Source organism: Pteronotus mesoamericanus, unplaced genomic scaffold (assembly GCF_021234165.1).
Source record: "Pteronotus mesoamericanus isolate MK-2021 breed Mesoamerican mustached bat unplaced genomic scaffold, CSHL_Meso_final contig_557, whole genome shotgun sequence".
In the NCBI taxonomy this organism is placed as follows: domain Eukaryota; kingdom Metazoa; phylum Chordata; class Mammalia; order Chiroptera; family Mormoopidae; genus Pteronotus; species Pteronotus mesoamericanus.
In genome coordinates this window covers 6,123,987-6,225,335 of record NW_026555200.1, presented here as the reverse complement: position 1 = coordinate 6,225,335, position 101,349 = coordinate 6,123,987, and the positions used below count along the sequence as shown (strand labels likewise).

Here is a 101,349-nt window from a genome sequence, read left to right as displayed (position 1 = left end):
AGGCTGGCGGCATTCCTAGAGGCAGGAGAGATGCAGGACCCTCAGATGGCCCACTCCGAAGTGCCTGTCCCTGAGCAGGAAAGAGAGGTCCGACGACCCAGTGTGAGCTCCAGACGGAAAAGCAGGGGCCCAGCTCTTCCTTCGGGAGGGAGTGGCCCCTTGTGATCCGCGGACTGAGAGCAGGGTTTCCACGGGGCTCCACATGGACCACAAGATGATGAGAACCATCCTCCCCACCCCGCAACATATCACAAATATATAACAGTGCTGAGGCCTTATTACCTGCCAGGTGTAACTCACTTAAACCTGGCAACAAGGCCATGGCTGGGCGGCGCGGGGCCCTCTCCACTTCTCAAAGCACAGAGGCCAGCGCACATGCCCACGCCTGCAGCTGGCGGGGAACGGAGGCGCCGGGGACCAGCCCGAACCACGGAGGCCCCTGCCCCTCCACGGTGAACGTCGCCTCGGCCCTGGATCTGGGTGAGAGGCCCCAGCACAACGTCCTCCCTGGAGCTTTCCCATCCTTTGCATACCCGGGCCATGACGATAACCACACACACGCAGTTTAACTGTGGCAGCGGCGGATGCCAGAGGTGTGATTCAGGAATCTTCCTCTCCGCTGAGAGCTGTGTTCTCTCTAGGACAACTTCGTGGCTGGGAGGAGAAAGCTGCTCCCAGAGTCAGAGGGCAGTCACATTGCATCGCGATTCGAGTTGCAATTACAAAATGTCCCCAGCCCCACACTTGCGATGGCATTTCCTAGACAAAAGGGAGAAACTCTCCCTGATCTTCGGCCGACTCCCTGCAGTTCTCTCCAAGCAAGGCCCCTGGCCCTCCTGCATTGGAATTCCCAGACTAATCTGACTAATCTCGTATGTGTGTGATTTCCCCGCCGACAGTCAGAGAACGCTGAGGGGAGCGTGGATTTCAGCCCCGCGTTTGTCAGAGCCTGCCAGAATATTCCTGTGCCTAGAAGAGCAATGCAGGCTGGTTAGATTTATAACTGGCCCAGTGGGTCTCCTAAGAGCCTCGTTCCCAGATGAGGGCAGTGAGGACATGCTGCTAAAAATTCGCAGGCCATCAGAGCTGGGCAGGGCAGCTGCTCAAGTGTAGCTGACTAAGGATTTGCAACAGGCAAGCCAAGCAAGGTGACAGCTGACAGTGTCCCTTTCTGAGGGACTTCTGAGCACCTGCCACACCCAAGCGCCCATGGAAGGATTTCTCAGGCTGGGCAGGCCTTCACCGCCTGGAGGGCCAGACCCAGGGTCCGCACCAGAGGTGGCCAGGCCTGAGCGCTCTGCCCCAGTGGAGCCCGTCACAGTGGGCTGTGAGGGACTGGCAAGCCCACCGGAGCCTCTCCCTTGGGGAGCTGGGACTCAGGGTCTACGGAGAGAGTGATCTGAGGGTAGACACTGCAGATGGAGAGGGACGTGGCATGAGCTGTGGGAGGAGCCACGAGGCTGGACAGCCCGCGGGGAAACGACTCTGAGAGATGGCGGGAAGAGGCGTGGCCACTGGTGGTTTGGTGTAGGGAGAAGTAGGTGACAGCTCAGCAGAGCTGCTGTGGGAGGCCGAGCTACCGCCCCTAGCACTGTAGTGGCATTCATGTCCTCAGAGGCCCCACGTCCAGCCCAGCCGCTCCAGTTCCTGCACTCACTACCTCCCTGCGGTCCCTCCAGGAAGCCCCGGGAGCTGAGGCGCTGTGAGCCTTGGGCTCTGCCATCCGAAAGAGCCCAACAAACTCAGCCCGACGTGGTGGGATGAAGGCCAAATCCGACTCAGAAGAGAGAGACGAGTCCTCTGACGGGGAAGCAGTGGTTTTAATTTGTTACTACGATACCTGTTTATTGAGCCCCCACTTTGTGCCAGGTCCTGGTATAGCGAGGAAAAACCCAAACCGAACCAACCAAAAAAGCCTTAACCTCTGGAGACTACCTTCTCACGGGGTGGGAGGAGGAAGGCTGACATTTAAAAATGCATAAATATATGGTACGCGTGGCCCGTATCACAGGAGACGTTTTGACAGACCCGAGGAAGCGAGTCGCTGGGAGGAACGTTCCCATCCGAGGGACCTCATGCCTGGGGAACTGGAACAGCCCGGTGCACCTGAGTTGGGTGCTGGGGTCAGTGCCAGACCTGGTGCCATGGCAGATGGGGTGGGCACCTCATGGGCAATTTGAAGGACAGTGAGATTTGCCTGAACGAGAGGAGGTAGTGGTAGATTTTGAGCAGAGGAATGCCATGCTCTGATGCCTGCTTTTTAAAAAAAATTCTTATTTTATTTTTAGAGAGAGGGGAAGGGAGGGAGAAAGAGAGGGAAAGAAACATCAATGGGAGAGAGAACATCAATCAGTTGCCTCTCACACACCCCCAGCGGGGGACCTTGCCCATAACCCAGGCATGTGCCCCGACCAGGAAGTGAACCAGCGACCTTTCACTTTGCGGGACGTCACCCAACCCACTGAGCCACAATGGTCAGGGCCTGACATCCGGTTCTGAAGGATCACTGCAGCTGCTGCTGAAGAAAGATGAGAGAGCATGCTTTGGATGTCTGGAGCCGCAGCACGAGCCATCCCAGAACACAGTGGCTTGAACCGACAGCAATTTCCTTTGCTCTTGGGTCCATTGGGACTCAGCTGGCAGTTCTTCTGTGTGTCTCACTTGCAGTCTCTGGTGTGGTGCTTTCAGATGGGGGTCTGGTGGAGGCTGGTGCAGCCAAGACTGTCTCTGCTTTAGTCCGTAGGGCTGCTGCGTCCGAGTGCCACACACTGGGCTGCTTAGGACAGAAATGTATTCGCTCACAGTCCTGGAGTCCAGAAGTCTAAAATTGAGGCATTGGCACGAAGGCTCAGGAGCATCTGTTCCTCGCCTCCCTCCAGCTTCTGGTGGCTGCTGGCAGCCTTTGGCCTGTAGATGCTTTGCTTCGAACTGCCCGTTGTCACACGGCCCTCCCTGTGTGTCTCTGTGTCTCTGTGTCCTCTCTCTCTCTCTCTCTCTCTCTTTCTCATAATATCTCCTTTTGCTTAGATTTATTTTTTTAAACATTTACTTGATTTTATAAACTTAAAAAAAAGATCGCCTCACTCTAATTCGTGGCTCGGGGCGATGTAGCAGCTGGTACTTACGTGCATTGATAGATGACTCCTGTCCTGCGTGACGGCCGTGCTCCGAAGAAAGGTGCTTCGTTCTGAACAAAGGGCCCACTTAGGGCCCTTCCAGGGAGGCTGGATGGGGAGACTCAGCACGTGCCTCCCCCAACCCTGGAGGAGAGCAGGCTTCGGGAGGCTAGAGAGCTGAACTCAAGTTATTGAAGGATTATTAGATTATTATACAGCAAAGGGAATAGATTTAATCTTCATGGCTCCAGAAATGAGTACAATGACTACAGAAAGGCTCCAGGGAGGCTGACACAGCTCAGTTTAAGAGAAAAATAGAACAAACCATTTGCAAAATGACACATGGCTCCTGCCACAGGGGCCTGCATTCGCTCCCTCTAGGTCCAAAGGGTTTCGCGGTGTATATATATAAGGCAAGTTAAAATTAATTACCTTTCGCCCTGGCAAGGCAGCTGTTGGTTAGAGATGTGTCCTGATACACCAAGGTTGCGTGTTTGATCCCTGGTCAGGGCACATGCAAGAACCAACCAATGCCCTGGCCGGTGTGGCTCAGTTGGTTGGAATGTTGTCCCATAACAAAAAGGTTATAGGTTTGATCCCTGGTCCAGGCAGATGCTTCTCTCTCTCATTGATTGTGTCTCTCTTTCCCTCCCTCCCTCTCTAAAAAAAAGCAGTGGGGAAAATGTCCTTGGGTGAGGACTAAAAAAAAGTTAAAACATACCAACCAATGAATGCAAGAATCAACCAATAAATAAGTGCAACAACAAATTGATGTTTTTCTCTCTAAAAAAATAAAAGAACCACAAAAACTAAAAAAAGCAACAAATAAAATAAATTACCTTTCAATCCTTTAGAGATCTTTAGAACATCTTTAAGATCATTTGTGATTAAAAAAAAAAAAAAAGAACAAAAACCCCAAGGTTGGACGCTAACACCCTGGGCTTCTTCGGCTGCTCACTCCATTCGTCACCAATAGAGTTTGGGACGCAGGGAAGACAGAGATGCTTCTGTTACTTTCCAGCTGAAGCTGCCCCATTTGGACACTGTCCCAGGCCTCGCTCATGGGTGCTTATGCATAGAATCCTGGCAGAAGAGGGACCATCTGAGACTGGTGGCAAGGTCCCTGGTCCCATCCTAATGGTGTCCTTCGGTTCCTGTCAGACCCATGATACCAGCTCCTCACAGCATGAGCTTCTTATACCATGAGTTTAGTTTATTCTCATCCATCAGAAAAGTTGCTGCGCTTGGTCCCTTTTACTGAGAAGCACAGTTCCCGAATCTGGGCAGGAGGCCATGAAAGAGCTTTCTGAGACCCAAGGAAGGCCCGAACAGAGTGCTGCCGCGGTCTGCCTGTGCGCGTTTGCTATGGCCAGGGGCTCGCTCCAAACTCCTGCAGGGGCCTGAGGCCCTCGGATGTTAGGGACCATTACTCCAGAGGGCGCCATGGGTAATTTTGTTTTTGCTCATCTGAATTAAGCTTTCTGTAAATTCTGTAGAATGTCACTGTATTTTCTGACCTCAGATAAGCATTTCTGGCTGTGGAGAGATTTCTGACTATGGAGCGATCAGAAACAGATCACTACATAACTATACATGAAATTTAAAAAAAAAAAAAGGAAAAGGCCAGTCCAGTGTGGCTCAGTGGGTTGGGTGTCATCCTCCTGCAAAGGGAATGGTTGCCAGTTGGATTTGCAGGGAAAGGGGGTTTGGGCTTTGGTCCCTGACTGGGGTGTGAGCAATAGGCAACTGATCGGTATTTCTCTCCCTCTTTTTCTCCCTCCCTTCTCCTCTGTCTAAAAAGTGAATAAATAAAATCTTTAAAAAAAATTTTTAAAAGGCTTAAAAATGAACACTGAGAAGAGGCTTCCAAAAATTACCAGGTGTATATTAAAAGGACCAAACAGAACTTTTAAAAATAAGAACAAATCCATTAAAAAGCAGGTTATTAGACAAAATTGAAGACAGAAGTGGTCACCAGAAGGGCAGAGCAGAAAAAGTTCGAAGGCACGCCAGAGAGACAGAGAGAAACTCTGAGAGGTCGGGAAGCACAAAGGATTGAATGACAAAGTTTAACTTAGGACTGATTGGAGTTCTACTGCAAAAGATAGAGAGGAAGGGGAGAGGCAACATTTGACAGGATAATGGTAAATAATAATCCAGGTCGTATATAGGTTAAAGGGAAAAAAGATATGATGATCCCAATAGGCATGAATAAAGCATTTGAGAAAAGTCAACGATCATTTATGGTGAGAATGCTTAGCGAGCTCGGAAGAGAAGGGAAGTTCCTAAATCTGAGTGTGTAGTTTGCTAGGGTTGTGTTTAACAAAGTAGCACAAGTGACTTACACAACAGAAAAGTGCTTTCTCAGGGTTTGGAGGCTAGATGTCTGAGCTCGGGGGTTGTCGGGGGGGTCCCTTCACATGCGGGCACCAGAACCTATAGACGTGTCCTCATGGCCTGATGGGATAGGAAGTACCGAGGACGCCTCCCAAAGGGTTGTTGCCTCAAACTAAACCCGGATGCAGAGCTGCTCATTCACAGGAAATGCAAGAGACAGGGGAACAAGGGAGACCATACCACAAGGTGGCGATGCACACATTCCACAGGACAAATGACCCAGTTTCTCCCGCAGATCCGAGTCAGGAAAAAAGAACTAGGAAGGAAGGGGCGACTGGTGTAGGAAAAGGGGAAGGGAAGGGACTGAACAACCTAACTCAGTGTTTGGATCCAGACCCAATAAACTAAATGTAAAAAAACAAAAACAAAAACAAAACCCTTTTGGAAAAAGAAAGAGAAAAATTTGAATACAGGCTGGGTATTATGAGATATTAAAGAATTCCTGTAAGTTTTGTTTATTGCGAATGTGGTGTGGTGGTTCCAGCAGGCTGAGTGATGGCCCCCAACGATATGTCCACATCCTAATCCACAACCTGGAATATCACATGGCAAAGGGGACTTTACAAGTGTGATTAAGTTAAGGACCTCAAGAGGGGGAGATTATCTTAGATGTTACGGGTGGGTCCGGTGCAATGATGGGGGTCCTTATAAAAGGGAGGCAGGAGAGTCAAAAGCAGAAAGGATTATACACTAGAGGATGGAGTGATTCAGGGCTAGAAGGTAAGGACTTGTAAGAGGTTTCTAGAAGCTCAGAAAGGCAAGGACAAGGATTCTCCTCCAGAGCCTCTAGAAGGAACACAGCCCTGACACCTGGGTTTTAAACCCATTTTGGATTTCTGACCTCCAGAGCTACATGAAAATAAAAATGTATGATTTTGTCACTAAGTTTGTGATAATTGGTTACAGTGGCCACAGGAAACTAATACAATGATTATAGTGTTTTGTTTTTAATGTCTTGTCAGCTAGAGATGTATAATGGCACATTTAAGGGTAAAATGACAGAATTTATTTTAAAATGTCCCCCAGAGAAAAATGTGCACGTGGTGGGAGGTAAAACAAAGTTGGAAAACGTTGACAACGGTTGAAGCTGGATGATGAACACAAGGGAGCTCATTATTCCATCATCTCCACTTTTATGTTTCTAGACAAAAAATGTTCAAGTCTGTTGTCAATGGTGTGACCTCAGCCTCCACCCCCAGACCACTTCTGTACGTACACTCACACCCTGGGTGTTCTCGCTTGTCTCCCGATTTCCATCTCCAGCAGGACCCTCCCGGGAACGCCACACCTGCCTCGAGCGACCAACATGCCTCACCCCTGGCGGCAGATTGGCATTCAAACTTGGCATGTCCACAGAGTGATCGCCAGGATACATTGTAACGTGACCAAAACAAGGGGCATAACAGGGTTCCTACTGTGCTAGGCTTCAGGTACAAAAGGGGGAAATAGGAATGCAACCTGTGTGTCTGCGTGTTTGTTTCAGGAGAAACAAGGCGTAGTCACAGAAGTGTTATTCTTAACTTGCCCCACTCGCCCCACTCCCTTGTTCTGCTTGCTTGACTCGTCCCCAAGCGAACCACCGTCCCTAAGTTGTCACCGCAGTTTTGAGTCCAGAGGACCCATGCCAGGACCGTTTTCATGTCTAAGACCTGTTCCTCTGCTGTCTCCCCCACTCGGCCAACAGTGGCTCCAATCTTCTAGTCGTGCTGGTCAAAGCCTTGAGGTCATTGTGACGTTTTCTCTCACCCTCCACAGCCACGTCATCGGCAATCCCTGCTGACCTACCTTCAAAGCGCACGCAGGCTCCGGACATCTCTCAGCCCTTCCCACCAGCTCATTACCTGTCGGGTCGCAACCTTCTCGGGGCCTGCCCAGGTATAACCTGAAAGCAGCCACCATGGGTGGAGGGCAGGGAGAGACCAAAGAGATGGCAGACCCCTCCAGATAGGCAGGTGGCAGGTTCAGTAAGCGAGGGAATTTATTTCGGAGGCCCGTCCTAGGCAGCCACATGGGTAGTTTTCCACACCTGCCACCAGAATCTTAAAAGTTTGTATCGAGGCCCTAACTGGGTCCATCACGTACCCAGGGGGCTGTCACTGGGCCGGTCACGTATCCAGTCCAGAGGGTCTCATCACCACCCTTCTCTCCCAGGATCCCTGGGCAGCTCTGGGAGCGGGGAAGGGAGGCAGAGCACACATCTCAGGCAGAGGGTAGGGGGTGGGGAGCCTCAACCCAGGCCCAGCTCGCAGATCAAACCAGCGCTCACATCTTCCTGATGACCTGCCCCTACACTCTGCCTCTTGTGACCAGCTCTTACAATCTCCCCTGTCCCCTCGTCTGCAGCGTGTCCTGAGCAGTCAGCAATGGTTTCTCTAGCAAGGAGGTGGCTAACTGGTGTCTCTTTGGCTGCACTGGAGGCAGATGTCACAGCAACAAACAGGCACATGCAGGAGAAAACACAGGCTAAGAGGGTAACCTCCCAAACCAGTGACAACTTTTTCATCAAGAGTTCCCTGAGCCAAACCTTTGATATACTAAGTCCCCTCGTGTCCTCATGTGATTCAATAAAGACGATACATCAGTAGACTCGCGGAGTAAGAACACACAACGTTCCGTTTGCATACTGGCACCGGTGGCCCCTCGAGGGGCGGTGATACTGTCCAAGGCCTCTCTCTTCTGGAGGACAGCCTTTCTCACCAGAGGTTTCCACGCTCAGAAGGACAGGCGTCGTTGGCCCTCCTTTAGATCTCGCTGGATGGATGTAGCAGGGGCTTCTCTGTGCGCTGCAATGTTCTCCAGGCCAACAGAGGGGGCAAAGGCAGCAACCAGGTGATCGTGCTGGTGGGAAACGAAGGTGCGCGCTGGGCCTTGAGGACAGGGCGGCTGGCAGCTCCCAGGACTTGACCTGGTTGTGATCCCATGCTGGCCAGAAGGGGGCAGCACTGTCCGGTGTGAACAGATGGAGTTGGGACGTGCCAGACCAGAACCCCCAGCCACGTGTGTGCACGTGTGTGTGCGCGTCCACGGACTGGCTAGGAGGACACGCACCACCTGGTCAACGGTGGCTGCTTCTGGGGGATGGTCTGAGGGGAGGAAGGGAAATGGAAGGATTTACTTTTGTTACTCAGCACACTGCTTGGATACTTTATTATTTCATTTCCTTTCCTTTCCTTTTTCTTTTTACAACAAGCATTACTTGTACATTTTTGGAGCCAGGCTGGGACTCAGGTCAGGTGTAATAGGAGATGGCCAGGGCAGGAGGGGGTGTCACCCCGTGTGCCCCTGGGGCAGGTTCCAGCGGGGGAGCCACCCAGGAGAGGGAGGCTGGGGCGGGCAGCTGGATGGTGTGGGGCAGCAGCAGGGGCTTAGGTCCGGCTGGGTGTTCATCTTCACTTCCTCACCCCCCTGGGTCTTGAGCTGCAAGCTAGGTGGACCTCTTGGCGGGGCCTGGGAGCGCCCACTCTGGCCCTCCGGCATCGGCAGATTAGTTTCCTTGCTGTGCAGCGCTGCCCCAGGCCTCCGGAGGTAAATAACGGCCATCCATTTCCTTCAGTCTGTTCTGCTTTGTCTTCCCCTTGGGGTGTTAAGGATGGGCCAGGGCATGTTTCCAAAAATTCCCTTGACTATTGAGAAAAGGCCTTTTGCATAATTTCCTCAGAGGGACCCCAGGCATGAAAGGCACAGTCGCTGTAGGACAGCGCTGAATGGCAAGTTCAAATTTACTGACTGGGTGGTTCTGGTTCATTACCCGCCTAATCTCCCAGAAAGGGGTCCCTTGAGGCTGCGATGTCTCTTCTGGGCCTGAAGGGCCCCTGGGGTTTGCTTCCACAGGAACGTGAGGTCTGAGGTTGGTTCATGCTCCAGGGCACTGGCCGTGCCGACCCAGGGGCTGAAGCAGACGTGTGCCTGGGTCTGGGGCGCCCCAGGGGGACTGATTTGAGAATTCTGCTATCGCGCCCCGTGAGGTTGAGCTGATTGACAGTGACACAAAGATCCAGGCTGACTAAGGTCTCTTGAGGATTCTTGACATTTTCAATGAGACTTTTAAAAATACATTTTATTATTTAGGGGACTCCTCATAAACCATCGGATGTTTTCTTGTTGACTGGGGTGTGTTTTTTAAAAAGCACATAACTTACGCTCTAGATGCTCTGGCTGTTTTTGTCATGGGCTCCTGTTGTCTAACTTCTGGAGACCACAGGGGTCAGTAATTCTGGCAGCCACCCCCTCCCCAGGAACCCGTTTCCACAGGAGAAATGCCCTCCCCGACCTGGCAGGGAGACCCCGGTGCTGCAGGCTGCCCCGGCTTGCCGCGTGAAGAGGGAGCAGTTGGCAAGCAAGGGCTCTGGGGCTGAGTTGAGTCCTGGTGTCTTAGATGGGGTTCCCACGAGGCAGAGCACAGAGCAGAGGCTGCCTGGGGAGTCTCTGGGGAGAGAGGCCCCAGGGCTGTGAGGGGGCAGGACTGGGCACAGGGAGAAGGTCACTCCGGCGAGGCCCGTCCTGTAGGAAAACTCTGGGCCCAAACCCAGACAACAGGGCTGGGCCTTCGCGTCCCCGCTTCAACAGGTGGCAGATGGACACCTGCCCGGAAGAGAGGCCCTGGGGCGACCACATTATCCACAACACCTGGATGCCATTGGCACCTGTCTGTCTCCTGGGAACATTTGCTTCTGTTTGCTCATCAGTTTTGTGGATCCAAAAGTATCCTATCTTTTAGGGTTGTTTTAAGTATTTGAGATATAAAATCCACACAAAAATCTGAGTACAGTGCTGGTATGGCTAACGATATGGAAAATACACTCTGGATTTTCAAGACTTGGTATGAGAAAAATAATGTAAAATATCTCATAAATGGTTTTAATGTCAATGACATACTGAAATGTTAACATTTCAGATATATTGGATTAAATAAAATGTAGTATCCCAATTAATCTCAGCTGTTTCTTTTTATTTTTTAAACATGGCTGCTAGAAAATTAAAATTACATACCATGGGCTCATTAGATTCATATATAGGACAGGAGTGTCTAGAATCTAGATTCTAGACAATATTCTTCGCTAGTCCATTGTTTTATGTGGATGGACAATTCTTCTTCACGCCCACTATGCTAACTAACAAACCATCGGATTTTTTTTTAAGTTATCTCCATTGGATTGGAGATAAAGGGAACAAAAGTGGGCTTTTGATGTCTTTCAAATGTAGGTTCTACCTGTGGAGTTTTGCATTTCCAGCTCAGCTGAGCTAGCTGCCGCTCAGAAGTAGGTTGAAATTAAGTCACAGGTAGAGCTTGTGCTGAAGGATTTTGAAGTCGTTTGCAGGCCCTATAAAACCCTTGCCCAGCCCTCGGCTCTTGAGAAAACCACTGTGTTTGTAGCTCAAACATGATTCAACAGGCATTCATAATCAGGTTCAACAGCTCTGTTGAAGAGGACAGGAAACTGAGTGCTCAATATTAGAAAGCGTTTCATCCAAAATGATTAACAGTCACAATGGGTCTTACAGGAGCACTGGCTTACGCCAGGCGGCTCCATCTCCACTGACATGCAATCTGCGTGTTTTCCTGTAGAGGGCACCAAACACACGCCCATTGTGCTCTTCTTTCAAAGGAAACATGACAAATTAGTGACCCGGAAGGTTTGAATAAAAAACACATCAGGGAAATCATTGCTTTGAGAAGTCTTTTCAGCTTAATTAACGCGCTTTGGCTGTCCACATTCATGCTAGGTCTGCGGGTGATTTTTAGACAAAACGGGATGGCAGAGCTCATACTGGAGGTTTGGGGCGAGGACTTCTGTTTGCTGAGCTGTCCTCTCAAGCTAAACAAATGTTGACAGGGAGCTCTTACGCAAATGAACTTTCCCTGGGAACCATTCTTTTCTCTCATCCATCTGCCTTCATTCCCGTGGGTACTTGCAGTCTGGGCTGCAGAGTTAGATGCACATGAATGAAGGGGAAAAAAAAATCAGGGGTCATTGGGGAAAAGTTGGCCTGGTCTAAATAAACTTCTTTGTCTATCAATGTCAAGGAGTCTAAAAATCTACTCCAATTTCTTCTATTTGAGATTTTTCAGATTCCTTCTATTCCTTCTATTTCAGATTCCTTCAGATTTTAAGGAATCTGAAAATTTTTTCTTCAAAAATTAAATAGAACCCTGCTTGGTGTGGCTCAGTGGATTGAGCACCGGCCTGCAAACCAAAGGGTCACTGATTCAATTCCCAGTCAGAACACATGCCTGGGTTGTGGGCCAGGACCCTCGTTGGGGGTGTGTGAGAGGCAACCAGTTGATCTATCACACCTCGATGTTTCTCTCCCTCTCTTTCTCCCTTCCTTAAATTCTCTCCAAAAATAAATACATAAAATCTTAAAAAAAAAGTTAAGTACAACTACTATATGACCTAGCAATTCCACTCCTAAGAACTGAAATCAGGAACTCAAGCAAATCCTCATACACAAATGGTCATAGTAGCACCATTAACAATAACCGAATGATGGACTGAACTGAAATGTCATCAACAGAGGAATAGATTTAAAAAATGGGGACACACACACACACACACACACACACACACAATGGAATATTACGCAGACATGAGAAGGAATAAAGTACTAATAAAATGCTACAGCATAGATGAACCTCAGAAAATTATGCTAACTGGAAGCAGCCAAACATAAAAGTGACACATAGAATGATGCCATTTATATGAAATATCTAGGACATGTACATCCAGAGAGACAGAAAGCAGACTCACAGTTACCAGGGACAGGAGGAAGGAAGGAAGACGTTTTTCTTTGGGGTGATGAAAATGCTTTGGAACTAGATAAGGATGGTGGTTGCACATCACTGTGAAATATAAAAGCCACCTAATTATACTCTTCAGAAAAAGTTAGTTTTATGTTTTGTAAATGTCACCTCAATTTAAAAAAAAAAATCTATCCCTTTCTCTGTAACCCAGGAAATGGGATTTTCTGAATATCCTAACAACCTTTTATGGGCATCTTCACATCTTCAAACAGGTTTCCCCAGCCAGCTTGGACTGTCCTTGATACTGTAACAGGGAGACACCAAACTCATTCCTGTTTCACTGTGGACCCTTGATTTCTCTACAGACCAGCTGTTTGCAATTCACGCCCTGGATTTCTTACAGAACTTAAAAAAGAAAAAAGGTTCTGCATGATATTGTCCTGACCGCTGGCTGTCATGAGTGTGTGACACATGCTTCAGCTACTTCATGCAGCACAGGGCGGCGGTCCTCCCTGTGACCCACACGGGCCAGCCAGGCGCCCTGGCGAAGGTATTTTGTTTCTGTGAACAGGACGCTGAGAAGCAAACAAAAGGCAGGCGACTGAAGAGTCGCACAGTTCTTACACAACACTGGCTTCTTTGTGTTTTTCAGAATATTTCAGTGGGTCACCAGTTGTAGGCGGAAACTCACAGTTTAACCCAAGGCGTCTTTGGGGCCACTCCGCAAGGATTCTGAGCCAGCAAGGCAAGCGACCTGTGACCCTTTGGCCTCAGACGGTACAGGCCTCACTCGTTTGGCAAATTAACATCAGGGTGGGTGGTGCTGTTGTCACCATCAGACTCCCCGCGGCAGGTCTTTGGCTGCCGACTGACTCCCTTCTAAGTTGTCCAGACTCCAGTCGGACTGTGGAATTTTCGGCTCCTCCCAGTTATGGTGTCAGTACAGCCTCACTGATGAGGGCTCTCCCGGGCCCTCTCCCCGCTGGGCTCAGTTCAGGGAGGCCTGAGTGCAAACCAGCACCTCCGGTTACTCAGAGCTCTTGGCTGCGGGAAATCATCTGGGATGGTAATGTCATTCACATAGTTTTATTCATTCATTCATTCATTCATTTATTTATAAATATTTTATTTATTTGTAGAGAGAGAGGAAGGGAGGGAGAAAGAGGGAGAGAGGCATTGATGTGAGAGAGAAGCATCTGGGCTGCTTCTCACATGCCCCAGACCGGGACCTGGGCCGCAACCCAGGCTTGTGCCCTGACCAGGAATCCAACCGACAACCTTTCAGTTCACAGCTGGGCACTCAGTCCGCTGAGCCACGCGAGTCAGGGCCATTAGCATATGTTCAAATCAGGAAGAAAGGCCAATGAATAAGTGGGAAGTAAATTGAACACTTCTGAGGGCACCAGGGTCCCTTAGCCCCATGGGTGGCGCTGTCTGCGAGTTACAAGGATTCATTTTCTTTAATAATTACAGGTCTCTTCTGGTTGTCTCTTCCTAGAACGTGTTACGTCACATTATACTCTCATAGGAGTCTGTCTATTTGATCTATGTTTTCAAATTAATGGGCAATTTTTTTGTTATTAACTTTTGACATTGCGGTTATAAAGTTTATCATTCTACTCATAAAGATTAATTTTTTTTTAAAAAACTGTGGTAACATATACATAAAAATCACCATCTTCACTGTTGTTATTGGTACAGTTTTCAGTAGCGTTAAGCACATTCACACTTTGGTTGTGCAACCAATCTGCAGAATTCTTTTCTCTTGCAAAATTGAACATTTTAAGCCACTTTTACGTGTACAGTTTGGTTGCATTAAATATATTCACATTGTTGTGCAACCATAACCACTGTCCCCGTCTGGAACTTATTCATCTTCCCAAACAGAAACTCTGTCCCCAGTAAACGCGGGCTCCCCAGAGCCCTCCTCCCTCCCCAGGCCCTGGTACCCTCTGTTCGAGTACTTTCTGTTCTGTGGATCTGCCTACTCCAGGGTCCCCATAAGAGCAGGATCACACAACATTCGCCCTTGTGTGCCTGGCGTCTTTCTCTCAGCATGTTTTCAATTTCATCCGTGTGGAGACCTGGATCTGTCAGAACTGCATTCCCCGCAAACACTGTGGTGGGAATCATTTTGCAAAAGACAGAATGGGGCCAAAGTAGGTTTACAGTTATGAGCATATGAAATAGAGTTTATTCTTGTATTATCATTTATTTATTATTAGTTTCCACATGAACAACTATAAATGTACTTTTGCCCCACGCTGTATAAGTGTATCAAGTCAACACATTGTACACCTTAAACTTACACATTCTATGTCAATGATATCTCAATAAAGCTGGGAAAAAAATAAATAATTTCCTTCCTTTTTAAGGCGGAGTGATATTCCCTTGAATGATAAATGCCTTTGGTTTATTCATCCATCAGTCTACGGATATTTGGGCTGTTTGTGCCTTTTGGCTCTTACAGCTAATGCTGCTGTGAACATGGTATCCGATCTATCTGGGTCCCTGCTCAGTTCTTAGGGGTCTGCATTTAGAAGTGGAGTTGCTGGATCACACAGTAATTCTAAGGGAAACTTTCTGAGGAATTGCCAAACTGTTTTAATTATTTCTTTCATTTTTTGTTGACAATTGCATAAATCATAAATGTACAGTTTATTAAACCATCTCAAACCAGCACCCCTATGTAAATTCTCATCCATATAAAAATTATGACCAGCTCTCTAGATGGTCCCTGTGTTCCCTTTCAGTCACATAGATTAGTTTTGTCCATTCTGGAACTTTATATAAATAAAATCGTATTTTATTTATTCTTCTATAAATTAGATTTATTTATTCTCATGTTCTTTCATTTGTACTGTGTGATATTCATGCACGTTGTTGTCCATAGCAGTAGCTCATGGTTGTGTAAATATACAACCATTTATTTATCTGTTCTGCTATTAATGGCTGTTTGGGTTGTTTCCAGTTTGGGGCCATACTGAATAGGGCTTCTATGAATATTACTTACGTGTCTTTTGGTACACGAGCATACAGATTCCTGTTGGGTATAGACCTGTCGTTAGGTCATAGGGTTTGTATACATTCAACTTCATGCAGATACCAACAGTTTTCCAGGGTGGCTGAATCCATGCCTGGCACTCCGATGAGCAACGGATGAGAGTTCACGTTGCTCTGCAATCCCTGATGACATTTGGTGTCACCAGCCTTTAAAATGCTTGCCATCAGGGTGTGGGTGACTGTGTAGTGGTATCTCGCTGGGGTTTTAATTTTCGTTTCTTTTGTCATTAAAGAGGTTAACCTTCTCAGATGTTAAGATGTTATGGATATCTTCTCTTGTAAGTGCCTCAAATCTTTGCCTTTTTGTCTATGAGCCGTTGGATGTTTTTCTTATTGATTTGTAAGAGCTCTTTATATATTTCTGGACATGAGTCCTTTGTTGGTTATGCGTATTGAAAATATCTTCTCCCACTCTTGGGCTTGACTTTTCACTTGGTATGGTGTGTTTTGATGAACTAAAGTTTCTAATTTTAATGTTGTTCAAGTAATCTTTTTCTTTACATCTTATTTAAGATATTCTTGCCTATCTTCCCATTTATTGACGTCTGTCATTTTTCTCAATAATCTTTTATTAGAATTATCTGAGGCCATTTGATGCTTTCTGATGCTACTGTAAATGATATAATCTTTTAAAAATAGACTTATTATTTTAAAATAGTTTCAGATTAACATAAAATTTACAAAGTTAGTGCAGATCGTTCCTATGGTAGTTTTTAAATTAAAATAAATTTCACTGTATAATTGCCTGTTGTTGTTATATAAATATATAATTGCATTTTCTATATTGTCCTTATATATCAACTTTGTATACTTATTAATTGTAATTATTTATCTACTGATCTTTTTTGATTTTCTATGTACCTAATTATGTCATCTGTGAACAAGACAGTTTTATTTCTTCCTTTTGAATCCCTAAAACTTTCCCCCTTTAATGCACTGACTTGAACCTCCAAGAAAATGTTAATATAAATCATGGTAGCAAGATCCTAATCTCTTTCCCAGTCTCAGAGGAAAACTTGCAATATTCCACCATTAAATATGATGTTTGCTATATCATTTTTTGGTAGATGTTTTTTATCAAATTAAACATTTCTGCTATTGCCCTGGCCAGTGTGGCTCACTTGGTTGGAGCGCTGTGCCATAAACCAAAAGGTTGCAGGTTTTATTCCCGGTCAAGTCACATGTGGGTTTGGTCCTGGCTGGGTTGCTTATGAGAGGCAATTGATGCTTCTCTCCCTCCCTTCCCCTCTCTCTAAATCAGTGGGTGTATCCTTGGCTGAGGATTAAAAAAAAAAGTCTGCTCTTTTCCATAGCTAAGAATTTTCCTTAAAAATCATAATTGGATTTTGATTTTCTCTTTGGGGTGGTAAATTTTATCAATTACTTTTTCTGCCTATGTTAAAATGCTTTCAGTATGTTTTTATCCTTTATTTTTGTTACATTCATTTTCAAATGTTAAACCAACCTTGCATTCCCAGGGCAAACCAAACCTCTGGTGATACATTATCCCGTTGATATATGCCTGCTTTGGGGCTTCTGATGCTTTCAAAGAAATTCTAAAAAAATAAAATAAAATAAAATAAAATAAAATAAAACATTTTCCAGCATTTCTAGTTTTCTTAGTGGAAAGTTTGGTGTAAAATAAGCTAGACTGCCTTTGCTGAAGTGGAAAAACCATAGATATTTTAAATATTGGTGTATTTGTTGGTTGTGTCTTTCTTTTCACTTTAGATCAATATTATAGAGGTGTGTGTGGCCACAAAGCTCAGGACTCCACACTTCTGCTGTGGAGGTTCCCCGGCAAGCCAGGCTGTGACCCAGGCTGATTTTGTTTCCAGCAATGCACATTCCTGGGGTGTATGTCCCGCCCACTCCAGGCAGATGGACCACACTGGGCCTGTGACCCCTTTTCCCCATGGCTGTAGACACTTTTCAGGTCACTGGGTTGCTGCTCCAGTCCAACCAGCCGACTCTGGTTATACCATTGGGGCCATTAGGAGCTCAGAGAAGTGGGTGTTTCGTCTTGAAGGGTGTTTGCCGGTTTCTGTCCTGAAGGAGCCAGTCTGCAGATGCCACTCGTCTTGGTCCCCACCACTCAGACTGGTAATCCTTGGACCTGGTTCTGAAGAATAATGTGGACAGGAGAAGGAGATTCAAGTAGAATCTGCAGATGTTTTGTGATTACTTCTGGTGATTGTTTGGGAGCTGATGGCCACTGTCCAAAGATACCGGGAGTCAGAGGAAACCACCGCGGCCCAGGTAGAAGAGCTATCTGGGCATATCTTTAACAAGGATCCACCTGATGCCTCAGTAATGGAGACACCGCCAGACACCACCTCAGTATGGTCTTATATTAAACCTGGACATCTTTGACTCTTTGGGCCTTTTTAAGGTCTCAAGCATTTTTATTTTCTAAAAATTTTATTTATTTATTTTTAGAAAAGGGGAAGGAAGGGACAGAGGAAGAGAAACACTGATGTGTGAGAGGTACATTGATCGGTGGCCTCTTGCATACCTCCAACCAGGGACCTGGCCCGCAACTCAGGTGTGTGCCCTGACTGGGAATCAAACCAGCAACCCTTTGGTTCACAGGCTGGCACTCAATCCACTGAGCCACACCAGCCAGGACTCAAGCATTTTTAAATAGAAAGAAATTCTGGCTTTAAAAACTTAAAAAAAAAAAAAAGAGCTCAGAGAAGTGCGTGGGATTTGTGTATTTTCCTGGTAGATAGGCTGCTGTCCACCTTGTTTCTCTGTAGTCCCCTTCATTCCTGGTATCTTTCTTTTTTGAAAATTTTTATTTATTGGTTTTCGCGGGGGAGAGAAAGAGAGGTTGATTTGTTGTTCCACTTATTGTTGCATTGGTTGATTCTTATATGTGCCCTGCCTGACTGGGGACTGAACCTACAACCTTGGCATATCAGGACAATGCTACAACCAATGGAGCTACCTGGCCAGAGCCCCTGGTGTGCTTCTTGGCATAGCTCACTTGTTACTGTGTTTTTAGAAATCTAAACCTAATTATCAGCAACTCACGATTTAATTTACCTTGGTGGTTCCCTATGTTCTTGTGATAAGCTGAATAAATAAGCTTTCCCATGCTGCCCCAAAGACCACATCCTAATCTCCAGAACCTGGGAAGGGTTAGAAAGTGGCCTACGGAAAGGATCTTGAGATGGGGAAGTTATTCTGGATTATCTGGGTGGGTCCTTAATGTAATCACAAGGACCCTGACCAGAGGGAGGCAAGAAGACCGATGGATAAAGTAGAAGGTGTGATAAGCAAGAGGCTGCGTGACTGGAGGAATAGGTAGTGAGCCCAGGGGCGTAGGTGCCCCAGAGCTGAGGAAGACACGGGGACAGATTCTCCCCTAGAGCCCCCAGAAGGAACCAGCCCTGCCCACACCCGACTGCAGCCCCGTGAGACTGATTTTTAGATTTCTGATTTTCATGTCTGTAAGAAAACAGACTGTGTTGTTTTAAGCACTGAGTTTGTGGCAATTTATTACAGTGGCAACAGGGAATTAATACAGTCCTCCACTTGCATAACCAGGCAAGAGTTAGGGCTCAGTACAGATTTGGAATTTCTTATTGACCAAGGAAGGGTGGAGCTGAAAGACACACAACCTGCCCCACAGAAGTACACCAGGGGTGGAGTACGTAAGGAGGATATAAGCCAGGCTCTGGTCTACTGCAAGCAGCAGGGACAGCCAGCAGGAGATACAAATGCAGCTTGCAGTTCTGACAGCGGGCCGCCCTTTGGTGAGTTTGCACAGAGAAGGGTTGTGGGATGTTGACGGCAGGTGGAGCGGGACATATTTTTAGGGGTTTGGTTATTTTGCTAATACCTAAACTAATAGCAGAGAAGAGAATTTCCACCTGGGGTGTGAACTGGGTGTTTTTGATGCGGTTACTGGGAAAGGGGTAGGTGTGAAGGAGTCCCCTACGAGACTGGGGAATCGTCATTGCCAAGGAGGCTGGTGAGAGGAAGCGCGGCGTCCTTGCTGACGTGGGGCTGATACGGCTGAATAGTCTGCAAGTTATTTAATGTGACAATTCAGTTATGCTAATGCTTCACGTACATGGACAAAACTGAAAGTCAGAAAGGGTATAACAATTTTTTGAGTAGTCAGAAAGGATGTTTCTGGGTTTGTGTATGTACTTTGGTTTTATTTATTTATTTTAATTTTTAAAATTTAATTACACTTATTGGGGTAACATTGGTTAATAACATCATATAAATTCCAGGTGTCCAGTTCTACAACACAACATCTATACGCTGCATTGTGTGCTCACCGCCCAGAATCTGGCCTCCTTATGTCAAATATGCGCCCCCTTTAACCCCCCCCTCCCCCTCTGGTCACCATTATACTATTGTCTGTGTCTATGAGTGAGTGTGTTTTGTTAGTTTGTTGTTTTTAGTTTTATAGCCCACCGTAGGAGTTAAATCACATGGTTCTTGTCCTTTTCCATCTGATTTATTTTGTTTAGCATGATACTCTCAAGCTCCATCCATGTTGCTGCAAATGGCAATATTTCATCATACCTATGGCTGAGTAGTGTCCTGTTGCGTATATGGACCACTTTATCCAGTCATCCATTGAAGGGTGCTTAGGTTGTTTCCATGTCTTAGCTGCTGTGCCTAATGCTGCAATGAACACAGGGGTATATATGTGTTTCTTTACTAATAATTTTTTGGGGGTATATACTCAGAAAAGGGATTTCTGGGTCATATGGTAGCTCTATTCTTAATTTTTTGAGAAACCTTCATACTGTTTCCCTAGGGACTGTACCACTTTACAGCCCACTAGCAAAGTATGAGGGTTCCCTTTTCTCCACGTCCTCTTCAACCCTTGTAATTTCTTGTCTTCTTCTTTTTAATCCTCACCTGACAATATTCATGTTCATTTATTGACGATGGCGGGGGGAGCCAGAGTCCTGTGTGTTGTTCCACCCATCCATGCATTTACCGAATGTGGGTTCGATTCCTGGCCAGGCGCATACCTAGGCTGCGGGTTTGATCCTGGCTCAGGGTGCATATGGGAGGCAACTGATCAATGTTTCTTTCATACATGGATGTTTCTCTCCCACATCAATGTTCCTCTCTCTCCCCTCCCTCCCCCTTCCCTGAAATCAATGAACATGTCCTCAGGTGAGGATTAAAAAAAAATTGATCAAAGGGAAACATTATAATAATTACACCAAAGTAAAATTTGTCTTTTAAATGAGAAATTCCATGCTAAATGGCCTAGATTTAATGTTTCAGATGACATCTCTGAAGCCACAATCTTTTATTAAATGCTTTTACCCAATTTAACCTTTGTTATAATTAAGCATTTAATACCCTATTCTGAAAGAGTTACAATTTCCACTTCTCTTTCAATCACCTTACTCATGGATTTGCAACCTTCTTTTGTTTGTTTCAAGTAGAAGGGTTCCTTTAAATATTTCTTGTAATGCAGGTTTTGTGGTGGTAAATTCCCTCAGCTTTTGTTTGTCTGGAAAAGGCTTTACTTCTTCATATCTAAAGAATAACTTCACTGGATATATTATTCTTGACTAGTGATTTCTCTCTTTTAATATTTCTGAGTATTGGATCCATTCTCCCTTAGCTTGTATTCTGCTGAAAAGTCTGATGCTTCTCTAATGGGGTTTTCTTTATAGGACACAATCATTTTACCCTCCTTGCCTTGAGAATTCTTTCTTTGTCATTAACTTTTGACAGCTTTAATATAATGTGTCTTGAAGAAGGTTTTTTTGCATTGAGGTCATTAGTTGTTCTGTTAGCTTTATGGGTTTGAGGATCCAGCTCTTCCCACAGGCTTGGGAAGCTCTCATTGATTATTTGTTTGAAAAGACTTGTTCTTGTCTTCTCCTCTGGTAGACCCATTGTTCTTACATTGCTCTTTCTAATGAAGTCAGGGGGTTCTCATAGATGTCTTTCTAGATTTCTATCTTCAAGATCACGAATTTTTTCCTCCATCTAGTCTGCTCTATTTCCTAAGCTCTCTAATTCACTCTTCGTCTCATTTATTGAGCTCTTTAGTTCCAGAACTGCTGTTTGGCCCTTCTTCATTATCCTTGGTAAAGCACTCCTTTTGTTGGCTGATGTGACGCCTGAGCCCACTGAACTGCCTTTCTGAGTTCTCTTGTACCTTGCCGACTTTTTTCAGAAGAGTGACCTTGAACCCTCGGTCATTTAAGTCACAGTCTTTCACGCCTTTGAGTTTCCTTTCTGGGGATTTCAGTTTTCTTTCTGAGCTACCTTATTATGTTGGTTATTCATACTATTCCATGGATTATTATCTGCCTGGTCATTTGAGGGACTGATACCTTCCCTTTTAAGTACTGTTTTTGGCTTTTAACAATTTGGCAGGCTGATAAATAGAGGTAAGCAGAGGTCTTTCCTTTACTTTCCAGTAAGTGGTGGTATCGCACAGGTTTTTGTTGTCTCTCACTTGCCCTCCTGGGGCTTGGGAGGTCTCGGGGGGCACTATTGCCTTGGCTGTTGAAATTGCCCCACATTCCCCAGAGAGGCAGGCGTTCCCTGTAGGGCAGGAGCGCCTGGGTCTCAGGGCACCAACCCCGTGGGATGTGGGGGGCACGGGGCTCTGAGCCTGTGCATTCCTGCACTGTCCCCCTGCAACCAGAAGCTGCCAGTGGTGCTCAACTGGGGTGCCCCAGGTCCTTCTGTTGGGTTCTGTACAGTGGGTGGGAGGTGGGCTCCTGCATCTGTGACTTTGTTTATTCCACTGACGAGATGTGTACTGGCCACTCAGGCGAGAATGGTGTTTCCGCCCCTTTGCCACCTGCAGAGTGAGGGCTGTAACCCATAACCCAGCACCTGCACCCAGCACAGCGGCCGCACCTTGGAACTGCACCTCTGCCCCATCACTGTGCCCTGCCGTGATGTGTACTAGCCTCCGAGGCCACCGTGCTGCCTCTGGCCCTCCTGTCCCCTCCAGTCCCCTCTGAGCTGTTGTGTGAGGGAGCGCTGCAAGCTCACCCTCGCGGCTACCGGCTCTGCTAGTGCCAGGCTGCGCCTGTGGCTCCCCCTCTGTCCTTCCCCGTCCCCTTCCTCTGTGCACTCCCATACACCCACCTCCAGGTGGCTTCACGCATGGCTCTCCCAGACGAGTGTGTGTGCTGAGCAGGGAATTCTTTGTTGGACTGCAGTTGTCCAACTTGTTGTAACTTTGAGGGGGAGACCAGGAAGCCTTCTCACATCATCATGCTGCCGCCGCCACTCCCGTGCTTAGGTTTTGGCAAAGCCTCTGGGCTCTCGGTTCCAGCTCTACCCATCTTCTTGTGCACACAGTTCTACACAGTGTAGTCATCTGCCTTCTGGCCAGACAGGTAACAGTATAGCAAATCAGAAGCCAGGAGGTGGGGGAAGCAAACAGACAACTCCATGTGGCAACAGCGGGCAGCCTGTGTTAGCAATGCGAGCTATTAAAAATGAACGTGCACCTGCTGCCCTGCCCCGCCCCAGGCCCCTCCCATCTCCCTGTAACCCACCAGCTAAACGGTTAGCTAACTGCTGGCACGGCAGGGGCTTCTGGGCCGCGCTGCAGCACCAGACTCCCGTCTGCCTGGCCGGCCATGGGTGTTAGTAATCTGGATATCACCTAGGAACAGAGGCATACCCTGCTTCAATAACTGAGGAGGCCAGCTCATTTCCCCTGCCCACAATATCAGATGGAAGAAATGAAAAAACCACAGTTAGGGGGCATTTTATGTGGGGAGAACAGCCATCTATTTAGTTACAGGCCCTCTGGGTATCAATATATTACAAAGCAGGCTAATAATTAACTTTCATGTTGATGGCCCTTGGTCATTAAGAAACGTTTGATTACATTCAGCTTTATCTTTTTTTTAAGAAAGCAGGGAAGAGTGTGATATGTTTTAGAAGTTTTAATCTGAAATGGACAAAATGTCTTGCTGCTTATATAGAATTGAGCCTTTAACCATCTAGAAAACCCACGTGTCCAGAATGACTCATTCTTCCTGATTCCAGAGCTGAAACTCCTGCATAAAACAGAACATCCTGTCTGTTATTCTTTGTAGCCAAAATGTCCGTACACTTCTGCAGGCAGATTCATCTTTCTGTGCCAGTTCTGTATAAACCTGCGCACTGGCTCACCTGGGCGGAGGGTGTCTCCATGTTCACCTGGGATTATAACCCCTTCTGGCTCACCTGGACCGACATGGCTCCCTGCAGGCCTGGGCTGGTCACCCCCCCTGCTCACCTGGGCTGGCCACCCCCCCTGCTCACCTGGGCTGGCCACCCCCCCTGCTCACCTGGGCTGGCCACCCCCCCTGCTCACCTGGGCTGGCCACCCTCCCTGCTCACCTGCGTTAACCATGCTTCCCTGCTCAGCGGGGCTCTCAGTACTTCCCTATTTATCTTGGCTGATGGTGCTTCCCCGCTCACCTGGACTGAACACACCTCCCTGTTCTCATCTTTTTCTTTGCTTCAATGGACCTCTGCCACGGAGCTGTGGCACCACCAAGAAAGAACAAAAGCTCTTTTCTTGTTGGTGACATTATGTTGTGATGAAAATAGCATAGCTGTCAACCCATCTCACAGATGGTGCTTCAAACTGGGCCCTGGAAGAAAACAGGCGTTTAGTCTAAGACACCCCCGAGATGGGCTAGAGGTGTGGTTAGATGAAGGCAGAAGCAAGTCTAACGTGACACCCTAAAAACACAAGACATAAAACTCAAAATGAAACAACGGGCTTCACAAGTACAAGGAAAGTCATGTTCAAAGTTGATGGAAAGTTTTAGGGGTGAAGAAGACAGTGAGGAAGACAGGCAACAAAAGTGACCTGGCTTGACCCTGTGGGTTACGTCACAGGAGTAAGCTGCCCAGGGGTGGGGGGGGCGCCCTCTTTCTTTAGCCATGTTTCTTCACTGGAGACGGGTCTTATACTTTATGGGCCTGGCTGGTCTGATGGCTTAATTAACTTAATTGCTCACCCTAACCACCTATTATCAACAGCAGCCAGCTGCACAGGTTACCAGCCAGCTCAGACTCTTGCCTGAGCCAAGGTGCGGCGATCCCAGGGCGCAGCCTCAGGCCTGGCGCGTGAACGTGCTGCCGTAGGGCTCCATGGTGGGGCTGCCGAAAGGACAGACTGACAAAGGGACCCTTGCACTTGCTGTGAGGACTTGGTGGGACAATAAGACACCAGGGCTCCCCAGTCATCCCGGAGTGAGACAGCAAGGCAGCAGGACACTGTGGGGCGCGGGGGCAGGGGGCCACCGGTGGCGGGACACGTCCTCTCCTCCTGGCCCTGGCCCTGGCACGGGGGGCCCAGGTCCTGGAGCCCCTTTTCTCCGAGCTTCTCCCCAGTGTCTGTTCACGCCAGGGCCGCTCCTTCCACCGCTCTGCGCAGCTGGGCTGCGCGCTCGCTGACTCAGAGCTCCTTCTCTCTCCAGCCTCCCTCCTCGGTGGATCCGAACTCCCGGCCTCCCCCACGTCCTGATTTTGCAGGTCTAGCTCCCTAATTCTGACTCTGGATCCCCAGAAAAAAAATCAGTCGGCTCAGCTTGTGTTTTCCTGCCAGTTGGAAATCAGGGGTCCCTGGCCTGCCTGAAGGTCACTGCCCATCCTTGCTGTCCTCAGCAGAGGTGGGGGTTGCATGGGATCTACAAGGTGGCCCTTCAGCAGGGCTGGGCCCAGCAGGCAGGGTGTGACTCACTGGCAAAGCTGCAGAGCGGGTCTCTCATGACTGAAAGTGGGGGAAAGCGCTCCATGAGCTGGAGGGGGGGTCCTTCATTTTTGCCTCTAGCTCCCTCACTAACAGGCTGGGTGACAATGGTAAATCACGTCCTTTCTCCACAGAATGAGGGGCCTGAAGAGACGAAAATGCCATTTGCCATAGCCTCGCCACTGCCCTGAGTACGACACACAAATTTGTTGTTAATCCCCAGGAGGGAGGTACCTGAACAAGTCCTATTAGACATGGGAAAACTGAGGCACAGAGCAGTTGAGTATCTGGCCAAAAGTCAAACAGCTCGTAAGTGGCGGAGCAGGGATTTGAACACCATCCACCTGGCTTCGGAACCCTTGCCCTGCCCCATGCTGAGCTCACGGCCGTGTTATCATGCTAGCACCCCTCGGGCTCCAGGGGCAAGTCTGCCAGGACATAAATGAGACAGGGGCTCAGCTCTGTTCTCCAGAGAGGGCAGCCCGTTGCTCTGGCCAGGGCGGCAGGCACCCTACAGGGACGCTGCTGCCCTCTGCCTGTGCCCTCTCTGCAGGGCATCTAAAATGCTAGCCTGTCAGCGGACATCAACTCAAAAGCCTCTCCTTCAGCTAAATTCAAGGGCTGCGCGCCCACGCGGATGCAGGAAGGTTAGACAATCCACTAATGTGACATGTTCGATGGGTTGGGAGGTGACAGAGCTCATCACAGCTATTGGAACACGTGTGTTTCATGGGGAAACACAGGCGCGCACACCAGCTCGGTGGCCTGGATGCACACCTGGGACGCGGTTCCTGAGCCGGGGCCTTGGGGTCAGTCGCTGCGTTCAGGGCGAGGATGAGAACGCAGTGCCTGGCCCCAGAGAGGAGTCTCCCCACCACACCGACAGGGCAGGGGGTGGGGACAGGCGCTCCCCAGGGTGCCTGGCAGAGGCCTGCAGGGGTGGCTGCTGGGACAAACGGAAAATACCAGGTGGGATCTGGCAAGGGTTTTCAGGCCCTGCAATGCCCCCTGCCAGCCCCGGGGTGTGGCTCGTCAGGAGCACAGGTGCAGGCGCGCTCCTGCGCCAGGAGCGCCTCCCACCTGCTTCTCTGTGCCCTGAGCCTTTCTCCCTGGGTCTCCCTGTCCACAAAGGCTGCCCTGTGTGGCCCTTCCAGTGAGTTTTCATAAATCAGGACATGGCACAGCCAAACCCATGGGCTCATTGGACGCGGTAATGACGCCAAAGGTCAGGAGGAGGTCAGGCCCGTGCGCACCGCCTCGCCATGCGAAGAGTCAGTAGGGCGATTGTGGGGAGGTGTTATTGTTTCAGCGGGTGCAGTGGAGGGTGGATCAACCAGCCAGACCTGGTAAATTGTGGCTTACAGTTTGTTATTGAGCTTCTAAAAAAAGAGCGTCCCTGAATCGGTCCTGATTCCAGACCTGCAGCAGCACGATGACTCCGGTGATACTGATGTCCCTGGTCCTCATGGGAGCCCTGGCCCAGCACGGGACCGAGTGGACGTACTCAGGTAAGCCCCCACCCCAGGGCCTGCGGGGCCCCTTGTTACCCTCATGTGGAGAGGGGCATGCCCTCCTTCCGAGGACCAGAAGCGAGGCCGATCACATACAACCAACCATGTGCCGTCCCCAAGCTGGGCTCTGCCCATCGCCGGCTCCATGCCTCGGGCGCACAGAGGACACACTGAACCTAAACCTTGATTCAGGAAAAAAGGAGCTCGCTTGGCCCTGCCCAGATCCCTGGCCCACCTGCAGCTCTTCTGCTTTGAAGCCTCGTCAGCCCACGGGGCGGGCGTGGGAGCCTGCTCCTGGCTTCTGGCTGCAGGCACCGGCTTTCTTGGTCTGTGAGTGGAAAATAAAGCCGCCAGAAAGGGCTGCCTGCAGTCTTGCGGAGGGTGTGCGGGTGTGGGGACGCCTTCCTCTCAGCAGTTTCACACTGCGTGGTTTACACAGAACAACACGACACGTTGGGAACCCGGGGACCTTTAGGTGACCTCCAGCTGCCCTCCCTCGGTGGCCACACCCCTGCTGACCCTTGAATCTACACTTCACTGAAACCTGACTTTCAAATGTAAAATCAAAGCCCTTGGTGTTGAGCCCACATGTGAGCCAAAGACAGGACCCCCACGTCTGTGGGGTTCGGACGCGAAGCACCCCTTCCACATGGCAATGCAGAGTGCCTGCCTCCCTTTACCCCCATCTATTCTGAGCAAACCCTGCGTGGAGCCCACTCTCTGCACAGCTCCCTCCCCGCCCCCCCCCCCCCCCCAGTCACAGGGGGAAGCACATTCAGGGTGGGTGTGTGTCCTGCTAAGTCTAGGGTAACAGGGTTAGAGACATCTCAGGGGGGCTCAGGAAGCCCAGCTCCCGGGGCCGGACGGCCAGCGCTGGCCACACGCTCTGCTCTGGAGCAGAGTGACCCCACACGAGGCCACCGGCCCACTGGCGCTGGGACGAGGCCAAGGAAGAGAGAGGAGCCGACAGGGCAGGCCCTGTCCTCCCCAACTCAGCTGGCCTCTGGGACTGTGGGCCTTCTGGGAAGCCACCAAGGGCCTGGGACTTGGGGGCAGCTACTGCGAGTACCCTCAGGGAATATTTGACACCCACGCACACCCTCCACATTGGCAGGGCCTGGGCCAAGCCTTCTGATCTGGACTGTCTTCGGGAAATTTGGCCTGATCCTGGGGTCTGCCTCTAGGAACGAATTGTTTAAAAGCTGGTTTGTATATTAAATAGAAAAGAGCAGAACTGACTTTTCTATTGCAAAACCAAGCGTCCCTGAGAGGCCCCAAATACAAACGTCTTCCTTAAAACAAGCTGCACCCATACCATGTGGCTGTGCCCCAGCAGAGAGCAGAGCTTGCGTCCCAGTTGCAGGCGGGTGAGACCAGGCCCCACAGCTATTCGGAGGCCACCCCTCTCTCCACTATGGTTAGTGAGAAAGAGAAATTTCCTTACTTCGATGTGTTTTTTACACTAATCATTTGCTCATCTTTGAACACGGAGCTTCCTTGCTTGTCCTGAATCCGTAGGTGTAGGCACCCAGGTGGGAACCAACTGAAAGGGGCTGGAGGGAGGAAAGCAGGTGGCGGGTCCTGCCCTCCTGCCATCCCTGCCTTTGGTGGGGCGGGGGGCGTGACACTGTTAGGGTCTGGGAAGGGAACTGTGCCCCTGAAAGCAGCACAGTGGTGCTAAGCCCAAGGGGCGCTAGTGCATTTATCAGCTGAGTGACCCAAAGGGAAACTGAAGCTCTGTGGTCAAAACTTTGATCATTTTCAAAATGCTAAGTCATGCTCCCTGGGCAGGGGGTTGCAACAGCAACACTGGGTGCCTGTGCCCATGCTCGACACCAGGGTGCGTGCAGCTGATTTAGATGCTCCTCCCGCCTTCTTCTGAGGCCCTGCTTCTGCTTTCTAGAAGGCAGAACTCTGGCCTTGGCCTGGCCACTGCACTGCACTCCCTGCTCTGGGCAGGCACTGCTGTGAGTTGCAGGCTCTGGCTGGAGCCCTGAGGGAGGTGCCCCAGGGACGGCTCTGCCTGGCGTCACCTCGAGCTGTGACCCCCTTGGCTCTCTCCTGTCTCAGAGGGGGCACTGGATGAGGAGCACTGGCCCAGGGAGTACCCCGCCTGCGGGGGGAAGAGACAGTCGCCCATCAACCTGCAGAGGAAGAAGGTGCAGTACAACCCCTCCCTGAAAGCTCTGAACCTGACCGGCTACGAGGCCCAGGGGGGCGAGTTCCCCATGACCAACAATGGCCACACAGGTAAGGGCTGGGTGGGTGGTCAGCCCGGGGTCTGGAGCACAGCTGGGGCGCTAGAGGGCTGAGCAGCGCTAAGGCCCTGAAACGAGGAGGCTCTTCAGAAGCTGTGCAGCCTCTGTCCTCGGGCTCAGTCCCCTGCTGGCTCCTTCAGTCCCCATTAGCCTCTCCTGAGCTCATGCAGACCCAGCCAGAGTCAAATTCAGGCGACCGTGGCAAAACTGCGGAAGCCACAGGACCGACCCACCTGGGTGCTCTGCTGACCTGCGCCCCATCTGATCTATGTTTTCTCTATTGAGTCTGATTGGCTCAAAGCGCCCAACAGGTAGGCCCAGTGTTTCTCAGAGGTTTCAAGCCACTCTTGTCCTCTGTTCCCTCCTAGAAAGGGGGGAAGGTTGGGCAGGAAAAACAAGGTCTTTTGACAACCCCCACTTCAGAAGGCTGGGCGGGGCAACTGTCAAATCCGCGCTTTATGTTTGCAGAACATTGTGGACGCCAGAAGCCAGTCCCTTTGGGGTCCCCAGCCCAACCTCCAGCATATCAAACAGAATATACTCACAGCTCACATCACTCATATTTTTTCATGTATTTTGAAAGATTATTATAATTTAGCCTTTGAGATTATTTGGCTACTCTTTACAACTGGCTATATGTTTTCAGCCAGTTCCATGCACATTCAGGAATTCTCTTGAAGGAAAAAAAACTTAATCTACAGATTTTCAAATCTAATGACATTTTGATGAATACCAAGTTTAACAATAAAGTTGACATGATGTAAATAAACATTAATTTTGATTTTGCAGGGTTATTTTAGTATTTTGAAACCTAAGAGACATGTACTTATTTACCTATTTATATAATATATAATACACATTTTTAATAGACTTTTCTTTTTAAAGATTTTATTTATTTATTTTGAGAGAGAGGGGAAGGGAGAGAGAAAGAGAGGGAGAGAAACATCGATCAGTTGCCTCTCAAACATGCCTGACCAGAGACTGAACCTGCAACCCAGGCATGAGGCCTGACTGGGAATCAAACCAGTGACCTTTCGCTTCACAGGATGAAGCCCAACCCACTGATCCACACTGATCAGGACAATAGACTTTGTTTTTCAGAGCAGTGTTAGGTTCATAGCAAAATTGAGCTGAAAGTACAGCAATCTCTCAACTACTCCTTGCACGTGTGGCTTATCCCATTATGAACATGACTCACCAAAATGGTACCTTTTTCTTTTTTTTTAACCAAGGCTGAGCCTGCGTTGGCACCTCATAATCACCCAAAATTCCTAGTTTACCTTAGGGTTCACTCCTGGTGTTGCACATTCTCGGGCTGGACATGTATAATAACATGTGTTCATCACCATAATGTCATCGAGTACTTTCACTGCCCTGATTATTCTCTGCGCTCTGGCGATTCATCTCCCCTTCCACCCCCGCCCCGGGCAACCACTATCTTTCTACTGCCTCTATAGTTTGGCCTTTTCCAGAATGTCATAGAGTTGGAATCACATAGTATGTAGCTTTTCAGATGGGCTTCTTTCACTTAGCAATGTGCATTTAAGGTTCCTCTGTGCCTTTTCATGGCTTGATAGCTCATTTCTTTTGAGCGTTAAATAGTATTCCATTGCTTGGATGTTCCATAGTTCATTTATTCATCACCTTCCCAAGGACATCTTGGTTGCTTCCATGCTTTGGTGATTATGAATAAAGCTGCTATAAACATCCATGTATAGGATTTTGTGCGGACCTACGTTTTCAGCTCCTTTGGGTAAATATCAGGGAGTGTGACTGCTGGATCGTATGGTGAGGGTATGTTAGTTTTGTATGAAACTGTGAAACTGTCTTCTAAAGTGGCTGCACTGCGTTGCATTCCCTCCAGCACTGACTGAGGTTCCTGCTGCTCCACGTCCTCACCCACATTTGGGGTTGTCAGCGTTCTGGATTTTGCATAACAGGTGTGCAGTGGTCGCTCATTGATGTTTTAGTTTGTATTCCCCGGATGACATGTGCTGTGTGAAGCATCATTTCACATGCTTGTTTGCCATCTGTGTATCTGTTTTGGTGAGGTGTCTGGTAAGGTCTCTGGGCCATTTTCTAATTAGGTTGGTTGTTTTCTTATTGTTGAGTTGTTAAGAGCTCATTTTATATTCTAGATGACAGCTCTTTTTCAGATGCGTAGTTTGCAAATATTTTCTCCCAACTTGTGCTTGTCTTCTGATTTTTTTGATACAGGTCTTTGCAGAAGTGTTAAATTTTAGTGAAGTCCAACTTATCAATTATTTCTTTCATTAATTAATATATGATTAATGTTGTATTTAAAAAGTCATCACATACCTGTGGTCATCTATGTTTTCTCTGATGTTGTCTTCTACGAGCTGTATAGTTTTGCATTTTACCATTTAGGTCTGTAATCCACTTGGAGTTAATTTTGGTGAAGAGTCTAACGTCTGTGTCTAGAGTCATTCTTTTTCACGTGGACATCCACGGTTTGAACACCATTTGTTGGAGAAACTATCTATGCTCCACTCTGTTGCCTTTGCTCGTTAGCTCAGCAGACTGCATGTCCGTGGGTCTGTTTCTGGGCTCTCCCTTCGGTCCCACTGATGCATGTGTCCGTTCTTCGGACAGCTCCACACTGTCCTGAGCACGCAGCTTCATGGTAGGTCTTGGAGTCAGGGCATGCCAGTGCTCTGACTGTGCTCTTACTCAATATGGAGTTGGCTGTTCTGGGTCTTCTGTCGCTTCATGTGACTTCTAGAATCGGTTGGTTGATGTCCACAAAATTACTTGCTGGGGTTTGAAGTGGGACTTCACTGAGCCTATAGATCAGCTTGAGAAGGACTGACATCTTGACCATGTTGGATCTTCTTATCCAAGAACATGCGATATCCCTCTATTTAGTTCTTTGATTTCTTTTAGATTTTTGTAGTTTTCCTCACATAGCTCTGGTATGTATATTGTTAGATTTCTACCTAAATATTTAATTTTGAGGGTTGCTAATGTGAATAGTATTCTGTTTTTAATTTCAAATTATACTTTATATTTTTGTGTGCCCCACTTTTATTATATTAAATGGACATAAATTACACTTCAATAAAAATAAATTGAAAACACACCCAGATGTTGAGAAAAATTGCTACAAAAGTTGCTTACGCTTATTCTCAATTTCTCTATTTTGTTGTAGACTAGTACCAGTTGGTGGAGCAGTACTGATTAATATATGTATTTTTAATTCCCCCCAATACATATTCATAGACTCCAGGAAAGCTTACGGGCCCGAGGCACTGTAAGGAGACAAACAACACTGTTCTCTGGAGAGGTGCTTTCAGCCCCACTGTGAGTGGGGCTCTCCAAGGGAGGGACCTCGGCTCACTGACTGGTCTGGCCCAGCGCCTGGCTCAGCGCCAGACATGGCGCTTACTCTGAGGAGTAAAGGGAATCAGAATAACCCCAGAGGCCCCGTCTCCTACTCCTGCACCACAGACAAGGACCAAAGCGGCCGGGAGTGGAGAGTGAACCTCTGGTTTCCACACCCACTGGCTGTGGCATTTCGGGGCCTCTTCCTTCCCTCGGGCCAGCAAGCGAGACCTGCCACTTTGTGGTCCCGCCCTGACCTTCTGGGTCAGGGTGGGCAGGTGTGCACCCTGGGAGAGGCGCCTGCCGAGCCCAGCTGACTCAGGGCCTGGTCCCCAGCCCGCCCTGGGGGCCAGCCGCCCCGCCCACGGGTGACCCTGGAGCTCATGCCCCAGGAGCGGGCAAGTGGCCAGGGAGGCCGCCTAGCCAGCAGGCCCGAGCCACCCCGCCCACCGCACCCCTCGCCCTCTCTCACAGTGCAGATCAGCCTGCCGCCCACCATGCGCATGACGGCCTCCGACGGCACCGAGTACGTAGCCCAGCAGATGCACTTCCACTGGGGCGGCGCGTCCTCCGAGATCAGCGGCTCCGAGCACACCATCGACGGCATCAGATATGTGTCAGAGGTACCGTGAGGACCCCGGCCAGGTCCCGTTCCTTCAGGCCCCGTAGTCACTCTTCTTACTCAAACAGCCATGCAGACTTTGTGCAGAGGTGACGCCAGGACCACCAGAGGCCGAGCTGGTTTTCATTCACTCACAACTACTCACTGATCGCTGCTCTGTGCCAGGGTTCAGGCCAGGTCCCCGCTCTCACAGAAGTCACAGCGAGGCAGGAGTACACGCCCCCCACAGCGGGGCAAGCCCTCTTTCCTTGCAGCGGGATTTCTACGTGTTAGATCTTGCAGGTTCCCTCTCCTGCTCGGATCTGTCCTTAGGATGATCACAGGCCCCCAGTGGCCTCACTGGCCAAGGGACCCATGTCCACTCCACAGGGATCTCAGGAGAACCCAGGAGCCTCCTGATGATGGCTCTGTACTCTCCAGCTTGTCCACCTGGAGGGAGGTGGGGTCAGGGAAACACCCTTGAATTGCCATATTCCCAGACTCCATTCATGCTCTTTCCATTCCTGGAGAACTTTCTGGTCTTGACAGATCTCGTAGCCTAGACAAAGGGAGATGGAGGTCAGAGTGGTTTGTGTGGGGCAGCCTGAGGCCTCAATAGAGCATCCTTGTTCTCCTGCCTCGAAAACCTGATGCAGCGAGTCCACAGGAACTGCCCCTGACTTAGCCTCTCTTGCCCCGCCAGATTCACGTCGTGCACTACAATTCTAAGTACAGCAGCTACAACGTCGCCAAGAGTGCCCCGGATGGCCTGGCCGTGCTGGCAGCCCTGGTGGAGGTAGGCTGAGACCCCACACGCACGGGGAGCAGCGGACTGGCGCCCAAGTAGGGCGCCCGGCGTAGGCGAAGGGCCTGCCTTCCTGTCCCTTCTCATCTGCTTCTTAGCTCACGATCCCTGTTCATGCCGACTCGTTGGAAGGTTTACCTTTTTCTAGCCCACATTCCTTCTGTGTTCCCACACTTGGGGACCTTGGGCAAATTTACTTAAAAGAGCTGGATCACAGGAGGGTTGATGGACATCACCTGGCCTGAGGGTACGGGGAAGCCTACAACCCAGCGGGCAAAGCAACAGCTCTGCCTGTCTGCGGAAGTCTGGAGGGCGGGCCTGACAACCGGGGGCACCAAGTGGGCGCTGAATCCGACCCCCTCCCCCCAACAGGTGTTAAGTTGGATGAAATTATCACAAACAACCACATCAGTGTTCTAGAAAGGGACCAGAGGCAAGCAACAAATGCTGGCATTTACTTGTGCAAAATGGCCAGAGTCTGAGTGAGCACAATGGCAGCCTGTGGACCTCTTGCCTGGGGCTGTCGCCACCCCCTCAGCCCAACTCAGGCAGCGAGGCAGGCTGGGCAGGAAAACCGGCCTCCTCACCGCCCCGGGGAAGGGACTGACTGGGTTTGGGCTAGAAGCTGAAAACTCATGGTGGGGGACGCTGACAATAAAAGTAGCAAATGACAGACAGCAGAGGGAAAGCTCGTAGCTCTGAGAGTCTGAGGTTCAGCCTCAGCTGGGGTGCGCGGCACACGGCAGGCTGATCAGGAATGTATCCAAGGGGTTCTGGAGATGAGAGAGCCAGGGAGGAGCTGTAAGCACCCCGAGAGGTGGGGAGTCGAGGGTGAGGCCAATTGGAGAACTGGCTGGACCTGAACGCGCTTCCGAACCCTCGCCCGGATCCGTCCACAGAGGGTGCCGAGCTGAGGGGCGCGGGGCGCTGGAGCACAGTCTCCGCTCAGAGCACGGGCTAGCCCCAGAGTTCTGCAGGCCCTTGGTGGCACCAGGGGCCCAGCTGAAAAATAACACTGACGTGTAAGGACTGAGCAGAGGCAGAACCTCTGGGCTGCGCAACGAGGGAAGCGGAGGCTGGAGTGAAGCACGGGCTGGGCTGGCCAAAGAGCCCCAAGGACTGCTGGCCACAACCAGAAGCCGGGAGAGGCAAGGACGGGGCTCCCACGGAGCCTTCAGAGGGAGCCTGGCCAGGCCGGCACCATGACGTCAGGCTTCCGGCCTCCAGGATGTGAGAGAATAACTTCCTGTTGTTTTAAGAAAAATGAAAACTGAGTAGAGCAGATCTGTTAGCTACCACATGCTGCCGGGGAGTCATATCCTGAGGATGAGCCCGAGGCCAGTTACAAAACAAACAACACACAGAAAAAGCAGAATTCATGTTTGCCGCCATATATTATCTAGCAATGTCCAGTTTTCAACAAAAGAGTTGGGCATGGAAAAGAATAGGAAAATGTGATCCATGTTTAGGAGAAAAAAAAAAGCAGCCAATAGAAATTGACTCTGTGGACTCAGAGTGATTTAGCAGATAGTACTTTTTGTTTGTTTTATCCTTACCTGAGAAAATGCTTATCAATTTTTAGAGGGAGGGGAAGGGAGGGCAGGAAACATTGATGTGAGAAAGAAACAGTTGCCTTTCCTTTGCTCCCTGACCAACTGGGGACTGAACCTGCAACTTAGGCATGTGCCCTGACTGGAAGTCAAACCCATGACCTTGAGGTCTACAGGATGATGCTCCAACCAACTGAGCCACCGACCGGGGCTAGCAGACAATACTTTAAAACAACTGCTGTACCCTGGCTGGTATGGCTTGTGAACCAAAAGGTGGCTGGTTTGATTCCCAATCAGAGCATGTGCCTGGGTTGTGGGTCAGATTCCCAGTTAGGGGCATGTGAGAAGCAACTGACTGATGTTTCTCTCCCTCAATTTCTCCTAAAAATAAAGAAATAAAATCTAAAAAAAATTATTAAAAAATCCCCAACTGTCATAAATGTGTTCAAAGGCTTTAAAGAACTACTTTCAAAGAATTAAAGGAAAATATGATGACAATGATCCAAAAAGAGAAGTCTCAATAAAGAAGCAGAAACTATAAAAATGCACTAAATGGAAGTCTAGAGCTGAAAAGTATAATAAACAAGATGAAAAAAATCACAACATAGGCTCAAAACAGATTTGAGGCAGCAAAAGAAAGAATCAGTGCATTTGAAGGTAGGTCAAATGAGTTATCCCACTTGAAGAACAAAGGGGAAAAGATTGAAGAAAAACAGATATGGCCTTAGAGACTCACGGGGACAAGATCACACATCCCAACAAGGTTGCAATGAGAGTCCCAGGAGCAAAGGGAGAAAGTGGCAGAAAAAAATGAAGAAACAATGGCCCCAAATTCCCCTAATATGATAAAAAGCATCAATTTACCAGTCCAAGAAACTCAGCCAACCCCATGTGTGACAAATACACAGGCACATCACAGTCAAACTGCTGAAAGTGACAAGAGAAAAAGACTGTTATGTACATAGACCGACAGTACAATTAATGGCTGATTTCTCATTAGAAACCAGTTATCAGAAGGCAATGGAATGATCGTCAACCAGGAAGCTGATACCCCACTACACTGCCCTTCAAAAATGAGGCAAAATAAGGAGATTCCCAGCTGAAGAGAAAGGGAGGTAACTGCCAGTAGACCTGTCCTCCAAGAGGCATGACAGGCTATCTTCTGGCTGGAAGGCAGTGACGCTGGACAGCAGCTCAGGTCCACAGAGAGAAGCGAAGCGCGCCAGTTCCAGGGGATCAGTGGGTGGGTACACAGGGCGCCTACGCATGCCATTTTTTGTCTAAATACCCCCATAAGTCAGCGTGAATCAATAATACCGTTGTATTATTTGGGGGGGGGGGTGTGTGTGCGCACACGTGCGCATATGTAATTACAGATGACAAAAGGAGGGGAAGAAATACAGCTATTTGGGAGCTGCTGTATTTTACAATTAAATGTATTAACTACATTAGTATCATCCTAAGTTAAGTTGCATATTGTAATCACTATAGCAACCACTAAGAAAATGACGAGACGTGGCTAGACATTCACTAAAAGGTATTTGTTGAACACAAAAAGCGGCACAGAGGAACCAAATGAGGTCACACATTTAGAAAACAAATAGCAAATGGCAGCTATAAATCCTAACATCGGAGTTTATGCACAGCGGAAGGAGACTGGGTCAACCCCATGGACTGAAAAGAACCATTAAAAATAGACCTTTGTTTACCAAAGCAACTTTTCTGACTTTTGAAAAGTCAATACTCCAACACGAAATGAAGAGAGATCTGGCTGCAGGAGGGATGGGAGCAGTCAAGTCCTGACAGGGTCCCCGGGGATATTTTACCAGTGACCTTGGGCCACTCCCTGGGGATATCCCTAGTCATGAAGAAGTTGCCAAAAGGCATCAGAGCCTGTCTCCCTGGAAGAGACTGGAGGCCAGGCGGTCGGTGGCAAAGACCAGCCAGACCGTCCCCCAGCACGACCCGGGCTGCCTCCTGCCCGCCATCGCGGCTCTGCCCAGCCTGCCCACCGACAGACAGATGGAGCAGCGGGGGCGGGCCGGCCGCCCTTCCTGACTCAGGCTGTGCTCTGTTCCCCTGCAGGTCAAGGAGTATGCCGAAAACACCTACTACAGCAACTTCATTTCTCACCTGAAGAACATCAGGCATCCAGGTAAGGGAAGCCAGCAGCGGCTGCAGGACGGGGGAGGAATGGGCGCGAGGTGGGGCCAGGGACAGGGGGGTGGCGCTGCTGGGCAGGCGGGCAGATAAGTGCTGCCAGGGGCGTGCCGCCCTCCCTGGGCGAGGCCTCTTTGCTGAGCGGTTCCTGCTCTGGGCTCAGGCCTGAACGCCCCTGAGGAACCTGTTCATAAACTCTGCCCGTCGGTTCCCACGCTGGGACTTCCGGGTGGCGAGAGTCACCTTAAGCCACTCTCACCTCTGGCCCCCACCGGTATGATGATCCAGGTCCCTAGAGAGAGAGGTCCCCTCAGCTTCAAGCTGAGAAGAGACGCAACACTGAAGCCTGACGGCATCCCGCCTGGACACAGTTCTTGCCAGAGGCATCGCCTACGCCCCGGTCAGCCCTTGACCTGGAGCGATAACCATATCAGCGGTGAGGCCTTGGTTTTGGGCCTCTCACTTTGGCCACATGGCCCAGACTCCAGTTCCCTGGCTTCTTGTCCCCTCCCCCACTTCTCCTGACCTCCAGTCCACGGGCCTCCACATTCTCACGATGAGTCATGCCTCACGTCTCTCATCTCTCTTTACGTAGCTTAGCTTCCATGGGCCATCAGTCTGATGAGCCTGGGCCAAAGCCCTCGCCCCTCCATCCGCTCACAGGCTCGCCTGCCAAAGCCCAAGACCGGCTCCCAGCCTGTAGCCAGTGGCTGACGTGGCTGGACAGAAACACAGACATCTACCTGCTCTTATTTTTATTTGTAACTACAAATATGGACAGGTACTAACACTGCCTGAAAATCTTAAAATACAGCACTACTCTGGGCATTTGCTTTTCCCTTCTCTCCCAAAGCCCTACCCCATCCCACCCTGGCCTCAGCTTCTCCTTGAGGCAGGTGCCTGCCTTGCCTCCTCGTCAGGAGATTCATCTTCTTAGCCCGCCTGCCCCGACCAAACCCCAGGCCCCAACCTCTGCAACCGGGGACAGGCCCCTGACCTTGCCTGACACCGTCCTCCTGTGAGCAACTTTCATTCTCAGGGCCTGGTCTCCAGCCCCCCCCCCCACTCCCCCGCCCCGCATCTCACCACTGATTGCTTATCCTTCAGCAGGTCATTCCGCTCAAACACCTCTCACCTCAAAACACACGCAAACAAAAGTGTCTCTCGACCCCACCACTCCCCCCGGCCCCGGAACCATTTCTAGCTCCCCTTGAAAGAGCTGACAGTTCTGGTCCCTGTCTCCCCCACCCTCGGTGGCCCCACCACTCCACGGAGCCTTCCTGGTCTCCCCTGCGGTCAGATCGCCTGGCCAGTTTCCTTCCCTTCTCTCTGTCGACCTTAAACAATGATCCATTTACTCGGGCTCTTCTTCTTGCCCCGCCCCTGCCCCCAGCACAGCTCTTTTTCGGGCTCCGCTCTGATGCTGGGGGGGCCCCACCCTATGTTTCCTCGTGACCTCAGTCAGTCCTATGGCCTGAATTGCCACCTCTGAGCTATGGACTCCAAAAATCAGTATCTGGTCCCCCACGCAGCGATGGCATCAGGCGGGCCGGGGGAGGCCAGGGGGACCCATCTGGCTGATTTGCTGACCGTGAACAAAGCCAGCAGGAAAACCCACCGGCCTGTAGGATAATGATGACATTACCTGGAATCCATGGACCTCAAATAATCTGTTTCTACTAGTTGACCCTGATCCATTGCCTCCTCCAATTCAATAACTCCTGCTTCTGATCCCTACTACCCACAACCCTGGCCTCTTTCTGAGCTCTGCTTCCTTTATCCAATGCTTATTTGGTATTGCCATATAGACCTAAATAAAGCTTGACTTAGCCAAAACATAATTCTGAATCCCCATCTCTTTCCAGGCTTGTTTCTAAATGACTTTCTCACTTCAGCAAAGAGCGTCCTCCATCCCATTGTCCGAGCCCCAGATCCTGAAATCATTCTTGATTTTCCTCTTTCCATGACTCCAACGTCCAAATCAAGAGCTGTGCCTATTGTTTTTACCTCTCTGCTTACAGTTCTTTTGGGTATATACCCAGAAGTGGAGTGGCTGGGTCATTCGGTAATTCTAAGTTTAATTTTTTTAAGGAACTGCCCTGTTGCCATAGCAACTGCGCTGTGGCTCTGGAATTCTTGACTCACTTAAATAAATTAGCTTTACGAAGCTAAATCTATGCAACAGAGCCCTTCAGAAGGTTGTATCTCGAATCTTTCCAATAACAATAGATCAGAAATCTTTTGCTTACTCATAGGATTTGCACTACTATACTTCCCAGCTTTGGTTTAACAAGCCTATTTATGTCTGTATCAAAACTGTATCTTCTTTGCTCTTAAGAAATGCAAAAGTGTTCGGAGAAAGTGAAGCAAAATTCAACTCAACTTCCTGTTCCTTTGCTAGCCTCACGCTGAGCTCAGACTGCCATGAACAACAGGGAACTTTCCAGATGCAGCGATGGCGGGGGCGGGGAGAGCTGCAGACACCTGTGGCCCCCCTCTCCCATCCCCTGCCTGTGCCCAGGCTCAGCTCCCAATGCGCGTGGCAGGAGCAGCTTAGGACCAGAGGCCTGAGCCTGGACCCCGGCTTGGTTCTCATTCCGCCTTTCTAATCTCTATCCCCCCACTTTTCAAGGAGTCCAAACCAAGGAATTTTGGTCCTTCAAGGACACCTACCCAGAAGCCTCTGGGAGTCATAATCAATTTCGTTCATTTATCCTAAGATGTACCCTTGGCCTAACAATGACAACAATGATGACGATGACCAATACTTTGCTGAGTGCTGGTTCCACGCCAGCACTTTATAAAACACACCCCTCCCCCCCCCCCCCCCGTTACCCTCACAGCAGCCCTGCTGACCCTCCCGTCGTCGCAGGTGAGGATGGAGCCCTGGAGGATTGGGCGCCTGGCCAGGGCCACTCAGCCAGGAGGCAGTGGCTGAGCAGGTCCCTCCCCAGAGTCTTCACTCTTCCCCTTCCAGGGAGCAGGAAGCTGGGGCAATGTGTCCCAGCCAGCAGCGACTATGTTCTTCCACTTCCAAAAGATTTGGGGGTGCTCTCCCCAAGGGGCAGCTGCAGTCCCTAACACTTCTTAACCTGATGTCCCTTCTGTTAGGACAAAGCACAGTTCTGAGCGGCCTTGACATTCAGGACATGCTTCCTGAAAACCTCTACCACTACTACAGCTACCAGGGCTCACTCACCACTCCTCCCTGTACTGAGAACGTGCAGTGGTTCCTGTTGGCAGACACCGTCCGCCTCTCCAGGGCACAGGTAATGCATCGCTCCCCCAAAGCCTCCCCTTTCACTGTCCTGTTAACGGGAGTGCTCGCCACATCCCGCCTAACGCCAACACCTGGGCCCCCAGGGTGCCTTCCGTGGGCAGGGCTGCTGCGCCGCACCTGTGCTGCCGTGGGGATCTCACTAGCGCCGCACAGCACATCGAATGGCTTTAATAGCGTCTTAGATACAGTTCAAGAAAGAATTAGTACACTGGAAGACAGAGCTGAGAAAATTGTCTAAAATGCAGCACAAAAAGAAAAAGTGATGAAAATATGAAAAAGAAGTAAAAAAAGGGAATATAGTGTAGAGATCTAACAAATATTTGGTTGAAATTCTAGTAGAAGAAACATAGCATAGAAAAAAGGTATGATTTGAGAAATACTGGCTGACAAATCTTCCGAGGAGTTGAAAGACACCAAATCATATATTCAGTAAACCCAAGGAGTCAGTGTAAATTTTAAAAAACACATTAAACATATCACAGTGAAACCACAAAAAAAAAAGTTTATAAAACAGCCAGAAAGAAAAAAAAACAGGCTATTTTTAATGATATCATCTTTATCATTAAAAGATAATCTGTTTTTTCTCTGTTGCTGTGTTGAGTCAACTGAGAATTGATTCAACACAGCAACAGTGAACATCAGAAGGCAGTGAAATCATATTTTTAAAGCACCAAGAGAAATGAGTAGTGGATCTAGAATTATACATGCAGCAAAAATGCCTTTCAAGGATGTAGACAAAATACAGATATTTTGAGAAAACTAAAAATTGAGTTTGCTACTTGGTAGGTCTGTTTACTTCTTTCTCTCCTTTCTACTGTTGACCAAATACTCATAGAAAAAGATTAAAAGAGATTTTTTTGGAAGAAGAAATGGATGAATATCCCATGCCTGACGTATCTTACCGAAGAACCTCCTCTGGTCTTGAGATCTCCCAGCTGCTTTATCCAAGTTACATAACGCCAAGATCTAGGTCAATTTCTAACAGAACTCTTTCAAATCACCAAGTGTCTCTTCCTCTCCATCATTCACATCTTGTTGCCTACAGATTAGGAAGCTTGAGAACTCCTTATTGGACTACCAGAACAAGGTAATCCGCAACGACTACCGCAGGACCCAGCCCCTGAACAACAGAGTGGTGGAAGCCAACTTCATGTATCACCGTAACCCTCGTAAGATCAACTCATTCATTTTTTGCAATTTGTTGACTCCTGTTTTCTTCCTTCTCTGGTGGACCTCTCTCTTCTGGCAGCAGAAAGGGAAGGAGGGTCATGTCAGCAGTAGGAGGCCACACGGACCGATCTGTACAGGGCTCAGCAAAGGGGATGGCTCACGCTCCCAGTCCAGGCCGCGATGCTAGTGAGTGGGACAGAGGAGGCAACGAGGAGGGATGACCGTGTGATTTACTACCTCCCTGGTCCTGGCCAAAGACAGGAGGAGAAGCAAGAGGTCAGCAATGTCCAGAAATTCCCATATGAGTGTAGGCTCAAGTTTACCTTATTTAACCCAACTCAAATGATTTCCCACACACCTTTATCTTGGTCTGTAGCCCAAGCTCATCTCAACTCCTCCTATGCATTCCTTCAAGGTAGGGCTAACCAGACCATGTACTGTGAACCACGCTTTCTTGGGGATCAAGCCCTGACAGCAGGGCGCCGGATGTAGGTATAGGTGGTCCCATGTCCCCTGGAATCGCTCGCCACTGGGATAGGCTCCAACTGTGGTCTTGGCTCACCTGATGTCTGTGGTTGTAAGGATAGAAATATTCTCCCATCTTTTTTTTTGTCTGCTTCTGTGTCTTTACAATCTGTTCCTATTTACCATTCCTGACACCTTTACATCCTCTAACACAATGGAATTGGTCTCCAATCAGTGTGTCCCCACCTTCATATGTCTCTTTCGAGATTTAAAAATCTCCATACATACTCCCCCTCCCCCAGTAAAGGCCCACTGTGCTTTTCTCCCCATTCCCGTCCTGGTTCCTTTATTGTTTTCCCTCTGCATCAGTTTGCTCCTCCGGTGCAATACTAAGAAAAATACGATGCCAGCTATAATTATAATTTCACCATATTGGTGATGACCAGAGGGAAAGGGGGGGAGGCGGAAAAGAGTAAAGGGGGATAAATGGGGATGGAAGGGGACTGACTTGGGGTCGTGAACACACAACACAATATACAGATGGTGTGTTATAGAACTGTACCCCTGAAACCTAGACAATTTTATTAACCAACATCACCCCAATAAATTCAACTTAGAAATTTCCCCATATCGTACAATATACGATATTAACAGTAACGATTTCTTTTTCTAAAGCACGGCAGCTTCCTAAGCAGTCCCGTTGCCAGCAGACTAGCCAGAGGGACTTGGCCTTGACCTGCCTTCTTGTTCTAGTCTGGCTATGCTCCCTGCTTTCCCAGAGGAAATGCACAGATTGCACGGTGTCCCATATGCCACACCTCACGTGCTTTTTCTGCTTGGCGATAGCGGGTGTGGGCATCTCTCCAATTCACTCTCACAAAGGAGCTCAGATGTTCCAGATCCTGGTACCCCTTAGACCACAGTGCTCTGTGCGGCTGTTTGCCCATAGGTCCACTGTGGGCCTTCCGAGTGTTACTGTTTGGGATTGTTACTGTTACTCCCAGGAGACAGCAAGAGGGCTCCTTCCCCCACCCCAACCAAAGGATCAGAATGACCCTTTGCTGATAAGAGAAGAGAGCGCTTGGCATCACCCCCTCCACCTGCCTGCCCTCAGGCCCAGGCTTCTAGGTTCCAGGTGAGCCTGTTGAGTGACTCACATGAGAGCTCACCGTTCCATATCTCAGGTCTGTAACACGACCAACCCGTCAGCAAGGCATGACCTGAGGAGCCAAGGTCAGTTACAAAGTCGAGACAAGGGTCAAATACAGACCTCCTGCAATTTATTTATTAGAAAATACCCATGTATTCTAAGGTAAGGAAGGGCCACTGAGCTTCACGTGAGAAACTGAGGTGCAAGAGTAGACCCCCTGCGACATGTCACCCCTGGATTTTGGGCGCTTGTGAGCCCAAATGCAGACACAGTGAGGATGCGCGGAAGCCAGTTGGATGGAAGCACGGGCTTGCAGAGGAGTCAAAGACATGTCCTTGAACTCACGCGTAGGGGTGGATGCCTGGCTGTCCCATGTTCTCTCATCATGGGGACCTCCCAAGTTGTGACCTCTTTCTATGAACTCTTCTTTTCATAGAACATTTTCTAGGCTCCGAGCTCCAGTTTTACCTACGCAAGATCGAGAGTAACCTCGAATACTTGAGGAGATACATCGAACAGAAGAGGGCAAAGAGAAAAAGCAAGTATGACTGAGCGGGCAGCGGGAGCTGGTGCAGGGAGCGGGGCCCGCCCCTGAGCCCACGCCCTGCCCTGGCTCCGAGGACTGTTTCCTGGATCGTACCACTCCCCCGGAGGCACCTGCTGAATTTCTGATTAAAACAGCGGAAATCATCATCCACGAAAGGAAGTGATATGATTAAAATGTAAGAGAAGGGATTTAGTTAGACACCACTCATGGAAATGGACTGGAATACACATTTAAAGGGTTAACTATCCTCCTGTGAAATCATGCATGTTGATCTTTCTAAATTATCAGCCAGCCCAGACTTCCCTGTAGCATTTAGAGGTAATAAATAACTTTAGAAATAGGCCATTTGAAAATTTCTCTTTTTCTTCCTTTGTAACATTTCAAATATCCCTACCCCAGGGGCCTCGGGGGACGGGACAGAGATCAAGCTGGGAGGGATTGCCAGGACGAAGAGTAAGGAAAAGGAAGGCGCCCCGGCCAGCTGGCTCAGCTGTTGGAGTGTCACCCTGTCCTTCTCAACACTGTTAGCCCCGCCCAGGGCACATGCCTACGTCGTGGGTTCAGTCCCCAGTCAGGGCACCTACGGGAGGCAACTGATGGATGTTTCTGTCTCTTCCTTCCCCTCTCTCTAAAATCAGTACACATGTCCTTGGGTGAGGGTCACAAAGTAAAAAGGAAAGAGACTTGTACTTGGGAACCGGTCGGTGGGGAGGTTGCAGCAGCGATCACGCGGCCAGGCCCCGGGAGTCAGAGGGGAGAGCGAGGAGCAGCTCCTGCAGAGGCGGGGCCGGGCAGGGTCGTGCTCCGTGGTGGGAGGTGGAGCGCGCCGGCTGGCCTCGTCCTCACGCACTAGACCCAGGTGCAGGCGCGGGTTCTGCCACTTGCTACTCTGTCCCTGTCCGGGGCCCTGAGGGCGCAGGGGCCTTGGGCCTGCTCCCAGGCTCCTGCTGGAGACCCCTGGAGATAGATTAAAGGAGGTGAGTCCCCCTGCTGGGAAGGACAAAGAGCACAGGTACTCAGGAGGGGTCCAAGAAAATGGCTGTCCAGCCTGTAACCCTGGAGGGTTAAACAAAGTTCTATTAAAATGTTAGAACTTTTTAGTAAATGTTAGCCCATTGTGCTTGCTCATTACAACCCTCTGAAATAACACGGAGTTGTAAGTTTTGTGAATGTCTCACCATAGAGAATTGGTTTGGAGGTGCGGCTGGCATGAATGAGAGTGTGGGTGTATACAGAGAGGTCTGGAAGGTTCCACACCAAGGATTAACACGATCATTTTCCAAGGGGGTTAGATTATGATTTTTCTGATAAAAAAACACTGCTTCTGTAAAAAAGAAAAAAAAGAAAAAATATAATAAAACAGAAGAAACAATAAAGGAAAAAGGTCTACAATCTAACATTTCAAATTTTCACCTTTTTGTAGTCAATTATATTAGTTCCATTTGTTTTAATTTTATTGAAAGCCTGAAAAATGAAAGTTTCCAATCATTAATTGACATTTTTATAATTTTTATGGAAATTGTAACTATGTTTAATTGTGCTATTACTGTTTCTGATTTTAACTTTTCCCTATTACAACACAGACAGAAGTAGGAATTTGGATAAATTTAGTTCAAACGTGAAAACAAACAAAACCACTCATGAAAAATAATGAGAAGACTTAAGTGATACTGACCTGGGGCTAATATTATTTCCCTCCCATTGTCATTGTGAACACTTCTCTAACTAAATTGCTGAAGTCAATTTTGATTTCCAGAAGTTTCCTCCCAGGAGATGCAGAGGGGGAGGGGGTGGGGCACATCCTCCGTGAGAACAGAATCTTTTCTTTAAAGCGCAGGCAGAGCACATGCCTGGTGTCTGCAGGAAGAAAGCCAAGGGCTGCGGGAGCAGAGCTGGGGAAGACCCCCAGCGGCCCCAAATGCCTATGTTCCGAGGCGTGAGAAAAGGTTTGAGAGACAAAATATTCCTCAGAGACGCCCATCAGCTGTTCCGTGGGGCTCTTGGTGGGTGTTCGTCTCACCAGCCTCTGAAATCTCCCCAAAGGCCTTCGGCATCGGTGCCCTTCTGTGAAAACCTCACAGAGATTTCCCAGAGGACAGACCTGCGGAAGGGCTGGGCTGCCGGCCGCGTTTGTAGGGAAGCTGCTGCCCTCTGATGGCCGCTGTGAGGATGGCGGGGCCTGTGCCCCGTAGACCTAAGATCCATCCATCTCCCCTCCCATTTTTCATATTGGTAAACTGAGGTACACAGGAGGACCTATAACGGTCTCGCGATCAGTTACAGGCACATCAGGGACAAAGAGCAGAGTGTGTGGCCCCGGACGGGTCTTTCTCACCCAGTAACCCCTGGGGCTGCACTGGGCTACGGCCCCTCTGGCCTCCGGTCCTGCTTTGGAAGCCTAAGCGCCTTCTCGCCTGGGTGGTAAATCCTAACCCCTCCTCTGCCCTCTTGGTACCAGGGCCTGAGCCCCCAGCCCCAGCTGCACGGCCACGCTGGCCATTCGTGCCCCGTCTCGAGCCCAGCTGACACCTGCCTGCAGAGGGAAGCAGGACTGGCTCCCCCAACCCTGAACCTCACAAAGGGGACGTGGGGGAGCGGACACTGAGTTCTTCCAGGGGCAGCTGCTGCTCAGAAAGAAGAGGGCAGGTGCTGGAGAGAAGCAGAGAAGACTTGGGCCCCAGATGGGGGTCCGCGGGGCCAAGGCGGACGGGCGAGGAGAGCTGGCAACCGCCTCCCCGGGCTGTACGTCCCGCCCTTGGCCCCCCGAGGAACTCCCGCTGGCCTCGATCGAGCGGATTTTGTTGCATTTCTGTTCTTCACAAACACACAACCTCCAAATAAGACACAACACACTTTTTATTTAGCCTGAACCTCAGAAGCAAGCAGAGAGGCTGGAGGGCCTGATATTGCCAGCGCCCTGTTACAGCTGAGGACGCTGGGACCAGAGAGGGCGCTCCGACCCCCAGCCTCTTGGCGGGGAAGCGGGAACTCAGCTCCAAGTCCTGGGCTCCCACCCCCTGTTCCTGGGGACTGGCCTAGGGGACAAGGCAGCAAGAGGCATTATCAGGCGCATTTCCCAGGACGCAGCCCCTAAGCCTCAGATCCACCAAGGAAGACCCTTGGGCTGAATTGTAGGGTGTTGGGACCCCAGCATTGTCCAAATGCCCCATCAGCCTACTCAAGAGTCCCCCACCCCACCCCCCACTCATAACAGCACAATGGGCTCCCGTGGGTGGAAGCTGGGAGTGGGGAGCCCCTGACCGCTGCCATGGGCTGCCCAAGAGTGGACCCTCTTTCAGTGGGGACGTGAGAAAGGCCTGCTCACGCATGACTTTTTTAGGGGCAGATGAGGTGGCTGACCAGCCATCACTAGGCCCTGGATCAAAAAAACCAGAAGGGACCTCTAACCCTTGTCAAGAACAAAAAGACCCAGCATTCACAGAGGGCACCCCCAAAGCAGCACCCCACTCCCCACGTGCAAGAACAGGGGTGCCATGGGCTGCTCACTGTCACCTCTCTGCACCTGGTGAGCTCCGCTCCATCCTCCGGGACACAGAATCCCCACCCACAAGACAGCCAGGGCCCCCATGCGATGCATATTCAAGAACGAGGAACCGGGTGCGGGGAGTCACGTGAGCGGCCCCAGGTGCGGCCGGTGCCGAGGAGCAGAGTGCGACCTAGAACCCAGGGCTCCCGTCTCTGAGCCCAGGACCCCGACCCCATCCCTGTCTCAGGGACACCCCTGGGCTCCCGACGGCAGTTGGCCCTCTTGCTGCTCCACCAGCTTCTCTTTGAAAATGCAAACACTCCGGGAAAGGCCGAGGATTAGGTCACTGCCAGTCATTTGAATCTTGGTGTGAATCAAACACCACAAGCACATAAACATCTGCAGAGAGTCGAGGCCCCTGCGTAGGGTGGGACCCCAGAGGGAAAACCTCCAGCCAGAGGGTGGGCACCGGGGAAAAGGAGGGAGCGGGGAAAGCCAGGTCTCAGCCCCGGAACTGGGCACAGCTGGGCCGCACCCGGTCGCCGGGCTTACGGCTCAAATTCACATCACCTGCGTGTTACAAAACACAAACACTTTAAAAACTGATGGGGCGCGGGAGCTGAACAACAAAAACCTGGACTGAAAACTCACTGGCACCTCCTGGTGCCTGAAAGGAGCAAACATAGCAGTATTGTGGGCAGATAATTGAATATGGCAGGAATATTAGATGATAGGGATTATTTAAAATTTTTGCATGTGAAATAAAGGTATTGTACAAAAACATGACTATTTTAGCGAACACAGGGAGGAGAAAGAAATAGGGGAAATGTGTAAGTCCTTTTTGAGACTCATCACAGGGACAGGGCTAAGTGCCTGAGGAGGTCGAGCCTTCCCAGACATGAGGGTGAGGAGGGGACTGTCGCAGGTGGAAGCGGGAGCCAGGAACGCAGCCTGGGACCCTCATATTGGTCACATCCTGTCCCCCCACAGGGGAGCGAAGCCAGGCAAACCAGCAGGAGCCCCGTCCCGTCCACTGTGGCTCCTAACCTGTTCCGCTCAGAGACCAAAGCCCGGAACCTGAGCGCAGGTGGCTGGCACCCACGGGCGGAGTGCGCAGACAGCCCGCGGTGCCCGGGAGAGGTTTCAAAGCAATGGCTTTTCCTCGTCAAGCTCCCATCAGGATGATAGGAACAAGGTCAAACACGTTGTTGATCAGTGGGGCTCCCCGCCTGCAGCAAGGCCACGCCCTAGGGACAGTCTCTGGGGACAGAAGGTGGCCGAGGAGGCAGGATCTCTTTGGATATAGAAAACACTACAAACCAAAGGACAAGGGGAGTGTGACGTCTGAGCCCACCGTGATGGAGGTGTGACAGGGAGTCTAGGACAGGACGTCGGGATGGGGCGAAGGCAGAGATGAGGACCAGGGCAGGAAGGCTGGGGACGCGAGCAGGGAGCACGTTTCACGGGGCCAGCCGCCCACGACAGCCAGCGTGAGCCCTGAACATGCAGCATGTGCGCCGGGCCAACCAGTGCGCAAAGCGCCTGCAAGGGGCCCAGTGTGGGCTCCCGGGAGGAGAGGCCTAGGCAAGGACTCCAGGGCCAGCCGTTCACTTGGAAACGGAAGAGCACATGGGTCCAGGGGTGGATAAGTGAGACTGGGAGGAGAAAGAAGCCAACTCAGGGGGTGTACGGAGCCAGCTACCGGCAGGCAGAGTGACGGGGGAACGTGCAGAACACACTCGGCCTGAGCCTGCGCGAGGGCCGAGGGCCCTGGGCACCCGCACGACAGCTCACGGGCCAGAGGAGCGGGCGGCTGCGGGGGAGGCCCCCCCCGCAGCACCTCGGCTCTTGCCTGTGCTCAGAAATGCCTTCAGGGAAAGGAGAGGAGGCAGACGGGGACACTGAGCCAGCCAGAGCGCACGGAAGGGTGTCTGCCCCACGTACACTGACACGTGTGACCCCTTCTACAGTCCTACGAGGTACATGAAAATAGGCTCATTATTCCCATTCTCAGAGGGGAAAATGAGACAGACAACTTACCAAAGTGCAGGGCCAGGGTTCTGAGCCAGGGAGTGTGGTTCTAGAGTCTGTGCAGCGGTGGGCTGGCTGGGTGGGCGGGGTGATGAGCTGCCCGTCAATGGAGGCATTCAAGCAGAGGCCTGATAACTGTAGGATTGTTGAACAAGGGATTCCAACTGGGAACAGGGATTAAGAAACAGCTAATTAAGGTCCTTTTCAACCGAAATTCAGGATCTTATGAGGGAATATCTGAAAAACAGGTCCAGACAGCCAACCTGGGAAGCTCTGTGGCCAGGAGGTGGGGGAGAGGCTAAAGGTGATCTCTGCTGAGCGGGTTTCACCGTGGACATCTGACCCCGTACCCCGAGCCACTTTCCCTTCCTAGGGGGCTGCTCATCAGAGCTCAGGCCGGATGGGGACTTAGCCTGCCCTGAGGCCCCTCCCCCAGCCCTCCCTGAACACCAGGAGCCGAAAAGCTCCAGGCGGCCCCGGCCCCTCAGGACAAGGCCGGCTCCACCGCCCGGGCCGGGCTCCGGGTCCTCATCTGCCAAACGAGGGTGGCCAGGAGACCGTCTCTGAGGTCCCACGTTCTGTGACTGTGGGTCCAGGCCAGGAGGCTGGGCCGGCCTTCTAGAGCAGTCCAGCCGCTCTTGGCCTAGCTGAGAAGAGCACAGTCGGAACTACAAAAAAGCCTGGATTTTGGCATAATTACCACACACTGAATGGTCTCTTTCTTCAAGCGCACAGCAAGCGGCAAACTCCCTGTTCATCTAACATCTAGAAGAAGAGGTCTTGTTGGTCCCCCTTTACCAAATAACGGATTTTCAATCGCCGCTATTGGCGTCCATGCACGGACACTGAATTGCTACAGTTCTTTTCGTTTGCTTTTCCCTCTCGCCTTCAAACTGCCAGCCTGGGCATATCAAGTCCAAGTGTAACCGAATTCCACAGAGTGGCATTCCTCAGTCGCCCCGAGACCTTGGCTCGCGCCCTCCCTTCCCGGGGACCTTGACCTGGGCTCCCCTCCTTATCTGCAGAGTCCTCCGAACGAGGTGCTGGCGCCTCTTCGCAGCGCCAGGGCTTGGGCGCAAAGATTAGGGATCCCGCGCAAGCCGAGCAAAGTACGGCGAGCTACTGTTCGTTCTCAAAGGAGATGTGAGACCGGCACACGCGAGTGACTCAGTCAGAACAGCAACACTGACGAGGCCACACAGGGCGAGGCTGCAGCTGCTGCACCTTGGAGCCACGGGTCACCTGGCCAGGATTAAACCCCATCAAGAGGCCTTTATTGAACACCTGCAGCAAGTGCTGACAAGGCACCCGGTGAAGCCACGTCAAGAACCCTGCTCGCAAAGGGCCCACGAGGTTGAGGACGGAGCGACTACTGTCCCTGTGCAGCCGACAAGGGGAGAAATCCCAGGATGCTCAGGGACTTGCTTTAGGGCATGATGTCTATGGCCAAGCGGGGACTTGACTTCAGGTCGTGATTTCCCAGGTTGCACCACGTCCACCTCGTGCACAGCCACCGAGCGACGGTGCAGTCTGCCGACGTGAAATTTAAAATATTTTTATTAATCATTTCTTTTCTTATTTAAAACGTACAATTTGGTGTTTTGACATATGTATGCTTCCATACTGTCACCACAATGAAGATAGTAAACCCATCGTTCCAAAAGTTTCCCCCAGTAACTGCTGATCCATTTTCTGCCACTATCGATTAGTGGGCACTTTTTCAATTTTATATAATTAAAATAACACGGTATGTATTCTTTGGTCTGGCTTGTTTCACTGAGCAGAGTTGCCTTGAGGTTCATGCCTGACGTCGCATGTGCCAATCATTTGCACCTCTGTGTTGCTGAGTTCCCTGCTATTGTGTGGATCGACCACAGTTCGTTTATTCACTCACCTGGGGATGTACTTTCGTATTGTGTCCAGTTTCAGTCTGTTACAAACATTGCTATGAACAGTTACGTGGAAGCCTTTGTACAGGCATGTGCATTAATGCCTTTGGGTAAATACTCAGGAGTGGAAGGCTGGATCATACGGCAGATGTTTAATTTTTGAGAGACTAGAAAACTGTTTTTGAAAGTGGTTGTACCATTTTACATTCCTACCCGTGGTATATGCGAGTTCTAGTTTCTCCACATCCTTGTCAACATTTGGTGTAGTCAGTCTTTTTAATTTTAGGCACTCTAACGGGTGTGTAGTGGTATCGTATTGTGGCTTTAATTGCTATTTCCCTAAGTGCTAATACTATTGAGCATCTTTTCATGTGCTTATTTACCATCATGTCTTCTTCGGTGACGTCTCTGTTCAACTCTTGCCCGTTTTTAAACTTGAGTTGTTTGTTTTCTTACCATTGAGTTCTGACAGTTCCTTACACATTACACATTTATTCATCTAGGTACAAGTCTTTCTCCGATACCTGATTTGCATGCATATGTGCCCGCCGGTGGCTTGTTTTTTTATTCTCATAACAGTGCCTTACAAATAGCAGAAGTTCTTACTTGTGTCAAAGTCCCATTTATCAATATTTTCTTTTGTGGATTGTGCTTTTACTGTTGTTTTTGTGTAGGCCATGCTCACAAATATCTCCTATGTTCCATTCTCGAAGTTTTATAAAGTTTTAATTTAGGTCTATGATCCATTTTGAGTTATGGATAAAAGTTCTTTTTTCCACATATGGATACAATTACCCCAGTACGTTTGTGGGAAATGCTCTGCTGTCACCACGCGACTGCTTTTGTCAAAAATCAGTTGTGTGTGTGTTCACTTCTGGATTCTTTATTGTGTTTCATTGATCTAGCTGCTATACCATACTGTTTTGAAAACTGTTGCTTTATAATGACTGTTGACATTAAGAAGTCTTCCAACTCCATCTTTCTCACAGTTTTGGTTATTCTAGGTTATTTACATTTCCACGTATGGTACTTTGCCATGTATAATGCACACTTTTTTGCCCAAATTTTTGAGAGAAAGATAGAATGCACATTATACATGGGTGGTACTAATTCTATATCTATATAAATGTTTTTATTTTATTTTATTTTTTTCATTTTTAAATCTCAAACTTTTAAAAAAAGATCTTATTTATTTTTAGAGAAGGGAAGGGAGGGAGAAAGGGAGAGAAACATCAATGTGCGGCTGCATCTTGCACGCCCCCTACTGGGGGCCTGGCCTGCAACCCAGACATGTGCCCTACACTGAGAATTGAACCAGCGACCCTCTGGTTCACAGGCCCGCACTCGATCCACTGAACCACTGAACCACACCAGCTAGGGCTGTATAAATGTTTTTAATTCTTTTATTTATGTTTATGTGTTAAAAGTGTAATTCTAGAAAGCAATAACAATATCTGTATACAAAATAATACCCTGGAATACAATAATTGGTTTTGTTTCTAAATATAAATAAATAAAAAATTGAATTAAAAATTTAAAATGAAAGATTTTTTTTCCCTGAAAGTTTGGGCCTAAAACATGAGTGCATGTTATATACATGGGAGCGCATTATATGTGGTAGTAAATTGTAAAATTGACGTGTCAATTTCTCCCCTCCCCCCCAAAAAAAGGCCTGCTGGAATTTTTATTGTAATTGTGTTGAATCTATAGATAAATTTGGGAAGGATTAAGCCAACCTTGCATCCCTAGACTAAGTCCCCCTTGGTCAAGATATACATTATCTTTACATTATTGTATTCTATTTGCTAAAGTTTGGCTAATTACTTTTTCATCTATGTTCATCAGGGGTACTGGGCTCTAGTTTTCTTGTAACGTCTAGTTTGGTTTTGGAATCACAACAATGATGGCTTCATACAATGTGCTGAGAAGTATTCCTTCCTAATTAATTTTCTGGAATGGTTTGTGTCAAATTGGTTCTTCCTTAAATGTTTGGTAGAATTCACCAGTGAACTCATTTGGGCCGGGAGTTTTCTTTGTGGGGAGGTTTTCCACTACAAATTCAATTTCTTCCGTTGATGTAGGATTAGGCAGGTTCTCCACGTCCTTCTGAGTGAGCTTTGGTACTTCGTGTTTCGCTACAGTGCTCTCCTGCTTCCAGAGCAGATATCACCTGACCAGCCCAGGGAGGGCTTTTTCCTAAACAGCCCCAGGAACACTCTGACCTCTTGCCCAGCGGCCCCCACCGGCTGTGACACTGACCAGGATATGCGCAGCCCACAGCCCTGGAGCGGGGGTGGCAGCCTCCGTGGGTGGGCAGTGGACCCCAGGGCCCTGACCTCCATCCCTTTCACTCTCACACCAACACACTGATCGGGATTCCGGCCCCATAGCAACAGCTGAACTTGAAAGTACATCCATACGTCATTTGAGTTGTGGTGCTAATGTGGAGTCAGAGAATCGAGTCCTGCCAATCAAAGGTCAGGGACCTGCCCATCCTCCTGAGGCCTGAGGCCCAGTGGTTAGCGCTGAAAGTTAACCACGTTTCAGGGACTAAATCAGGGACTAATCTTTCCAAAGCCTCCCGCTGGCCACCGGGGGCACAAAAAAGCTCAGAGATGAGGCCCTCCCTTGAGGCCTGGGGCAGGAAGTCTTTTTCTCAGAGAAGGAAGCCTTGATGTGGCACCTGGGGACAGGCAGAGCCATTAAAAGGAAGTTTCCTTGGCAGGTAGAGATGGTACAGGAGGCTCTGCACCTGCAATTTCTTCTTTGTTCTCTGGAATCTCCACTTGGTTTCTCTTGGCAAAAATCCGGTTTATCTCCACAAACGTTCGGCCCTTGGTCTCGGGAATCACCACGTGGACGTAAACAGCAGTGAAGAGGCAGATGCTGGCAAACACGATGAAGCTGTAGGCCCCGATGGCGTCCTGGGCCAAGAGACAGGGAAAGGGGAGGGGCGGGGGAAGAAATGCCGGGCAGCTCTGGGCGGGCCTTCGTGCGTCCTAAGGAGGTTCTCGGTGGCCGGTTTTAGTTTTGCTCCCAGAGGAGTGACATAGCTAGGAAATCGGGCCCCCTCCCGTCCCAAGGAACCCCTAGCCTTTTACAATAGGGACGCAGTGTCCTGATGCCCCTGGTGTGGAGAACGTGGTGCTGGGTTGCACACCTTCAGAAACAGGAAGGCGGTGGCCACGAAATGTGTTCCCTCACCCTGGCTCCAGCATGCTTTGCATTGCCTGTGGCCCTGGCAGACCAGCGCCCCTGAAAATGAGCCCTTCACCCTTGGAGTTGGGGGCTCCCGCCAGTAATGGAAACGGCACATTCCCAGAGTATGGCCGATGTGGCACCCCGTGTGTTCTCTGGACCTCCAAGTGCCTGCGAGCCTCCCCGTGTCGAAGTAGCAGATGTTCTTGGTAGAAGGAACTGTACTCACTTCCCGAAGCTCCCCGGCCCCGGGGGAGTGCAGGGTGGGACAGGGCAGGGGCGAGGGCGGCCCACCGTGATCCCTGCGGGGCCCCACTCACCTGGATGGAGGGGAAGACGAAGCCCACGATGAAGTTGGTGAGCCAGTGCACAGCCCCGTCCACCATGAAGGCGGCCGGCCGGGAGGACTGCAGGAAGATCTCGGTCCGCACCACGGAGGGGACGGGACCTTGAGGGCAGAGAGCACAGGACCGGTGGGGCGGGGCGGGGCGGGGCTCCGAGGGCCCGGGTCCCAGCCCCGGCCCTCCAATCGCCGCTGCCCCAGACGCCCAAGGGAGGACGCTGACACCCCTCAGCCGGCGTCCCGCGGTCCTCTCCATTCTGGCGCCTCCTGGGCACACCCACGGCTCCGCGGAGCAGGCGGAGGACAACGGCCCTCCAAGGGCCTCAAGGTCACCCTGAATCCACTCTCTCCGGGCGCTGGTGTGGTTTTGAAATTCTCAGTAGAGCTCCACGAGCCCCTCTGGCTGGGCAGTGGGGCCCGCGTGTGGTAGGTCTGGGCAACGGCAGGCACCTTGTCTTGGGCCTGATTCTCTGCCTTTTTTCCTGAAGGAGACGTGCCTAAGGTGTCTAAAGACCACTTTTTCCTAATCACCATCCCTTATAAAAAAATTTTTAATGCCACAGATACACTGTATATCTGTTTATTTACTGTAAGTCTATCTATGGCTTTACACAGAAAAAGAAGACTATCCTCCCAGCTAATTTCCAGCCCCTGGGGGTGATGGGGCCACGTGGGAAATGCACGGTCTCAGAGGACAGTGATGGGGAGGGTGGCAGGGCCCCGGATGGGCTGCCTTTGGGCCTCAGGCGAGAAACTCCCACACTCCAGGGAGGGGCCTCTTCAGCGGGCGAGGGCGGCACCGCCCCCGCCCTGCCCTGCCTCCCTCCGACCCTCTAGGGGACCCAGCCCACTCGCCACATCAGGGCGGGACCTGCGCCCCCACCTGCCAGCTCCTCCGACTGCCCACGTTCTTCAGACAGGAGCCGGAGGCTCGGACGAGCTTGCCCCGGGCGGCGGAGGCAGGAAGGGGCAGAGCGGCCTGGAACCCAGGTCTCCAGCCCGCGCCGGCCCATTTCCTGCTGGGCCCTCCTGCCTCCACATTTGGGGCGCAAACCGAAAGTCCCACTTACATATCCTTCGACACAGCTGTGCCAGCACCATCCACAGCTGTGCCCCCCCCCCCACTGTCCACAGCGGGGACCCCAGGGCCTGGCACCGCACAGACTAAGTGGGCAACCCACTCACGTGGGTTGAATGGATGAGTATTTTGGTTTGTGAACAGCTTTCAAAACCCAGACTCTGCAGGGAATATTCCGGTCTTAGGAATCAGAGGGGCCCTTCCCCAGGCAGTGAGAACGGGGTCTGATTCCCAGAAGGACACAGAGAGGAAGGAAGCCTGGAGCCGGGAGTGGACTGAGAGGTGGGCCCAGGTGAAGGCCGGGGCTGCCGGCATGTGGACGTGGGAATAAGCCAATCAGGGAACGAGGCTGGGGGCCAGGGGACCAAAGACAACTGAGCCTCGGGCGGGGGGTGTGCTTGGGGGCTACAGAGGCACAGGGAGGGTTCGGACATGGCCCCAGGTGCCCCCAGTGGGGACTGGCCGGCACGAGCTCCCTCTGCAGGGGCTCAGCTCCATGTGGGGGGCTGGACCTGAGGCTGGACGTCCCCGGGAACCACAGGGACTGGGGGACGGGGCGCTGGCTTGGCCCGGGCACTGGGTGGCACTTAGTAAATGCTTGTTGAGTGAAGGAAGGTGAACTGGAATCGCCTTTAAGGAAAAGGAACAGTTAATCCAACAACTCAGCTTTCGAACAGCCTTCAGGAATGAGTGAGGTGCAAGAACCGAGGCTCCACTACCCACCGAACTTGGCCTCTGAGTGTCGGGGGGTTGGACAGGAACAGAGGAACAGGCACAGTGAGCATCAGGGCGGCACGCGTCAAGGACATCCGCCAATTCAACAGACATTTACGGAGCCCCCGGGGTGACACTATCCCTGCGAGGCTGGGGCGCGTGCACACAGGTACTCACTGGGCCCAATGGAATGTCCCGAGATGTAGGCGAAGACACAGATGACACTGAGGTAGGACAGCTCCGGGACCTTGCTCTGTGGGAGAGGCGGGGCCGTCGGTGCCTGGCAGGGCCTGGCCTGGGACCCCTGAGAGCTGAGGCTGGGGCCCCGCCCGCAGAGAGGCTGCCTGCGCCCAGGCCACCCTTCCTGCCGCGGGAAGGAGCCACACCTGGACATCCGAGCCCCCACGTGGGCCTCCCGGGCTCTGAGGGCAAGAGCGGGAGGAAGATGAGGCCAGGGACTGGCACCGAGCACTCGAGTTCCCAGAGGGCTCCTGCCAGCCTTGCCTCGCTGGGAGGAGGCCACAGCAGGGGCACTGACCGCCCGGCTCTCTGCCCGTCCCTGATGTTGGCCCGTCAACCTCCGTGACGCCCGTGAGCAAGGATGTTACTGTTTCGATCCTACCGACGCGGACTCAGGGCGCAGAGAGCTGGAGCACAGACCGGAGACCCTCGGGCCCTCAGAGGTCAAGCAACAGCCCAGGTCAGACAGCCGGTGGGGACGGCGCTGGGACCCAGCTCCACACTAGCTGAGGAGAACCCTTCTAGACGCCAGGAGAGCTGGTAGGCCATCTGAGGTCCCCACAGCCAGGACAACAGCCAGCACAACACCAGGCGAACAGACATCAACCAACCTAACGGCGCAGGACGCTATTTCACTCCAATTATGAAAAACGGTGCGGGGGAGGAGCCGGCACAGCTCACGCGGTGGGGGTGCGCCAGGAACGCCTCCTTCCACGGCCCTGCCTGCAAGCCGCCAGGCGGAAGAGGAGCGGGGAGAGAGCCTCCCGCAACACGGGGTGACGTAGCACGAAGAGCCAGCCAGGCTTCTGAGCGGAGCAGTGACAAGCTCTGAATGGCATTTCAGCAGAGACAACTCGGGGGTGCGGGCGGTGTTCGCAGGCGGAGCCCACGGGCTGCCCAGAGAGGGAAAGGGGAAAAGACGGGCTGGGGAGGCCCTGAGGCTTCCAAAATGTAACTAACAGCTGAGGCTTCCAAAATGCAACTAACAGCGACCTCTGTTGGGTTTTATTTGCCTCTTTTCATTTGCCTGCGTTCAGTCAATGTAAAAAGTCAGATAGTTTCAAAATTTAGGGGGAAAAAAAAAAGGTCTTTGAAAGGAAAACTAATTACACCGAAACAGGAATGTAACTGGCAGTTTCCTCACCAGCCTCAGCGCCGCCCCCCATCTAGTGTGCCTGCTCCTCCCCTGGTCCCCCTTCTGTCCCCTTCACCCACCTGCAGGTCTCTGGCTCCACCTGCCATTGAGGAGGAAGTCCGCCCGGTGGGCGGCCTGGAGAGGGCGGCACAGGAGGGAGCCCTGCCTCCGATCACAGAGCGACCCCTTTGCAAGCTCGCCTCTGCGCGCTGCGCGTAAAGGGTTTCTGTCTGCACAAGCGAGAGCGGCAAAGAGGGAGCCGCACTCTCTGGCTGTTTTCAGAATTCTTTGTGTTCTGGCCAGCCTAAGTATTTTCGAATTTTTTGTAACACACGTCATACATACATGCTTGGGACAATGACAAATTAAAATGATGTATTTCCTCTCTGAGCGGCCTACTGAGTTTCAAGCTTACTTTAACCCAACTGCTCGCTTCCCAATTCCTTTGTAGCGTCTCCTATTCGTTTCTTTTCCCGCTTCATTCTGACCGGCTCTCCAAGACACGTTCAGTGTTGGGGACTGCATAGACCTTGACGTGCGGTAGACTTCCCGCTCCATTTTGAAACCGCGGTGGCTATTTTAACAGCACCTTTATAAATCAGACCAGTCCTAACCTTGTCCTCGGCCTCGTGTGTCCTCTCTGCCTCAGTTAAGCTTATTTCCCTCTTTCTCTTAACACACACGAGGACGTTTGGTCCATCGTTACTACTTATCCCAACACACGAGTTTGCTCTGTGGTCCACGGGACTGTTCTCACTTTCTTCTTCTCCTGAAACGGAATGACCATCGTTCCCTGAAAGCTACTCCGGTTCCGCATGGGTGCGCACTCTCTAGTGCAGCTGGGCCCAAGCCTTTTCATATCGAAACATGTTTAATTGTAAATTCTCCTTTATGTTATGGTTAGGGCACTGCATTCAGTGATTTATTTGCATGTCTGTGTGCAGATGAGTGAAGTCGCCCATGAACATCCCTGCAGGACCGGGCGTCACAACATATTTGCATGGAAGGGGGTGTGGGGGTGGGCACGGCTGAGATGCATCCTGGGCTACGGGTGCTGGGTCTGAGACCTCCCACCCCGCTGCGTGCTCTGGGTTCCCGGTCCCCGGTCCCCGTCCCATCCCATCCCCAGGGCAGGGAAGTGAGGTCCGACCTGGAAGAGCAGCGCCAGCGTCAGTGTGAGGCAGGCCGAGCCGCAGATGCTGTAGCCGACCAGCAGGAGGCGCCGTCTCCCCAGGCACTCGACGGTGCCAGCCTGGAGTGGAAGGGAGGACAGTGGGGTGACTCCGTGGCCCAGGGGGCGCCCCGAATCCTTGGACTGGTGCCACCACTCCCCCTCCAGCCCCTCCCTTAGTGCCCTGCCCTACATGTTCTAGTTTCTGGATTCGACGCTTTGACACCGTGGGGTCCCGCTGACCCCTGGAAGGCTGTCCCTACAAAGGTTAGCAATTTCCGGAGGCAGCAGACAAACCGCCTGCGAATGTGCCTTTCACATGAAACCAGCCCATGCAGGCCCACCCGCCACCCTCCTCCTCCGGGGGCCTCACACTCAGGACCTCAAGCCCCTGATGCCCCAGCGTAGGTGCCAGGCAGCCCAGGGCCACCCCCGCACCCCAGAACCGCTGCGGCTACTCAAACTGGCCGGTCCCCAGTTTGCTCCCCAAGCCTCGCCTGGTCCGTCCCCCCGGAAACCACAGGAAAGGCTCTTGCCCATGTTCCCCCGCCCCTCTGCCTCCTGGCTGACCCCAGGGCTTCCCCATGTGGCTAAGTGGGTGGCGGGGCCTGCCCCTCCCTCCCTCTGTCCTCTCACAGTTTGGATCTGGGAGTGAGAAACTATCTCTTCAAAGGCAATCGTTGACTGATACGTTGGCATCCCCATGCCTGAATGATAACAAAACCTACCTTTTAAAATAGCCCCCCTACCTGCCGCTCCCTCATCCTCATCATGATCACCTGGCATCTGACCCCCGCATTGGGAGGGGCCCAGCCATCCCAGGCCCTTCTTTTACCTCTTGTTAGGCCCGCACCTCTCTCTCAGTCTGTACCCTCTTGAATATTCCAAACACGGGCCACGCTCCTTCTGGCTGGTGTTCCCTCGCTTCTCCCAGTTCTAACAGCGTGCCCGGTTCTACACCTTCCCCGCCGCCAGCGCCAGCAACGGGCCACGCTGGGGGCCAACTCAGAGGCAGGCCCTGGACGGTCACTGCCTGCGCGTCTCTCCAATCCTCCCAGCCACCCTGCAGACCAGACGGCCGCTCCCCTGCAGTGAGGCCCGAGAGGGGCAGCGCTGACAGCAGACACCGTCCACAACGGTTAGGGACGCTAGGCCAACTTCCTGCCTACGCCCAGCACCCAGTCGCTGCTCCCAGGAAGGGAGGAGGGTCCTGAGTTCTGCACTGGGTTCTCCAGGTACAGTGATGGGGACAAGGGTCCCGGAGGTGACAGTGGAGCCTAGAGGAGGGGGCTCTGAGGGTGGAGAAAGGGTCTGCCCAGGGGCCTCAGCTGGGGGAAGGGTGAGACCTGGCCCCACCCCCGCCCGGCCCCTCACATCGCCCTCCGCTGCTGTTCCCTGTCACCTCTCCCTCCCGCCTGACTGAGGCTCACACTGGCTCTGAGGGAAATACGAATAAGTAACAAATAAACAGCAAACACCCCTTCCCTGAGCCACAGGGCACTGCGATCACCACGACCATTTCACAGACGGAGAAGCTTGTGTGCGCGCCCCGAAGTCCGTGCCCCTCGGTGCGCCCTGCGGGGCTCCTGTCTGCCCGCAGGGCACCTGCTTGGGCACCCCACCCCCTGGGTGGAAAGGATATGCCAGATCGCTCACCGAGATGACGGTCATCACGATGTTGACCACGCCAGCGCCCACAGTCACGTACTGGGAGTGAGCGGCCTCCACGCCCGCCGATGCATAGATCATGTCCGCGTAGTAATTGATCTAAAGCAAAAGCCCAGGGGCTGAGAGGATGGGTTCGAGGGGGAGGCCGCTGGCCTAACGTTCCCCACCCTACAGCAGACAGTCCGGGAAGGCCAGGGGGCCCCAGGACAGGAAGGAGGCAGCTGGCGGAGGGAAGAGAGCTGCGACGTGGGGCTGGCAGAGTGGGGCGCGCTGGCTCCACCCGGAATCCCAGGCGATTGGAGTGCTTCTCCTGTCTGAGCCCCGGCCTCTGCGTCTGGGAAATGGGGTCTGGACCAGACGCCCCTTAGATTGCTGCCTCTGCCACTTGGTTTGTCTAGGACCTCAGGCCCCTTGGAGCGACGCCTCACCTCTTGCTCAGCTCCTGTCTCGGCCCAGCCCCACGGATGTGGGCGCCCACAGCCCTTCCACAAGCCACGCGGACTGCGGACTGTTGCCCGTTCGGTGGCACCTACCAGGGCTGTTTCCACTCTCAGCGTCCCTTGTCCAACATCCCCAAGTGCCACCTTGTCCTGACACTTTCCGTTAGTACCGGGATTATCCATCAACCACTGAGGTCTCTGGAAGCCATCCCTCCACCCCCACCCTGTTTTTTCAGATCTCTGCTCTTCCTGCCACACCATCAATAGATCAGTTACAGCCAGAGAGCCAGGATCACGGAAAGCGATGCCACCAGCAGTCGAGGCCGTGCGGGTCCAAGGTGGCTCCTGACCCAGCTGCGCCCACTAGCCCCTCCCCTGGAAGCCTGAGCTTGGTGCCCGGAGACCTGCAGCCTCTCATGGCCAGCCAGTCTCCTGCAGAGAAGGTGAAGGACTGTGGGCAGGAGACACTTCCCTTGGGGACTGGGAAGGCTCTGTCGCAGCAGAAAGGTGAGGCAGGCACACGGGGGAGCAGCGTGGGGAGATGGAGAGGACCCCAGGTTCCCCGCTGACATCCAGCTCTCAGGCTGCTCCCGACACCCAGCTGCACCCCAAGCTGCTCCTGTAAATTAAGTCTGGTTTTGCTTCAGCTACTTCCAGGGGTGCCTTGCTCCCGGAAAACAGAACAGGCTGTGTGACTGGGGGCGCGGCCTGGAAGCCCTGGGTTTCCGCCTCTGGCTTCCCCCAGCTCCCGACGAGCCACCTGTGTCTCATCCTCATTCCCCCGGACGCAGAGCTTGACTCTGCACCCTTGAACTTGGCAATAGCATGCACACCGATGCCAGTACTGCCCATGGTAGTTCCGTGAACGTTCGCGGGGCCTAACTGAATCTGACGGCTTTCAGGGGCACCGGAAGTTCTGAGCGAGGGCCTTGCCTGACGCCTCCGCAGCCCGACTGCAGGGCGAACCACCCCCACCCCGTGCCCCCCGCGGCCACGGCCGCCCCTCCCGGCCCTGCGTACCGCGTTGATGCCGGAAAGCTGCTGGCCGGCCATGAGCACGACGATGGAGATGAGCTGCCACCGCAGAGGCCGGAAGGTGAGCAGGTTGAGCACCGACAGGCGGCCCTCCGCCCTCTCGGCCTGGTCCTCCGTGCGCATCTCTTCCACCTCGTCCTCCACGTCGGCCCAGCCCCTCAGTTTCCTCAGAGCTGCGGGGAGCAGAGCGGCTGTCTGTCGCTGACAGCACTTACTTACCTGTGGCTCAGGGAGGCAGGGGCCCACCTGCTCTGCCACCTCTGGCCACAGGCTCACCGGCTTCCCGGTGCGGAGTGCTCGTCATTCCAGCTAGGACCCCAACAACGGGCTGATGTCCCCAACCCCCACCACGCCTCCCTGGCTTAGTTCTCAACTCTCGACATCACTCGGCCGTGGCTCTGACCTGGTCCCTGCTCTCTGCCGGGCCGCGCCCGGGGCTCACGGACTGGCCAGCACCCGCCACACCTCCGCCCTAGCCCGTCAGCGCCTGCCTCTTGGAGGCCCGCTCCCCATCCGCCACCCGCCTGTGCTGGGCTTTGGGCGCTGGGGAGGGACATTTTGGCAGGCGTGGGAGGCGGCAGGAAGTGAGGGGCGAGAGGGTGTTGGCGGAGCGGGTGGCACCCCCAATACCTCGTCGCGCTGTGTCCTCATCGCCTTTCTGGATCAGGGTGTACCGCGGGCTCTCGGGGAAGAAGGGCAGAGACAGGAGCTGCAGCAGGGCGGGGACCCCCGTGAGTGCCAAGAGCACGGGCCAGCCTGCGGGGACCAACATGGAGAACTTGAGGCCAACCAGTCAGGGTTCCTGGGGCTCCGGGCTCCCTCCGGCAGGTCGGCCCTCCTCGTCCTGACTCTGTTCGTACAGGGCTGCTGGCCCACGATGTGCCAGCCCCCCGGGGGGGGGCCCGAGGACAGCAGGGACCTAGCTCTTGCCAAGATGTGGCTGGCTGCCCAGGGCCCGTCCACACAGGGATTCCACATTGAAAAATGGAGAAAATAAGTATAATTTTAAAAAGGTGGGTTATTAATTTCTTTAGCAGGAAAAGCATTGCTTTTCTTAGGAACAGCATTTGACTTGAAAGTGTGAGCCCTAGAGAAAACAAGCCACGTCTTGAGTCTCATTTTATGGCCGGAAGCAACATAACGTCTGCCTGCCCAGAGGCGGGGCCGGAGCACCGTCCAGAAGGTTCGCGTTCGGTGGGCAGTCCTGAGGGTACAGGAACACCTGCTCTGCCGGCTGCGGAGGAGCCTGGATGGGTCGGTTGGCCTTGCTAAGCCTCAGCTTTCTCACCCACAAAATAAAGATTATGATGTGATGTCAATGAAGCACCACACAAACCGTGGCGCGGGGGGTGGGGGTGGGGCTGCCACTCCGAGCCCCTCCCGAGGGCGTGCCTAACGGGGCAGTGTGGGCATCACCGAGCCGGACGCTCTTTGGCAGAGCGCCGATGGGGCTCCCGGTCCCCTCCGGGGCCTGTGGGGAATACAAAGGCGGAGACCCGCCCCCCAAGGAACGAGTGCGGTTTGAAAATGCGTAAAATGAAAAAACCAACACCAGCACCCCCTGTGCGCACCGCCGGAGGTCTCTCTGTCTCTGTCTCTGTCTCTGTCTCTGTCTCTCTCTCCCCCCACCCCCTTCTCGGGCGGCTGCCAGCCAGACTCCCTCTTCCCTCCTCCCCTCGCAGCAGAGCTGCCAAGGGTGAGTACGACCGGTGCCCGGCCTCCAGGCCTCCTTCCCCATCACGCAGCACGCTATGCTCCTCAGGGTCGCCGCGTCCACCATGCTGCGCTCCGCACAACACGCAGGCCCCCCTCGGCCTCAGCGGGCTTGACCCGCCAGCAGCACGCGCCCAGCTGAGCCGAGGATGGGACCCAGCGCCCACGCCCCACAGGGCCCCACATGGACCCACGCAGCCCGGCAGCCCCTCCCCTTTGACCCCGGCTTGCCCCGGTACCTGTGGGATTGCCCAGGATGGCCTGCAGGCTGAAGATCTGCGCGAGGAAGACGCCCACGATGACAAAAACCTCGGTCATTGTCCCCAGCGTGCCCCTGAGGTTCTTGGGAGCCAGCTCTCCCAGGTACATGGGCAGGGCACTGTAGGAGATGCCTGGTGCCAGCCAAACAAAAATCAGGGCAGAAGGAAAGCAGCCCCAGCCTCTGGCCCGGGAGCCCGAGGTTACATTCAGCTCCACCTCACCGCCCCCAAGCCTCCCGGGGTGTGGGCGCCACGGACGGCCCCGGCCGCAGCCCCCGCCCCGCCTCACCCCCAGAGGTGGGCACAGGCCCTGTGGGCTGCTTAGTTTGCATTGAGGAGGGCCCCTCCCAGAACCCTCAGACCCCCAGGCGCCCCCCACCCCCCGGCGGTGCGTGATGGCAATGATGTCCCCTCCTTCCTGGCTGCGGAGCCTGGGGCGTGGGTAGAGGGACTTCAAGGCAACCCTTTGCCTTGACCTGCTTCGACCTGTTTTCTGACTTTTCTAGAGCACAGATCACTCCTATCACCTTTTTTCTCTTTAAGCAAAAGAAACAACTACAGTTAAGCAACCCGCCCCCCACCCCGCCGCTGCTGACTGAGGTCCCCGATTCTATGTTCCTTGTGCTCAAAGCCCTTCCTCGTCAGCGGCCACTGTACACCCTCCTCACAATACACCTTGGAAAGCCCATCAGTTATTTATCCTTCAAGGTAAAAGTGTGAGTTTTAAAAACAAAGTTCTAAAATTAAATTTATTATGGTAACATTGGTTAATAACATTATATAAACGTATACTACGGCATCTCTATACTCTATTGTGTGCTCGCCACCCAAAAATGTATTTTTTTTTTTTACTGTTTTTGAAGACCGTTCCCGATAGAAGACTTTGCTAACTAAGGGCCAGGGGAAGAGAGCAAGGGCCTGGGGTCAGAGACAGGAGGATGCCCCAGAAGGGACATGGGCCAGGCAGGGGAGGAAGACCTGCTTCTGCCTTGGCCCGTGGCACTGGGCATGTCCACCTCGGACCCATCACCCCCCCAAACCTAAGCACGGCCTTGGGGCTTCATCTGCCCCTCCAGGTACCTGCGCAGACTCCCAACACCACTCGGGAAACGATGATCAGCTCATAAGCCTTGGCCACTTTGCTGACTCCCATCAGGATGGCGGGGACAATGGCGAAGACATTATTGATCAGCAGGGTCCCCTTTCTGCAAGGACAGCAGAGCCAGGAGGGCAGGGGGGCTGAGGAGGCAGAAGCTGTCCCCACAGGAACGCCTGTTCTCCAGGCAGCCGTTACCGCGGCGCCGGAAGGTGCCCGCGAGGGCTGGGGGCTGGGAAGAACGGGAAGCTCAGACCAACAGACCCCAATCCCAGGAAGGAGAGTTGGGTGGATGGTTGGAGGGGACAGAGAACCGTAGGGAAGGAAGAAGGCGCGGCCGCCTCCCCAGGCTGGAAGCTTCCTGTCGCTTGTGGAATGCCAGCAGAGCCTGGGCTGGGTGAAGGTGGCCTGAGACGTTGACCGGGAGACCCCCTCACCAGGTGGGATGCAGAGCTAGGCTGGCCGGTCCCTCAGGTCCCTGCCAGGCTGAAAAGCCCTGAGCCCCTGAACGAGAGGGAGGGGGTGTCTGAAAACCAGAGCCTCGCTGTCCGGCCCCTCAGGACCACCCCCACCTTCCAGACGGTGCTCTGTGCCCCTTGCTGACTTCCATCAATGGCTGTCTTGACACCCCACCTGCACTTTGCTGTGGGTTTTGCCAAAGAGGAAAGTAGTGGAGGGTGAGGGGAAGGGGGTGCCCAGCTGTGCGTGGCTGCTGTGATTTGCCCACGTTCCGCTGACTTTGGGGACAGCCCTGTGCTGAGTCGGGGCTGGGGTGGGCGATCAATGCCAGGAGCAGGGGTGGGGTCTTTAAGCAGGAACCAGAAAGCCCTCCTGAGGGGCAGCCGCAGTGGCCCATGAAGGCGCCCGGCGGGCAGCACTGGATGATGAGTAGAATGTGTCCCTTGTCTCTCTGGGGCAGCTGTGCCCCGAGAAAGTGGCCGTCAGGGCCCAGGCTGAGTGCAGAGGGTCAGCCGGCCCCGAGACCCGAGGCGCCGGGGCAGCCCACACCCGCCGGGCTCTCCCCCCACCCTTCCTCCACAGGGCTGCCCCGGCCCCTCTGGACGAGGCTGGCTCCACCGCCCGGGCCGGGCTCAGGGTCCTCAACTGCCAAACGAGGGTGGCCAGGAGACCGTCTCTGAGGTCCCACGTTCTGTGACTGTGGGTCCAGGCCAGGAGGCTGGGCCGGCCTTCTAGAGCAGTCCAGCCGCTCTTGGCCTAGCTGAGAACAGCACAGTCGGAACTACAAAAAAGCCTGGATTTTGGCCTAATTACCACACACGGAATGGTCTCTTTCTTCAAGCGCACAGCAAGCGGCAAACTCCCTGTTCACCTAACATCTAGAAGAAGAGGTCTTGTTGGTCCCCCTTTACCAAATAACGGATTTTCAATCGCCGCTATTGGCGTCCATGCACGGACACTGAATTGCTACAGTTCTTTTCGTTTGCTTTTCCCTCTCGCCTTCAAACTGCCAGCCTGGGCATATCAAGTCCAAGTGTAACCGAATTCCACAGAGTGGCATTCCTCAGTCGCCCCGAGACCTTGGCTCGCGCCCTCCCTTCCCGGGGACCTTGACCTGGGCTCCCCTCCTTATCTGCAGAGTCCTCCGAACGAGGTGCTGGCGCCTCTTCGCAGCGCCAGGGCTTGGGCGCAAAGATTAGGGATCCCGCGCAAGCCGAGCAAAGTACGGCGAGCTACTGTTCGTTCTCAAAGGAGATGTGAGACCGGCACACGCGAGTGACTCAGCCAGAACAGCAACACTGATGAGGCCACACAGGGCGTGGCCCAGCTGCTGCACCTCGGAGCCTGACCAGGATTAAACCCCATCCTTTATTGGGGACTTTATTGAACACCTGCAGCAAGTGCTGACAAGGCACCTGGTGAAGCCACGTCAAGAACCCTGCTCGCAAAGGATCCACGGGGTTGAGGACGGAGCGACTGCCGTCCCTGTGCAGCCGACAAGGGGAGAAATCCCAGGATGCTCAGGGACTTGCTTTAGGGCATGATGTCTACGGCCAAGGGGGGGACTAACTTTTCAAGGTCACATCAAGTCCCCACCACATGCACAACCACCAAGAGACAGGGCGGCTTCCTAACGTGAATCGTGAGAACGGCACACCGCCAGTTTACCTGCCGCATCTGTCAACCAGCAGGCCAACTATCAGCGACCCCAGCAAGCCGCCCAGAGGGAACATGGAGACGGTGCAGGACCACAGGAGCAGCATGTCCTTCTCGGCCATGAAGGTCCCATGTCGCTCAAAGTAGGTGTCGTTGTAAAAGGCCTTCAAGACCTAGGAAACAGCAGCCCGTTGGGAGCCAAGAGTATCAGGCACTAGCCCATGAGGGACCCTGAGGAGGACGGCCGCAGCCCCGGTCCCCAAGCCCCGGTCCCCACGCCCCGGTCCCCTTGGGCTCACCTTGTGCGGCGTGTTGACCACGGCGATGTTGTAGCCATACTGGAAGGCTGAGCCAAAGGCCGCGCTCAGGGTCGCCAGCACCAGCGTGGGCTGCAGCCTCTGCGAACAGGAGGTCTAGGTCAGGGGCTCTGGGGCTTGGTCCTTGGACCTCCGGAGGTGGGGCCGAGGCTTGGCTGAAGTACGGAAGTAGGGCCCTGCAGGCAATGCCCAGGGAAGCTGGGGCGGTGGCTGGCTGGGGTGGGGCTCTGGGAGCTCTGAGATGGGGGCCCGCGTGGGGGGCGTGGACGGCACTGTTTCTCGTTGCTCACATGCAGCCATGCCCTCCTTGACGTTATATCTACACTTCAACAAAGTGCCTGGCCCTGGAGGGGAGTAGGGGGTGCTTCGGGGAAAGGTGCAGCATCACGGTGGACTAATAAGGTAGCAGGATAGAGGCCAGCGGGGAGGAGGGGCCCTGTTCAGTAGGGTGGACAGAGCAGGCCTCTCTATCAGGTGCCTTTGAGCTGCGCCCCAGTGGATGAGAGGGAACAGCCTGCGAGCAGGGCCTCGGGATGGGGCAGGGCGGGGGTGGGGGGGGTGCGGGAAGGAGAGGGGATGGGGGAGGGGAGTGCCGCGGACGGAGGGAGCCAGAGCAGGGGCCTGGGAGCACCCCAGAGGCGGGTCTTACCCTCTAGGGCAGGTGCGCAGGAAAGCCCAGGTGATCAACGTGCATGGCCCCCTCAGGACACAGGGTGGCTCGGGGGGACCCGCCCCACAGCCCAGTCTGGGGTTGGGGCGGCAGAATCGGGGCAGGGTCTCCAGCTGCCTGAGTCAGAGCTTCCCAGGACTCCCAGAAACCAGCTGATCAACCAGCCACAGCCCTCGGGCCACCCCCGCCCCTCTGCTAGCCTGGTAACTGCACCCTCACCCCGACCCCCACCATCAGCTGTGTGGCCCCCAAAACACGTCAGTCAGCCCCGCAGGCCTGGAGCACGCCCGGAACCAGCCCTGCTGAGAAGGTGAGGTGCAGGATCCTGGCACCTTCAGAGGCTGGGGAGTGGGGCAAGGACAGGGCTGGGGTTGCAAAAGGGTGGCATCCCCAACGTTACCCGGTTTCCCATGCTTCTTTAGAGCCGGGCGCAGCCTCCCTCTCTTGTGCCTGAGCTGGGGTGCCTGAGGAAGTGGCTGTCCCCACGCGAATCTCCCAGGGCTGGTGACCCCAGGACAGGCAGGGCTGTGCCGGCCTCCCCTAGCCACAGCATTTGGGGTGCCTTCCCCTTCCCCACAACAGACACCCCCTCTTCTGGTGGGAAAGGGATGGAGGCAGAGGCAGTTTCCTAGACTTGGCACTTACCCCCTTCCTGGGCGGGCTGGGCATCTCCATCCTGCTCAGGTGAGAGACACCTGGGTCTGCAATGCACCCGTTTCTGCAGCCGTTTCTCCCTTGGGCGTGTGTGGCTTTATTACCCTCTTGTCCTCTGGACCCTGCGACTTTCCCCAGGAGCACATTTTCCTTGGATGTGGTGATAAGATAAGTTTCACATACAGCATGGATTTCGTCTCTACCTCCACCAAGCCCCACACCGGAAGCTTTCCTGTTGCTTCAAGGAGGGAAAACACTAACCGCCATCGGTCCCTAGAAACGAGCGGCCCTCCCGGAAGCCCGGAGGGGCCTGACTGCCTGGACCTCCGACATACTCCTCGTGTGTGAGATTTTTGCTTTCCCTCTTACAAATTTGGACTAATTATTCATTTGTGGGGAAAAACAAACAAAATACTTCTAAAGAAATACAACTTAATTACTTCTAATTACACCTACTGGTATTAAATGTCAGTAAAATCTTGAACAAGGGTGTTCATTTTAGAACTATCTCTATGGAGGAAAAAAAATAAAGTAGGGAATGGCTGAATCAGTTATGACAAGGTATTGTTTCAAAGGCTAATTAAGGAAGTTACGTAAGAATGTGGAAACATGGTATGAGCATTATGTTAAGTCAACAAAGCAAAATACGCTCCGGTGCCTGCGTAAAAAACGTGTTGGCCTGGGGACAGTGGCATGAGCGTGCCCCACAGGATGAGACGCGCGGTCCTTATTCCCCTAACGGTCTGTTCTATATACTCTGTAAGACATTCGTTTTCAACCTTTTTCATCTCATGACACACATAAACTAATTACTAAAATTCTGCGGCACACACAAAAAATATTTTTTGCTGATCTGACCAAAAAAAGATATACTTTTGATTCATTCACACTGAACGACCATTGTTATGTTGACTGTTGTCATTTTTTCAAGATTTTATTTATTTACTTTTAGAGGGAAAGGGAGAAAGAGATGAAGAGAAACATCCGTGTGTGGTTGACTCTTGCACGCCCCCTACTGGGGACCTGGCCCGCAAGCCAGGCATGGGCCCTGACTGGGAACCAAACCAGCGACCCCTTGCTTCTCAGGTTGGCACTCAATCCACTGAGCCATACCAGCCAGGGCTGTTGCCATTTTTTATTTGACAATCTCAGGGAAAAGAGGCCAGTGCCCCTGACTAAACAGTCAGGTATTGCCTGTTTTAAGAATTCTTGGGGCGCACCTGTTGAAACCGCCTCTCTAAAGTGCTATGTGTTTTCTCCACTGTGCTGCTCATTGCTTCTGAGGCCTGGCTAGCAGAGTTGTTAACCGTCAGGAAAGGCATGTGTCGCTAGCTCTGGCGCATAAGAATGGGCCCTGGGCTGGGACACTTCTGGCCAAGCCCTGAAGAGTCACCTCATGAGGGGTGATCTGTCCCTGTTTCAGGCTGAGTGTGCACTCCTGGGTTCTGCTTACAGTGCACACGACATGCCCCCGGCTTTCTGCATTTCCGACCCTGTGGGGAGAGTCAGGGCCCTTCCACTGCAGTGGGGAGTGGGGTGTGCAGCCACACTGCCCGTCATGGCTGCACAGCGTGGGGACGGACACACTGCGAGGGGCTGTGTCTGGTGCACATGCTCTTCTCTCTTGCTGTGAGTATGCGCTGCATCGCTAGGGCCTGGCATGTGAACAGCCTGGTCTCAGGGACCTTCAATCACCCACTGGTGTCTCCCCTGGGCGGCACTTACTGGCCTTTTAACCTTGGCTGCACAGCCTGGCCGCCCAGTGAACGGTAAGATATTAACATTCATATCTCTACTAACAGTCTGTTCAAGGCAATCTAGGCTTTTTCTAGCATGCTCCTCAAAACTTTTCCAGCCTCTTCCCATTGCCCAACGCCAAAGCCATTGCTGTGTTTGTAGGTATTTGTTATAGCTCCCCCCACTTCCCAGCGCCAAGGTCTGGATGAGCTTCTTGTGGCCGCTGTAACAAATTACCACACACTTAGCAGCTTTATTACCTTACAGTTCTGGAGGCCGTAATCGTGACATGGGTCTTATGGGGCTAAAATCGAGGTGGCCGCAGAGCCGCATCCCTCCCTGAAGGCTCTGGGGCAGAATCCGTTTCCTGGCCTTTTCCAGCTGTGAGAGGCCCCTGCACTCCTTGGCTCGTGGCCCCTTCCTGTGTCTTCCAAGTGAGCAACAGGAGACTGTGTCTTTCTTGTGCTGCTGTCTTCCCAGGTCTACCTCTTCAGTGTGGTTACTTTGGGCCCACTTGAATAATCCACAACCATCTCCCATCTCAGTGTTAACTGATTAGCAACCTTAATTCCATCTGCAGTTTCAATTCCCCTTTGCCACGTGACATAACACAGTCACAGGTCTGGGGATTGGGACGTGGGCACATTGCAGGGGTGGGGGGGGCATCATTCTGCCAACCCCAATTATCTTTCAGTTTGCTCCTCAAGACTCTTGAATGCTAGTCCACTAGACCTTTCAGCTTTCCCAGCTGCCTCGATTCTGCATTCCCTTGTGCCTCCTGTCTGGCTGGTCACATTGCTTACAGTCTGGTGACCTTGATTAACACTGGATGTCTTCCCTGCCTTTCTCTGAGTCAACCACAGTAACGAAGTCAAGCGGATCGCAAAACCAAGCTCCTTCTGCTTAAAACATCCTCCCCCAGGTCCCTGCTGAAACATCACCTCCTCGGGGAGGTCCTCCGTGGAAGAGGGGCTGTTCCGTGATGTGACTGCTGCCGGGCCCACGAGCGGCCCTGGGCTGAACGGGGAGACTGCTTACCGCAACACCCCCCGCCCCAGAGGCTGGTTGTAATTGATGTTCATTCCAACCTAAACCAGCACCTCTCCTGTGCCTCCAGCTCTGTGCGGGGCCTTGGGACAGGCTGTTGTCCTCGCCTGGTCATGCGCTCATTTCCCGTACGTGGTAGCGCCCACGTACTGGTTATTACCTGTGACTGCCCGCGGCCCCCTGTACCCTAGATAAGGTTTTGGCGCTAGCCGAGCAGCACTGGGAGCCATTCCATGTCACAGCCACCCAAGACAGGCCTCATGTGTAACTTCCCTTAATAAGCTCTACTACTTGGCCAGGTGGCTCAGTGGGTTGGAGCGTTGTCCTGTACACCAAAACGTCACTGGTTCAGGGCACATGCCTGGGTTGTGGGCCGGGTCCCCGGGTGGGGGCATGTGAGAGGCATCTGCTAGATGTTTCTCTCGCATACAGATGTTTCCCTTTCTCTCCTCCCTTCCTCTCTCTCTAAAAAAATAAATAAAATGTAAAAAAAAAAAGATGAAATCAATAAACATGCCCTTGGGTGAGTATTAAAAGAAATTGGAAAGAAGTGTTAAACTCTATTAATTACCGGCCTGGGGTGGCCAGCCCTTTCTTTGGTCTTTCCCTGAACCCCGCTTACGGAGGTAGCTTTTCAGCCTCAGGGCCTTCCCACAGCTGGCGGGTACGAACGCCCTTCCTGCGACTGCTCTTTCTCGCGTGGACTGGCCCTCGCCGGGCATTCGCTAGCTCTCCACCCCGAGTGCTATCTGACACGATCTGAAGTGTTCGTTCACTTGGTTTTGACTGTTAGATCCATTATATCCACTGCCTGGCACATAGGGGGTCCTCAGAAATACCGGTGGAATGAACGGGTGAATGTCCTGGAGTTGTGATGCGCCCTCCGCCGCCGCCCTGCAGGGCACCCCACCTTCTGTTTCCGTACAAACCTCACCCCTTCTGGAAGCCTCGGCTCACGGTTGGTTTGATTGCCTTTTCCTTGCAGGCCATTCAGCTCACATTCATTCATTCAACATTTATTAATGAGGGCCCAGCTCTCTGGGAGACGCCAGCGGGGGTCAGAGGAGGAAGACAACGCACGGCAGATGCAAAACTAGATACAGCAGGCTCCCCTGTTGTCAGTCCTTGCTATCCCGTGGTTCCTTTTTGCATGTGGTTTTCACTTCCTGGCTAGACTGCAAGAAGCCAGAAGCCAGAAGAAGCCACTTGCGCATACGTGGCGCCGAGCCAGGTATGGGCCGTCAGGAACAGCTTCCAATGAGTCCTCATCAGTGGCCGGGGATCGCAGGCGAGGAATCCTGGCGCATGTTCCACTCGCTCGTATTTTTACAAAGAAATCTCACCGTTGAGGGAGCCGGATGACATCTACCTGCCTCCTCCTTCTTCTTCTGGAAGCCGAGGACCGGCCTTTGAGGGAGCAGATGTCAGGTGGCAAGGCTCTGTCTCGTTCACAGGCCTGCGTGGGACTTCGGACTCCGTCCCACGCGCCCTCCCGTGAGGAAAATGGCCAGTGTTGCTGTCCCCCAGTCCCCGAAGCCGGTCCCCTCCCATGGTTCAGTGGCATCAGGAGGGAGGGTAATGCCATTAGGTCTCCACAAAGAAAAATCACTCATTTGAAGGACTGAGATATGTCCTGCGGTTGCATTCTTCCTGTATTGTAAAAAGCGCTCAGGAAAATCGTCTATTTCTCATTATGGCAGTAGGGGGGAGTTATTGATTTATGCACGTTTTAGTGTGTGTGCTTGCAAAATGAAACGTAGGGAGCCCAGCGTTAGATCACCCAGTTTGGGTCAGTGAGATCCAGAAGTGTGGAAACCACTTGTGAAAGCTGCCTTCCCCGGCCTGCCTGGGTGACGAGTGTCGCCGTGGGGCCGGCAGCGCCTCCGGGCTACGCCCTTGCCCGCGCAGCTCAGCTCACTCTGCTCTGCCTTCACCGGTTCCAGTCGGCCCCACCGAGACTCACCCGTTCCAAACACCCCCGGAGCCGGAGCCCCTGCTGGCTGCCGGCCACCGCTCCCGTACCGCGGACCGGGCGGCGAATAATCGGGGTCCAGAGCCCCTCCTCTTCTGCGTCTTCCTCACCTGCCAACTGCCCTGACCGTGACTGACCTTAACCAGCATCCAAGTGGCCTCTCATGTCCTGAAAGTTTTCAATTCTCCCAGAGCGTCATTTCTCCTGCAGCTTCCCTCACTGGGTAGTCAGCTTGCCCACCGCACCCCCCCATCCCTGTCTCTGAAACATTTTCATGACATCATCCATCAGTAACAAAATGCTGACCACAAATCTCCAGTATATGCATATTTGTTGTTTCTAAGTGATGCACATGTACGTGCTGTACCGGGAATGGGGATGGAAGGGAGACATAAATGTAAGTGTAGGCTCCTGTGTTTTTCTCGGCCGGCACCCTAGTGGTCCCCCTTCTGCCCTCAGGTTGCTCAGATGGCTCTGCAGAGGGTGCTGAGTCATCAAGTCTGATGGACCCCTCCTCTTCCGGTCCCAGAAAACGGCAGAGGTGGCAGCTGGGTCTTCTTTGGCGGCCCCTGTGCTTCCCGTCTGGTAGAGTCCCGCCTCCCGCCTCCCGCCTGCCACCATCTCCCATGTGCCCAGGGCACTCAGGCAGGCCTGGGGCTGGAACCCGTCGGGAGGCCTTTGGGAAGGGTCTGATCTTCTCCTGGGCAGCTGGAACGACCACAGGTCGCAGATCAGCATGGGACACTCTGGCCTAGCAAACCTCCCCCCTGCCCCCTCCCCCCGTGCCCTGAATCCCCGGCCCTCTCTCCCCTCAGGACATTTGACCCCCTGCCCCCTCGGCCAGGCCCACGCCAGCGCGGGCGCGCCGCTGGCCGGCCCCATTCCTCAGACTGTGGGGACCGCTTGTGAGAGCCACCTCCCAGCTGGGCAGAGGACAGCGGCCCTCCCCCTCCCTGCCACCCCCCTGCTGCTCCATTTTTCCTATCGCCCCCTCCCTCCACAGCGTGGTTTCCCCGTTGCTGTAGCCCCAGTGCCTGTAGCTCAGCAAACGTGTGCCGCTTCCCCCAAATCTATTCTCCTGCTCTCCTAGGCTCCAGAGCCATGTGGCCAGCTTCCTTCTAGGCATCTTCTGTGTGGCCCATGCGCTTCTCCATCTTAACGTGTCCAAAATGTTTACTATCTTCTCCCAAACAGTTCACCACTGACCCGCCTTAGAAACCCAGCAGGGACACCAGACACCTCGCCTGCGATGGCCTGGTGGTCCCTAAATCTGACTGACCTTCCCCCTGAGGTCTCCCCCACGGCTGGGCCTGGCCACTGCCGGCCCTGCAGGGCCCTCCTTGTTGCGTATCGGCCACTCCGACTGCCTGGGCTGCGCCCGGCTCCTGCCGCCGCCGCCCTCGCTGAAAGGCGGCGATCACCAACACGCCGGGCCGTCCGCGGGACAAAGCCTTGACTCAGGTCGGCTCATGAGGACCCAGAGGTTCTGGATCAGCTGCCCTCACCGTTCTGGCTCCCTTTTCAGGCCAAACCACCTGGAGTTCCCTGCTCATCTGCCCTTCTCGCCCGGAACAGCTGTCCTTCGCTTTCCCGCGGCATCTTCTCTGCCCAGCGGGTTCCTCTTGTCTTTCCTAATTCCACACCTTCCTTCAGTGCAGCCGTGACTTCCCTCTTCGGGTTGAATTTTACTAACCCATGTAAATACACATCTGTAAATATTTCTACACATAGCCAGCTGTGTCTATAGTAAGCTGGACATGAGCTCCAACCGTTACGCCCACCTCTAACCGGTTACCACATGGACCACTCTCGACTCCTTCTCTTGGCTTATTGGTAGTTTCCCACAGTAGCAATAAGATGGTTCCCACCACCTGCTGCCCCTTGACTCGGCTGTTGGGTCTCAGGTCTCTCTGCAAAGCCTCTAGCACTGCTGCCTTTGTGGGGAGCACTCTCCCGCCCCTCACCTTTATACGTATAGCATAGGTCTCTCGCTGTATTTTACCTGAGGGTTTATTTGCCCTCCAGACCAGAGCTCATTCCCAAGCACTGAAAAATAACTAAGCACTTAGTGCACTCCAGGCACTGATCTAAACACTTATGAGCACATCATTTAGTCCTCACTACCAACCATGTGAGACAGTTATTATTACTTCCGTTTAACAGAAGAGGAAACTGAGGTACAGAAAAGCCAGAAGGTACAGAGGAATTCAAGCCAAACTATGCAATTACTAAGTGGCAGAACCAAGGTTGACCCCAGGGAGCAGACCTCCAGGGTCATGAACCCTACAGCCTTCCTGTGTATGAGGTGGTGCAGGTAGCGTGAGCTGAACTTATAACGCCACAGTATCTTGACTTCTGACATTCCGGCCTTACCGCCCCTCAGAGTTGAGAGCTTCCACCTTTGGCTGTTTGGGGCGGCCCCGCCACCCTGCAGAATCCCTGCTGCAGAAGGCCAAGGATGGTTCAATCCCAGCATTTTGCTATTTACTTCGTCCGTGCCCTCAACACTCTTATAAGTGATGTTATTCATCATTCTACTCCCACAAAAGCTGTTACCAGTCCCACTTCAGTCCCACCTGGATCCAAGCCTTTGCCCCCCCCACCCCCCAGTACCAGATTTTCTGTTCAGCAGGCGTTCCCTCCACATTCCTTTCCCATGCTGCAAAGTTTTCTCCACCTTCTTGAACACACCCTCTTAACACACACAGGTCTCCACACAAGGCCTCTTGCTCTGTGGCATTCGTGGGGAGCACTCTCTCCGCCCGCCTCTCACCTTTAGGAGCCCTCACTCTTCCTTATGTGCCTGAAGACACACAGAGTCTTCCCCAATCTTAAGTTTTAAAAACTCACAACTTTGCAACCACCTCATCTCTCCCATCTCCCTTTCTTTCGGAGGAGATTGCCCGAGGGCCCGGGGGATCCTGGGATGAACAAAACCGGCCGAGCCCACGCCCTGCAGGGGCTGATGCTCCAGCGCAGCCCCCCGCTCACAGAAAAGCCGCGCATCTTGGTGAGAGCGATCATGTTTGTTTTATTGAGTGTACAGAAGCAACTCCACTGTCCTCTAACAATATAATTTAGGATTAATCATCTCTGACTTTGTTAAAGTCTCCATAGGGACCTGTTCTCCAACTTCCTAGACATCATTACTCGTGACATCACACTAGCCAAGGGTGGTGACTCTGGAGACGGATCTCACAAGACAATGAGTTCTGCTCTGCACACACGCCCCCGGCCCCTGGAAGGCCCATGGGATGGAGCAGAGTCGGTTTCTCTGGCCAGATTTGGTTCCTTCTGTCTGACCGCCACAGTGAGGGTGCAAGGGCTGTTGTCACAGGAGGCATGCAACGGCCAGCCTGCCGCTCACGGGGGTACAGGGTCGATGGGAGGTCCGTCTGGGGAGAGGCAGCCCAGCCCTGAGGACGCACAGGAGCCCTGCGGGCCGCCCCACGGGGCCTGCGTTCCACACTGGCCTTGTCCTAGTTCTGGATATTTACAGACAGCTCGTAGTCAGGAAAAAGCCCCACGAAGGGAGCTCCGCACAGACCCCCTTAACAGGCTCCTCCTCTTGAGTTACTGCTCCAACGTGGAGGGTGGAAGGTCCTCCAGTTCCTCCTTTTCTGGGTGCACCTCTGACACCTTATTCTTCTTGGCGAAAATCTGGTTGATCTCCATGAACGTCTTGGCCTTGGTCTCGGGGATAACCAGGAACACGTAGACGGTGGTGAGCAGACATATGGCAGCAAAGATGATGAAGCTGTACGCTCCAAGGCCCTCCTGCGGGGAGGCAAGCCGGGCTCACTCTCTTGAAAAGGTTCTCCCTTCACTGCCAGAGGGTTCTGTGAAGCCAGGGCCCCCGGGGTCACACTTACTTGAATGAAGGGGAAGAGCAAGCCCACGGCGAAATTGGAGAGCCAGTGGACGCTGCCCCCCACCATGAAGGCAGACGACCGGGAGGACTGCAGGAAGATCTCAGTGATCAGCAGCGCGGGGATGGGACCTTGGGGGTGGAAGAGGGACAGCTGTACTCCCCGGAGGCAGAGCGAGCCCCCCAAGGGTCCTGGAGCCCCTGCTGTGTGCAAGACGCCTTAGGCGTGTGGTTCGAGGTGGGAGTGGTGCGTCTCCAGGACTCCCCGTCCTGGGCAGAAGCAGCATGAGAAGGCCAAGCGCAAGTGTTCAGCACAATAAGTGACATCCTGTGATGTCCCTAAAAGGCGCCTGTCACCTCCTCTAAGACTCTCATGGCCAGTCATGGGACAGCACGTTTCAACCTATGTAGGCGGCTTGACTGTTGTCGCCCTCACTGTGCTCTGCCCGGACCCCACGCAACGGCAAGACGGGCCTCCCCTGGGGCCCCTCCCAGGGGCTCAAGCCAGGAGTTTCAGAGGCTGATGGTACAGGGCGTGGGGGGCAATGGAGGCACAGAACCAGCTCCGGGGTACATACTGGGCCCCAGGGCGTGTCCTATGACGTAGACGATGACGCAGGTGATGCTCAGGTAAGGCATCCAGGATACTGTGTTCTGTGGAGGAGACAGAGTTGGATCCCACCTGGCAGAGCAGAGACAACCTGGGACGGACAATGTCTGGAATCTGGGTTCCCAGAGGGCCAGCTGCTCTGCCTGGCTCCTCCTTCAACAGGCAGTGCCACCTGATGCCACTGGAACATCGGTGGGAGGTCGCTGGCGGGCCACTGGGGGTGGGGCGTGGGGGCTGCGCCGGGCCCCACCCCCCTCACCTGCAGAGCCAGAGCCACGGTCAGCACGCAGCAGGCGGTGAAGCAGGTGGTGAAGCCCAGGAGCAGCAGGAATCTCCTTCCCAAAAGTTCCACCACGACCACCTGGAGGCAAAGAGGCCCCGGAGAGGCAGGGAGACTCAGGAACCCCAAGCCCCGCCAGGTCCACCCCTGCCCGGAGCTGCCTTCGCTGGAAGCTCCTTGCCCGTCTGGCACCCCCCGGGCACCCCCTTTCCTAGGGGTACCCGCCCGGAGAGCCTGTGGGTTGCATGCCCCGGAACGGCCCACGGGCCCCAATACCGCTTGGTCTGGGCCCCCTGCTCCTGTCACGCCCTGGCATGGGGAGTGGCTTCCGAGAAGCCGGAGAGCCACCCCCCACAGTGGCGCCCAGGGCTGCCTCCCGCAAGGAGCACCCGGAGGCCATGCAGGAGGGGACCAAGGGGCATGTTGCTGCCTCGGACCCATGGCCCATTTCCCGGCAGGGCCCCCCACTCTCAAGATGCCCTCCGCCCTTGGCAGCCGACGGGCGTCAGCCCCGGGGCACTCACGGCGCACATGGTTATCACCACGTTGACAGCGCCCGTGCCCGCCGTCACATACTGGACATCGTTGTCTTGCACCCCTGAGCTCCGGTAGATCTCGTCTGCGTAGTAGTAGATCTGGAAGGCAAGGCCAGAGGCTGGTAGGGCCGGCCAGGCCGCAGCCCAGACGTGCCCCGCCACTCCCGGCCCCCGGCCGCCCCCGTACCGCGTTCACTCCTGACAGCTGCTGGCCGGCCATGAGGATGATGACGGAGATGACCTGCCACCGCAGGGACCTCATCCTGAACAGCTTTATCACGGAGATGAAGCCCGCGGCCTTCTCGGCCTCGTCCTCCTGTCGGATCTCCTCCACCTCGGCCTCCACGTCGTCCCAGCCGCGCAGCCTCTGTAGCGCTGAGGTGGGGGGCCAGGAGGGCGCCTGAGGGTCAGCCACCGCTTCCCCAGAGCAGAGATGCCGCGACGCTGTCCCTTCCCCCTCCCGCAGGACAGCCTCACCTTTCCTGGCAGCCTGTTGGTCTTTCTTCTGAATCAGCAGGTACCTGGGGCTCTCAGGGAAGAAGGGCAAGAGCAGGAGCTGCAGGGCCGCTGGGATTCCCGTGATGGCGAGGAGGATGGGCCAGCCTGCGCGGAACCCAATCTCCCATGAGTGTGGCCCCACCGCCACCTGTCACAGACGCCCCTGGCCCCAGCCAAGGGCCCTGCCTCTGCCCCCGCCCCCTGCAGCCCCCAGCCGGCCACTCTGTCCTATTACTCTGACCGGAGCTGCCACGCGAGCTCTGAGTGGGCGGGGCCTTTGTCTTCCTCATTCCCCACGTCCACAGCACCTAGGACGGTGCCTAACACAACTACTTACAAAACGGACAGCGATGAACAACCAGTGCCCACCTACCCGATGGACAAATGAAAAATCCTGGCGCCACCAAGGGTTGGTGAGAATGTGGGCGAATGGGAAGTCTCCACACTGTCGTCATGTGGACATGCGATGTCTTTAGAGGACAGTCTGGCAGGAGCTGGTGATACGGGACGCCCTCCCTGCTCTGACCCAGCAGTCCTGCTAGGGGACGTGCCTGGGCCACCAGGACGCCCGAACCGGAACGGCCAGAGCAGCCCTGATTACAGACTAGAACTGGGGGCTACGCCAGCGCCGTGGTGGTAGATCAGCTACATAAATCATAGCTGTTCGCAATGTGGAATTCTGCACCGCAGTGAAAATGAAGCAAGACCCGAAGGGACCCGCGTCACACACGCAATGCTGGCTGCAACCAGCTACATACACAGAGGGTCCCACCAGGCAAAGTCCAGAAACGGGAGGTTAACTCTGTCCTTGTGAAGGTGGTGAAACTATCGGGCAAAGCAAGGAGGAGACGGTCACTAATACAGGCACAGCGGCGCCGTGCGGGGTGGGAAGGCCGTGACCGAGGGGCGCACAGTGGGCTGCCGGGGGCTGGCGCGGGTCTGATTCAGGACCTGGGTGGCGGTCACTCAGGTGTATGGTTTCCTTTTAACTAAACGCACATTCACATTTTATGCGTTCTTCCTTCTGTAGGCTTCATCTCACAATGAAAATGGCTCCCTGAGCGAGTGAGCAGTTCCTTCTGAGAGCTGCTAATGCCCCGACTCAGCCCCTCCCGCCTCGGGCTCGCAGTCAGGGACGAGCTTGGGCGTCTCTGTGCTGGGCGCTGGGTGGCTGGCTCGGTTGCTGTCATGGGGCGGGAACCAGGACCAACCTCATTTTACACCTGCAAATGCGGAGGCCCGGAGGGTGTAGGTCCCTTGCCCAAGAGCAGTTATTTAGGAGCAAAACAGAGGTTTGAACCCAGGCACGTTGAACCCTGGACTCTCTAAACCATGGTTTGTACAGACTTTTAGTCAAACTTAGGTGATGGCCACCTGACAGACAGGGATTTACCACTGGTCTCTTATTAAATAGATTCCAGCTACTGAAGTGGAAGCGCAATAAATGAAGAACACCCACCCGCAGACATCATCTATTTCAAGTCATGCGTCAGCCTCTGAACCTGTGCCCCCCATTACGTCACCCTATTGCTCTTCACCAAGAAAATGAGTGCCCTGCAACGTCAAGTTCAACTGCTGCCCTGCACAGGCTGGGCCATCATCCTTCCAACCTCAGCCCTGAATCCTGCGTCACTACCTTTACAGCAAGCGCGCACTCACCTCCTACTCGGTGGGGGGGGGGGGGCACCGCCATCGGGCCTCTGGTCCCCACCCCGACTCACCCCTACACTGGAACTCTTCTCAGAGACCCTGAACTACCAAATCCAGACGCCGCGTTCCGTCCTGACTCCCTGTCTCTACACTGTGACGCCGTTCCCTTTCTGACGCTATTCTCTTTGGGCCTCCCTCCCTCTCTCCCTCTCTCCCTCTCTCCCTCTCTCCCTCTCTCCCTCACTCCCTTGTTCTTTCAGCACCAGGGATTGCCATGGACTGTGCTGGGGAGCCCAAGGTGAGTAAGGCCAGGCCCTGCCCTCCGTGACCCCTGGTCATGTCAGAGTCTCAGCGAGGATGGGGGACAAAGTGCAGCCCACCACAACATTCCCAGCTCCCGGAACGCACGAGGGACTTTTCACACGTTCACACACGGCCCGTGTCTGGGACCCTGTCCCGCGCCCCCCGGTGCAGGCCCTCTCTGAGCCCCTCCCGCACAACGCAGAGCGCTTCACAGACACCAGCGGTCGCTCTGGGCCCTGCAGGTGGTTCCCGTACCATCGCCAGAAGATGGGAACCCAGCAACCTCACCCTGCTCCCCGCTCCCTCTGAGGGGGCCTGAAAGTGGGGAAAGAGTGGCGGTTAAACCTGGTCTAGGCCTGAGCTGCCCGAGTTTGTGTCCGAATGAGACCTTGATCATGTTATCCGATCTCTCTATGCCTTGGGTCATGCATCTGTAAAATGGGTACAACAACAGTGTGTGCTTCCCAGGGCTATTCGAAGGATTAAAGGGATTGGCACAGCAGGCCTTGTGCCTGGCCCCCGATGAGCACTTTATACACACTGGCTGGTGTTATCAATGGTGATTTCCCTTTCAGACAAAGACAAAGAAAGGGAAGGTCACGCAAAACCAGTGATGGCAATGAGTTACTGTGCACCTACTAGGTGCCAGGCCGCGGGCTCTTCGGGAGGGGTGTGTGGCTCCAGAGTCAGGGTTTGGGTGGTCCTGTGACTCCCCACCTCACCCACAGGGGCCGGGTCGCGTGGAAGGGGATCACACACAGCCCCCAGCAGTGGCGTTGCTGAGAGCCGGCTCCTGGAAGCCGTGCGCACAAAGCCCGGCACGCCGGTGGCCACTGCTGCCACGGTCTCAGCCCTCACGAGGACAGCTGCCGCCATCAGGCCGAGAGAAAGTCAGACAACGGTGCTTCCCATTCACTCAAAGCCACCGCACCAGTATCCTAAGAGGGACTAAAAATTGTCAGCCGATCCATGCACCCCCGCCTCCCGTCACCAACGTGTGGGGCCATGGCGGTATGGGGTCAGGGCGGTGTGGGGGCCCAGAAGGACAGTCAGCCGACTACAGGGAAAGCCCAGCCAGGCAGAGGGAGGGCTGGGGGCCCGGAGACGCCCGGCCTACCTTCCAGGTTTGCGAGGAGACTCCGGAGGCCGAAGATCTGGGCCACGAGGATGCCGACGGTGATGAAGAGCTGGGGCACCACCCCCAGGGCCCCCCGCAGGTTCTTGGGGGCCAGCTCCCCTAAGTACATGGGGACGACGTTGGAAGACAGACCTGGAAGGAGGATGAAGTAAAAACACCATCAGGAAACAGGAGTCTGGCCGGGTCAGGCGGGCCTTCAAAGAGACTTAGCGAGCACAACCGTTGGGCCGAATCTTTCTCAAAACTAAACGGCCAAAGGAAGCAAACATCTCTTTTAAGTCTAGATCTTCCAAACTTTGAGGAGAGAGAATACAGTCCGATGGAAAAAGTTCATGGACAAGTGCCTTTGCTTCCTGACGGGTGTCACCTGGGGACACCTGGTCTCAGCCTCCCCCGCTAACTGGCGTGGTCCGGGAGAAGACACGCCCGGATGTGGGCCTGCTGGTGAAAGGTCGAGGCCTTGCACACCCGCTTCGCCTCCTGAGACCGTGTGTTACATAACAAACCGGTGCACAGGTACCTTTAGAGACACTGAACCTCTGTTTATCATAAGCATTAAACACTGAACGCTGTATTGTGGAACGGCTGCTAGCTGGGATCTGTGTAATGCCCAGACTAGTTTGGAATCCCCAATATTTAAACATTGATGTTTTCCCATTTTACTGGCATTGGGTGCCTTTAAGAACAGGTGGAATTAATTTTACAGGGTCTGAAGTTTTGGCACATATACGATCCCTTTTCATTCTGCTCAGAGCCCAGCGGAGGGCTGGGAGCCTCAGAGGGAGGTCCAATGATGGGCTGTTACTAGTCCGAGCGTTGCATAGCCGAAGGCACGGGGTCTGAGAGCCAGGCCAGAGCCAGAGGGGCCCCGGGAGGAAAGGGAGGCCCGGGGGTGGAGGTTAGAGCTGCTGACAGTGGGAGGGATTTGACAGCACTGAGGCAGGAGGGAATCGAAGTCCTCAAGCTTCGTAGTTCTTCTGACCAAGGGTGTCTCTGCTTTAGCATTTGAAAAGACATCACCGTTCTTTACTACCCATTCTTCCCAATTTTCAGAGCAAAGAGATGCACTGGGCAGAGCTGCTCTTAGTAGCCCTGGGGGAGAACACCCTGCAGGCCCAGTGCCCAGAAGGCTGTGGGGGGGCTCCCCAGTCAACACCCAGGCCCTGGCGGCCGCATCCTAATGTCGAGGACTTCTGACCTTGACAAAGAAGGACACTGAAGAGTGAAACATCTGGCAGTTTGTAAAGAGGCGGGACTCCCTTCCTGTTGATGGAAAGCAATCTTTATTTTTTCTTAAAAATGACTCCATGGGGCAACAACACCCACCAACCTGTGTTGAAACCAGAGTCAGAGAAAGTGGCCTCCGAAGTTCCCATTCCTCCAGGGACAGCATTTGGGTTCAAGCCATGGAGCTGCCCAGGAGCAGCCAGCCCCTGGGAGCACCTGAGAGTCCTCTCTGTCTGTCTGTCTGTCTCTCTCAAACCAGGCAGGTCCTTACCCTCCTCAGCAGGTGAGCTGAGGGGATAAGTGAAACAGAGCCATGACCAGCCCTTTGCAAACGTTAAATGCCCCTATGAAAGTTGAAAGGTTGCTATCATTAACTCCTTTCTGTTAGAGGGATCCATCCGTGAGGTTGTTCCTCAAGCTTTTTGACCACGACCCACGGTAAAAGCTACCGAAGCACATTTTACATTGCAACCTGGATCTTACACATGTACACAGATAAATAACTGAAACCAAAGTTGCCAAAGACAATCCTTACCTTTATTTCATGTGACACAGTCGACTCTATTTTAAAAAGGAAAATGCTGCCCTGGCTGGTGGGGCTCAGTGGATTGAGCGCTGGCCTGCGAACCAAAGGGTCACCGGTTCGATTCCCAGTCAGGGCACATGCCTGGGTTGCAGGCCAGGTCCCCAGTGCGGGGCATGCAAGAGGCAACCACACATTGATGTTTCTCTCCCTCTCTCTCTCCCTTCCCCTTTCTCTAAAAATAAATAAATAAAATCTGAAAGAAAGAAAGAAAGAAAGAAAGAAAGAAAGAAAGAAAGAAAGAAAGAAAGAAAGAAAGAAAGAAAGAAAATGTTCGCTAAATAGCTGCCACCACCCCACTCCCTGGCCCCGACCTGCTGTTTGGAAAACACAGAGATTAAGGACTGGGTTGGAAGGACCCCCCGGACCTGAGATTCTGTACTGCAGTCTTTCAAAGAACAGCTTCCCTCGCACGACACACATCACAGGGAGAGCGTGCCCGCTGTCCGTACCAGAGACGAATGCAGGGACTTGAGTATCACTTACACCAGCGGCTGAGGGACAGTCTGAGGGTCTGTGCCTCAGAGACCCCAGGTTGGTTGGGACCTGAGGGCTGTCCTCCCTCCTCGTGCCTGTTCTACACCTGGCACGGCAGCGCAGCGTAGTGTTGCCTACCTGCACAGATGCCCACCAGAAGTCTGGACACAATTATCATCTCAAAAGACTTTGCGATTTCGCTGCTTCCCATTAAGATCGCGGGCACAATGGAGAAGACGTTGTTTAGCAGCAAGGTCCCTTTCCTGCAGGAGAAAACGTCCCCCAGCTTGGTCTAAGGGTCCGCAATTCCGGGTATCAAACATTCACCCAGCGCCACCTTGGTGACAGCAGTGAGCAGTGCCCAGGGACACAGTACAAGTTTGTTGCAATCACAGACTGACATGATTTTGGTGCAATCTGAAAACTCCAACTGGGTAAAAACATTAGAAGGAAGTATGGGCCACCCTCACGTACCAACAGAGATGCAAAAGCCCTCAAGGAAATAGTAGCAGATTGAATTCTACAGGACATATACAAATCTTTCAATACTAAAAATACCATATTAAAGATTATACTGGTGGAAAATATAAGATTATCAATTGAAGCTGCAAAAGAAGTCCATAAAATTTGATATCTATTGTGTTGTTATTTTTTTTTAAAAAAAAAAACAAGGTTAACAGCTATAAATAGAACTTATGGAAGCCAACAAAGGTGATCTCCTCTAGAAACCTACCATCAACACCAAAGCAATGCCAAAAAGAATATTTTTTTCAGGGATTTTGATAAACTCATTTAAAAATTAACACAGACGTGTAAAAGAACAAATAACTAAGATAAATGTAAAACAACTGACTTTCACATGGAAAAAAAATTAGCTTTCTCTTATCACCCACCATACACAAAATAAAACTCCAGCTCTATCTGGGAAAAGCGAAATTGTTACATTATTTCTTAAATTATATACACTACTCTCCTCATGGCTCCAGGGAGGAAAGGCTGTCAGACAACACGAAAAGCAAAAACTCTATAAGTTAGAGTTAAAATTGACCACTTGAGCAATGAAAAATTTCACGTAAAAAGATACCACTGTATGTATGGTTGAAAAATAAAACAACGGATTGAGGGAGGATTTGCCAGGTGCCACCGAAGACAGCGGGGTGGTGATGCGCACACGCCCGAAGTGCAGTTCCCGCCCAGCTGTGAGATCCGTTTGTGGTTACAGCAGCTCTCCCGGCCTCGCTCCCCCATCTTTGGAAAGGGGGCGGGGCTTTGTAAGGATGAGGGGACTGAGTGACCTGAAGGCACTCAGGACAGAGGCTGGCACGCAGGACCCCATCAGCAAAGGTTAGTTGCTGCTGTTATTTGAGGACCACCTACAAATCGTTAAGAAAACCATAAGCAATTAAATAGCATTGATCCCATTCCCAAGCAGACCGTAGAACAAGCAACTGTCCCCTCCATTTCCATACCAAACTGCAAGTCCTTCACTCCAGGGGAAGGGTCCTGTAGGCCGGACTGTGGCCTGGCCCCAATACCAACCCAACCTCGCGGGGGGCCTTAGGGTCTTAGATCCCTAACTGGAGGTTCTGTGCTCCTGGTCTCAGACAGGTTGAGGGGAGGAGCTCTTTTTCTCTTTAGTAAAGATTTAATTAATTAATTAATTAATTTTAGAGAGTGAGGAAGGGAGGGAGAAAGAATCATCGATGTGAGAAACACCCTTTGCTCGCCTCTTGCGTGTTCCCAGCCGGGGACCTGGCCCACATTCCAGGCCTGTGCCCTGACTGGGACTCGGCCCGGCGACCTTTCGCTTTGCGGGATGACGCCCAACCCACGGAGGCACACCGGTCAGGGCACGTAGAGGGCTCTTGAATGCTGTTTATAACAAGGCTGGTCTCCCAGGCCCATGGAATTGCCATGGGAGAGTGGGATGACTTAAGGACCTTTTTTGGAATCAAATACAGAATTTCCAATCCTTCTAGAATGAGGGGCATGGATATAAGCCCTGCCCTTGACATTCCCTGCGCTCACAGTGAGAGTCCCCCGGGAAACTCAGGGCTTCACGGGGCGGGGGTGGGGGGGCTGGTAAGCGCAGCCATTTCGGACTTTCACAGCAATTCAACTTGGATTAAACTTTGCACATGACTTAGTCTCAAGGGGGAAGAGCAAAGACATTAGTGAACGTTGGTCTCGGAGGCAGAGTCCAAGCACGCCATGCTGTGACCGGCAGTGGGACGAGCTGCCGGGCCATGGCATCGGATGTTTGACTCTTCCAAAGGCAAAAAAAGAGGAGAGACCTTGGTTTTGCTTTTGGTAAAACAACAACAACAAAGCACAACTTCAAGGTTAGAGAGCAGAGACAGTGCGCGTGAGGCCAGACCTTTGAAGCACTCTGCTCCTTCTGTGTCCACCCCAGGACCTGAGACCTGCCACCTACACTTCCGGCCCAAAGGCCTTGCCTAGGTCCTCAAATACTTGGTCAATGTCTGGTCTTAGGGCCACATTAGAAAACTTCATCTTGGTGGCATCTCCTAGCTTTACAACAAAGATTTCCACTTCAAGCCTATGTTTTAAACTCTGATGGGGTGCAGTTGCTTTGCGGAGTCGAAAATTCACCTTCCCTTACCTGCCACATTTATTCACCAAGGGGCCGACCATGAGGGATCCGATGAAGCCTCCAAAGGGGAACATGGACACAGAAATGGACCACAGAAGGGTCAAGGAGAAGTCGCTCAAGTAATCACTGGTCCTATCATAGTAGGTCTCGTTATAAAATTCTTTCATATACTGGAGAATAAAGCACACAGAACACCAAAATAACATGACCTGGTTTTGCAGAAAGAGCCGCGTACGCTGTTGGGCCCGCAGACACCCACATTGCGTGGAAGGAAGTTGTGTCGATGGCAATCAGCAGGGGGTCCCGTGGGGAGGGCCACAAGGCCTCTGGCAGGCCACCGGTCAGGAGGATCGAACACCAGAGGGGACTGACTCTGGCCTTCCCATCTGGGGGGGCGCTCCCGCCCCCCACCCCAGGGTTCTCTATACATTGCAAGACAGTAGAAGCTCGGGCCGGCCCGCTGTGTGTCCGGCCAGGCCCAGGCACCCGATTCATCCCCATGGCCCTGCGCTGGCCAGTCCCCCGGGTCCTGTGCTGTGTCTCGTGTGTGTTTCCCTGTCCCTTTGCTCGAGGACCCAGTGAGCTGCCCCGCGCTGTTGGCCACCCCTGGGGCCCCAGCCGCTCCACACCCACCTCCCAGTTTCCTGGGACTCACTCACCACAGCGACCTACCTCGGCAGGGGAGTTAATAGCGGCCACATTGTACCCATACTGGAAGGACGACCCAAAGGCAGCGATCAGCGTCGCCAGGGCGAGCACCAGTGTCAGCCTCTGTGGGAGGAGAGGCCGTGGCTTAGGTCAGGAGGCGGGGCCCCCATGCACTCACCCTCTCGTCTCATGGAAGGTGGCAGGGAACCTGAGGACCTGTCTTTCGTGGGCTCCCGATCTCGCAACCTGCCCTCTACCCCCTGGGGTGAGGGCAGGCTCTCTCAAAGGCAGCACTCAGGGCCAGATGACTCTGTCACAGGGGGCTGTCCTGTACCCATTGTGGGGATACCCCTCCTGCACCGGTGACGACCCAAATGTCTCCAGATATTGCTAAATGTCCCCTGCCCCGGGTGGGCGGGGAGTGGCCCCCCGCTGAGAACCACTGGGTCAGGAAGACACCGAGGGACCTACTCTAACACCCCATCTAGCCTCTGGGCCGCTCCCACTGCGTGTTTGCCAACTGCAGCAAATGCCCTCAAGCTCAGCCTTACACACAGACGCCGCTAAGAATCCAAGAGGAAAAATGCAAACCATTTTAATAATTTAGGGCCACTGACAAATTCCCTTAGCCCTGGACTTTTGCTGGAACAGGCAGAAGGCACAGTGAGGAAGTGTTTAAGTACAGACTTTTGGGGACTCTTAAATGCACACATTCCGTGATGATATCCTCCCTCCCCTCGGACACATGAGGAAAGTGAGCATTCATTTAAGACAATCCCTCATGACAAGCGGGAGAAACGTAAAAGTGGAATGAGCTTCGCTCTTTGAATCTACGGATCTCATTTAGAATTTGCCCACTGCCATCTTCCAGCTTGATTCCCATGCTCTTCAGTTTCCTCATCTTTAAAACGGGGGCCCTGGCTGGTGAGGCTCCGGAGACTGAGTGCCAGCCTGTGAACCAAAAGGTGGCGGGTTCGATTCCCAGTCAGGGCGGATGCTTGGGTTAAAGGCCAGGTTGCCGGTCAGAGTCATGCAAGAAGCAACCAGTCGATGAGATGCAACCAACCGATGCCTCTCTTGCACGCTGATGTTTCTGTCCCTCTCTTTCCCTCTCTCTAAAATTAAATAAATACAGTATTTAAAATGGGGGCGATAACACTCCCCAGAGTTATTGTGAGGACCCATTATAAAGGCCTCCAGCCGTAGAGAGAATCCGCTGACCAGGCTGGGCCTGGACACAGCGGTTGGAACCCTCCACTCCAGCATCTTCATTCACATACACCCTGCAAGGGGGACCTGCGCCCCCTGGGGACAAGCTGGGGGGCTCCCGCCTCCTCAGGGGCAGTGTCCTGTCTAACATAAAGAGGACCTCTTGACAGAAGTGAGGGGCAGGACGGGCAGAGGTGTGGGCCACTCCCGCCTTGCCGTGGTGCCCTGAGGAGACAGGAGTCCGTCAGCCTCTGCCGGGCAGGGGCAGGCTGGCGGTCCCTGCTCCTCCTCCGCCCGCCAGGTGACGCACAGTTGGTTAACCCAACAGGAAGTTTCTAGTGAGGAAGAAGGAGCCGTGGACTCTGGTGTCCGGTCCTCAGCCCCCACCACCCTCTGGGACCAGGGTAGGGAGAAGGTGACAAAAGTGGGAGGGGGCAGGTGATGGTGCCCAGGAGGGAAGGCGGGGTCCAGGGCCAGAGTCACACTGGTCTGTATTTCCTGAAGGCAGGAGGTGTGTCTGCACCCACGCGCACACACACCCGCCGCACCTGAGGTGGGACACTTCTCACTCACGAGGGTGGTGGAAATCATACGACAGATAATAATAAGTGTTGACAAAGGGGTGGAGACCATCGGAACCCTCAGACATTTCTGGTAGTTAGACATTTCTGATGTAAGATGAGGCAGCCACTTTGGAAAAGTCTGCAAGTTCCTGACAAAATTAAACATAGTGCCAACACATGACTCAGCAATTCCTGTTCTCGGTATATACCCAAAAGGAACGAAAACATGTTCACACAAATCTGCACATGAATGTTCACAGCAGCATTATTCATAGTAGCCCAAACTGGGAACTACCCAAAAGTCCATCAACTGATGAAGAGATAAGCAAGTGTGGTCCGTCTCTGCGAAGGAATATTGTTTGGCTGTAAAAAGGAATGAAGCACTGATACGTGCTAAAAAGGATGAACTTTGAAAACATGGTAAGTGAAAGAGGCCAGTGACAGAGGCCACCCATTGTCTGATTTCATCTGTGGGGACTAGGTCCAGAATAGGTGAGTCCAGACACAGAAGGCGGATTGGCGGTTGCTTAGGGCTCGGGGAGAAGAGGAGGGGACAGGGCAGGGGGCGGGGGGCGTAATATGAAGTGCCTACAAGCGAGGACATGTTTTTTAGGGGTGATAAAAATGTTCTAAACTTGATCACAGTGGCGGGAGCACAATTCTGTGAATATACATTGAATTGCGCCCTTAAAACAAGGAATCATATGTTATATTCTCAATAACGGTACTGCATAAAAAAAGGCATGGAAAAGAAAGGGTTAAGCTTCCTTTTTTCCTTCCTTTCGCTTTTTGGATTTCAGAGAAGCCAGGAACCACATCCCTCGTGTAACCGCTCCCTGCTTTTCACAGCGCTGAGAACTAGGAGACCCTGGCCAGCAGCCATGGTCTGCGCAGGCCCAGACGGGGCGTGGCTCAGGCCCCAGGAAGGAAGACTTGTCTACTCTGGCTCCCTCGGGAATGCGTCTCCACGCTCCATTTCTGCCATCAGAGACACTCTCAGTGTCAGACTTTTCCTTGTCAGGAATCTCCAGGCAGAACGCAAATTTCACTCCCTGGAGGAGCGAGTTTTAACAACACTTTAAGTCACTCTATCACACTATGGAATCCCAAGTTTTACAAACAGACATTGAGGTTTAAGTGGAGAGTGAGGGAGGAGAGAGAAACATCACATCTCAGAGCCGGAGGCTCCCTGTCTTGTTGCTGTGGGGAATGGAAGCACAGTGGCTATACACCGAGAACATGTGGGTTCGATCCCCAGTCAGGGAACATATGAGAGGCAACCGATCGATGTTTCCCTCTCACATCAATGTTTCTCTCCCTCTCTCTCTCTCTCCCCTCTTTTCTCCTTTCCCTAAAATCAATAAGCATGTCTTCAGGTGAGGATTAAAAAAAAGAAGAAGGAATGAGTTCATAGACAGGGGTCAGCAAAAGTAGGTTTACAGTTGTTCTTAAGGAGAAAGACATGCTGGTTATGATTATTGCAATAAATTTATTAACTCAAAAGAATGTCACAGTGGCACCGTGCCCTTAGGCACAATCTTGTAAGAGCTCAAATTGCCGGCCTTCATTGTTTACACATTCTTGTAGTTTACACACTCTTGGAGTCTGCTCGCTATCCTCAAGCACACTTTGGCACAGTGCTCTTTATTGTCACCAATAAACCTACTGCTGCCCCCCTGCCCCCCGTGTATAAAACGCTGAGGGCCACACCTGGCCTGCAGTCAGTTACACACGGGGTTGCGGTGAGGACCCAGAGGGAAAGCTACGTGCTCGACAACACAGAACTAGTTGGTGGCAGGGGCATGCCACCAAAAAAATAGGTGTGTTCATTTCCAAAGCGTTTTGGCATTTTTAGTCTAACCCATTTTATTTTTTTCTTTTAGGCCAAGAGTCTCTTTCCTGGCAGAAAGTCCATCATGCACATTGGACAGATTCCTTTCTCTTTACACACGAGGAACCCAAAGGCCACTGAGGCCGGGGTCACACAAGCTCCAGGGGACAGAGGGCCAGCCCCACCCCCGCCCCCTGCTGGAGCAGCCCCTGGCAGCCCAGCCCCACTCCCTGCAGCCTTTGCTGGTCCCTTTGCTGGTCCCTTCGCTTCTGCTCGGCTCCCAAGTCTCCCCTCAGCTTCGCTTAATGATTTGCAGGCTCTTGCAATCAGTCACTAATGGGATAGCTTTGTTTTGATGTCTCCCAGGAAGCCAGGGGGAGGCCTGCCCTCGGGAAACCCCATGGGGAAGCGTGCATTGTGCTGGGCGGGAGGCTCCTTCCCTGGAGAATCCAGGGGGCAGGTAGCTGTGATCTGTCTATACCTTTTGCTTGTGAGCATTTTAATCATTTCCTTTCAAAATAGGCTGCTTGTTTTCGGGTACCACCACCTGGGGGCATTACCATTTTCCTGCAGTCACCTAGGGGACACCGCTAGGGGGCGCACTGCTCTTTGAAGAGGGGGCACAGACTAGATCGGGGCCTCCCCAGACACCCCCACAGCCAAGCCCCGAAATTCATGTTACTTCCCAGTCCCTTTTCTAAAACAGAGGGGCTAACGCGGGACTTGACACTTTTTTAGTTGTGAAAATCAAACATGATAATCCAGGTGAAGGTGCTCGGTAATCTCCGAAGCAGTGAAGAGTGTTGCTGGGGGCCAGGGAGGGGGCCCAGGGTGGCTGCTAAACGCCCGACAGCACGCAGGCCAACCCCACAGCAAAGAGTTACCTGCCCAAGCGTCCACAGTGTCCACTCCAAAGGATGCTCTACAAGTAAGACCATTTATGGGGGATTCACCACCTGTCAGATAATCTACATGCACTGTCTCACTTAATTGTTCTGGCGGCCCTGTGAGATGGCCTGTTTATTATACCCACTTTATAGATGAGGAAACGGAGGCCCAGAGCAGCGACGTAACTTGCTGAAGTTCCCACATTTAGGGTAGGATGGAGTAGGGATGAATTCCAGGCACCTCTACCTCCAAAACCTGCTCCTAATTGATGAGCTACACAGCATGTTCCAAATGTGCCTGTGGCGAGGGTCCCACACCCGTGACTGAATAAATAATGATCTGCACAGAGGTGTACCTCTCCTCCCATAGATAGAAGCAGATGCTGTTGTGACAAATAAAATACGAATTTCTGAAAAGTGCTAAGGACTTCCTATTATCTTTCTGTCTTTATGCGTTCTCCCCAGTCAAGGGGCTGCAAAGGTGTACCAGCAGGTCCAGGAATATCTTTTGTCTCTGGGAAAGAGGGAGTCTTGCCATCTCTAGAAGGCAAGCAATCTCTGCTCCCGATGTGAATTGCATTCAGATCTTGCAGCATCTTCCCTGAGTCTAAATTCTTGCTGGCTGAGCTATGCTACTTGCTGAAAATGTTAATTTAAAAAGTCTGAAGCCCACATCAAAACAAAGGGGGGAAAAAAGACACCTCATAAGCAATGTCTAAGGATTTTGTCACTTGTTTTGGAATCCCTGCACTTCAAGTTCTTTCCGTGAAGGAAGTGGGGACTAATTAACCCCTCGAGTCTCTTCAATTTGATTACACGCACTGCTAAGTGCTCCTCCAGTAGAACGATTCCCAAAGAAGCTCTAAATCCAAATGCGTCTAAGTGTCTCCTCCCTTTAGTCCCTGTAAAAGTCCGGCTGCCGGGTGAACTGTGAGGGGGCAGGCCACCGACACGGCAGCTCCCGGGAAGTACCCCCGCCGGGGCGGAGCGGGCTTCTCCACGCCCCTCCCCCGGACCCCACTTACCCCTTCCTTCTTGATCTCAGGCTGCTGCTCCATCCTTGCTCTGGAAAGATGTGCCGCTTACTTCCTCTCAGCCGAAATAACAAATGTACTGCACAGAGACAGAAGACATCCTGCCTGCACTTTGGCCTTGCCGAGAGATGGCCAATAGCATTTTTATAGCCAGCCTACGGCAGGATAACCCTCTCAGGAGCCCAGTGATCTGTCATTCTTTCACTTCTTCTAAATGTCTGGGGCTCGCCCGGCGGGCGGCCCCCGAGCCCCTGCCCAGTCCGCGGGCACAGCGCCTGCCTGACCGGGTCAGCCTGCCCTGTTTCCTCACTGCAGAAGCCTCACCAGTCAGGCCCCTGCGGAGTGACTGGGAGGGTTATTTCTGTCACAAACACATGGAAAGCAACAGCTGCCACAACCCTACACCCCACAGGGTAATAGGGGGCAGGAGGGGGTTACTAGGGAATGGCCCCTTAGGGAGACTATAGCCAAGTCTCTCTACAGGAAAATCAGCTTTTGCCCAAATGACCACCCACCACGCTCCTGGCGAGTTTCTTATTTTCCTTTTTAAGGAACGCAGAGTGGCCTAGAGTTGTTACTTTCTATGTAGTCATCACTATTGAAAAAGCAGTAAACATGTCAAATTTCTTTATCTGCAGGGCAAGGAGAGTGAGTCACAGCTGCCGGTCCGGGTCCTCCACGCACCGCCAGGCGGCCGCCAGCCCCCTGTGCCGGGCACGTGTTCGGCTGCCATGGGGCAGGCTCAGTCAAGTGGCCAAAATGCAGAGCAAAGTCCCCGAAAGCCTGTAGACTTTCATCTTTACAGCACGTACTCCCTGTTTTATTTGCTGAGGCACGAATCCAGCTAATGTAGCCGTTTCTTCCCTTCCTTCACCTTCAGATGACAGTTACCGTATTTTGCTGTGTATAATGCACAACTTTTTCCCAAGTTTTTGAGGGAACAATTAGGGTGCGCATTATACATGGGTATAATGATTATATGCCACGGGCATAATACTCTTGTGTATCGTGTGTGCAGAAAGTCTTGGATGCGCATGACACACTCCCAAATACAGGGCCCGGGAATCAGGCACTGTTCCTGGCTGCAGCAGCCAAGTTGGGAACTGCGACCAGGCTCCACGGCGCGGGGACTGTGAAGAGGGTGACAGTGTACTAGCCCGTGAGTGTGTGTTGGAGGGTAGGGCAGGGATACCTGTGTCCCTATTCAAAAGGGGGGACCCCACCAGCCATGGAACCATGATTCCCAACTAAAGTTTGGCAAGGCCAGCAGTTTCTCATCATTTACAAGAGTTATGAAAAAGTCTCCAAAGAAAATGCACGTTAGTTGGGAGGAGGGGGCATCCACCATTGGGGAGGGAAGAGAAGGGTGTACAGGTGATGCAAACAAAAATAAATGTCAGAAGTCTGCAAAAGTCAGGCCGGGCAGAAACCAGAGGCCCGGTTCTTGGCCCGGATCTTCCGCTTCCTTCCCAGCGCGCCTTCGGTCCTGTGGGGGAACCAGACCCCGAGGGCTGACGGCGGACGCGGACACTGCCCACCCCTGCCTCGACTTCCCCAGATGGAGACCTGGCCCACAGAGGGCTCTGGGGAGGCGGGGGCCGCAGTACCTGGCTTCTGCCGGTCCCAGGGCAGCGCAGACATGGCTGTGTCGTCACCAACGCCTCAGGGGTGGCGGGGGAGTCGCGCGAGGCCCGGAGGGCTCAGCGTGGGAGGCGGGAGCCCCAGCGATGGCCGACGGCCGCGGTGATGCTGCGCCGGGCCGGGGAGCCGCTCGTCCTCCCCGTGCCTGTCCCCTGTCCGCGGCCTCCTTCTGGCCCAGGACTGGACCCCACGGTCTCCACCCGTGTCCTGGGGCACCATTAGGTCTGGCCGGGTCTTCAGGCCCCGAGGGCGCCTGGGGGTTCCAGAGGGGCCTGGGATAGTAGTGAATGGGCCCAGAGGCTTGGGGACTGCCCCTAGGAGGTCCCCTGTGTCCCCTGCCGGGTCCTTCCCAGCCCTGGACCGGACACAGCAGCGTCTGGTACTTGGGCTGCCATTGGGCGGGTCAGGCAGTCCTTTGGCTCCCGAGACCACGGGGCTCCGACCTGGAGAGGGGCGGGGCCGGGGGCGTGGCCCGCTGGTGGGAGGCGGGGTCTGTCCCACCCGGCCGTGCTGGCCCCTGCCTCAGGCTGGCGGGAGGCATGTGGCCAGGTTTGCCCCCTTGCAGGTGCTCTTTTTGGTTTTCCGAACTTGCACGCTTGTTTATTCCCCACCGGAGCTGAACACTGGGGCGTGGGCCTCCGGGTGCCCCCTGCAGGGCCGCGCTCTCCGTGCCCAGCCCTGTCTCCATCCAGTCTGGCCTGGAAGGGAACTTGCCAGCGAAAGTCTATTTTTGCCTTGGGGCTTGAAATGACAGCAATAAATGACAGTGATTAGCCCGGGGACTGTGCATCTCAGTGCAGGTAGCAGGCTGAGGTGTGTCGCAGGACGGTGCATGAATATTCCCAAGAAGCTGATTCGTGTTTTGAAGCCACCTGCCGTGAGAGCCGGAGAAGCGCCTTCGAGTCCCGGCGGAGCCGGTCTGGGCGGGGCCTTCCTGGCTGCCTCGTCCGCCTTCCACAGTTTGATTCGTTACAGGGAAGTCACATTAGGATTTGGTTCTGGGGGAGAGGAGAGGATCCGAACCCGCTCTCTCTCCGAGCGCCAGGCGTCAGGTCCCCTCTAGCCTCTGACCGGGGAGCGGGCCTCGGCCAGAGTGCGCTCTCACCAACGGTTCTCACAGGAGGATTTGGGTCCCCGCGCTCCATTCCCAAATCGCTCTCACTGTGTATCACTAATACTGTTAGAAAAATGTAAACATGTTAGTACACAATTTGAGAGCACTTACCAGAATTCAAAAACTGCTTATTCTGGGGTGTAAGGTGACGGATGACTTGAATCCTAGCGCAGGTTTACACTGACATTTGCTGACCCTACTACTGTAGTAGAGGGGGTACAATGGGGCGCAAAAACAAACGCAGCCTTGGCCTCCTGCAACTTAGGCTCTGGTTGAGGAAATGGAATCTGGCCAAAGAAACACGCTGATGAATGTGTAACCGTAGAAGGGCCTTGAAGGCCGGGATCCGAGGGAAGGGTGCTGGTCAGGGAAGGCTGCCCGAAAACCCGCAGCTGGAGCTGAGGGGGGGCGGTGAAAAGAGCGAACCCAGGCACAGGGGGCCGGGGTGGGGGTGGGGGGGCGGGGAGAGCCTCCCAGACAGGGAACCGGCCTGGCCAAGGCCCTGTGGCTGAAGAGCGTGGGACGCCATCAAGACAACGGAAGGTCGGGGGGCTCCAGAGCAGAGAGGAGGGGGGGAGGTGGCAGGTGGCCCGCCGGCAGGCCCGACTCTGCTGGGCCCTGTTAGGCCGCGGGGAGGAGCTTGGTTTTTGTTCCAGGAGCAGAGAGGAGGCGCTGAGGGTTCTGGGGGGGCGGTAATCCGATTTGTGTTTTCAAAAGAGACCAGTGGGCTGGGGGAGAGGACAGGGAGCGGCAGTGCTTCGCCGTGAAACAGGTGGAAGACAAAGGTGGCTGAGGATGCCCCTGAGAGAGAGTGAGGCGGGAAGTCCAAGGAACTTGGTGATGGACAGGAGGCTGGGAGGGGAAATGAGAGCGCTTCTGTGTTAGGGCTGGAGTTCAACAAAAAATAAAAAGGACTTTTTTTTAAAAATGAAGCTTTTCAGAATCGAAAAAAAAAGTTTATATAGGAAAACTTAACCAGAAGGTAAAATGTTGAATTAGCAGGTCAAAGCAGGCTGGCAAATCCCTGGTGGTTCTGAGGCCAGACAATGGTACCAGAACTTCAGGCCTCCCCTCCCCGGTGGTCTCACCTCCACTTAGGGATGTTCTGGAATTTTAAAGTTTTGCCACGGGCTTCTTTTGTAGGCTGCTGGGGCAACCCACCCCCCAAATGCATTTGCTCAGACCCTCTTCAATAGTTATAGACTGCAGCAGAACCTGTAGCTGCCCAAAATAAAGAGCGCATTTCCCCATCGTCCCTGTACTTGAATGGACAAATGACATAGTTCTGCCTAAAGCGACATATGCAAAGGTGTCATGTGGTGTCTTCCAGGAACCTCGCTCTCTTCATTGTCTCTTTTTCTGTCCTGCCGCTGGAAACGAGGGTGGCCCCAGCGGGGACCGCGAGGTTGAGGCCCCCCTACCACCACCACCGGGACCAAGCAACAAGAAGGGAGCAGCCTGGGTCGAGCCTGCATTCCTTGCCCTGTGGAGCTGTTGGGCCTCAGACCACCTCCTGAACTTAACGTGAAGGGAATACTCTCCCATTGTGTTTTCTGTCACTTGCAGCTGAGCCTCATTGTCACGGATAGAACCATCAAACATTTGCCTGAAAGTCTCTTAGAACAGAAAACTGGAAGGGCCTCTAACTAACATTTGACGAAGCTATGAAGATGTTTTCACTGACTACAGCCTACCTTGGACTTTAAAGTTTGATGCCCTTGGAAGTGAACAGCCTGAAGACCCTCGTCCTAAGGGAGGAGGAGGGAAGCCCTGAGCTGCGGGGTGCAAACGTCAGGGGAGAGTTACCCAGGCTGCTGTTTTCATTCATTTGCATTTGTTTTTGTTTGCGTGCACAGGATTAAAGTTGCACGGGATCTGAGCAAGCTGGCCCAACCCCATTTTCCCCTACTCTCTGTCATGTGTATGCGCCATATGGTAGAATGTGGAGTCCTTCAGGAACATATGTGTCACATTGGAGCAGAAGTGCCCGCATGCCTCAAGGGCACAGAGGGGGCAGTGTGTCTGCAGGTTGCTGGACTGGATTGGAGGGAGGGAGGCACGCCCATCCCAGGTATAGGTAATTAAGGAGTAATTAACAGGTTCATCAGGGACCCAACTACAGCCCTCCTTGTGTGGCATGCGGGGAGGGGGCCGTCCAGCTGCTTGACACAGACTCCCACAGCCTAAACTTAGTACCCAGTGGGGCCGACCACGCTCCACCCAGGCCTGCCACCAACCTATCAGAATCCAACTGTGCCATGGGGAGAGGGAGGAGGGAGAGAAGACGCCCCATCCAAGTTACCTTTTTTGCTCCGTAGGCCAATTCTGTGCTCTGTCACCCTGGAATCCAGCCCAATGTGCTATCAGATGTCCCCAAGGCAGGGAGGTTGACGGTCATGCTCTGACACGCCTGGTTAGTAAACTTGAGAAACATTACAAGGTTCCTATGTTTTCTTACCAAGAACAGAATTTGACCTCACCTATCAGAAGGCGCCTGTGCAAAAGGGCGTGGCCCTTGGAACCCAGGACAGAAAGCGTGAGAGCCAGGGCTTCACGAGGCTCCTCAGGGACACCAGTGCCTTCTGTTAGTTACACATTAATCTGAGTAGAGGACGTTTCTTAACTGTGATTAAAAAACCACATAACACAATTTACCATGTTTAAGTGTACAGTTCAGCCCACAGACAGATGACCTTATTCCCGCCTGACCAGATAATTCCAGACCGGTTGGTTAAGGTTATGTTTCTGGGAGAGGATGAAATGGCAATTCGATCAGTTTCAAGTTCACAGCAAAACTGAGGGGAAGGTATGGAGATTTCCCATACACCCCCGCTCTCGCGCACTCACAGCCTTCCTCGCTGTCAACATCCCCTGCCAGGGTGGGACATTGCTACCGAGGATGAACCTGTTTGTCCCTCCCTCCCCTCGGACCCTGGGCAGCCCCGGGTCGTCTCTCCCCCTCTTTCTGCCTCTTCCAGGATGCCCGGCGGCTGGAATCCTACCACACAAAGCCTTCTCACATTGGCTTTCCACTTAGCCATGTGCATTCAAGCTTCCTCCATGTCTTGTTATGGCTCCCCGGCTCGCTTCCGGTGTCTGGGTGTACCCCAGTTTGTTTATCCATCCCCTGCTGAAGGACGGACATCTTGGTCACTTTCTTTTCTTAAGGTGTATAAACTATTAACAGACAAGGCCTACAGATTTATTTCTTCTTGGACACCCCCAGTGTGGCACCGGCGGCCCATGGTCTCAGTGTGCTGGCTGGGAGCACAGAGACCCCAGAAGTGGCCACAGCCCTCAGCAGGTCTGACTTTTCTCAGCGGCTCCGGGTCTCCATGGCACCTGCTGTCCAGACACTGGCCAGGACCCCGCTGTATTTTCTGTCCTTCATGTCCCTCCGTCTGTTTAAGAACCAGTCCAGGAGCTTATATTGCGTGGATTCTGCGTGATGGTGGTCCCACCCACCCCTCCCCACCCCCGCCGTGAGCTCACCCACCAGCCTTCCGTGTGAGGCCCGCGTCTGCGTCCCTGGACACCGCACGCGCCTGCCTTCACCCCACGCCCTTAACTGCAGTGATGGCCGAGGCTATTGTCTGCCGCCCGTCGACAGCGGGGTTGAGTGCCCGCGAATGTGCTGGGACGCCTCGGCAATCACTAGGGACATGGCGGCCGCCCAGGAGTGGCGGGTGGGCCTCCTGTGGAAGCGCGGTCGCTTCTAAGTTTTGGCAAATATGAGCAAAGCTGCTATAAACACCCACATGCAGGTGTTTGTGTGGACCTAAGTTTTCACCTTTAGGTAAATACCAAGGAGCCCGATCGCTGGATTCTATGGTAAGAGAATGTTTTGTAAGAAACCATCAAACTGCTGGCGCATCCCACCGGCAGTGGGTGAGTCGCCATCATCCCACGCTGTCCCTGGCACTTGGTGTTGTCAGTGCTCTGGGTTTTGGCCGCTCCGATAGGTGTGCAGAGACATCTCCGTGCTGAGTTTGATCTCCCTGACGCTGTATGATGCGCAGCATCCTGTCGTCTGTTGTCTGTGTATCCTCTCTGGTGAGACGTCTGGTAAAGTCTTTGGCCCATTTCTTAACGAAGTTGTTTGCATTGTTGAATGTGAAGAGTTCATGTATATTTAGGAGAACAGTCCTTTTTCAGGTGTGTTTTTTCCCAGTTTTATAGAGAAGTGATGGACATACATCGCTGCACACGCTCAGGGTGTGCAGCACGATGATCCGGTTTACGGGTATCGTGAAGCAGTGACTGCGAGGGGCTTAGTGAACGTGCATCATCTCGTGCGGAGACGCTGGTGTGTCTTTTGCAGATACTCTCTCCCAGTCTGTGGCTTGTCTCCTCCTTCTCTTGATAGTTAGAGGATTTTTAACTTCTCAAAAACCGGAAAGTGGAACAGATAAACAGCAACACTTCGGAGGAGCTAAGGTCCCGAGCTGTAGCAGTTACAAAGAAAGGAAAAAAAGACTGGAACGCGGGGCTGCGTGGGCCATGCAGACTCACACGGAGCCAGGCAGCTGCTCCAAGGGCTGATTTTGGAGGGCCACTCCCCTGGGAGAAGAGCCTGTGTCCCCGCTGTCCCCGACCACCAGGACGCGGGGGGCTGCCGCTGCAGTGAGCCAGGCGGGCTGCGATCACGCGAAGGGAGGCCTCGGCGCGGGGGTGTCACTCTCGCAGGACTTGGCCCCAGGCCACGGGTTCTTGGGACATGGACTTGTTGACATGCATACGGGACAGGACACGGGGC

General features: G+C 53.0%; 3 protein-coding genes across 3 annotated transcripts; 1 reads left to right on the top strand and 2 right to left on the bottom strand.

Moving 5' to 3' along the window:
• The first annotated feature begins 18,979 nt into the window (after positions 1–18,979).
• Positions 18,980–44,213, top strand: CA6 (carbonic anhydrase 6). Its single transcript, XM_054579655.1, has 9 exons — positions 18,980–19,079; positions 26,451–26,541; positions 28,615–28,794; positions 32,619–32,767; positions 33,449–33,541; positions 37,186–37,255; positions 40,372–40,529; positions 41,586–41,709; positions 43,762–44,213. The coding sequence occupies exons 1-9, from the start codon at positions 19,044–19,046 to the stop codon at positions 43,875–43,877; spliced, it is 1,017 nt and encodes a 338-aa protein (XP_054435630.1). The 5' UTR covers positions 18,980–19,043; the 3' UTR covers positions 43,878–44,213.
• Positions 44,214–53,981: 9,768 nt separating this feature from the next.
• Positions 53,982–69,147, bottom strand: SLC2A7 (solute carrier family 2 member 7). Its single transcript, XM_054579654.1, has 12 exons — positions 69,118–69,147; positions 67,785–67,883; positions 67,498–67,658; positions 65,355–65,479; positions 64,254–64,406; positions 62,932–63,057; positions 62,287–62,474; positions 60,815–60,925; positions 59,138–59,239; positions 56,790–56,865; positions 54,798–54,925; positions 53,982–54,203 (listed from the first exon to the last, which is right to left on the bottom strand). Exons 1-12 carry the CDS (start codon positions 69,145–69,147, stop codon positions 53,982–53,984), a joined length of 1,521 nt encoding a protein of 506 aa, XP_054435629.1.
• A 7,748-nt stretch (positions 69,148–76,895) lies between these two features.
• Positions 76,896–94,181, bottom strand: SLC2A5 (solute carrier family 2 member 5). The gene is made up of 12 exons (XM_054579653.1): positions 93,830–94,181; positions 88,339–88,437; positions 87,676–87,836; positions 85,191–85,315; positions 82,745–82,897; positions 79,654–79,779; positions 79,364–79,551; positions 79,165–79,275; positions 78,620–78,721; positions 78,329–78,404; positions 77,755–77,882; positions 76,896–77,659 (listed from the first exon to the last, which is right to left on the bottom strand). The coding sequence occupies exons 1-12, from the start codon at positions 93,860–93,862 to the stop codon at positions 77,456–77,458; spliced, it is 1,506 nt and encodes a 501-aa protein (XP_054435628.1). The 5' UTR covers positions 93,863–94,181; the 3' UTR covers positions 76,896–77,455.
• Between the last annotated feature and the right edge of the window lie 7,168 nt (positions 94,182–101,349).

Bases quoted from the DNA above. Each gene is read 5' to 3' on its own strand.
- CA6 (XM_054579655.1), top strand. From the start codon at position 19,044: ATGCAGCTTGCAGTTCTGACAGCGGGCCGCCCTTTG. The intron at 26,542-28,614 runs GTAAGCCCCCAC...CTCCTGTCTCAG, and splicing joins GACCGAGTGGACGTACTCAG to AGGGGGCACTGGATGAGGAG. The intron at 40,530-41,585 runs GTAATGCATCGC...TGTTGCCTACAG, and splicing joins TCCGCCTCTCCAGGGCACAG to ATTAGGAAGCTTGAGAACTC.
- SLC2A7 (XM_054579654.1), bottom strand. From the start codon at position 69,147: ATGGAGATGCCCAGCCCGCCCAGGAAGGGG. The intron at 65,480-67,497 runs GTAAACTGGCGG...CTGTCCTTGCAG, and splicing joins CTGGTTGACAGATGCGGCAG to AAAGGGGACCCTGCTGATCA. The intron at 62,475-62,931 runs GTATTGGGGGTG...TGCTCCCCGCAG, and splicing joins TGAGGACACAGCGCGACGAG to CTCTGAGGAAACTGAGGGGC.
- SLC2A5 (XM_054579653.1), bottom strand. From the start codon at position 93,862: ATGGAGCAGCAGCCTGAGATCAAGAAGGAAGGG. The intron at 79,552-79,653 runs GTGAGGCTGTCC...CCCCCACCTCAG, and splicing joins CCAACAGGCTGCCAGGAAAG to CGCTACAGAGGCTGCGCGGC. The intron at 77,660-77,754 runs GTAAGTGTGACC...GCCTCCCCGCAG, and splicing joins TGCTCTTCCCCTTCATTCAA to GAGGGCCTTGGAGCGTACAG.